The 144,179-nt window shown below is 46.9% G+C and overlaps 1 long non-coding RNA gene across 1 annotated transcript; it reads left to right on the top strand.

The window, feature by feature from the left end:
- Nucleotides 1–73,661: 73,661 nt before the first annotated feature.
- On the top strand, nucleotides 73,662–136,261 carry LOC144780836 (uncharacterized). Its single transcript, XR_013600784.1, has 3 exons — nucleotides 73,662–73,902; nucleotides 110,146–110,189; nucleotides 135,460–136,261. It is a non-coding gene; the product is annotated as an uncharacterized LOC144780836 (long non-coding RNA).
- The last annotated feature ends 7,918 nt before the right edge of the window (nucleotides 136,262–144,179 follow it).

Genomic DNA, 144,179 nt, shown 5'->3' with positions numbered 1-144,179 from the left:
AGAGATTGTCTGCTGCCCGGTCTTTCCATGTAAGTGGCCATGTTGTGTTGTGTCTTGCCCTGACCGGCGATGGGTCTGCATGATTCCTATTGATGGCGAGAAGTCGGATTCCTTTTTCCCCATGGTTTAAGATTGGAGGTGAGGGGTGTATGATCACATGTTTTGACTACTTGACACAGTAATTTTTACACAGGGGGTGAGTTTCTTTCTCCCCCTGACACTTCACTTGCGAGTTACTTGTTTTCATTATTTCCGCAGCTGTGTTTAAGTGGTTTGGCCTTGGTATAGTAGACGTTGGTGTCATTTTTAGGCATGGAGTGGTCACCTACTTGTGTCGGCATGTCTCACTCTGAATATAAAGGGGTAGAAGTAATATAGCAATTATGTTTTTGTTTGCCGTAATGTAAACACCTTGTCCTGAAGAGGCCAAAGAAAAGGCTGAAACGTGGTCACGTCGACCCTCATGTGTAGGAATATTGCAAAAAAATATTTTGTAATGTCTAGAATTGTTGTGTGCTACATTAGAGTCAGGCTTATCTAGTGAACAGCCATTTGGTGTTGCACTGGTTAGATTTCCTCCCTTAGAAATATAGGGGGGACACTTGAATGTCTAATTTGTGTAGGCTTATTGTTATGTTACATTTTTTAATAATGTACAAATAATTGTGAGTTGTGTCCTCAATTGCACTGCTGATAGGCGCTAGTGCCTTTGGTGTATGTAAGATTGTGATATATTAATGATGAAAAATGGTCATTACTGAGTGAGTAGTTAAATGTACTCTACTCATTTAAAGTATCCTGTGTTTCCTTTGATACCAATTTTGTTTGTATTACAGTACCCTGCTCGACCCTCGGCATGGCTACCGTGATCCCCCCTCCGATACCTGCCACTGACAGGGTGCGCATGAGGAACCTGGTGGAGGATGCCTGCGAGATCTTCTGAGGCGCCTGCGGACGGAAGAGGAGGCGGCGGATGAGGAGCAGGCCTGTGAGGATGTGCAGTGGTACGTGGACCACCTGCAGAAGAGCGTCGGCAGCCTGGAGGCCATGCCGAACCTCCAGGTGGTGGCCCGCCTGCTGGCAGACTGCTGCTGCCCTCTGCGGTACTGGAGGCCCTTGCACAGAGGCTGGTCATGTCCCAGGACTACCGGTCGGTGGTGTGCCTGGCGCGGAAGGTGCTGCTCCGTGAGGAGAGGATGGCGGCCTTCCTCACTGACGAGGCCGGTCTGAGCCTCATCCTCCTGGAAGAGATGGAGACCCTGCTGCGGGGCCGGCACTGGCTCCGCCTGCAACTGCAGCGCAGCTTCCTGGTGCAGTTCAGGGCAGCCGAAGAGGATGAGGCAGAGGACGAGGCCGCCCACCTCAAGAGACCTGCACCAATCACCGAGGATGAGGCTGACAACCTCGAGAGACTTGCACTAATCACCGAGGCTGAGGCTGACAACCTCAAGAGACCTGCACCAATCACCGAGGATGAGGCTGACAACCTCGAGAGACTTGCACTAATCACCGAGGCTAAGGCTGACAACCTCGAGAAATCTGCACCAATCGCCGAGGTTCACCAAACACATGCTGCACACCCAATGAGCGAGGACTGGGAGCTCCCGCAGACCTCTAAGGGACTCAAGAGGAAGGCGGAGACTGACACAGAGCACGTGCACCTGGCCTTTGGGACCACAGCAGCAATGTAGGATACTACTTGAAAATAAAAAAAAAAAACAGAAGCAAGAAAGCGCTGATGGTGGACTACAAGAAGCTCTGTTCAATCCTCAGAGCGGGGTCTGTCAGCGCCCCAGGGGGCTTCAGCCCCACCCATGAAAACAGGGTGTGTAACCTCGTGGTCTTCTACTCAGCCGACAAGCTGGCCCAGGGCACTCGGCACCAGGCCCACCTGGACAAGTTCCTGCGGGGGAACTGCACCTTCAAGCAGGAGGTAGACCTCTATGAGAAGGCCTGGGAGCTGCCCAAGAGGGAGGTGGGGGCATGCATGATGGAGGTCAGGCTTCCGCCTCTAAAATACCTTCTGTAATAAATATACAATAAAACCGTTACACATTAAGATTCGTATTTGCATGTCTCCCACAAGCTGTCATAAAAAAAGCAGATTAATTGAGGGTCACACCTTGCTGAATCAGGGTAAAACGCTTACAAAGTGACCACTTTTGTTCCATGTTACAAGGGGTGTTTGGGAGACGCACAATCTTTTTGAACTATGACAGTCTAATGTATTTAGTTGCAAACGTTCCTCTTGTGTTGGCTTTGATTTAGGCTATGTGAACCATCTACAATTGTAGGGAATGCATGAAATCATTTGTTCAGGACCCTATAGACACCTGAACGCTTGGGTACGCCCCCATTAGACCGCACCTGAACCCTTGGGTGCGCTCCCATCAGACCACAACTCGCACCTGAGCTACTGAACTTTTCCGTCGCAGCTGACCCTGGCACCTGAACCGTTTGGTGCGCTCCTATCAGACCACAACTCGCCAATGGCACCTGAGCCCCTGAGCTCTTCCGTGTGCTTCCATCAGACCACGCCTATCGCAGCTATACCTGGCACCTGAACCCTTGGGTGCGCTCCCATAAGACCACACCTCTCACCAGGCACCTGAGCTCCTGAACTCTTCCATGCGCTCCCATCAGATCACACCTCTGCCCCATGCAGCTGCCTTTACCTGAACCCTGGGGGTGGTAGTTTGTCTGGCAGGCGGTGGTCTGCATGAGGTGCGGGGCGGGGGCCGTGGACGGGAGCAGCGAAGGTCTTTCCACAAGTGCAGCAATACAAAGGGCAGCCCCAATGGTCACAGGCAAGACAGGGTGGCCACAAATGAAACAGTCACCGGAGAAAAGGTAAGGGTGTCCCACGCCGCGGGAGCCCGCTGGTCAATAAGTATCCCGGCCCGCTTCTCTTCCCGCGAGACCACGCCGCACTGCCTACTGGGGTGGTAGTTTGTCTGGCAGGCGGTGGTCGGGAGCAGCAAAGGTCTTTCCACAAGTGCAGCAATACAAAGGGCAGCCCCAAAGGTCACAGGCAAGACAAGGTTGCCACAAACCAAACAGTCACTGGAGCAAAGGTAATATCTAATGCTTGTATGCGCTGTTAGTTGCAGCCTGAACGCCTCGTAACACTTCTCTACGCATCGTACGAGGCCCAAAGGAAAGGCCCTGCTGAATCTCATGCATTTTGCGTACACTGCGGCTGATCAGGACAAGGGGTACGAGTCGTACTAAGCTGGGAACCCCAAGCATCCCTGGCAAATGATTTCAGACCAGTCCCCGTACGGTGCACACCAAGTGCACTGAGTGAGCCTGACTACTAAAAAGGAGGCTTTGGGAGGCTCTCCCCCCAAACATTTAGGAAACAATGGTGCAGTCTACATCACATTTATCATTATATATTGAATTGTATTAGCTTTTTAAAGAATAGTAAATGAAGACCTGACTATGCACCATAGTACGTCAATCTTTCTGGGGGTTCTTCAATGATTCCCCCACTACCACACTCCATCCAGTGCCTCTCATCTCTCCTTAGCGCCTCTGTCACATGTATTTCATTTGTCTTATAGCATCTCTCATACCATTGTAGGATGTCGGAGCACTTTACATCACACACATGTAGAGACAGTGAATCATAGCAGTGGAGCACGGTGAACGGAGCGAGCCAAGCCTGGTACCGTAGCTCCCTAGCCGCGAGGATCGTGAGGACGCTGGACAGCAAATCAGCAAGTCACCAGATGCGGTCTCGGTGAGTCGCTTCAAGACCGGGTGAGGGAGGCGCATAGCGTGGAGCAGTTAACAGGAAGAACGCTCCGGCTCCGGCTTTTGCCCCGGCTGCAACTGCGATTCCCCTTCACCCGCGGCTCTCCGCCCCCCCCCCCTGCATCCTTTGTTCCCAGAGTCTCTGCCCCTCTAACGCCACCGGAGCCTCACCCCTGGCTCATGCCCGTCTTGGCGTCCGTCCGCCAGAGCGTGGGGGGGGCTGAGGCTGCTAAAGGCTGCTAAAGTCTCAACTGCGGTGAGGGGAACAGGGGAGAGGGCGCAGCCGCGGGGCAAGACAAGGACCTATACTTATTGCATTGAATTGAACTGAACGCTGGGAACTTTATAGATGCATTAGAGCCGGAGGTGGATCTGGGATTCCAGGGTTTACAGTGAGCAATTAGGAGCCCAGAACACAGTGCCTCAACCCAGTTGACAGCAGCTGCATAGTCCATGGATCAAGCCGTGTGAGTGGAGCGTGCAAGCTGTGATCCTCAGGGCAACAACCAGTATTGGCTCGATCCCAGCACGGATATACTGATACACTGTTTCCATCGCCGCTCTTTCCGTTAGGATCAGCACCTTCAATATACATTGCAGACATCAGGGTTCACAACTTCACTTCAGCTTTCCTTCTACATCAATGACATCATTGAATCCAGCCTTGATTTACTTAAGACAGAGGCAATTATACTGTCTCCTCAGATTCTGTTATCTGTGACTAAATAGCATTCATCGATCTTTGTGTCAACAACTGCTGTCCATCTACACTGCAGACAGCTGTGTTCACAAATTCAATTCAGCTTACCTTCTACATTAAGGACAGTATTGTATTCTTCCTTGCTTTCCTTAAGGCAGAGACTATTATACTGTATCCTCAGATTCTATTATCTATGATGAAATGGCATTCTTCGACCTTTGTGTCAACAACTGCCTTCAATCTACACTGCGGACAGAAGGGTTCACAACTTCAACTCAGCTTTAGATCTAAAATTATCTTCAATATCTGTGCTTACAACAACCTTCAATATATTCTGCGGTCAGTAAAAATTAAAACTTCATAGCAAGAGCTCCACTACTACAGAAAACATTGAATTCAGCCTCGCTTTATTTAAGGTAGAGAATAATGGATTATATGTCTTCCGATTTTGTTAAAGAATGTCACCAATAATTTTCTTCTATAACTGCTCACAAAAGCTTTCAATCTACACTACGGACAGCTCAGTTCACAACTTCATTTCAGCTTTCCTTCTACATTAAACACCATTGTATTGAGCTTTACTTTCCTTAAGACAGACACAATTATACTGCATACTGCATCCACAGATACCGTTTACTTTCACAACTTGCCTTGACAGATCTTTCTGTCAACAACTATATTCAATCTACACTGCGGACAGCTGGGTTCACAACTTCAATTCAGCTTTCCTACTACATTGAGGACAGCATTGTATTCTTGCTTGCTTTCCTTAAGGCACAGACATTTATACGGTGTCCTTAGATTCTGTTATCTGTGACTAAATAACATTCTTCGATCTTTGTCTCAACAACTGCCTTCAATCTACACTGCGGACAGAAGGGTTCACAACTTCAACTCAGCTTTAGAACTAAAATTATCTTCAATATCTGTGCTTACAACAACCTTCAATATATTCTGCGGTCAGTAAAAATTAAAACTTTATAGCAAGAGCTCCACTACTACAGAAAACATTGAATTCAGCCTCGTTTTATTTAAGGTAGAGAATAATGGATTTTATGTCTTCCGATTGTGTAAAAGAATGTCACCAATAATTTTCATCTATAACTGCTCACAAAAGCTTTCAATCTACACTACGGACAGCTCAGTTCACAACTTCAATTCAGCTCTCCTTCTACATTAAACACCGTTGTATTGAGCTTTACTTTCCTTAAGACAGACACAATTATACTGCATCCCCAGATACTGTTTACTTTCACAACTTGCCTTGACAGATCTTTCTGTCAACAACTACCTTCAATGTACACTGCGGACAGCTGGGTTCACAACTTCAATTCAGCTTTCCTACTACATTGAGGACAGCATTGTATTCTTGCTTGCTTTCCTTAAGGCAGAGACATTTATACTGTTTCCTCAGGTTATGCAAACAGTGACAAAATAGCTTTTATCGATCTTTGTGTCAACAATTGCCTTCAATCTACACTCCAGACAGCTGGGTTCACAACTTCAATTCAGCTTTCCTTCTACATTAAGGACACCATTGTATTGAGCTTTACTTTCCTTAAGACAGACACAATTATACTGCGTTCACGGATACTCTTAACTTGTACAACTTGCATTGACAGATCTTTCTATCAACAACTACCTTCAATCTACACTCCAGACAGCTGGGTTCACAACTTCAAATCAGCTTTCCTTCTAGATTAAGAACAACATTATATTCAGCCTTCCCTTCCTTAACGCACAGACAATTATACTGTGTCCTCACTACAGACTCTGTTAACTAAGATAAAATAGCATTCATCGATCTTTGTGTCAACAACTGCCTTCAATCTACACTGAGGACACCTGTATTCAATACTTCAATTCAGCGTTCCTTCTACATTAAGGACCGCATTGCATTCAGCCTTTTTTTCCTTAAGGCACAAACAATTATACTGTCTCCTCAGATTCGGTTGTCTGCAACTAAATACCGTTCTTCAATCTTTGTGTGAACAACTGCCTTCAATCTACACTACGGACAGCGGGGTTCACAACTTGAATTCAGCTCTCCTTCTACAAAAAGGACAACATTGCATTCAGCCTTCCTTTCCTTAAGGCAGAGACAATTATACTGTGTCCTCACATTCTGTTAACTGTACAAAATAGCATTCATCGATCATTGTGTCAACAACTGCCTTCAATCTACACTGCGGACAGCTGCGTTCAGACTTTCAATGTAGCTTTCCTTCTACATTAAGGACAGCATTACATTCAACATTGTTTTCCTTAACGCAGATACAATTCTACTCTGTCCTAAGATTCTGTTAACTGTACAAAATACCAGTCATCAATGTTTCCATTGATTAGTACCTTCGATCTACATTACAGACAGCAGGGTTCACAACTTCAATTCAGTTTTCCATGTAAATCTCTCTTCACTATGTGTGCTGAGAACTGCCTTCAATCAGTTCTGCACTCAGTAGACTTCACAACTAGATACCAAGAGCGCCAGCACTACAGAAAACATTCAATACAATCTTGATTTACTTAAAACACAGACCATTGCACAATATCCTCACATTTTCTTAAACTTTGAACACTAGGAAATTCAGCCTTCATTGATTGAGTGCAGACAAAATTATACTATATGTGTTTCACATTTTGTTTAAATAAGTGACAAAAAACATTCATCTATGTCTGTTAACAACTGCCTTCAATCCACACTGCACAGGGAACATACAAGCTCACCGCCAAAGATACTACTTACAGCACCAAAGATACTACTTACAGCACCAAAGATACTACTTACAGCACCAAAGGTATTACTAAATCAGTGCACCACAAATCATCACCATGTCACCGTATTGAATGAGATTACTTATTTAAAAAAAAATACATCATACTTTTTGAAAATATACTTCTGTGAATGGACAACCAATATTTATTAGAAAACTTGATTTTAAAGATTTTGCTACCAATCCGTGATGCTTGCACCACACATCATCACACACTCCACAGAACTTTGTTGCTTTAGATGCACACTTGCTTCCTTTCTTGGCTGGGATTATCAATTATTCCCCATTTTCATATTCTGATTGAACGTCAAGGCGCTTTATTGAACCTTTTTCTCATTTCTACTACCCCAGAAGAAGGTTAATACTCCAAAACGAATCTGTAAAATTTAGCAAACAACTCTTTCAAGGGATGATCCATCCAAAAAATACTCCTTTGACACACCAACTATGGTGCGACATGTAAAAACTTGCACCCCAGCAACTTCACTTGACCTGCAACACAGAGATTGCAGGGCAACCAACTTGCTGCTGCACCAACCACATCAACTGCTGCAACAGCATCTTCAGCAAGCAGTCCATACTCACATATTGATCTTGATTATGGTAAACTTACATTTTTATTCATTTATTGTGATTAACTTTTCTGTTACGTCAAATAGTCTATCAACCTCATCAAAAATTTAAAAAAAGGAGCATCACTCTCCTCAACATCACTCACTACACATTTATCAAGCTTTTTTTGTTGGGAGAACTATCCCATCCAAAGGCAGTAGGAAATGTGCACACTTGCTGCCTTTCTTGGCTAGGGTGATCAATTATTCTTTAATTTAATATTCTGATTCAAAGTCAAGGCCCTTTATTAAGCCTTTTTGTTGTAGAAGTTTCCACATTTGCAGCCTTTCTTCGCTAGGGTTATCAATTATTCTTCTTGAAATTGAAATTCAAACTGCAGGCCCTTCATTGACCCTTCTTGGTAACTTCTACCCATGAATAGCAGTGGGTAATTTGCACTCTTGCGTCCTTTCTACCGCACAGTGTGTGTACTTTGTGCACTAGCTTACCTCCTTATATGTGGTACCCATTTCTCAGGCTCCCACTGCAGAATCAGACACCCTGTCGGTGTAATGTACTGGAAAGCCAAACACCCACTTCTCTTACAAGGAAATGGGTAGCTTGCACATCTTCAGCATTTCCTATTTTTTACCTTATTCATCTTCCACTCAATCAACATATCATCCACACATACACAAACACAAACCTACTTGCTGCTTTTCTTCGCGTGGTTATCAACTATTCTTCAATTTCATATTCTGATTCAAACTAGAGGCCCTTTATCAAGCCTTTTTGATGTACCTACTACCCCGGCCGAAAGCAATGGGAAACTTGCACACTTGCTGCCTTTCTTGTCTGGGGTTGTCAATTGTCCTTCTTTAATACAAATTCAAAGAGCAGGCCCTTTATTGAGCCTTCTTGGTAACTATTGCTCGTGAATGGCAGTGGGTAATTTGCACACTTCCTGTCATTCATGTATAAACAAAAGCTTAAAAGTCGAACAATATTAAAAAGAGCCAGTATAGTCTATGGTTATCAAATCTTCTGTTTCTTATTGAAATTCAAACTACAGGCCCTTTATTGAGCCTCATACTCAGGAGATTTTGGATATTACTTTGAGTATAATTGAAGAACTAATCGTATCTGTCACAGGCAATGAGAGTGAAGAAGGAGAAATTAGTGCTGCAGACATGAATTGTGATTTTGAAGACAAAAGCTTTGATGGAGATTTTCTGGAAGTTTTAAATTATGTTGATATTTTTGTACAAATTAAATCAGAAACTGCTGATGAGGAAATTGATCTGAATGACATATCTGATGAAGTTGCATTGGAATGTCTCTTAAATTATGAGATATTAATAGAATAAATATATTATTGAAAAATAATAAAATAATAAATCTACTAATGTATTTATTGTACTAAAAGTGAACACTTGCTGCCTTTCTTGACTGGGATTATCAATTATTATTCAATTTCATATTCTGATTCAAAGTCAAGGCCCTTTATTAAGCCTTTTTGTTGTAGAAGTTTCCGCATTTGCAGCCTTTCTTCACTAGAGTTAACAATTACTCTTCTTCAAATTGAAAATCAAACTACAGGCCCTTCATTGAACCTTCTTGTTAACTACTACCCATGAATAGCAGTGGGTAATTTGCACACTTGCGTCCTTTCTACCGCACAGTGTGTGTACTTTCTCCACTAGCTTGCCTCCTTATATATGGTACCCATTTCTCAGGCTCCCACTGCAGAATCAGACACCCCCTCGGTGTAATGGACTGGAAAACTAAAACACCCACTTCCCTTACAAGGAAATGGGCAGCTTTGCACATCTTCAGCGATTCTTATTTTTCACCTTATTCATCTTCCACTCAATCAACATATCATCCACACATACACATACCTACTTGCTGCCTTTCTTCACTGTGGTCATCAACTATTCTTCAATTTCATATTCTGATTCAAACTCGAGGCCCTTTATCAAGCCTTTTTAATGTAGCTACTATCCCACCCAAACACAGTTAAAAATGTGCAAACTTGCTAGGCTAAGATTATCAATTATTCTGGAATTTCATTAACTTGATTTATATCAATTATAAGTTTAGTACAATAACAAAACTTGTCTGACAAGTCCAAAAGAACACTGCATGTCAGTCTACACTACAGACAACACAGGTCACAATTTCAACTATTATGTCCCTGAAACATGCAAATTTTGACAATGCATTCCATAAATTATCTTTCATTTGAATCGTGATTACAGATGATACACTCCACCATTAAATGTACACTGCAGACAGCCGGATTCACGACTACAATTCACCTTTCCCTCTACATTAAAGACACCATTGGATCTACCCTTGCTTTCCTTAACATAGAGACAATTGTACTCTGTCCTCAGATTCTGTTAACTATACAAAATAGCATTCATCAATATTTATATCAATTAGTACCTACGATCTACATTACAGACAGCGGGGTTCACAACTTTAATTCAGCTTTTAATGTACATTTCTCTTCACTATGTGTGCTTAGGAGTGCCTTCAATCAATTCTGCACTCAGTACAGTTCACAACTAGACACCAAGAGCGCTAGCACTACAGAAAACATTCAATACAATCTTGATTTACTTAAAACACAGACAATTGGTGTAGAAAATGTACAGTGTGAACATTTAGTTATTCTTGTCAATGGCATTCCTACTAAGAGTAAGAAAATATGGCAAAAATTAGCAGATATTAGGAAAGTGAAAAAGGCAATGTTCTGTTCTATCTGCTATAAAAAAATAATATTACAAAAATGTGTATGTGGTAAAAGAATAGATAACTGTAGAAGATAATGACTTCCCATCTGGACAAATTGAAAAACTGGAGAAATCTACGAACATTACAGTATTCATTCACTTCATTCTAAAGAAGTGATGGGGAATACTATCGAGTTATTCCAAATGAAAGAAGCAAAGGGAAGTCCCATTACTGTATGCGAAAAAAGCTTGGAAGATCGGTCTTTCCCTCAGTTCCTTCCCACACAAAAAGGAGTACGATATGATGACCGACCTGTGCATATTCCTGCATCTGAATACCATACATCAATGTTATATGCAGAAAATCCAGGATTTCAACGATGTATTCCATATTTGTTCCATCTTTTGTTTGAGAGAGATTTGTCTGTACTTCTTATGCACAAAGCATTGTATTGAAAACACGTGTACATCTGCAAAATGTTTCAGCAAACAAATGTATGCATAAAGTACAGCAGAAAGATAATGTTTTGGAATCTCACCTCATTAATCTCATGGCATGTCAGCGTTGTAGTAATGAGTACTGGTACCTTCGTCATGCACGACTAAAATGTATGCTAAGGAACTTAGAAACTCCTACATAGTTCCTTACGCTAAGCTCTGCTGACTATTCTTGGGATGATTTACTTCAATTTCTTGATTATACAAATTCATATGATCATACTCGATCTCATCTAATGCTTACACAAAATCAGCATCTAAAGTTTAGTTTCGAAAATCACACCTGATATCTACAGCATTTATATCTTCCTCTTCATTCTCCATATTTATAGAAATTATGTTTAGCTCTTTTATGACAGTTACTAATGTCGAAACCGTCTTTCAAATTTTGTTGATTTTTCATACTGAATTTCTTATGTTGTAGGTCCTTGTACAAAAACAAACACTTAATTTTATCTTCACTGAAATATCAGCAAATGTGATGATTTATATTAAATATCTTACAATTAAACCAATATTTTGTACATGAGTGTATATTATTTTCTAAATATTCTAAAATTAAATACAATCAATACAGTGCCACTCTGCATTGTGTCAAGTGCTTTATTTATTTATTTATACTACCTACTGTTTTGCAAACCTAAAACAATGACGACAACACTGCCTTAGTTTGACTCACCCCATTACGTTCTCAATTATGGTTGAGAGAGGCAAAGGAAAGGAGAAAACTACATGCATACAGATGTACTCCTATATTAGAACACTGGATGAAGCACTGAATAAATAAAGTTAGATACAAAACAACATACATAAAAAAAAGGCTGCATAAAAGATACACAAAGGAAAGCAACACAAATAGATCACCAAATCTTGAACAAAAAGACTAAGAACACTGCAAAGGACGCTACGCTGTGGAACTCATTGTGAAGAAAGGTAGAAACATACTGTAAATAAAGCGGAATTCAAATAAAGATAAAGTAAAAAAGATACATGGATGACAAAGTCACTGGAGTAATACTCTGTTCCCCAACACAAAAAAAGATTTTGGAAAAGTTATATTAACAAATGTTTAAGGGGCTGCAAAGGGACCCCCATTCCCCGGGACTCGAAAAATAACATTGGCGACCGTGGAGAGAACGCCAATGCCCCCACGGTCCCAGCCGGCTCCGCTTTCTCAGAGAGAACAGCTTACATGCTCCTCTCTCTAACAAAAAGCAATCTGCTTTCCTACTTGAAAGACACAGCAGATTAACTTACTCTCTCTTTAAAATAGGAAACCGGTTTGCTGTGCTAAAGTGGGAGCTGCGGCGCTCCTGCCCTACCATAGCAAACGATACAGAAAAGGGGGTGGTGATGAACAGAGTGTCTGAATTAAGCAGACCACTCTTACCCAGTCCAAAGATCAGGGCTTGATCCATCACCGTTATTTATCTCACTGCCCCATCCCAGCTCAGAACCTGGCTATATGCAAATTAGTCTGTCCCTGGCCCAGTGCATCATGGGAACAGGGCAGACCAAACTACCAAGCCAATTCTTCACCAGAAAGGAGACAAGCTACCGGGGACCGGTTTCTGGCATTTCAGCCTCTTCGGCCCGGCTTGCTTGAATCCTGATGGAGCAGTGAGAAAGGGACTCATGTCTGAGTATACCCTGCCACACCTATAGTGGCCAAAAACGATACAGAAAAGGGGGTGGTGATGAACAGAGTGTCTGAATTAAGCAGACCACTCTTACCCAGTCCAAAGATCAGGGCTTGATCCATCACCGTTATTTATCTCACTGCCCCATCCCAGCTCAGAACCTGGCTATATGCAAATTAGTCTGTCCCTGGCCCAGTGCATCATGGGAACAGGGCAGACCAAACTACCAAGCCAATTCTTCACCAGAAAGGAGACAAGCTACCGGGGACCGGTTTCTGGCATTTCAGCCTCTTCGGCCCGGCTTGCTTGAATCCTGATGGAGCAGTGAGAAAGGGACTCATGTCTGAGTATACCCTGCCACACCTATAGTGGCCAAAAACGATACAGAAAAGGGGGTGGTGATGAACAGAGTGTCTGAATTAAGCAGACCACTCTTACCCAGTCCAAAGATCAGGGCTTGATCCATCACCGTTATTTATCTCACTGCCCCATCCCAGCTCAGAACCTGGCTATATGCAAATTAGTCTGTCCCTGGCCCAGTGCATCATGGGAACAGGGCAGACCAAACTACCAAGCCAATTCTTCACCAGAAAGGAGACAAGCTACCGGGGACCGGTTTCTGGCATTTCAGCCTCTTCGGCCCGGCTTGCTTGAATCCTGATGGAGCAGTGAGAAAGGGACTCATGTCTGAGTATACCCTGCCACACCTATAGTGGCCAAAAAAGATACAGAAAAGGGGGTGGTGATGAACAGAGTGTCTGAATTAAGCAGACCACTCTTACCCAGTCCAAAGATCAGGGCTTGATCCATCACCGTTATTTATCTCACTGCCCCATCCCAGCTCAGAACCTGGCTATATGCAAATTAGTCTGTCCCTGGCCCAGTGCATCATGGGAACAGGGCAGACCAAACTACCAAGCCAATTCTTCACCAGAAAGGAGACAAGCTACCGGGGACCGGTTTCTGGCATTTCAGCCTCTTCGGCCCGGCTTGCTTGAATCCTGATGGAGCAGTGAGAAAGGGACTCATGTCTGAGTATACCCTGCCACACCTATAGTGGCCAAAAACGATACAGAAAAGGGGGTGGTGATGAACAGAGTGTCTGAATTAAGCAGACCACTCTTACCCAGTCCAAAGATCAGGGCTTGATCCATCACCGTTATTTATCTCACTGCCCCATCCCAGCTCAGAACCTGGCTATATGCAAATTAGTCTGTCCCTGGCCCAGTGCATCATGGGAACAGGGCAGACCAAACTACCAAGCCAATTCTTCACCAGAAAGGAGACAAGATACCGGGGACCGGTTTCTGGCATTTCAGCCTCTTCGGCCCGGCTTGCTTGAATCCTGATGGAGCAGTGACAAAGGGACTCATGTCTGAGTATACCCTGCCACACCTATAGTGGCCAAAAACGATACAGAAAAGGGGGTGGTGATGAACAGGCCAGGGACAGACTAATTTGCATACAGCCAGGTTCTGAAACTGGGATGGTGCAATGAGCTAAAAAACGGTGTTGGATCTAGCCCTGATCTCTTGACTGGGTGAGAGTACTCTGCTTAATTCAGAGACTCTGTCCATCACCACCACTTGTTGTAAATAACTACCATAGCAAACAGCAGTGTCCGGGGATAGGCACTCGACACACTGCAATAGCCAACCCTGGGAAATGATGGTCCCCAGGGCCATCAAGGGTTCCAGTAAGGAGGCCGTGCGACCCCCTCCCAATATTTAAAAGTCCCAAAAAGTGGAAGTCCCCGGAGCTGGGAAATCTGTGCAATCACAGACCCCCCTATTTTAAATATTACTGCCCCAGGAAGGTGGCGGTCCCCGAAGAATGTAGGAGACCCGTGACCCCCTCACATACTTCAAAATAAACGATGCTGCCAACACTTCCTGGTTTAGAGTGCTGACAGACAGTTGACAGCCAATCAGCATGCAGCTCGTGCTCGTAATTCCACAGATTTCCGTACGCCGCGATTTTTCTTTAAAAAAATAAATAAATAAAAGAGCCTTAACATCCATGTACGACCCCCTGAGCAAGCCTAGAGGGTCAGAATGTTTCTAGCCTGCCCCTTCCCTTACTTCACAACTTTGTTTTACTGTTTTCTTGTGACCCGCAACTTATTCTTTATCCGTGAAGTCCATCCCTACTAACCCTATCCTATCTTGGTGTAGTGTTCCTCCAAGTTGATAAAAACCCATGTGAAAAAGCGGTGTTTGGGGGAGCCCAAGGAAGAGAGGGTGGAGTGGGGTCAGACTGGAGATAGACCAAGGGGGACAGAGACTCCGCACAAGTGAGCCCACCAATTGGGCCCAATGGGTTGAGACTTCAGGCACGAGTAGACCAACAAGCTGGGGGCTTCTGAATAGCCCTTCTTTCTTTCTTTCTCTGTCGGTGTTAATGCCTCGTCCAACATATCTTGGCTCTGAGGCTCCACCTTGGTCGCAGTCATAGGTGTTCCACGCCTTGCTGTCAGGCTGTGCATCGCGTCCGACCTCTCTCTTCCAATGACTGGAGGGCATTCTTGAATCTAGCAGTGAGTATAAAACAAATTTTTAGTTAACTGGCATGGGAAGATGTTACACAATTTAGTTTTCTCTCCCAACCCCAAGCAGCTAAGAAAATACGCATCATCTACTAAAAAGGAAGATAATGTGAATACTCTGAATCTTTACATCTGTGCATTCATGAATTTTTACTGTTGTGCAGGTCTACAAACACCTATGGGAATCTCCAACATACATGTTATCCTTTGTGTCCTATTTCTTTCACGATTATGGCTGTGGCAGGAAATCTAAACTTATTAATCACATAGCCTGTCAAATTCAAACTAGCTTTTTCAGCAAAAACCTGTAGTTACAAAACAAATTCCTGCAGGGCTATATTTTCTTCAAGATCTGCTAATCACAAGTGTGATGCGTTATTATCATAGGCCTACAGGTACTCTTCCTAGTATTGTGCACCATAAACCACACAGGCTGAGCGTTGTCCCCTCCTGTCAATGTTTCTTACTTGTAACTAAACATCTTGACCTCAGTACCCATTCAGCAGGGCTTACTACAACATTCCTTTCTCTTTAGTTCAAATTTATTTTTTAAACATTATTCTTGTTTCTGCATTATCCTTTACAACCTAGCTACTTCATTAGTTAATGAAGGACTTGCGATGTCCATACAACCTATATGTAGGGTGACCAGAATCTTAAAGTCAAAACAACCAAGGACATTTCACAAAATTGGAAGAAGGACTACGATTTTACTTCAAGCGATGAGCGCGCTCCTTAGCAGAGAGTCACAGAACAGTAGGTAAGAACGTACATAAATTGCGATTTTTAAACCTGGTAGCTTGCTGTAAATTTAATTGTTTCCTTGATACAAATGCTAACTATCCCTGTTTTGTAGAGGGAGAAAAAAAAAACACCTCGCACCAATTTTAGTCAATTTCATCTTTAAAAACCGGGACATGAGCTACATTTCTTGAAATTTTCTGGGACTGTTGGAACAAAACTGGGACCATCCTGACAAAACGGGGACGTTTTGGTCACTCTTATTATGTGCAATGTGGCAATGTGCGTGGTAACACGAACGATGATGGTTGTGCCACTAAGGGACTAAAACAAAAGCCACTGACATTTAGCTCCCTTTTAAGGGCCAGATTAGGGGACATCAGTCGTCTTACCCGTCCTTTCCATTTCAGCCAATTAAATTCCATCATTTTACAGAAAGGAGGGGTAGTCACATGGCAAAATATGGTATACCGGTGAGGTACAGTGTCGTCATTTATTCAAAAGTGAATTCACAGCATTCTGTGAAGTGAACGGATAAGGGTGAATCCACCCAGTTGTCTGATGGAATTGATCCCAGCATGATCATTCCTGGACAGCGTAGGTAGGCTGAGAGAGAGAGTGCACTACAACAAGTTTATCCAGTGCACTTACCACGTAGAACAGTACAGGACAATTCACATATCTAAGCACATAAACCAAAGAAAAAACACAAAACGCCTAGTCTTTGTATACACAAAATACAGAATAGGACGTGACAATACATGTACCGAGCACGAAGAAAAACGCAGCGTTCGTTACACAAAAGGACTTTTTCATGCACGTCGCGCATCTCATAGTTCATTTCAATTTACCCAGGGGCCAGGCTCCTTCCTTCCTCTTTTGACAGTAGAAGATCTAAGCAGATGACCTGAAAATACTTTTTTTTTGATGGCTGGACACAAGTACAGTCGTACTAATACTTACAGTGGGGTCCCCCAATATCTAGCAGCGATAATCCTAGTTGATGTATAAGCGTAAGGTAGGGATGCCAGTCAGATGTGCAATGGAACGGCTCTTACATTTCTATGTGGTTGGAAGTAGAAGAGGTAAATCTCAAACATGACAATGTCTCTAACTTCTAGTTGGTGGGAGATAGCACGAACTCAAGCTTCACTTCTTCATTTGGTCAGTTCATAAATCAAAATTCATCATTCTCACTAATGCGCGTCACTTTGGTCTTAATAGAATAGAAAGCGTTCCTAGGAAAAGTAAAAGGTTGCACACTTGTAATACCTGCTAGAGCCGGGCTCTTTGTACTGCAATAAGCCTTCAGGCTTCTGATGTAAACTGCCCTTCCATTCACTGGCCTCCAGGAGACATATTTTTAGCAAGAAATGTGTCACTGTCTGGCCTGACTTGTGACACAAACTATTGAGTCACACTCCTGTGTGTGTGTATATATATATATATATATACATAAATAAATAATGTGTTCACTGCACCTCGAGCCTTCCCAGTTTCTTTACATAAAACACCTTTATTGGTTTCATGTATAAAGTATTCTGTAGCGCCGAGGGCTCACTCACGCCAGTAGCAGGGCCGCAGGCTTACAGGTAAGAGCCAGGCGAACCTTTATAAACTTGAAGAGGCCCCTTTGGAGCCTTGTCCTTGGATGGATGGATGGATGGATGGATGGATGGATGCATTGATGTCTGGGGGGGGGGGGGAGAGGGACCAGGCACACCGTGCATCATGGGCACTGCCAAGGGCCGTCACAGCTGCCAAGGTTTCAGATTCAAACCTCTGAAATTTTCAGTGTAACTATGAGTGACCGACATTTCAAAGACTAAGAGTGACACTTTCTCACAAGCACAATGATTATTTAGGCAATAATCAGTGGCTTCTATAACTCCAATTTCACTGTGGCAAGTCCCAAGATTTGCCAGACAATGAAAGTGGGATCGCTGCATAAATATTAACTTTAAATTCTGAATTACATTGATTTAGTTCATTTCTACACCTTGGCTTCATTTGTGTTACCTTCTATTGAAAATCCTTAGCTCTTCCTGCAGATTTGGAAATGAGTGACTTCTTGGTAGAATGCTTTAGACACTTGTTTGTTCAGCTCTGTTAAGTCAAGTGTAAAAGAAATTACTTTGATTTCAAGTCATTAGGAAACCTCTTGTCCTTGGTGAAATAGTAACCTTTACAAGCACAATGTCGCTCTAGTTAGAATACGAAAGACTCCCAGTTTGTCTTCATCTACCAGTGCAGCGTGCGGACATGCTAATAGTTAGCTACGATCCACCAATTGCTTTCACTGCTCTTCAAGATTGTCTATTTCCTGAAGATTCCTTCCTAGCTTAGGTGAATAATAATATAGGTTACTGCATCATGTAAGTACTTCTTCAAAACTGTCTAAATAGATGCTACTTTTTTTTGCATCACACACCGCAAGTTCTACTTTATAAACTACATAGTGCGCGACTACAATGTAGCCGTGGTTGTCCCATGCCTAGTAGGCAGGCGCGTTATCAGGTAGCTGCTTACCACTTTCTAATGTGCTGCCAAGTTCGTACCTCTGCCATCTTTATTCAGAGCAAAACATGTCTTACCAGGAATCTCCACTGATAATCCCACATGTTGCAAAGAAAAAGTAAAGCACCTTTGACTCCTCGTGCGCTGGAGCGTTTCATGTTTACACGGTCTCCCATGTGTAGTAGATTTTGCATCACACATAAATCAGTTCTTGTAGCAATATTCCTTGATCAGTTGACCCATCCGACAAGAGACTAATAAATCTGGCATTTTGTATCACTTCAGTTATTTAAATGGTATCAAACTGCCAGCGCAGCGCCTTTGCACCTGTAGTCATAGATATAATGGTCAATGTTCCAATTGGGGCTGCAAATCTTTGTGAACATAGCTAAACGCTCCCCATCTCTTACAGCCTATTAGACTCTATTAAGTCTTTAAATTGCATTTTCATGTCGGATTTTGCTAGGAATCCTGCTCATGCTTTAGCGTTGCATCTTTATGTAAACATGTTATTTCCATGTCTTATACTTTTATTGTGTCTTTCAAAGTTCTCCTTTTTTCGTTGTTGGTTATAGACCGCTTTAGTTGTCTGCAGGCAGACCTAGTGTTTCTAACACAAAACATATACTTGGAGTATGCGTGTTTTGGCTCCCCGGTCATAATTGAATGGTTTGTGGTCCATCTCGGTAGTCTACTCTTGATTTCCTGACTATCCTCTCTTTTCTTGCTTGTCCCACCCAGGAGCATTTTGGTCTCACAATGTTCTGATTAGATGAGTTGTATCCTTTCACTGCTGAATCAAGGAAGATGTTTTTGCTGTATTTTTTCCTCGTCATTTTAGATTTAGCACTCTGGGAGTACGCATGTTCAGCAACGCCCTTCATTGATTCTCAATCTCTCTCTATTTCACTCTCTCTTGCGAGAGACCGAAGGAGCTCTCCTGGTGTTTAGCTTACTCCTAACACCCCCACTCGAGCCCTAGTCATTATCTGTAGACCACACCCTGCCTCCTCTGGCTCAGTTCCCCTTCACCGAGCACTGCTGCAGTTTGGTGTCACGCTCTGATAGCAAGTATATCACTTTCAGTTTAATTGAAAGCAATACTTTAAAAAATAAAATGAGGCAACCGTGCACGTGCAGCTGAATTGCTATTATAAAACATCTCATACATTGGGACAGAACGGGTCTATAGCCCTGGACTACTAGAGAATGACCACTGTAGTGTCATTATGCTGTTTCCAGTAGTAGATTTTCTAACCTATAAGCAGTGTGTGGGTTTGATTTTGTTTTGAAGTTGTGTATAGTGTGTTGGGCTTCTTCTCTTCTGCCTATCACAAACGGGGTCATGGCCTCTTGTTCATGAGGCAGCCTGCTGTTTGCTGCCTCAGAAGTGTGCAATTGGGAATCCTATTATACTCCTCATCAAAGACGCATATGTCTTACGATTCAGTATTGTTTCACCAAAGGGTGCCAAGTCTGAAATGCCATTCACAGAACCTTCCCAGAAGAGATTTTCAGCTAGTTTGAGTTCATTCGGGTGAAGTGGTGAACCCCGTCTGATATTCTTTATTCACGACCTGATCAGGAGAAGCTTAGAAAAAAGTTTAATAAGAAGCGAGCTTGAAGGTTCTGTTTTCATGTCTTTTCTGAACTAATTGTTCAGTTTAGCCTTTGGACTCGGGAAGTTCTACACTCCGCCATCCAGAACACTATCCACAGTGCTGTCTGCAGAACAAGAGGCGCCTTGATGGTCTTATAGGTGGATGTTTCACTTCAGAGAACAGTTCAAGATCTGTGGCTCTTAGTATTTTCCACTGGTTCTTGCCATACAGTCTCATGAAATCTGTTTATCTGTGCCTCGAAGTCAGGGACGTCTCTTCAAATTATTGTGCGTATGCTTTTCTCTGTCTTCTGTTGATCTTACTGTGAGGCTTGCCATGTCGTCTTTGCAAAACAAATGTATAATCCTCCATGTCACAATTTCTCTTCCTCCTGTTACATTTCTCTACAGATTGGTCAGGGCAAATGTAATGCAATCTTTTATCATGTTTCTTTACATGTTTTTCCATCCTTCAACCACAAAGGACACTTAACTGTCAAATTTTCATTCTCTCTACGTAAATGCAGTTTAGCCTTTATGCGGGTTCGCTACAGTTTTGTATGGAACCGGAAGTCGACTCACCAAAATGCCATGGTAAAGCGGAAGTGACAGCTCATGCCCTTTGACCTTAATGAAATCAGAGGCATTGACATATATGAGCTTTGAACTGAATTTTCCCATGAGGTCAGGACCATTAAGTGACATTGCTGAAGTTCCATAATCACTGCACGAATATACCCAGACAACATGTAAACGTCTATTTTAGATGCGACTTAGAACAAGGTGCTGACATGATCTTTGAAAGTTCTGTGGCATCATATTAGCCCTGAATTGTAGCAAATGAATGAGGAAAGTGAGACAGACTTCTTCTAAGAGGGTTAGGAATTCCCACCAGTATTAACATTTTGAAAAAAATGAAGTCAAATCGTGCATTTTGAAGCACAAGTTTATGGTAAATTTGTGAAAAAGTCATAGGCTCTGAAGCAACATTCCTTAAATATTCAAGTCCTCTGATGGTGAGGATAGCCAATGAAACCTGACGCTGCCGAGGGGCTGACCCTCTTTTTTCATAATGTGCTATGGTTTCCCCCATATGTAAAAATACATTCATAGTGCCAGGGCTAGTATCTTGACATAGGTGACCAGTATTCCAAAATTACACGCAATGTACCAGAGCTAAAATGTTGCCATTATTAACATCCACGTGAAATGGGTGACTTATGTCAAACACGACCTTTCTGATTCAGCATTTTATTCATGGGTGCCCCCCTCTCATAAGCCACAGCTGTCCTCTCATGACAATAATGCCCTCCAGTGTGCTAGTGCCAGCATTGGCGGTACAAAAGGAGGTGGTGATGTACAGAGCATCTGAACCAATCAAACACTCACACCCATTCAAGGGATCTGGGTTTAATCCATCACCGTTCTTTAGCCCACTCTGCCACCCCAGTTAAGACATGGCCATATGCAAATCAGTCTGACCCTGTGCCTCATGAGAACAGTCCAGGCCGAACTGCCAAGCCATGCCTTCCCTGGACCGGAAACAAGCTTCCGAGGACCGTTTTCTGGCATTACAGCCGTCTTCAGCTCGGCTTGCTTGAATCCAGTGGCAAAGTGAGCAAGGGACTCACGTCTGAGCATACCCTGCCAACTTATGGCAAACAAAGCGGTACAAAAGGGGGTGGTGATGGACGGAGCATCTGAACCAATCAAACACTCACACCCAGTCAAGAGATCTGGGTTTAATCCATCACCGTTCTTTAGCCCAGCATTGGGCCATGGGCGACCCTGAGCGAAGAATTCCTTCAAGTTTGCCTGCTCCAGCGTTTTTCCACTGTGCCAAGAATGACTTCCAGTATTTTACGAATATGCAAAAAATTACCTCCTGTCTGCCAGTATTTTGCCACAGGTTCATGTCATGCTTAGAATTGCCAATACCATTATTTTACCAAATGTGGCTCCATAGGGCAATAATTACCATCACTATGCCAGCGCATCAATAGGAACGTGAATACTCATCAATGAAAACCACGAGATGATGTCTGTTTCCTAGGGGCCCAAATAAATCAACTGAAATCCTTTTCCAAGTCTTTGTAGGAAAGTCAGACATGGTCAATGGATGTTGCGTCACTTTTGGGGGGAGGGGAAGTTGCACGGTGCCATTCTTTTAGTTCCCTCTTAACTCCCTCGTCTAAGCTTAGGACCCACACTTTCTCTTAGGACACTTTTGGTAGCTACAATGCCACAACGCCGATCATGGGCTAGTTCAATGACCTGTTGTCTAAAGCTCTCAGGTATGACAATTCTTTAGCCCCTCAGTGGAACACCTTCCTTGGTCACAGACCGTATATCTTGTACAATTTTTTATTTTTTTTATTTGATATCGACAGCAAGAGGCTGAACACTCTTTTTCCAGTATTGAGATAGATTGATGTCTTTGACGATAAGCATGTTCTTGTCAGCATTAGTGGCCTCAGTGAGTTGTTTGACTGATATGGCCGCTGGCATACTGGACTTCACAATGAAGTTGATGTACTCCTCAGCTCTTTTGGATGTCGAACTGTGATGATGTAGCGGTACACGTGAAAAATAATCCGCAGAGTTCTGGTCTTTTCCTGGCTTGTGTTCAGTTGCATAATAGTACTTTTGAAGTCTCAAACCCCACCTCTCAGTGAAAGGGGGCATCTTGGCTTCAGAAGCTTTCCAAAGATGGTGAGTAGTGCTTGGTGGTCTCTTATGATAGTGAAATGTTTTAAGTACAGAAATGCATGAAAATGTTCACAGGCTCATACTACAGCAAGGCTCTCCATCTCTGTCTGAAAATAGGCACGTTCTCTGTCAGACAGACTCCGACTGGCATAGGCCACGATGTGTTTCCGGGTATTCGGATGACCATTATGTTGAGCAAGGATTGCCCATAGCCGCACTGGCTTGCATCCACGGGGATCTCAGTCTGTAGTTTGCGGTCCAAGTAGGCCATCTCATTTGCATTTCTAATCAGAAGTTTTGTTCTTTTGAAGCTTTAATCACATTCATCAGACCATTGGAACAGGACAAGTAGTTTTGTCAATTCTCTCAATGGGGCACCGACAGAAGCAAAATCATGAATGTACCTTGAGCAATAATTGAATTGTGGGCAAATCCCTAGGCAATTGAACGGTTTAGATAATTCAACAACTCATTTCAGAAAAAAATCATGATCTAAAGAACTCAGTGTGAACCCAGTTTTACTGTATTAAAACATATATACATTTTATTTTACTTACATTAAAAACGTTTCAAAAACCACAGCTCAGATATTACATTGATATAGAATTACATAATTATGACTGAACACCAATTACATAAAAACAATCACATACTAACATAACAAATGTAAAATAGTACAAAAGTTAGGACATCAAATAATTAATAGGCACATAATAAAAAAGTGGTTATGAGATGGATCTTCTCAATAATAATTGGCCATGCCTAAAAAGGATTGCAGCATAGTAACTTCTTGCAGGGGGCAGGTAGCTGGCAGTGCTTTCACTTTATGAGCATCAGAATCATTCCCCCACAAGAATTATGTGTCCAAAGAATTTGAGTTTGGTCTTGTGAAACTCACATTTTGTTCAGAGTTTAGAGTGAGACCTGCATCGGCAAGTAACTGGCACACGTATGTGAGAGCTTTTCATGCTCATTTGATGTTGCTCCAAATACCAGTATGTCCTCACTGTAATTAAAAGCGTTTTTGACAGGTTGAATTATTCGATGTATAAAATCATGAAATATTTCTGCAGCTGCCGACACTCCAAAACTCAACCTTTTGTATCTGAACAAATCAACATGATTCGAAAAAGTAGTGATGTACCTGCGATTCTCTTCCAACTCAAGATGATATCCCTTGTTTAGCTTAAGACGGGAGAAGACTTTGGCACCGTTCAGTTGCATGTCATATCCGCTATGTGTGGACCAGGATGTCTTTCTCTATTTCTTTTTTGGCCTGGCTCACATCAACACGGATGCGCACTGCACCCTCATTTCTTTTTTGACACCACCACTATGGGCGACACCCATGGTGTAGGACCAGTAGAGCGCTCAATAATGCCCTGCTTCAACAGCGTTTCTAGTTCTTTCGCAATGGGTTCTTGTAAGTGTAAAGCCACCCATTGGGCAACAGGGCGAACGTCCTCAGTGATGTGAAGTTGCACTTTCATTGTCTTGTGCTTGGCCAGGCCGTGAAAAAACTACAGGAACTCACTCACAACTTCAGACTGAGTTAGGAGGTTGTAATTGATAGATATCAGTCCCATGTCTTCAGCGGTGGCAAGACTTGAGTAAGCAAGCACTGGACAAAGCTTCTTGAGAACATGAATAAGCGCTTGCATTGATACTGCTTATTGTCTCAAAGTCGCTGTTAATGACCCTTGACCCTACAATGGTTTAGAAGCAGCCCTTTTGTACACTTGTGTTTGAAGGGTTGAGGTGTGGCACAGGAGATAGGCTTTTGAGCTTTTTGACTGGCATGATGTTAATCAACGCACCACTGTCTATAACAAAAGTTATGGGGTAACCGTTATCCATTATTGTAATCTCAGGACAATGTCCAAATGAGTTTTGTTGCTTCGTTTGGTTGTTTGCCTTTGTTGTTGGTTCTTCCTTGCAAGCAGCCAGACCTACATGTGTGTCGTTCGTTGTTTGATGGCATCAGCACACATCCAGATCCTTAACTGGCTCTCGATAATGATGTTGATGATCCTATGTAGGATGAACTTGATGAAGATCAACTTTGTCTGGTTTCTACTTGTCGTGCCTGAGGTTGCCTTTCTGCTTTGTTGGTGTGGTGAGAGTCCTTCAGGAACTTTCTGGTGTCCATTTTCTCGCTGTGACGTAGTAAGGTTCTCTTTTGCTGTGCAAACCTTTATGAAGTGGTTCTCCTTACTGCAGCCTTTGCACTTTTGTCCTATGGCTGGACATTTGTCTTCATGTGGAAATGAAAACCCACACAGTCTTTGCAGACGGTGACTTGCATGCATCTACTCAATGTTTGTTCTTACTTTTCATGACCAACGCTCATTCACTTTTCACTGTTCCAGCTTCCATATTAGCTGCTTGTCGATCCGCACTTTCTGCGACCCTGGCAGCCATTAGGTCTTTCCCTGAGATGAGTGTCTCTCTCATCATGCGTCTTCTGAAGGAGTCTGCAAGACAGCCATCGATAACTCAAATAAACCATGGCCTTGAGATAAATGCCGACAAAACAAAGTACATGATATTTAATCCTACAGCATCCACGCGACCAAACCCGTCTCTAGGGTCGGTAAGGTTGGAAAGGGTCACGACGTTCCAATATCTTGGGGTAACATTGCATGAAAACCTTTCCTGGAGACCACAGCAAGTAAAATCCCGTCTTAAGTTATCACAATTGGAGGGTGGCATCCTGAAGGTTTCAAACTCATTAACATTTAAGCCAGTGAGTCCAGCTCTGGAGATTTATAAAAACCCAAGCCAGAGTTGCAGCACTTTATGGCGGAGAGCTGTGGGGACACTCAGCTAGTTCTGAAATCACCAAATTGGAAACAAACTTTATCAGACGGCTGTTGATACTCCCACAAAGCACTCCACTTCTTCCTTTAAGACTAGATCTGGGACTTTTACCTATAGAAGACGAGCTAGCACTGAAACCACTCAGGTTCTGGCATAGGCTATGGTCAACTGCGGAACTGTTACATTATAGGCAAGAGCTGAAGCATGTATTGAGCCTTAACAATGCTGATAAAATACCCTGGTTGGCTGTTGTCAAACGCAAATTTCTGCGCCTGGGTTTGGTTGATATGTGGGATGACCCTGAGAGGGGCTGCTCTGAGCTATCGCGCAAAACCCTGACTGGGATTTTTAAGGCCAATAGCCTGAACTCGGCCGTGTGCGCTCCTAATGTTGGCACCCTTACCGAACTATTTTTGGCTTCCAAAAGTTCTTATAGGTTTGAGGATTTTATGGACATTATCTTTCCCATTTTAGCAAGGAAGCTCTTTATTCAGTGGAGGTATGGTACTTTGCCTCTTAAAGTTTTTACAAGTAAATGGTCCGCCTTAGATGATAAGTCCTGCCTGTTAGGGTTTGGGGGTTAGTCCTATCTCCATGGCCATGTACTGACATCACATGCACTGGGCAGTGGGATAAAAGGCAGTCCTACCTTTGTATCAGTGCTTGATATTGCCTTTGTGAGGATTCTGGTATCCTGCTTCCTGGTTTGCTGTTGGTGATTCCTGCTGCTCTGGATTCCCTGATGTGCTTTTCTTTCACGGGCTCGTGAGAGACTTATTCCTTCCCCTGCTTGCCCCTAGTTAGTCAGTATTAGCCTTAGTCCTGTTTTCTTGATTCCCCTTCCATTCCGACCTCTTAATTTGGCTTTCCCTACCCAGCTTCCTTTTCTGGCCTTTTGTTGTGTCCCTAGCGGGCGGGGGCTCCCGTTCGCTGTGTTTTCCTGTTTTTATAGCTGTGCCCTTGATTCGGTAACTGTTGTTTACCGCGTCCTTCTCTTGAGACGCTGTCCACATCGTTATTCGCGGAAGTGACATTTTGGGTCTTTCCGCGAAGGGCCAAACAATTGAAAGTGTTGGAAGCCTCGGCGTTTTTGAGTATCGCCGGCCGATCCCATTTTATCCCGGTTGAATTGTTAAACTAAGGGGTTTTTTTTGTTCTTGGATAAAGACTTTTTTCCCCTTTGCCCATAAGTCTCTGATCGGAGGACACTGCCATAATAGCTCCTGACGGGCAATTCCAAATAGAGATCTGTGTGGAACTTGGAATGCCCAGTACCTGAACAAAGCAAAACCTGCACGACCACGGGTAAGAGGGGCCAGTGTGTGTTTGGGTCAGTGCATGGTCATTGGAATTGGGAACCTGCTGTATAAGAAGTGTGTTTGTTTTCTTTCTGTCTGCTGCAGGTGCGGGGAGGAGCTGTGTCCTATTGATCTTTCATGGGTGGAAGACTTGGTGTCTCCTCTACATACCACCCTCTTTTCCGGTCCATTGGTTTGCTCATTTTTTTACTGCTAGTGAGTGACCACTGGGCAGAGGAAGGGGACTGGTACGTGCTACGTTCCTGCAGTGCTTGGGCTGGGCAGAATCCAACACTGCCCAGGATGTAGCTGTAGTGTTGAGGATGAAATCCATATGCTTTTTTTTTGTCCCGCTTACAGGAAATCTAGAAAGTACTGGCTGGTACCATTATGTAGAAATTTAGGTTTTAAAAATTGTTTATATTCTTTTAGAATTTTAAAGACCAGTACCTTAAGTTCTATCGTATTTGCAGTTTCTAAGTATCTGCTAGCCATGTGGACGAAAAGGCGCAAATTAATGTCGAGCTAATGTTAACGCTAAAATTGGAGAATGTCGCAGTAATTATTATGAGACTGTTAATACGGATATCACTTAAATAATGCAATCTACTGGTTTTATGGCTTGTAAATACTTCCCTGTAATAATGAAATGATTGAATGCTTCTTGTTAATCTTTTTATTGTATCTTTTATGGCCTTGATGGCCGAAATAAAGAATTTTTAGATTGGATTGGATAACTCAAAGACGTATGGCTTCATCATTCAATTCACTAAATTTGCAGTGTTTGATAAGCACATCAAGTCTCTCAACAAACTCATCCATGGTTTCACCAGCTTGTTGTCGTGCTTGATTGAATATTTACCTGTCATAGTCGACGTTTGGCATGGATTGACCTTGGTTTCCAATGCTTCATTGATGTGACAGTATGATACTTCATAAACTGGTGATATTTTCTTCAGACTTCTTTTACTCTTTGATTGGCAAGTTTCTTTTGGTACTTAATATTTTCTTATCAGCTTCTTCTACAGGGTCTATAAAATCAAACATTTCGATTAATGCAGTCCATCTGGCGCCAGCATTCTGCTTCTTCGTCATCTCGAATGGTGGTGGTGGTTTCAGAAACACAGAAGCATTGTACTTCCCGCTCTTTTCTACTGCTGTTGAGAGTATATGCTGTTCAGGTGACGATAGCTGTTTTTCTGGGCCCGTACCTCCTGCAAAACACTGGCGGGTGCTTGTACTCAAGTTGTCACACCCGATTGGAGGTTGTAAGGCAGCATCTTCTTTTTTTAACAGTTTGATTGAATTTTCAGCGTACCAGAAGGGCTGAGCCCCACAAGCAAAGTACACAAAATAATGTCACTGGAATCCGTATAAATCTCCCCCAATAGTCTCATGAACATCAGACCAGAAAAAACAAGTATTCCCCCCCCCACCCGCTAATGCGCACCGTACACACTTAGGAAACATTACAAGCATACACAAAGGAAATTCCCAGCCACGTTTCTTTAACAACAATACATTAGACAGGTAAATTCAGCCAGCCAGCATTCAGATCAGTTGTTTTGTGACGCACCACAGCCACGTGCATCACAATTGGCCACTGCAACCGACCACGCCCACCCCGGAAGCAAGGCGCAAAACTATTTGCCCTCTTATACAGCTAAACCGGAAACTGCAAACATCTTCGGGATCCGGTTTCGAGGGCTGAAGCAGGTTTCTAGTGGGTGCCTGGCGTCGAGGGCGTAAGTCGAGCACCTGATATCACCGACCTACTGATCTATTACACTGAGATAAGTACTGCCTTTATGAACTGTTGAAGTATGTCTTTTTCATCCCCAAGGGTGTGTCGATTACGCCACCACCCCCCTCCCGAGATGCATCGTGTACTTTCTTCTCACCATTCAAGTGAGATATTTTTTCCAGATTTCTGTGCTGTTTTCAGGTGGGGTCACTTTGAGAGAGGATGTCCTCCCGGCCAAATGTATTAACTGTGTCTTTAACTCTTTGAAAAAGTGTCGCCCCAGTGGATAGGGAATATTTAGAAAACTTTAATGTTTTACCTATTTGAGTGAATTTGCACAAGGATAGTCCTGGTGCTTATAAACTTACGTCCTAATTCTGTAGCATATGTCCCTATTAGTTGCAGTGCTTAGGGGGAATCAACCTAAATCCTCCAAATTTTTACCCTAACGTCTTTCACAAAATAGATTTAATCCTTAGCACACGCATGCATAAACAAAAAATATTATTAACAGTCGCAGAAGAAAGAATGATTTGTTATTTTCTGTTCTTTTCTTTAATTCTCTCCTGCCGGCCAACACGTGTTTCGTTGATAGGGGAATACCCGGGACTTATTCAGGGCTAAAAGAACATGATAATACCAGCTTCAAAAGCCAATCATGTACAGAATATTGTGCAGAGCATGTCAAAAATGGTGAAGAAACATTTCCCCTCTGTGCAGTACCTTATTTGGATGATGCATACATAGCGAGGAAAGATCGCAACCTACTTTGTAAGGTGGAAACCCATGCTTCACATGATATGGTGTATGACAATGTCAAAATCTCATGCTAATATATCCCTTTAGTGTTGCGCTGGATATACCTCTGGAGACTAGTGCCTCGTACAGTGGTGCCCAATACTTTATTATTTTTCAAATCCGGCAAGTCAAAGTATTCAAATGACAATGGTTTCGTTTTACTGCGGTACTCCAAACGTACGCCTACCTTCAATCATGGCTTCAAAATCCACTTTTGGCACATACTTGTAAGCGAGTACGCTCCTGTGTTTGTATTATCCCACAACAGTATAGTTTTCTATCACCCAGAAGCGGAAGTGTGACCATATTCGCCACTTTTAGGCTTTCTTCTTCTTCACTAACTGGACCGCTCACCTTCATCGCAGCGCATGACAGCCTGTATTGTACACCCATATCCGAATCTCTTCCATGTATATTTCTCCTACATTCACGGGCATCAAGCACCACATTTATCGCAATTGTCTATGCAATAGAACGCTTGGTCCGTATTGCAGTGGCTTTGTGTTACGCATTCACACGTTCCCTCCATATTAATTTGTCCACCCCATTAGTGAGTTTTAAATTTATTGTAACTGTTGATTTTCAGTATTCCATACATTGAAAACATTGTTAACGAGTGTGAAAATATTTTATTGTCAGCCCCCCACGCCAAGTGACATGTTGAATCCCATTCCCACAGGGGAAGATGGTCAGAAGAGCAGGGATAAAGTGATTCCAGCTATTTTTTCTAAGAAAGGGAAATGAAAGCCTATAGTGGATGAAACCCCTCGTGACTTCACCACCCCCATAATCCCGATAGAAGTTAATGTCATAGAGGCCAAAAGGGGGGCAAACACAAATGCCAGTGTTTATTCGTCGACAACAACGGTGGGGGATACTGATGGGCCTTCTAATTTGACAGCATGCGAGGCTGGCATTACCTGCTTTAATCGCTTTTCTGTATTGGAAGGGGAAACAAGAGAATTAGCTGAGGACCTATCACAAGACCTGGGGGAGGCTGCAGAGATTGGGAAGAGTAGTTTGGGTGATTGTTGTAGATGTTTGAATTTTAATGTTTTACTTATGAAAAAGCTAGAAAGCTTGGAAAGGGATATAGCGATTATAAAGAAAACTACAGTGGATCTCCTAAATCGTGAGGAACTGCACAAACAAAGTCCATCACACGCACAATTAGCACTCACAAAAACTCCACCTATGCCTGTGCGAACAGTCGCACCTAAACACCTAGGAGGAGAGGCCACAATCAAACATAACATAAAATTGGCCACTCTAGGAGTCTCCAAAGCTACAGGAGAGTCAAGACTCAAAACCTTGGCTAACCATACTGTAGCTAAAACACATGTTGGGCAGAGTTCATATGCTGATATGACAAAAGGGAGTAGACAACCTCACAGCATAGGGACATGCAGGGGGTAAATGAAATAGCTAGGAGAACAAAGTGGAGTAGCAACTTCACAGTCACACCACATAGACCCTCTAGTGGCACTGTTTATATGACTGGGGTCCCCAAACTTGGAGGTAACAACTCTTTTGAAAATAGTGAGTCCATATGTAATAAGACCATTCTTTGGCTTCGTAAGGGTGCAGATCAGTGATTAGAGAGGACCTGATTAATGTCAAAAGACTCTCTTCACCTAACTCAGTAACTGACTGCATCAAACTAAATTTTGCTAACTATGAAATAGCAGAAAATTTAGCAGCCCTGGAGTTCAGGACATGCCCCCCTAGGTATTCTAACATTCAGATTAGACATAATCCTTTATGGACTAGATCCAGTCCCGATGAAGCGTCAGGACTCAACAACTTAGATTGACTGCCAGAGGATATTAAATGGGATAACTTTTCTCACATACATACCCTGGACAAATATAAGCATCAGTTCAATCTCAACATAAGACCTTCTGATATGACGGCTAGGGAACTTTACGATGAGCCCAATGACGAGGTTGCATCATCTGGGGAAGAAAAGAACATGGAAGTGGCTAAAGCCCCGAATCATCACTTAATAGCAGAAGAAAGAATAACATCTGAAGTGGTCAACACGGAGAGGGTCGTAAATATAAATATAAATACAAATACCATCAAATTATTTTCCTGGAACATAGCGGGCTCCAAAAGCATATGATAAACCCTGAATGGAATGCTTTTGTAGACAGCTTTGACATCTGCATGTTCCAGGAAACTTGGAGCACATCTCCCTTGTATAAGTGTGGCTATTCCTGCCTCTAGCACAGGAAGGGGCCGCCCATCAAGAGGTTTGTTGGTATGGATTAGTGTGGCCCTGAACTGGACAGTGACTGTGCACACTTTACCTTCTCAGGACATACTTCACATTACTGTTAAGGCCCCCCAATGTGGAAGCTCAATGGAGCTATTTAATGTGTGTGCCAGAGGGTGTCCGGGAGGCCAGACCTCACCTATTTTGGGGATATTGGATCTAGAATTAGCGACCATTTCCCCAAAATCTGGAGTAATTATAGGGGGAGATTTTAATTGTACATATGAACCCCTTAGCGAGGAAGACTTGACAGGATCAAATGAAGAGGACTCTAATCAGTCTATCCCGTCCCTATCATTACCGCTAATCAAAAAATGGACACCTAGAGTAACTCAATTAAATACCTTGACACAAGAACATAACTTACGTGCCCTTAATGGTAGAACAATCTCAGATCCCAATGGTGCAATGACGATAACATACTCAGCTGTCCATCCCGCATTGACTATATTCTGCTCGACATAGGTTTATGGAGTAAACTAATTGACATGGAAGTAAGGCAGGCACACGATAGTGACCACAATCCGCTCTGTATGGAATTTAGTTGGGGTAATGAAAGGGCAGGGATAATAGGCCCACTAATGACCACAAAAGAGGTGGCTCTGTCTAACTGCAAGCGTAAATTAGAATGGAATAAGGTGGCATGTCAAGAAGAGAACCTAATTTGCATCAAAGAACTAGTAGAAACAGGAACCATGGAACTCATATCCTGTAACCTGCTGCATACCAATGAGAAGAGTGCCAACTTTATGGACGCCTATAAGGATTTAACAGAGAAAATTGGCTCATTTTTTGTTATGGAAACACCAAAGTAGGCATCAAGAAGAATACGATAAAAGCAGGCACGCCTTGGTATACTGCAGGATGCAGAATAAAGAGGCAGGCTACAGCAAATGCAATTAGGAATAATGACCCCACTGCCGTGCGGATGGCCAGAAGGGATTATAAAGTCTGCATCACTAACGCAGAGAAGGAATGGGAGGAAGATTATTGGCAGCAGCTTAAGGACGCCGCCATTTTGAAGAATTCTACCCAGTTCTGGTCTCTGATAAATAAGTATGATAGGAAAGGAGCAGAGCAACTCCCCAATCACATAACTGAGCACCAATGGCACTCCCACTTCTCTAGCTTATACTGCGTAGAAGAGGAGACATGCCAATCTTGGAGAGAACCATTGGACGCCCTCTCTACTGACGAGCTAGCATCAACAGAGCCCTTTATAGCACAGGAGGTTTCTGAGGCAATCAGGACTATCGTCCGCTCTAAAGCCACTGGCCCTGATGGTCTACCGGGTGACCTTTATTTGCATGATCCCAAACTGTGGTCCGAGTATATTGCCCCGCTAATGAATCTAATTCTCCATGGTTACCCTGTTCCAGATTCATGGAAGGGGGCGGAAGTTGTGACAATCCACAAAAAAGGTGACAGGGAGGACCCTGCAAATTACAGGCCAATCGGCTTAATTGATGCTGTTAAAAAAATAGTTCGCATGGTCATTATAAATAGAGTAAACATGTGGTTAGAGGGGGGGAATATCTTGTCCCACTTCAAGGCGGGGTTTCGAAAGAACGTGGGCATAATGGACCAGGTATTTAGGTTCTGGGCAACATATTGGAAACCATCATGAAGGGGAACCTATACCTGGCCTTTATTGATTTAAAGAGTGCTTTCGATCTGGTGCCCCGTGATAAATTCTGGAGGGTGCTGCTGGACATGGGGCTCCCGCGGTACCTACTAGAGTTCACAGCCAAACTCCATCACGATAATTATGCCAAGATTAGATTGGGTAGGCAGGGTCAGCTAACAGAGAAAGTGCCTGTGAATAGAGGAGTACGCCAGGGCTGCGTGATGGCCCCGACATTGTTCTCCCTCTTTGTTAATGGGGCGGTAGACCATTTGAGGGAGGACAATGCCGATGCCCCGGTCCTGGCGGGAGAAAAAACACCCTCATTCCTCTTCGCAGACGATACGATTTTGCTTTCCAAAACTCCTTCCGGACTCCAGAAACTGCTGAACAGATTCAGTTTGTTCTGTGAGGAACGTGGGCTGACCATCAATACATCTAAAACTAAGCCAATGGTTCTGCCCCCTTCAAAGAAGGCAAACAAAATGAACATTACTCTTGATGGGATGCCCCTGTAAGTGGTGGAGAATTTTGACTACCTAGGAATTAAGTTAAACAACAAAATGAAATGGGACTCTCACATTTCCAAGATGTGGATAAATCTGAAGAGAGTGTCTGGTGCTATTCTGAGGAGCCAGCGCATGTCTGCAAGTAGGCCCATAGCCCCTGCGCTTGCAGTTTACGAAGGAAAGGCACTGGCTTCTGCAGTTTATGGATGTGAACTTTGGGGCAGTGAAAATATGATAGATTTGTCTAGAGCCGAAAATAAGTTTTTAAGGGACCTAGTCTCTCTCCCCACCTCCACCCCTTTGAAGCCTCTCCTTCCCGATATGGGCAAACGCTCGATATCAGATATAGTTCGTCTCCGTCCTTTGCTGTTCTGGGTGCGCCTGCGGAGGACACCAGAACTAGCAAACTACGCTCTGGCAATGGACGAACTTATCACACTAAATGGTGCGAACAAGATTCAGTGGCTAACCAAACTCAAACAGATGGTCACAAAGCTGGGATTGGCGGAATTTTGGACTACACAGTCCCCTCCGCCAAAACAAGTAATTAAGAAAATCTACTGGGAGTGGTGCCGGACTGAGGAACTCAGGAATACAAAGTGGGGAGCCCTAACTGCTCAATTCCCAGAGCATAAACCCATCATGAGGTTGGAACCTCTTTTAGATTTCATTCAAAAACCTAAAGATAGAGTCATTGTCTTAAAAATGAGATACGGGACACTCAACAAATTTGTGGAGGGCTGGAAAGGAAGGCAGGCCCTAGACGGCTCCAGTCCATGCTGCCCTTGTAAAATTGAATCCTTAGCGCATTTCTTGTTCGGATGTAAAGCATACAAGAACGCGAGAGTAAAATGGTTGAAACCGGTATGCTTGATGTTAGGGGTCAGAGATTTTAGAGTTGCTCTTCGTATCCTCTTAACTGATACAAGCTCCCTAGTTGTTGTATGCGGAGTCGCTAAATATCTATCAAGTGCTTGGTATATCCTCTCCAAGTCGCTAAACTACAAAAATGTTTAGAGCCTGCAGGATCTGAATCCTTGTATGTGCACTACTGCTAACAATTGAGAGATTGTCAAAATACCTTGTTTTTAACTTGTATATATGTATTTTTTTATTGTTTTTTAAATGTGTTTTTTTATTGCATGAATTAGCTACAAATCGTCCATTTTAAATTTCTATTTTTTCTCTTTGTCACAATGTATGTATGTCTGTACTTTAATGATATTTGTATCGAATAAAGTATAATGATGATGATGAGTATTCCATTCATGACACCCATGAGACCAACATTGCAAGCATATATTTGCCGTACATTACATTATTCCATATTTAATACAATATCATGCACCTCCAGTCTGTTTCCAAAAGCCTGTCCCCTTGTCACTAAAGAAAGCCTAGCCCCTAGTCTCCTTGGAAATACTGTAATTTGTCGTCCATATTAAGACCCCGTTCAACAGATGTAAGACGCATTATCCACAGTGCCTCTGTGCGTCTTCATTTTAGTTCTCCATTACCACCTCTAGAGTTTTACACTAGTATATCGATCCCGTAGAAAGCAAATAGTTTGTTGTCCCTGTGCCTCACACTCTATGGCATGCATTGCCATGGGATATTTTACGTCTTGTCATTTTAAGGCTCTGTGTGCACTTATTCCTTCCCTCAATGCCCTGATTATGCTCCCTACATACATACGTTTGCATTTGCATGCAATAATGTAGACGAAAAATTTGGAATTGCAATTCATGTTGTGTCTGATTATGTAGGTCTTGTCATCGTATCCTCTGAAGTCCTTTTTTTGTCTATTGCATATCTGCAAATCCAACATGAGCCACATTTGTGGAATCCCAATGTGTTGTGAGAGCCAATTTGCCGTGTTTTTGTCTTGAGGGCCGCTCGGACTCATGATTGATTTTAATGTCCTGCCTCTGATATAATGTGACCCTTGGTTTAATTCTTGTGCACGTCTTTAGTTATTTGTCCGCCTTAAGTACTCCCCAAGGTTTGATCATACTTTTCATTGGTGTTTTTGACAAACCATTATAGTTACAAGTCTAATTTCTTGTTCTTGATTTGTTGTTGTCGATTTATCTTTTAAAGTGTCACGTCTCTGGATGCCCAGGATTCTACGTTCAGCCTTTCCAATTATTTGTTTGTTGTGGCCCCTTGCTAAGAAGCGTGTTTACATGCTTTCTACCCAAGAACTGAAATAATCTTCCTCGCTGCAATTTCTTCTAGCCCTTATGAATTCTCCAAATGGATTAGTCTGAATCTGATGAGTGGGATGTGCACCTGTGGCATGCAATAAGCAATGGCACGTGGTAGGTTTTCGATGTTGTCTACTCTGTAATTTGTTATCCATCACATGTAAAAAGACTATGTTAGTGTTACTGTACTGGTAAGTGAATTTAATGTCCATGGTGTTTGTATTTAAGAATTCACATAATTGTGTGAGCTTTGCAGAGGGCCCTGACCACACCATTAGGCAATCATCTATGTAATGTCCCCAATTTATGATTGAGTCGTTCCATTCGCCCCCTTCTGGGCCCAAATCCATTCATCTTCTAGCCATCCCATGAACAGGTTTGCAAAGGATGGAGATAATTTGGATCCCATGGCCACTCCTTGTGTCTGTCTATACCATTGTCCCTCAAAAAGGAAGACGTTATTGCTAAGTATCAGATCCACCATGGTCAATAACATTTCCGTGTGCTGCCACTGAGAGGCCAATCTCATGTTGTGATATCTTTCCATTGCTTTCAGTCCCAAGTTTGATTTGATACTTTTTTATAGTGAAACTACGTCCAATGTGGCCAGGATCATTTCTTCTTCCCATGGTAAATCAGCAAGTAGACTTAAGATGTGCTTGGTGTTAATACAGCTAGCATTGAGGGAAGACAGTCCCTAAATGTGGTAACTATAAAACCCCACCTGACCCACTAGCTGGCATCTAATGAGGTAAGGGTACAGCAATCAACCACAGAGAATGGCAGGGGACTCAGGTTGTTGTCCTGGAACCTAGCAGGATTAAGGTCAAAGATTGCCTGTGACGACTGGGGGAGGCTGATAGATAGCTATGACATCTACCTCTTCCAGGAGACATGGGCAGTCGATAAATTTCATATAGTAGGATTCACCAATCATAGTGTAGAAGCTATTCCATCGAAAAAGGGTCGTCCAACGGGTGATCCAATAATCTGAATTAAAATTGATTTGGGTATCCTTATCGGTAAGCTTGATTCTGATAATTCTTACCTCATGCCCGTGATCCTGAAAATTACAAGCTTAATGAAATCTGTACTACTGGTAAACATTTATAATAGGTTCGCCTCACAACATCAAGATTCTCCAACTATTGTGCACTTAGATAAGATAATTGAAAAGGAAATGATACACCATCATACAGTAATAGGAGGGGATTTTAATGTAACATTTGAGCCTTTCGAAGTTACTAAAAACATCACCGATGAAGAAGACCTCGAACTGGGCATTGAAATGAAATGAAATGACATGAAAATGGGTTTTATTGAGCGTGGCTGCTGCCCTGAGGCGTCCAGGCGCTAGCAAACTAGGTTAGTACCCTCCAATGAGATCGGACCAGGGGTTAGCCTGATTTATTGAAAAGAAAAGTTTTAAGTTGTTTGCGGAAGTTGGGATTAGATCTTGTGAAGGGGGAGTGAATTCCATAACTTTGCCGCGTTGTAAGAAAATGACCGACCTCCAGCTCTGAATCTCCGGATCCGAGGGACAACTGCCAAGATGGTGTGGAGAGAACTAAGCTGTTTGTTGGGTCGATGAGGGGTGATCAGGGGGTGATTGATTGCTGGGCCGGATTTCCAATATGCTTGATGGGAGATGCACATAGATTTGAACTCAATTCTCTCCCTAACAGGGAGCCAATGCAGGGCTTTCAGCCCAGGCTTCACCGGGGTTCTACGTGGCAGGCCAAGCAATGTACGTGCTGCACAGTTCTGAATCCGCTGGAGTTTTTGCAGGCAGTACTCAGGCGCCTCTAGATACAGAGCGTTACTGAAGTCAAGGAGGGACTGGATGAGACCCTGCATAACTACCTGCTTGGCCTCAAAAGGTAGGATCGGGAGGATTTTTTTCATCATCCTGATGAGACCAAAGCAAGTCGCAGACAGTTTGGTTGCTTGGATGTTAAAAGTAAGGGTTTTGTCCAGCCACACCCCAAGACTTTTTATATTGTCTCTGGGTGTGGGGGGCACGCCTAAGCTAGCGAGCCAAAGCAGCTCCACGGTGGAGGAAACTGATGAACCCAAAAGCATCAGCTCGGTTTTATCACCGTTAAGCTTGAGGCATGACTTCGTCATCCAGCTCTTGATCTGTTCCAAGCAAGTTGTCAGGTTGGTTTGTGGTTGATGGCAGTTCTTTGGCGTGAGAGAGACCACTAGCTGAGTATTGTCTGTATAAAAGATGATCTTGATACCATAGGGACGGACGATCTCAGCCAGTGGTCTCATGTATGCATTAAATAGCGTAGGGCTCAAAGATGAGCCCTGCGGGACCCCACACCCCAGCGGCCTGCTTGCAGAGACAGAGGCTCCTTCAAAAACTTGGAAAGTCCTATCACTTAGAAAGGAATTAAGCAAGGACAGGGCTTCACCTGATACTCCCACGTTATAGAGACGGCTTAAAAGGATTTTGTGATTAACCGTATCAAACGCTGCGCTCAGATTATTAAGGATCACTGCCACTGATCCCCCCTGATCAAAGATCTGCCTGGCTTTCTCTGTGACCGCCATCAGAGCAGTCTCCGTCCCATGTTTGGGATGGAATCCCGTCTGAGTGATGTCAAGCAGATGGTTACTCTCGAGAAACCTAGTTAGATGGATATTAACATGTTTCTTGAGGATTTTGCATGCCCAGGGGAGCAAGGAGATCGGGCGGTAACTGTTGGGGTCGCCAGGGTCGAGGGTGGGTTTCTTCAGGAGTGCTCGTACCATGGCATGTTTCCAGGTAGATGGTATTATGCCAGTCACTATGGAGGAGTTCAGTAACTCCAAGAGCGTAGGCAGAATGACCTGGCCAGCTGAGACCAGCGTATTTGGAGGGACAGGGTCGCATGGGGAGCCAGACTTTATTTGATGCATCAAAGGCTCAAGTGTTTCTGAGTCCAGCTGGGGAAAATGATCCAAGATGTTTTGATGGGAGTCCTCTGCATCTATGGCAAGCTGTGGTCCTTGGACAGGGGGACAGCTGTGAGGGTTATTTAACTACAGATGGAAGGCGCTCTGCCTATAGTAAACGTTATAGTGTAGTAGGAGAATAATATTTGTAGCGTGGTGCGTGAAGAGCGAACGGGATAACCCTAACCGTTCATAGAAACTCAAAAGACTTTCAATAATGAGAAAAAAGCAAAGCTCTCGCAACCACAAAGCAGTAAAATGGCATAAAAAACAGTAGTGACAATAAAGTTGAGAACAACAGCAGATCTTGTATTTTCAAATTCCCAAAGACGTTTATTTGGATCCACATTCAGCCGACACGTGTTTCGTCGTGTTCAAAGTAGAGTCAACACGACTCTTCAGGGCTGACAAAAGATAAAAACAACATGTGTACAGGACATTTAGTTTATAGCATGTATAATACACACTTTCGTATCCCAGGTGCGCACAGTGGTAATCGTGATTGTGAGAATCAAACACGGGTGTTATGTGTCTAGCGTCTCTACTCGTGCCTATATATACAAAAACCTGTGCACATCCGCATGCCTATATCGTGATAATAGTGCAGGCCAAGCCTGAGATACAATGTACTGTATATCCATTTGTCATGGATTCAGAGAAAAACATCACCTGTATGGTCATGCTCAAGAAGATCCGCAAATGACAAGGGGTCAGGGTGCAAAAAGCATTACTTGTGCTTAATGGAGAAGGTGTATCGTGCTCCGTGCTGAGTGGTAAGATCTATCTTATGAAAGGGTTCTCATGCACATTGAGTATCTCATGTTTATTAACTAATCGCCTACCTGGTAAAGACCCAGGCATCTAATGGTTAATGCGAAACGTTGAAGTTGTATGGCGCTGAATCTGAGAACACAATGGTGAGAGAATGTAGTTATGAAAAACCACATTAAAACGGAAGGAAAAAAGAGAGAGGCACGTGATTGTAATCACAGGGTGCCTAGATACGTTAGGTAAAGTTCAATCTCGCTTACCCTGTGTATGAATTGAAAGAAGATCACTGTATAAGTAATCCAGCGAAACTCAGTTCCGGGTTGGGAATACGACTAAATTATCAACGTTCGCGCTCACTGAAGCGCAATGGTGGATGAGTAAAGAGACTGTAGGAAAATTGAAGAAAAAATGAAACAGTCCATAACTATATGTCTGGTTCCTGTTGAATTGTCACTTAAGTATAGCAAAGTAATACAATGAAGCACCAGTTCGAAATGAATTTAAAGGAAAAGAAAAATTATTACGGAAAGAAAATAATATGTCTTTCACATACCTGGACACGTGTACGTGTCAGATTCTACCGGGAGGGGATCCAATATACAAGGGCTGGAGTTGTTTGTTTGGTTATTGTTACACAAGCGGTGCGCTGTGGAGAACAAGAAAACGGCAAAAGAGGGGAGTCAAGAACTGCACAAATAGCGGGCTATACGCCGAAAAGCGGCAAGTCTAGTATCTCACCTGAGATTTGGAATCCCTCCTCTGTGTATTCCCGGTCACCGTGTTCCATGGACGGACACGTGACCGGAAAACGGAACCACATTCATACCTGCCGAGCACACACCACTAGAGTGCATCGCATAGAGGTCTAGAGGCCATATTAAGACACCATTTTGGGTGAGGAAAAGTGCAGAAAAATATGATACTACCGGGGCACAAAGCGGGTGAAAAACGAAACGCTATTTCTGTAAATAGACTGCGACACCAAACCAACGGAAATGAGTCTCCGTTGCGTCTGAAAACTTTAAAAACAAAAATGGACATATTCACCCGTCTTGTATTAAGGGTGAAGGCTGATCGATTTCCGCATCAAAATTAAAATTAAAGGGCTACATCTAATACGAGTGACGTGATGTATCCATTTGACACATACCCCCGTCTAGTATTGAGGGTGAAGGCTGATCGGTTACCGCATCATAGTAAAGGGCTATCTAGTATGAGTTACCTGATGTGTCCACTAGAGCATCTACATCTGTCGCTGAGCGGTGGTAAAAGTATAGACCCCTGATGTGGATGGGTCTTGTAAAAATATTAGCTAAAATGGCGATTATAAGTAAAAGGGAGAAATAAAGTTCAAAGAATATCATTTGATGCAGGATTCGCTGGGTATAGCAATAATAGCCATTTAATCACGTGGACTGAAACCGAAAGGTGCACCCATGAGTGTTGCTTAGAGAAAACCCCCACGCGGTGAATGGTGACTTTTAAAACATATATCCATACATTACGAACTGGCACTGTTCAGAATCAATAGGTAACAACGTGTAATGACAATGGGGTAAACTGAACCATCAAAATCTCATTGAACCATCAAAATCTCATTCATGTTACTGTACAGTAGTCAACATAGATTATGACGAAAATATTTTTCTACGGTTCACTTTATCTAACACAAAATTCATGTAGGACATCAAATTAAGTATGATCAGTTGACCAAAATTAGTGTAGATACAGACTTATTAAACATTAAGTGTTCAATTCCCCAAGAAAAATTGAAGCTCAGGGTCATAGTTTAGCCCGTGTTCCACGCATTGTAAACGCATGATCCACGTAGCCTCCCTACGTCTCAATGTAAGTTCTCTGTTGCCCCCCCCTAATGTTTGGAGGGATCAGGTCAATACCAAAGAAACGTACCTTCACTTCATCCTCAAGTGGTTGACATGTTGCAACGTGCAGGGCAACTGGGTACTTTGGATCTCTTCTCTGGATGGCTCTCATGTGTTCAGCAAGTCTTTCCTTAAGGGGTCTGATGGTGCTACCCACATATAACTTGCCACATTGGCATTCAATGATATAGACCACATATCTGGTAAGGCACGTGATATTGTGTCTGATTTTGTAAGTAACACCATCATGTCCTGTGAAAGTCTTCGTTCCATGTTTAGCCCAAACACATAAAGAGCAAAAGCCACATTTATAGAAGCCTAGGCTCCGCGTGGTGAGCCAGTCTGAGGCTGAAGTGTTATGTGGAACTGTAGGACTGAGTTTGTTCTTCAGAGTGCATCCCTTTTTGTATGTGATGGCCGGTCTCACTGGTAGCCATTCTTTTAGGGTTGTATCCTCAGTTAGTATTTTCCAATGCTTATTAAAGCTTCTGGAAATTGTCTGGTGCAGTGCATTAAACTCAGTAATGAGTCTGATTTTTTGGATAGAGGATTCTGTTTCAGTACGTTTCTTTAGACAATCAGGCCTTGAGGCGCGACGAACCCTTTTTTCTGCAGATTTCAGAACCTTAAGGGGGTAGCCTCTATTTTCCATGTTCTCCAAACAATTGTCAAATTCTCTAGATTCACTACAGTTGCGTCTGGCTCTGAGATATTCACCATAAGGTATGGCTTTTATTTGGTGTGTGGGATGAGCGCTGCAAGCATGGAGAATAGAGTTACATGAAGTAGGTTTTCTGTAAAGTCTACTATGGAGTTCATTTTCTTTTACGTAAAATTCCAAATCAAGGAATTCCATCTTTTCTTTGCTATGTTGCATGGTGAATTGTGGAGTTCTGGACTTTTTGGTTCCGTCCAGAGGTGTCAGGGATAACACCCGAAGACCCCGGAGTTCCACCTGTCTCGGTGCACAAACAAACAGAAACACGGGCTTCTCGATGGTGGCGTCAAAGACCAAAGGTTTATTACTGCAGGGACACAGAAGTCACAGAAACTACACATGGGCAGTATCTAGGAGCCTGTTCAATTTGTACAAAGAGGGTTGCTCCTTATATACTAAATATTGGGCTTCAGGCAAATTCTTTACATGTTACCACAGTTCTAAACATTCGTGTCTTAAACAATAAATATTTGGCGTTGCACAGGAATCGTCAACAGTATCTGATGTCAAAACATTACGAATGAGGGGGTTCCCACTAGTCCATCATAATCCCATGTCAATTCTTCATTCAAGACCCGGACCGCCTCATTGTAAATTTCGTTACCTCCCCCTAATAAAGGCCCAGAAGGAAAGGAGCAGAGCCAGGTGCAGAAGATAGAAAGACAGGATAAGAGACGTTTGTGGGTCGTAAATGGGCACGGTTACCAGCTTCGGCCGCCTAATCATGATCAGGCCAACGAACACAAGAACCAGTATAGCAGGACTGGCCTCAGGCTGGGGAGGCAGTTCTTGCCGAGTCATGCTGCCACAGCGTTGCTTGCCTAAGGTGCACGTGTCACTCGCAAGGTGAATCGCCGGTTAAGGCCTACGTGTCCTTAAATAAGAAGAAGTCATTGCGTGTCCATTGACTATGTGAGGGCAAGGAATACAAAATGGCTTCCGTGTTCTAAGATGGATGCCATGGGTAAATCACAAATGTGTTGGTAACAGGAGTGCTCTTGCTCGTAGCATAACGAAAACACCAGGATATACTAAATGGATCATTTGCGGTTCACTGATACCAAAATTATGTATTTACGACAATGTTACAAACACGAGTAAAATCGTCACGGAACCTCAGACCCTCCTTTTGCCCTTACATAGGCAATTTACTCAGTCTATATCAGAGCCAGAGTCTAATTCTATGCTCATTAGGTTAGTGACATGTTGTTGTATCATCATCCTGTCTCGTGCCTTTTCTCCTAATGCAGGTGGTTTTCTGAAACAGGTTGCAGCACAGAGGCTACACAGAGCGGGACCACATTGGATAATAAGACAGCACGAGAACAGCAATACTAGGATGACACCAATGAACATCAGAACCTTCCATCCCCACGCTGATACCAGAGTCCAAAACCACTCCATGAAGGACCAGTTTCCCTTATCTACGTGTATAGAGTCGGAAATCTTATGTAGCTTAGAGATTGCTTCATAGACTGTTGGAGCATTATTTGGAATAAAGACACAGCAGCTTGATTGGATCATTCTGCATACCCCACCTCGATCTGCAAGTATTACGTCTAGAACCATACGGTTCTGCAACGTCATGAGACGATCCGCCTGAAGCTCAGCTGTTAAGTTACTAAGGGCACCAGCAGTTTCTGTAATTGTAGATTCAACTACCCGTGTTAGTTGACGAAGGTTTCTACTATTGGCCATAGGCCCCCAAAACGGAAGAAAACCTTTGAAAAAGTCTCCAGCTTCTTGACCAGCGGTATCTTCCTTGCTGAAGACGCCTCTTGCTACTCTGGTTTTGTGATAATCTGAAGAAGCAGTGTATGTCGGGGGTAACAATCGAGCAATATAACATGAACCTGAAAAGTCAGCAGGCAGCCATGTATATGCTCTGTCCTGACAAATGAAGTAGGTACCCCTAGCAGTCAGAAAGGCAGGGGAGGAGTTAGACGGAAATACGTAAGTCTCAACGCACTCACTCCTCCCTAGCTGAGCTCTCGGATTTCTCCCATTTCCTTGCAAACAGACCTGACCTCGGTGAGGCACGACCCAAACTGAAATGGAGCTTTTACGCTTGCTTTCTCCCAAACTAAGGCGATACTCTGTAGAGTTCCAACTCAAATACACCAGTAATTCATCTCTAGGATAAGATGGAGTATTATTGACGTCTTTAATCATATCAATAATTCCCTGGACTAAAGCTTTGTTGGCTGAGTTGTATTTAGTGGACCGTGGTGGACGCGAAGGATAGGTCTCAAGGGCATATGAAAAAATGGTCTGAAAGGCCTGAAATGATCCATTATAGCTGAAAGGCAAGACTAGATAGGGAATGCCTTTATCCATAGTGTGAGGTATCAAGCCACACACCCAGCAGTCTGTAGTATTAACTATCAGTTGGTGTTGATGCAAGAGCTGTACAAATGTATTGTTAATAAATTCTGAGCGTCGAGCTTGTTCGTGTTCAGGAAATGAGTGAAAAGAATGCATAGAAGAAACCGTAGAAGTAGTAGGATCAAGGGAAGGTACTGTAGTTACTGGCATAAAAATCAAATGTACACCAAAGACGATTCCACCCACCAACGTTATCAAAACAATTAAAAATGTAACTGCACATTGCATTAGAAAGCATTTGCTGTGTAGTATTCTGTACAGTCTATTTCTGCGAATATAAATTACATTTTCTCGTTGTAGCTCAGGAAGCTCCATCTTCTACGACCGTTCGCGACCACTGATGATGTGTACGTAGATGAAAATGCCTCTATCAGCCCTGGGAGTTCCCAGAACTAACAGAAAGATCGACCTTGTGTCTGACCCCCGCAGATTCAACTAGGCACACAGCCACGACCCTACGGCTACCCAGACGGCAAGGCAATTTTAAAACAAAAAGAAACAATACAGAGTATTAGCAAACTTCCTGGCTGGAGGCAATGTATAGCAAATTCAAATCTGAAAATAGGCAGTTTCCTGCTTTATGTGTCCATATTACGAGAACGTAAGTTGTATCTCAGTTTTGCAGGAGCTGTCTGATCTGGAAACAATGTATTTTCAGCTAACGTTGCAATGTTCACGTTCGCAGATGGCAAATGTTCTTTTGGTGCAGATGGCAAATGTTCATTGTTCAAAAGAGCAGTTTCAGGAGGAGAGTCAGAATTTGGTGAATCCGTGATCAGTTCTGCATCGCTGAAAGGTATGAACCTGGTTATTTGTTCCGTTTCAGAGGCACCGATTCCTTTCTTTACCCAGTTGTCGTAAGGAAGTGGCAGAGGCACACGTTTAGCATGTGTCGTATGGATCCAATTTTTCCTTCCGGCCACACGAATAGCGGTTCTCGTTGCTAGCAGGACTTGGAAAGGGCCAATGAATCTGGGCTGAAGATTTTTTGTTCTTGCAAAATTTCTGATGACCACCTGATCACCCGGTTTCAGCTGATGGCCTGGACTCTCCGGTGGCTTTGGCAATGCATCGAAAACCTGTTGGTGAATAAGACTCAATTTAGCAGTCAAGTCGAAAAGGTAATCAATTAACATTGGGTATTCCAGCTGCTTAAATTCTTTTGGTCTAGGTACCCCCCAAACATTTGCAGGACGGCCAAAAACTATTTCGTAAGGACTAAGCCCTACTCTAGAATGTACAGTTGCTCTTGTTGATAGCAAAGCCAGAGGCAATGCGTCTGGCCAGGACAAACCCGTGGATGCTTGTATCTTAGCGAGTTTCAGTTTAAGGGTGCCATTGTAACCCTCGACTAAACCCGCGGACTGGGGATGATTCGCACTATGAAATTTCTGTCTAATCCCTAGGCCGGCACACACACTCTGCATAACTTTCCCTACGAACTCACTTCCGTTGTCTGACCATACAATCCGTGGCATTCCGTATCTGGGGAAGTATTCTTTAAGAAGAATTTTGGCAGTGGATAAGGCAGTATTGTCCTTCAGTGGGTATGCTTCGATCCATCTGGAGAAAGCACAGACTACCACTAGGACGTATTTCAGATTATTGCAACGATCCATGTGAATGAAGTCTAGCTGGATCACCTCAAAGGGGCAGGAAGGAGGAGCGAAGTGACCTGCAGGTGTGGGGATTCCCTTGCCAGGATTATGTATCAAGCATACCATACAATTTCTCACCACTCTCTCTGCACACTTACTAATCCCGTCATTCTTCCAGACCGGGGCCAACATCTTACAAATCCCTTTTGAACTGATGTGCGCTGTTCCATGTGCCATCGTTACTACTGCAAGCACATACGCATCAGGCAACATCCAACGCTGTTGTTCCGACAAGTCAATCCAACACCCACTCGAGTCCAATTTACCTGTGCTCTCTCTCCATGCAAGTTTTTCCTCCTCAGTCGCCTCTTTCTGAATTTCTTTCACGCTTTCCACTGTGTTCTCACACATTCCAGACTCAGAAATCCATCTTGCAGACGTTGCAACATACATTCTACTCATCATATTTCTAGCTGTCTGTTTTGCGATCTCATCAGCAAAAGCATTCCCACGACCAACATCATCCGTGATTGCTTTATGAGCACTGCATTTCACAATCGCAACTTCAGTCGGCAAGGTTAGAGATTCCAACAAGTCATTAACTAGCTGACCATGTTGAATCTTAGTCCCATGGGACGTAATGAAACCTCTTTCTTTCCACAAACGGCCAAAACTATGGGCCACGCCGAACGCGTACTGACTATCTGTGAACACATTCACTCTCTTTCCCTTAGCTAAAACGCACGCTCTTGTTAGTGCGATCAATTCTGCAGCCTGGGCAGAATTCTGACTTACTCTTGCAGTCTCCACAATCGTACTCAAAGTTGTTACTGCATAAGCAGCAGTCACATCACCATTCTCCAATTTGAAGCAAGACCCGTCAACATACAACGTGCCATCTGGTTCTGACAACGGAGTGTCTTTTAGATCGATTCGTCCTTTTGTTTCTTCCTCAGTTTTGAAACAACAGTCGTGCGGTTCGGAATCACTCGACTCTTCGCTAGTCGGCAACAATGTTGCTGGATTCAATACATTGCATCTTTTGATCTGAATATGACTAGCTAACAGTGTCAGTTCATAACCTGATAATCTAGCACTGGTAAGGTGTTGCGTCTTGGTTCGGTTCATGAGTGTATCCACAGCATGAGGAACCATAACTACTAGCATGTTGTTCATTACTAAACCAGCAGATTGTCGAATGGAAGCTGCAGCTGCGGCTGTAGCTCTCAAGCAACTAGGCAATGCTCTAGCTACTGGATCTAATGTTGATGAAAAATACGCACAAGGGCGTTGTTTATCACCAAATTTCTGCGTCAAAACACTCAATGCACAACCTTCTCTCTCGTGGACATAGAGCGTGAATGGCTTACTGTAGTCGGGTGTACCCAATACAGGTGCTGAACACAGTGCATTTCGTAACTCAGAAAAATTCTGCTGACATTCAGCAGACCATGGTACCGGACTCGGAACACCTTTCCCAGTCAAGGCTACCAACGGTTTTGCTAGAAGAGAAAAATTTGGGATCCATTGCCTACAATATGAGGTAATACCCAAAAAGGCACGTACTTCTCTCTGCGTGCTAGGAACGTTCATCTGTGTAATTGCTTTTATTCTCTCTGGGGTCAACTTCCTTCCCTCCTTTGACAAGAGATGACCTAGGTAGGTCACTTCTTGGCAGCAGTATTGCATTTTTGAAGGTGACACTTTGTGATTTAAACCTGACAAGTGATGCAATAAAGAAATCGTAGCTGTTTTGCAAGTTTCCTTGTCATCGGCAGCCACTAGAAGATCATCGACGTACTGTACTAAAGCAGAACCACGAGGAAGTACGAAGGAATCTAACTGGCTTTTTAATGCTTGACTGTAAATGGATGGGCTTTCACAATAACCTTGTGGAGCGCGTTTAAATCTAAAACTTCGTCCTCCTAGAGAGAAACCGAAGATATCTCTGCTTTCCTCGGCTATCGGAATGCTGAAAAAGGCATTTTTCAAGTCGACAACCGAAAACCATGCTGCTGTAGCAGGAATCAACGTTAACAATGCAGTAATGTCTGGAACCACAGGAAACTGTGGGATCACAATTTTATTAACCTCTCTGAGATCAATTACGAACCTATATACTGGAGGCTTTGTAGGGTCAGTTCGTTTCAAAATAGGCAGTACAGGACTATTACAGACATTTCCTCTAGTCTCTTCTATAACGTCTTTCTTGATCAGGTCTTGTACTATCAGTAGGAGCGCACGCTCGCCTTCATTAGAGATTCTGTATTGTGGAATTCGTGGAAGTTTGACATTTGCTTTCAAAGTTACTACATAGGGTGGAATTTCCAATAGACCTACATCATTAGGGCCAGTCGCCCAAAGAGTATCAGGGAGTGAACGCAGCTCTGGTGGGAGCGCATCCATCGACAAGTACATCGGGGAGATTATTCTTTTACCCAACGTAAGCTGTACTCCTGCTGGAGAACAGTACAATGTCGCGTACAGGCGTTTTAACAAGTCTAAACCAAGCAGATTTTCGTTACAACCTGTTGTCAAAATCAGGGGTGCTTTCAATTGACGGGGTCCAACAGAAATAGACAAAGGACCAGAAACAGGGTTGTGAACAGGGGCGCCCGAAAAACCTACTGAAACGTTTGTTGAGCCGGACAAAGGTGCGCCAGGGAGTTTCGCATGTATGATAGAACTTTTTGCTGCACCAGTATCCAACAGAAACGGTTCGACTATACCTGATGTTGCTACTGCGACATAAGGCCCACTCTGATCTACTGGAACTGATACTACTCCCTCTCTTTGTCCATGGCTGTCCTAGTACTCATTTTGCTGAACTTCCTCACTAGCTTCATAATAGTCTTCGACATGATACTGTGGAGACCTATTCTGTTGGGCAGATTGTCCATTTCGCTGGTCGAAATAATTAGAGGGGCGATCACTCGTCTGCGGAGGCATAGCACCTCGTCCTCGACCTCTAGAGTTTTGCATAGAACTACCACGACCTCCCTGAGCTGCCGCAGCATTATTTTGCGTTCGAACTGGACATTCACTTTTGTAATGACCTTCCTTTTTGCAATAAGCACATTGATTCCATTGGTATTGTGGCCTTTGAAAATTATAATCCGTTCTTTGATATGACCCTTGCTGCATATTAGTTTGATTCATGCGAGGCGGATAAGCTTGCTGTAAAAGTACTTTAGTTTTTAAATCTTTCGTCTTTTTATCTGATTTTTCCTTCTCTTCTTTATCCCTATTTTCATAGTACTGAGCAGTCGCAAGTATTTGCGCAGTCGTAGAGACAGCCCACGCACTTTCAGAATTCTTTAATTTACCACTAAGTTCTGGCAACAGATTGTGCACAAATTTATCAACAAATAATCTCTGGCCTCCTTCTGTGCTCATATCCTGACCACTATGATCCACGAAAGTCTCTTCGAACCTTGTGAAAAAGTCGGAGACGCTTTCGTCTTTCTTTTGTTTGCACGCGGACAATTTGTCCCAGTTAACACGCAATGCTGGCATCAAGGTTTTCATTAAATCGATTATTCTACCAGGCAAATTAGCAATTAAAGGTTCAGGTTTGGAACCACCTATTTGTTGACCATCCGCTGCAATTATAGCTGCCCAGTCACCACCTAGGGCAACTGGATGATTCTCTTTACGAATTTTAGCCCAAATTGGTTGCGGTACTACATTACCAAATAGCAAATCTATGTCAGCAAGATTCAATACACAAGCGTCAACTGTTTGAGCCAACTCTTTGTAGTACCCTGCAGGATTTTTACGCGGATCTGGCAAGGCCTGTTTCACTGCTAATACTTCAGCTCGCTTCCATGGAATATGTATCCAGACTCTCTGGAATTGGGCCGGAGCGGCTGCAATACCAAGGTTTGCGTTAGCTTGCACAGCTTCACGCCAAATTGGTGGAACCTCTCTCATTGGGTATTGACGATTTTGTTTCGTACTACGTTTCTCTAATTCTCTCGGTGAACGAAGGGATGAGTCATTCCTATAACTTAAAATCAGTTCCATCGCTTCTTTTATATTTTGTCCAACTATCATACCTGCAGCAAATTCTTTCTGAACATTAATTAATTCTCCTAGATTTGATTCAGGGTCATCCTCTTCCAATTCCTCACGTAGAAGGAAACACATTTCATCGAACACATATCGTTGTGTCGGTTCGTTCCATTGCATAAATGTATCTAATACATTTTGTACATTATATCTCCCAATTTTCGAAACCCATCTAAGAGCAGTGGAATCTAATATTCCTCTTTCTTCAGTACTGGGAAGCTGACTACGTCTCTGCACAGAGTCAGAGGTAGGAGTCTTAATCAGAGTTTTATAGAAGGGAGATAGAATATTAGAGACAGAATCAGTGATTCTTCGACGAACAGAAAGCGGAGTCATAATATTAACAGAGGCAGTGAATAGAGTAGCAGTTGGAACAGATAGATCAGGAACAGCAGGAGTAGCAGGAAAAATAGCTTTCCCCGGAGTAGCAGGTGTGAGCGACACAGGCATAGGTAAAGAAGCCGGCAACCCTAGACGAGGGGTTGTCGAAGGAACATTAATATTGACCACAGGAGGTACAGGAACTTGATTCAGGGGAGCGGGAACAGGGACACCAGGTTGTCCAGCAACCGGTAATTGAACATTCGGTATAGGTGGAGCCGTAGCACCCTGTGCATACGGTGGGGGTGATCGTAACAAGTAAGACAACAGGGGATCCTTTTCAGGGTCCTCTACTATCTTAGCCGTACTCGATGGCAAAGCAGGATAGCACTTGTCTATCGCTAAGTTACGCTCTCTATCGGCCACCTCCATCGCTTTCTCAGACTCGTTGAGTTGCAGCTGTCTAGCAGACTGTTCTAAAGTCAACTCTTGCTCTTTCTGTTCTTTCTTCAACTTTTTAATTTCTCTCTGTTTAGATTCTTTTCGCCAATAATGGAAAGAATCAAACATTGCCGGCCGGGCTTTCTTCTTAAACAACCTTCTTTCTAGATTATCGAGAACTTCAGGTTCAAAACTACCATGTAGTGGCCAACTAAGGACACCATCTTTCTCTGTGTAGTGGATCCATATCTCGTTATAAGAGATAGGGCCCACACCAAATTTGCAATAAAGATCATAAAGGGGAGTTCCAATCGGAGGAACCAAACACGAGTCCTCCAACTGGGAATCACTGTTGCAACTAAAACAAGACAACATACAATTTTTCCGACTTACCATTTTATAATCCGGAACACAAAACAAACAAGACACAAACAGAAAAGATGCGCACTCGAACCAAGAACTTAGGCCTACCAGAACTGACAAATGTATCGATAACTGAACAGAATGATTATCGTAACCAGAATAACCAGTGATAACCTTACAGGACTGAACTGAACTGAGAACTAAAAGGATTATCCAAACAGGAGCAACCCTTACGAAATAACCAACTAGCAACCACTGAATACTTAACTGAGGCACTGAAGACGTCACCAAGGAGAAACCCGTCACGTTTCGCCGTACTGAGGACTGCACCTCGGGTCCAAGACAGGGCGACGGTCAAGGCAACGGACCACTGCAGCCGTCTGAACGGGAACCCTCGTGGAAGAGAACGTCGGGGCCACTTTTGCGATATGCCGGGATCGATGAAGTGGGGCGCCTCCCTCTGAAATCTTCACACGAAGCTCCTCGAACTCTTCAGGCTTTTGGACCGGTACCGAATGACGTCGCCCCACGTTGGGCGCCAATTGGAGTTCTGGACTTTTTGGTTCCGTCCAGAGGTGTCAGGGATAACACCCGAAGACCCCGGAGTTCCACCTGTCTCGGTGCACAAACAAACAGAAACACGGGCTTCTCGATGGTGGCGTCAAAGACCAAAGGTTTATTACTGCAGGGACACAGAAGTCACAGAAACTACACATGGGCAGTATCTAGGAGCCTGTTCAATTTGTACAAAGAGGGTTGCTCCTTATATACTAAATATTGGGCTTCAGGCAAATTCTTTACATGTTACCACAGTTCTAAACATTCGTGTCTTAAACAATAAATATTTGGCGTTGCACAGGAATCGTCAACAGTATCTGATGTCAAAACATTACGAATGAGGGGGTTCCCACTAGTCCATCATAATCCCATGTCAATTCTTCATTCAAGACCCGGACCGCCTCATTGTAAATTTCGTTACCTCCCCCTAATAAAGGCCCAGAAGGAAAGGAGCAGAGCCAGGTGCAGAAGATAGAAAGACAGGATAAGAAATGTTTGTGGGTCGTAAATGGGCACGGTTACCAGCTTCGGCCGCCTAATCATGATCAAGCCAACGAACACAAGAACCAGTATAGCAGGACTGGCCTCAGGCTGGGGAGGCAGTTCTTGCCGAGTCATGCTGCCACAGCGTTGCTGGCCTAAGGTGCACGTGTCACTAGCAAGGTGAATCGCCGGTTAAGGCCTACGTGTCCTTAAATAAGAAGAAGTCATTGCGTGTCCATTGACTATGTGAGGGCAAGGAATACAAAATGGCTTCCGTGTTCTAAGATGGATGCCATGGGTAAATCACAAATGTGTTGGTAACAGGAGTGCTCTTGCTCGTAGCATAACGAAAACACCAGGATATACTAAATGGATCATTTGCGGTTCACTGATACCAAAATTATGTATTTACGACAATGTTACAAACACGAGTAAAATCGTCACGGAACCTCAATTGTATGCCCCATGTGTTCTCATTAAGATATCTGAAAAAAGTGGATAAAGAGTCCAAGGTTCCAGACCAAAGTAAAAGACAATCGTCGATATATCGACCCCAAAAAAGAATAGAGTCGATATAAGATGAACCTTTGGGGCCCCAGATGAGGTCAGACTCAAGTGCCCCCATGAACAGGTTGGCAAACGAGGGAGAACATTTAGAACCCATTGCCACCCCTTTTGTCTGTCGAAACCATTTACGGTCAAAGATAAAAAAGTTGTTGTCCAAAATTATTCTCATCATGTGTAGTAACATCTTCGTGTGAGCCCACAGCGAAGCTGGTTGATTGGAGAGCATTTTCTCCATGGCTTGCATTCCCAAAATAGGATTGATGCTGGTGTACAACGACACCACATCCAATGTGACTATAAAGGTATCTGTTTGCCAATCAATATCCAACATAATTCCTAGGATATGTTTGGAATCTTGGATATAAGAAGGTAGATTTTTGACCAAGGGGCCTATGAATAGGTCGACGTACTCCGCCAGTCTCTCCGTCGGGCCCCCTATTCCCGAGACAATAGGTCTTCCAGGTGGGAATGGTAAATTCTTATGTACTTTGGGGAGTGTATACAACCATGGGAATGTAGGTCTAAAAACCTTTAGATAAAGGTATTCATCCTCGTTCAAAAGGCCTGATTGTTTCCATTCAAGAAGTAGTTTATTGATTAGAATAGTTAGAGGACCCATCGGGTTGTGGGAAATTTGTTCGTAACAGGAGTTATCACTAAGTTGTGTGAGAATCTCGTTGTTGTAATCCACGAGATTCATCACAACCACATTACCTCGCTTATCTGCCTCCCTGATGATGATATTGGGATTGTCACTAAGAATCGAGAGTGCAAGACGTTCGCCTTTAGTCAAATTATCCTTATATTTGAATTTGTCATTTAGGTTCTTGAAGTTCACTTTATTTATGTCTTCAAGGACATGCCTATGGAAATTATCTATGGCATTCCCGCCAGATAGAGTAGGGGTCCACCTAGATTTACTCTTTAGCCCACTGGCCATGCCATAATCTGTTTCAATGTCAAGTTCTTCTAGAAGCCTCTCGATGTCATAGGGGCTATCCTCTCTATCTGTTAAGGAAAGAAGCAGATGAGTTGCTTGAACATCTTTAATGGTCAAATTGTCTTTGTCAAAAACAATACGAGAGGGTCCACATACACTGGGAACATTGGATTTACATGCAAAATGTTTTTTCAATTTCAGATTTCGTACAAATTTAAAAATATCAATTTTGCTCTGACAGATATCACCAGTATTATATGGGTTAAAGTTCAAACCTTTACTAAGTAAAGAAACCATATCAGTAGTAAGGGGAAGGTAGAAAGGTTAATTACTTGGACAGTGTTGCCAGAATCGGTCAGTTCCTGTGTGTGCCTGACCTGAGTTTCCTTCGGTATTCCTCGTTTGAGACTACGTTTCCCCCTGTGGGTTTTGGGTCTGTAGTGCCCCTGTTTGGAACTGTCCTGTTGCCCTTCCTGATCCATTCCATTTCTAAAAAAAAAAGGGCATATTGCCCATCTCAGTACTGTCCATTCTTTCATTTTCAGATTCACTGAGTCCAGTAGAATTCAGTGAGGACGTACTTGAAGCGACTGAGCTTGCCGTAGTCGATCTACCCGACTGGGAGCCTTGTTTAGACTTGGGAATTAAGGAATCATATTTTTGTTCATACGTGTAGACCCTCCCATTTCTATAATCCGCCTCATCCCTTCTGATTTGGCGGGCTTTCCTGGTTTTTATTTCCGCCTGATGTTTAAGGAGAATTTCGTCCATGATGGTATAGTTCTTTACAGTAGACTCAGGTTTGTTTAGATCCTTAATCTCCTGTTCTAAGGTAGAGATTTCTAATAGAAGCTTAGCAGACTTGCGTTCGGCACTCTCTATTAATATATCCATTAGAGTCATTGAGTTTTGATTAAGAGACTCTTCCCACTTGACCATTAAGTCAATATCAAGATTGTCATACGTGGGAAAGGTCTGAGATCGTAGACCTCTAGGAATCTGTTTGATCTTTCTGTAGTAGTTAAGGGTGGTTCCATCCCACCAACGAGAATTTTCCTGTTTCTTAAGCTTTTCTAGCCTGAAAAACTTTTCCCTGAGTCCCTCCACAGGTGCAGGACCTGTAGCGGCAGATGCCTGATGTGTGGGCATTCCCTTGGCTAAGTTTTCAAAAAGATCTGATGCTGCCTTGTCCCTATCCATACTAGGGAGTAAAAAAAAATTATAGGACAAGTAAAATAACGTGGAGGCGCCTACCCTGAAAACAGTCAAGGAGACAGCTGTGAGGGTTATTTAACTACAGATGGAAGGCGCTCTGCCTATAGTAAACGTTATAGTGTAGTAGGAGAATAATATTTGTAGCGTGGTGCGTGAAGAGCGAACGGGATAACCCTAACCGTTCATAGAAACTCAAAAGACTTTCAATAATGAGAAAAAAGCAAAGCTCTCGCAACCACAAAGCAGTAAAATGGCATAAAAAACAGTAGTGACAATAAAGTTGAGAACAACAGCAGATCTTGTATTTTCAAATTCCCAAAGACGTTTATTTGGATCCACATTCAGCCGACACGTGTTTCGTCGTGTTCAAAGTAGAGTCAACACGACTCTTCAGGGCTGACAAAAGATAAAAACAACATGTGTACAGGACATTTAGTTTATAGCATGTATAATACACACTTTCGTATCCCAGGTGCGCACAGTGGTAATCGTGATTGTGAGAATCAAACACGGGTGTTATGTGTCTAGCGTCTCTACTCGTGCCTATATATACAAAAAACTGTGCACATCCGCATGCCTATATCGTGATAATAGTGCAGGCCAAGCCTGAGATACAATGTACTGTATATCCATTTGTCATGGATTCAGAGAAAAACATCACCTGTATGGTCATGCTCAAGAAGATCCGCAAATGACAAGGGGTCAGGGTGCAAAAAGCATTACTTGTGCTTAATGGAGAAGGTGTATCGTGCTCCGTGCTGAGTGGTAAGATCTATCTTATGAAAGGGTTCTCATGCACATTGAGTATCTCACGTTTATTAACTAATCGCCTACCTGGTAAAGACCCAGGCATCTAATGGTTAATGTGAAACGTTGAAGTTGTATTTTTCCTTCCGTTTTAATGTGGTTTTTCATAACTACATTCTCTCACCATTGTGTTCTTGGACAGGGGGATCTGGGTCCGTGTCTGGGAAGGATGAGTAAATTATATTCACCTTTTGAAAAAAGAAGTCTTGCATCGAGAGGGTGGGTTATGGTTGGCAGCTATGGGTGGTGGAAGCGTGGACAGGCTTTTTACTATTTGATACATCTCCTTTGGCTTGGATCTGGCCAGCATAATTTGCTCATTGTAAAAGGCCGATTGTGCTAATTTTATTTCAGATTTGTAGGCTCTGATAGCCTCCCTATAGATGGCTTTGTCCGTGGCGTCATAGCCCAGACGCCACTTCCTTTCCAGCCTCTTACACAGACGCTTATTGTCTCTAAGTTCTTCCGAGTACCAGGGTGCTGTTTTCCGATGCCTTTTTTGGCTGATGGTACGAAAGGGAAGAAGTGTCAAGTGTTTTCTTGATCCAGTTATCATATTTCTTATTGTCTAAAAGGGGGTCACAGGTAAATGAGGGTCTAGAGGCTGTAAGAATGCTAGTCCACTGGTCCAGGCGTAGTCTGTGCCAGTTTCTCATTCTTCTCGGGGTTGGGGTAATGGAAGGGAAATTGTGTGTAGTCCAGGTGATGGGAATCAAAAAGTGATTGGTCCAGGGAAGACGGGTGATGGTACCCACTTTAAGATAGGCTCAGTTGCTGAAAACAGGATCTAGAAGGTGGCCTTTGACATGGGTGATGGAGGGGACGAGTTGTTCCAGCTGAACTGCGGCTAAACTTGCCGTCATCTCTACGGCGAGGTTGTCCGTGATATTGTCAAAGTGTATGTTGAAGTCGCCAAGTAGCGTAAAGTTTGACGGAGAGGTAACCAATTCGGCAACCACGGAGGATATCGCAGTGTGGAATTGTTTGTCTGAGCCAGGGGGCGGTAAATAAGAGTGCCCGTAAAGCTGTCATTGGGGGAGAGTTCAATGACAAAAGACATGCTTTCGCAGTCGGCGATGCTCTCCATGGAGCAACGACACGTATATGTGTCTTTATAGATAATTGCGAGCTCCCCCGCCTTTTCCATGCGCGCGGTCTGCGCGGGCTATCTGGTAGCCTGGTGTAATGGCTTGTACCAGGTCTGGCTCAGAGTCTTGAGTTAACCATGTTTCAGTCAGGAAGACTGCGTTGTAGTGTAGTTCCTATAGTCCCAATAGGCTCTGCGCATTGGAATAATATCTTCAGTAGTGTAGACGTAGTACTGAGGTTAACTAGGTCTCTACTGACTATATTAGACTTAAGTTTTTGCCAGCTAGCTCAGAGTTCACTAGAAACTTTCTCGAATAAGCGAGGAGGAGTTTAACCTCCCAGGATAGACAAGAAGGGATTTAGTTTCTGACAACCATCAAACATGACAACTTTGCTCTCCTTGATTAAGAGTGTATCTCTAGAGTCGTGTGAAAACAAAAGACAGCTATTTCACTCAGTCATAAGTGCATTGCAGAGAAAAGAGAGACGGGCGTTTTCAATAAAAGGTATTATTTATTGAAAAGTCTCCTTCCTCATACAAGAGAAATGAATATCTACAATTGCAATACTTAGGGTTACGTAGAATGCATATAGTAAAAGCAAGATTATAAAATAATACTGTAAAAGCATTGATATGGTTTCTTAGCCATATGATACTTTAAAATGGATAAAAGATATACATACATATATACATTGACTAATCGTACTCAACTGGTGCTTCTAAATACGCCTACCCCGGTGTACCTGACCTAAGCCTAATACGTGGGAAGGAGTAAGTAAGTAGCAGTTTAAGTTAAATTTGTTTTGCCAAGAATCTGACTCAAGAATTCTCTGTAAGGGTTTAGTCAGTTCAGTACCTGGGTATTAGAAGGCAGGAGGGCTGGTATCTCTCTCTCAGGACTCGATATCCCAGTCACCCGCAAGGGTAAGCTGGAAACGCCGGAGGCTGGATTTTCTCGGCAGGAGAAAAGACGGCGTCTTTCTCAGCGCGTCAAAAAGGGGCGGGGCAGCGTCAGTGGGCTCTCGCATCAGCTGGGCTCTCGGCAAGTAGATAGCTGCTCCAGATTCACCACCACCGTGTGTTTGCTTAGGGCAGCGTCAGTATATTTATACCTGAAAGGTGCCGAGTTTGACGTAAGGCTGGACATAAGACGTCAATAAAGATGTCACTAAGACCTGGTCGTTCTTACAGTGCTTTACAGGAGTTCTTGGACGAAATCAAAACAAAGGCAGCGGGGATTTCCCAGGTTGCTGGAAGCTTGGATTTGTTTAAATACTCTGTGTGCTTTCTAGGGGGCTGGAGGAGTAGGCTTGCTTAATGTGACAGCATGTGCTACGACTGAATTATGCATAGGGTTTCTATGCCGTTGTAGGGATATTATTGATTTATAACCGGACAAGGGCAAAGAATAGAAATATCGATTCAGGTTCCTAGATAAACACACTACAGCGCCAGGCATATATTCATCCAGTAGAAGGGACATTGCCAAGCTGTGTTTTGGTAGAGACCTACAGTTTAAAAGGAACATTTTATAGTCCTGTGAATCTTCCTTGATCTGTGAGGTAGTAAGCCCTGTATTACAATAAGAGCAGAGGTGTGGTACCTCCGAGGGGTGGAAAGAGTGGCGGCAGCTTGTTGTTACAGGGGTCCGCAGTTTATAAAGAGACCCTATGCTGTATTGCTTCCTCAATCCCAATAAAGAGGCAGGGGTAGTGGCCCCTGGCCCCGGTCTGCCCCGGACGGGCGCAGACAGGCTTGCCGGGAATGGGAGTTCATTTTATAGGGCAGAGGAGGGTGGGAGGCAGCAAACCGCTGGTGCGCTAGCCTGATTTCAGCCCCAAGATGGCGCCCAACCCTGTCTCAGCCCGCGTCAGAGCCTAGTCGTCTGATCAGAGGATGGGGTTAAAATTGCGGCGAGGAGCAGCAACAATTTCCAACAAAAGTAAGATTTAAAAATTCAAGTCACAGGTAGGATCGTAAATGTTTTAAAATTTCTAGCCGTCTAGCCCCCGGCTTCCGCCTCAGGGGAAAGTACAGTACAGATTTGCTGCTGTAGCGCGCTGGCTGCTGTAACTTTTAAATAGTTTTATTATTTAGCCTTCTTGGAGATTTGTGTTGCGCCGTCTTTTGTACTTACTTAATTTTAGCGCTGTGCGCTCTGGACCCCCAGCGCTGCGTTAGCTCTGACACGCACGTTAAAGGGTGGCTCATCCTGCATTTGCAGGATTTAGGGCAGCTAGGGATCGACATTGGGGTGCCTCTGCAGCCGCCATCTTTGTGAGGGCACTCGTGGCAGCCGAGTTACGGGCGCCATAGTTGATAGGGGAATAGTTCCTCCCCTCACACTCCTCCCACGTCCTGGAGAGCGCGCAGGAGCGCATTTAAGCACCAGAAGACCCACGCACAGGTAGATTTGCTGCTGTAGCGCGCTGGCTGCTGTAACTTTTAAATAGTTTTATTATTTAGCCTTCTTGGAGATTTGTGTTGCGCCGTCTTTTGTACTTACTTAATTTTAGCGCTGTGCGCTCTGGACCCCCAGCGCTGCGTTAGCTCTGACACGCACGTTAAAGGGTGGCTCACCCTGCATTTGCAGGATTTAGGGCAGCTAGGGATCGACATTGGGGTGCCTCTGCAGCCGCCATCTTTGTGAGGGCACTCGTGGCAGCCGAGTTACGGGCGCCATAGTTGATAGGGGAATAGTTCCTCCCCTCACACTTCTCCCACGTCCCAGGCCATAAATTATGGGCAGACGGTCAGAGCGCAGCGATGACGCGCAGCGGGTGCGCGCCAGAGGTAAGCCCGTTTGCGCCCGTTCGCGTCCCGGGCGCCTCCGGTGCGTCTACCTCGGCCACCTCTGTGTTGCCCACCTCCATGGTAGATTATCGGGCTTTTTATATTGACTCCAACGCGGGGGACGGTTGTTGTAGAACTCCTTCTCCTATGCCAGTACTATCCTGTGGCCTACTTAACGTTCGGTCGCTTGTTAAGCACCATGTGGAAATCGCTCTTCTGATTGAGTCCTCTCAGTTAGACGTTCTTTTCGTCACTGAAACGTGGACCAATTCAGACTGCGCAGTGGAACTTGGGTGGGCCTGTCCCTTGGGCTATCGCATTAAACACTCCCCTCGAACTAAGGGGAGGGGGGGCGGTATTGGCTGTATATACAGGGAGTCAATCTCCATCTTACAGTTGGAGGTACAGGATGTACCAGGGTTTGAGATCATGGGCTTTTCCATCACAGCCCAGAGTGGTACTCTGTTAACCGGACTGCTGTGTTACAGGCCACCCGCCTCAACCACCACGGCCATTCAGTCACTGATTGACCTTATTTATGACCTCTCAAACTCTCACACTAGGCTAGTAGTGTTGGGGGACTTTAACCTCTGGCCGTCGGGCCCTCAAGACCTGGCATATAGAGAGCTCTGCCAAGCTTGCACTAATATACAACTTGCACAGCTGGTTTTAGTACCTACACACATCAAAGGGCATATTTTAGATCTTGTATTTGCCGACAAAAACCTGGTGACAGTGGGGGAGGTCGTGAATCAATGCTGGACGGATCACACTCTGGTCCCATTCTCCATTTCCCTGCCCGGGCCATTAAGGACAAATGAGCCAGGTGCTACTAAGTTTGGTAGGCAATGGACTCGTCTATTGAAACATCCGACTAGACCGAATCTGCTGCCCGGCCCATTCATGGTGAAAGAGAGTGTGGAAAAAAGCTACCAGGCTCTCCGCCAGCAGATTGAGATATCTCTGAACGTCTTGGCCCCACTGAGGAAAGTGAGGGATAGACCCAGAAGAACTAATGCCTGGTTTACTGAGGAGCTTGGACAGTGCAGGCTCCGCTGTAAGCAGGCGGAACGATTCTGGTGAAGGGACTATAGGGAGGCTGATAGGATAATCTACAAAGCCGCCTTACAGGAATATAAGGTCCAGCTAAAGAAAGCCAAGGCTCAATTCTTGCTAGACATGCTGGCCAAGGCCCCTAATAAATCGCAGGCTTTGTTCAAGGCGGTTGATAATCTAGCTAACCCGCCATGCACTATACCGGCTATCCCCGTCTCCCAGGAATTGTGCGATGCCGTGGCCCTGGCGTTTGAGGATAAGATTAAGAAAATCTTGAATGGGCTGCAGACGGGCGGCTCGTCTACTGCCTCCCTGTCTCCTCCTGCAGAACCCCATTCTCTGGAGACTCAGCTATCCTGTTTTCCTTGCCCTTCTTTGGAGGAGTTCGGTGCCCTGGCAAATGGTGTGTCCTCAGGATCGCCTTTGGATCCTATACCCCACAAGATCTGGAAGGCATTTCAAACAGAGTTGTTTCCTCCGCTCCATGCCATTTGTTGCCAGTCACTGAATACAGCAACAGTGCCAGATAGTTGGAAGATGGCAACTGTCACACCATTGCTTAAAAAGGCCACTTTGGACCCTTTGAGCCCGGCCAATTATAGGCCTATTTCGCTCCTTCCCTTTATTATTAAGGTGGTAGAGAAGTAGGTCACAAAAATACTGTCCAACTTTCTGGAAAGCAACGCTGGCCTGGATGTGTCACAGTTCGGCTTTAGGCCAGCTCATGGCACAGAGACTGCGTTGGTTGCCGTGTTGGACGATCTTCGAACGCGGGTCGACATGGGAAAGTCAGCATTTTTAGTGCTGCTTGACATGTCGGCCGCGTTCGACACGGTAAACCATGCAGTGCTACTGGACCGCCTCCGGAGTGCAGGAGTCACTGACCTGGCTTTGAGATGGATAACATCCTATCTCAGCGACAGGCAGCAGGCAGTAGCATTACCACCTTTTCGCTCCGCCGTGCAGCAGGTGACTCAGGGTGTTCCACAAGGATCGGCGATTAGTCCGATCTTGTTTAATCTATACTTACGCCCCCTAGTTGCCCTGGTAAAGTCATTCGGCATTTCTGTCATCAATTATGCCGATGACACCCAATTGATATTTTCATTTGAGGGTACCAGGGCAATATCGAGTGACATTTTCCATCGCTGCATGTCGGCTACTGCGGAATGGCTACGAGTCAACTCGCTCCAATTCAATGGCTCCAAAACAGAGGTCCTCCATTGCTCTTTAGATCGAACCCCCCGCCCGCTCCCGGATGATTTCTGGCCGACATCTATTCCTGGTACGGTGGAGGCGGCCAAATCAGCCCGAAACCTGGGAGTAATATTCGAGCCCAATCTGCAGCTTGATGCCTCGGTGAATAGAACTATAGCGGGGTGTATGGGCTTACTTCGTGCCCTGCGTAAGATCCTACCACTTCTTCCTGAAGAGGTAAGGGCAGAAGTAGTGCGCAGTTCTATTCTTAGTCGATTAGATTACTGCAATGCACTACTTCTGGGAGCCCCTAAAACACTGATCCGTAAGCTGCAGAGGGTTCAAAATATGGCAGCTAAATTGGCCCTATCCCGCCCTCGTTCTGCCTCTTCTTCGGGTGCTCTAGCAGACCTTCACTGGCTGCCCATCCAAGAGAGAATTTGTTTCAAGGCTCTCTGTCTTGTCTTTAAGTCTTTGCATAGACAGGGGCCAATTTTGCTTCAAAACCTTTTCTCCTGGTATTGTGCTGCCAGACCTTTAAGATCTGCTTCGGCGTTTCTAGTCACAGTTCCCAGGGTCAATAGAGTGAGGATGGGTGGCCGTGCATTTAGTTTTGCGGCTGCGACACTCTGGAACTCCCTCCCGCTGGCGCTGAGGGGTGTACAAGATCTTACCTCTTTTAGAAAGAATCTTAAAACCTTTCTATTTCCCAAAACTTAGGTAGTTATAGCTTGCTAGCAGGACAATTGCAGTCTCAGCGCCAGGATACCCTTGGGGTGACAGTCGCGCTTAAGAAGTAAATAAAACATACAGTTCTAATTCCATCCCTGGGCCACCAGAAGTTAGCTAAGAATGTAAAGTGGCTCTTTAAGTGGCTTCCCTTACTTACAAATATGGGTAACGGGCTGTGAATGGCTTTCGATCTCAGACATCGGTCTTCACCATACCTACACGCGGGTGAATTCCAAAACAAGAATAGATTATTTCCTGATGGACATACAACTATGGCCAAGCCTTATTGATAGGCGGGTCCTAGAGAGGAATGATAGTGACCATAACGCCCTCTCTCTAGAATTACAAGAGGTGTTTGGTTCCCGTTGTCCATCTGCGGAACTAAATCCCCAGAATCACTCTGTTACTAGCAACAACAAAAGAATGATTAAATGGCCACAAATAAGGAACAATGCAGAGTCCCTGTCAAAAATCTATACCATTGTAGCCAGTTTTCTAGTGTCCTTAGGGCCTAATAATTTGGACTTGCAAAGAATTGTAGACGCTTTCAGGATTGTATTAAGCAAGATCAATACATTCTTTTGTAAAACCTCTAGCAGGAACATAACCACAAGGTCCAAATCAAAAGTGTGGTTTCCTGGTGACTGTAAATTAGCACGCCAGCCTTTGATGGATGCAATAAAATCTGGCCAAAGAGAAGCCATTATTAATCACAGAAGAGCCTAGAAAAAGGCCCAGTATGAGGCACTTTGGAATCGACACCAAGCGCAGTGGGAAGACCTACTTGCTGCGGCTCAGACTAAACATTATTCATACTTCTGGCATGGGAAGAAGGAATAAGAAATAATAAATAGGCCCGGCTGAAGGATTTATAGTGAAAGGTAGACTGCGATAATATGTGGAAGGCATCGTGTATGTTTTTATACTTGATGGCATTTTTCTTTTTCTATTGTTATCTTTAACATGATCAAATGAATTAGAGGGGTATTACAATCCGTTTATGGGTGTACGGCATGTATAGGTCAACTGTTACTGCAACAAGGTACGGATGAATTTGTTTTTAAGCTAGTAAATATCTTCATTTTAGCACAAATCTTATCCTTGGTTTTAAATGGTTCTCCTACCACGTATTTCACTAAAATGTCATAGTAACTTAACCCCGATCTCTGAGACAGTTCGCCCCGGTTTTCTTAACCAATCACTCTTATCAAAAAGTTTGGCCTTTTTTCAGTTAATTGTATACGGTGTGCTTTTATGGTTTTAATGCAAAATCAAATAAAGATATTTACTACTAACTACGTCCAATGTGGCCCGGATCATTCCTTCTTCCCATGGTAAATCAGCAAGTAGACTTAAGATGTGCTTGGTGTTCCTGATCAAAGAGGGGAGTTTCTGTACTAATGGTTGAAGGAAGAGGGCCACATACTTGGCTAATCATTCTGTCGGGTCCCCAATGCTGGACACAATCAGTCTCCCTGGTGGGAAGGATATGTGCTTGTGTAATTAGACATGGGAGTGTTGGTCTAACCACCTTTAAATACATGTATTCAACATCATCAAGGCGGCCATTTTCATGCCATTCCTTAAGACTGGCACTGATTTTACTCAAGAGTGACCACATGGGATTCGACTTCAGTTTCTCGTAACAGCTAGTGTCATTGAATTGTGTCCTTGCCTCTAGATCATAGTCTTCTTTATTCATGGCAATGTTCCCTCCCTTGTCTGCTTCTCTAATTATGGTCAGTCTGTCCGATTCTGGTTGTTTGAGTGCTGAACGTTCCCCCTTGTTCCCATTGTCTTTGAATCTGGGTTTGCGAGTTAGGTGTTTCCAGCTGTGCTTCTCCCGATCCTCTTTACCGGTTTGTTGAAGGTATCCATCGTGTGACCACCCGGTAGGACCAGAGTACATTTTGATAACATTTTTAAACTGCTCACTATTGTGCGATCTGTGTCAATGTTCAAGTCCTCCAGCAGTCTGGCCATGTTGCTGGGAGCTTGTTCTAGGTCTGACATGGAGTGTCATGTATATCCTGTATACTCAATGTATCCGACACTATAGAAGATGGAATATTTACTCTGGTTTTATTATGTACAGGATTATTACTATAAAAAATCAGTTTTAATCCCGATACAAATTTTAAAAGATCCACTTTAACTTTTCAGACATACCCCTCCTCATTTGGACAAAAACCCAAACCTTTTTCCAGTAGTGTTATCATGTCTGGGGAGAGTGTTATCACCTCCACCCCCATGTTCTCGGCGTTGAATAATTACTTTTGTGCCCTCATCTCAACTTCATCCTGTCTTCCTCCATTTCCTGCTCTTGCCTCTACAGGTTTTCTTGTTAATCCCCCACGTCTGTGTTGGTCTTGGTTGCCCCTCTTTATTCTTTCGACCTCCTACCAAATGTCAATAAAAAGTTTCAATTAAAAACAGTGATGTAACTAGAGGCATATTATATAATAATAATAATAATAATAATAATACTGGATTTTATACAGCGCGAACAGCTACCTCACAAGGAGGTGTCCCGGCGCTAGTAGAACACAAATGACCTGGGCTAAAGAATAGGGAAGCTAGCGTGGCTGGGTGAATAGCCAGGACTTAAGTAATTTCTTAAAACAGGGTTCAGACGGGGCCTGTTGGATTGCTTGAGGCAGTGAGTTCCACAGAGCGGGGACGTTTGCTGAAAAGGTCCGACCGCCTAGTCGGGCCTTTTTTGCGCGCGGGACGGCCAGCTGGACACGGTCGTTGGACCGTAGTGCGCGACTTTGAAGGTATCTTGGGAGGCGATTTTTCAGGTATTGTGGGCAGGAGCCATGCAGAGATCTGAACGCCAGCGTCAGAGCTTTGAATTTTATTCTGTTGGCTACTGGCAGCCAGTGCAGGGTTCGGAGATGCGGATATAAACATACATAATACATACATACTCAATCCAGCCGTGCATAACAGAATAAATGACAATAATAATCACTGCCTGTTTAGTAGTAAAACATAGCAATATTTGCTGTTTAGTGGAGTTATGACAACTTTTAGCCCTGGTGCCACTGCACCTGCTGCACGATTTAAATCAAGCCCCTTTTGGCTGCATTTGTGACTGCTTGTATAGTGGTAAACACGATCCAATAAAGTGCAAAGAAAGGTACTGCTCCATGAATAGGAAATACCACAAACGTTCTAAGGCCAAAGAATCTGCTTTACACAACAAAGTAATTTAAAAGCGAGCATTCCAACATACTGCAGAAGCGGTCTGTCTTCTCCCTGGGAAGAGATCTTATCGTATAGTTTAACAGTCCCTGAAGTCTGGACAGTGAATGGGTCTTAAGCAGTGTGAACAGCTTTACTAGAAGATCGGTGTCGTAAATGCGCGTAGCCAGAGGAAGTGTCTGTAAACGGTACATGCTGTGCATCCAGAGGCAGTGTCTATAAACGGTTCATGCTGTGCAGCCAGAGGAAGTGTCTGTAAACGGTACATGCTGTGCAGCCAGAGGAAGTGTCTGTAAACGGTACATGCTGTGCAGCCAGAGGAAGTGTCTGTAAACGGTACATGCTGTGCAGCCAGAGGAAGTGTCTGTAAACGGTACATGCTGTGCAGCCAGAGGCAGTGTCTATAAACGGTTCATGCTGTGCAGCCAGAGCAAGTGTCTGTAAACGGTACATGCTGTGCAGCCAGAGGAAGTGTCTGTAAACGGTACATGCTGTGCAGCCAGAGGAAGAAAGATGCTCCACCTACTAGAGCAGATGTGGATGAGTACTTTAGCCTCGGGAACTGATAAGAGAGGCCCCTTTTAAGCTACATTAAATACAATAGATTTTACAGGAACAGCGCTGTGCAGGCGAAGCCGAAAAGAAACACAACCTCATTTACTTTTGAAAAGCTTTGTATGGCCTGTGAAGTACCAGAGTCCAGCACACGCATCAGATAGGACGGCTCTGTGTCCGGGAAGCTTCCGCAGCCCGGGTCACAGCACAGGAGACGGGTGGGGCCAGGGATCGGAGTCCATTTAGAGCAAAGGGCTCTGTCTGTGCTTATATTCAGGAAAAGAGACATGTTGAAATCAGTAGCCTCTTTAAACTGTGTTCCTTTTTCAGTCCCCATGCTTTTAATGCACTGAAAAAACGAATAAACTTCAAACAGGGTCTGCTATATGGCATTCTATTGTTAAACGGCAGGGGTGTTTATCCCACTTGCCATCCCATCTCGTTCCCCTTTCCCTGTCTCGCCCCCTCCCCCCTCACCCTGTCTTTATTACAAGTCGGCAATTTAGCGAATACCCTCATCTTTGCCTTGTATATGTATTTTTTATACTGAAACAATCTGCCTACCTATATTTAACTAGGATTAAACTTATATTTAACTAGGATTAAACAAGCATTAGTAAACCAGACTGATCTAGTGTCGAGCAGCTGTTTTTTTATGAACACTTATTACAAGCATAGAAATCATGTAAGTGCCCTTCACCAGGAGACAAGATTCCAATTTGAGCAACATAACAGTACCTAGGGTTTAAATTACTGTAACCTGAAGAGCGTTTAGGCCCACTAAAAAGGACTTAAAGAAAAATATTTTAATACTTAATAATAAAAAGAATAGAAAAAAAGCGTAAGTATTTTTGAACAATCCCTGCAAAGTCTGTCGACGTCTAATCCAGTTGTGCACCAGTAATGAGGCAAAAAGCAGTCACGGTCGTAAGAGGAGGGCCCCTGCTGCCTGCTTTCGTAGGCCCAAGTATAATGAATGACGAGTTAGAGAGACCGAAGAATGAAAACAGCCGACCCGAAGACCCTTCATGTATGAATATCGTTTTTACTCAATAATATGTTCATGCTAGCTCTGGGACAGACATAGAAATGTGCGTTGGGTGAAAACTTAACTTCTGGCACCAGCTTCATATTGGATTCCTAAATTTCATTTTGATCAAGTTCTTGCTTTTTTTTATTTATTTTCTTTTTAACTCCCAACAAGCATATATATGAAGAATACTGCTTTAAGCCGACATGAATGACTTATTTATATTTGGCAATGAGCAGTGATTCCTTTGAGCCATGATGAATGTAGGTTTGGCCAAACGCCACTCATTTTTGGAGACTGGCCCTTAGATTTCCTCAGCTAACTTTGAGGCACAGAAAGAGAGAAAAACACAAAAGGAGCGACGGAGGAAGAGAAAGCTAGAGCTCAAGGAGTGAAAGCAAAGATGAAAAAAAGAACACACTAGAGCAGAGGTCTTCAAACTTTGTTGCGTTGCGCCCCCCCTATGATAAATATTTTGAAGTTGGGCCCCCCCCCCCCTCCAAACCTTTATGGCAAGGACTGGAAGAGTTGGAGGGGCAGGGCTGAGCACAGAGCTTTGGGCTTGTGAGACCATTGCAGGGTTTTTTATTCTGTAGCTCATAATCCACAGTAATTTGAGACTTATAAAAGAGTAAGTGCTTGAAACAAAAATTGATGAACATACACTGCTCATATTTAGGAGAGTTGTGAGCCCTTCACACTCCTGGGCCCCAATACAACACCACCTGCTTCACTAATAGCGGTGACATTCCTGAGTCGGGGCTGTCTTGCGTACCCCTTGTATCCCTTCCCCACCATGCCCGACCGCCACTCTGGACACAGGCTCTGTATTCCCACACCTTGTCCCTTCTGCAGCAAGGGTTCCCTCTGCTCGAATGCTAGCAAGGAATATGAGCCCTCGTGTCCCTTTTGCAAAGACACCCACGCGCTACCCACGGAAGGCACCCTTGATGCAAAGTAATGCAAGGCAGCATGGAGCAAAACTTTGTGTTACTTTGGGAAACTATCCAATGCAAACTCTGACTTTCTTTGAGCAGTAAATCCCAGAGTAACACTCTGCACTGGGTTTGCATCGCAAAAGTAACGCAAACCTGTTGCAAAGCATTAGTAAATCTTGTCCCTACAGTGGCGCTGCGCAGCCTTGCTTTACATTTGGGTACAATCCAGCTTCAGGAAGCAGTCCTAAACCACAGTAGCTTTGGTATAGGTCCGGGTGAAATTTAAATAGCTCTGGCATAATGTGCGTCATTTTTGGAGTTTCATATTACACGAGTTTCTCAAAATTATGCCATTATGTCAAACCTCGTAATTATGACATTGCGTGAGGTAATGTTATAGCGCCGAAACCTGGGAAGAACACGAACAACGAGAACGCCAGCAGCACTTGTTTTCACACTTTTTTTCACTGCAAAGTATGTCCTTTCATCAAAATTGGTACAATGACACTTCTGCACTAAAATATTGAGCTTAATGACACATTTGCATTTTGGGTAGTTATGCATAATTTTCACGAAATGTCAGATTTAATAAAAGCATTCCACAAATTCCACCCCTCAGTTTGGTTTCCCAGAACACTGAAAAGTGACATTCCCTCTAATCCTTCTCTGTCGAACGAGATGGGAGAGATAAATGGATAGAAAGGACAATGGCATGAGGGTGAATGGTGAACCAGGCCGCTCCTCCCTCCCTACTAGTTAATAGTCTGGCCACTCACTAGAACCAGGGATGGGTGACTTGTACAATGGTGAGCACTAAAGTGGCAAATTAAATACACTTACATTTTCAAAAGTCATGGGTCATAAATTACTATCTACACATCTGCACGGCTCTTAAGAATGGCTGTAAAATAAATCTACTGCTGATGATTTGGTGAGATCTGATGCTTTGTGGACGGTGGTTGGTTTGTTTTCCTATATGCACCCGCTAACAGTGTTGCACAAGTGAAAATATCTGTTAGGTTGACTAATCCTCACCTCACCCATTAGAACCATTTTTTATCTAGGCGCTTGGTTCATCACTGAAACCAGGGCCCAGGCTAAAAACAGCCACTGCCGAGTATGCAAACTTGTTTTTAACTTCACGAAAATGAGACATGAATAAATGCCATATTCTATCAATAAAACTACACGTCTGCCCAGATGCTTGAATTTCCCTGCACCAGCCAATCATAAAGGAGAAAATAATATAATATAATATATATAATATAATAGTATGCCCTCTGGAGAAAAACTATGATGACAGGCCAAAAAAGCTGGCTTAAAAGCTAACATCTCCTGAGAGGAGTAGACACTTGTTACCTGTAGGGTAGGGTGGGAGTCCCCTGTGTCCAGCCCGTCCTGGGCGCAGACGGGCTGAACTCAGGCGGAAATCCGGCGGAAATCCGGCATCCCCGCTGCGCGTAACCGCTGCACGTCAGCATGACCCCCTTTTAAAGACGTCTAGCATCCTTATGACGACTAGAGCGTCAGACCTACGAAATGGCGCCAGCAGGCGTCCCTGAGTACCCCCAATATGGCAGCCAAAGATTCAACCAAACACCGGGAAGAGGGCCCGCCCAACAGCGGTGAGTTTGGATATTTTTATAGTGCAAGTGGGGGGCTGGAAGCTAAAAACCGGGGATACTGAGCAAACGAAATTTTAAATAAAATACAAAACGAGGTGGTTTAAAAAGTCCAGATTAGCAGCAGTTCCACTAAGAAAACATGCAGCGCGCAGGTAACGCTCTGAGTGAGCTAGCAAGGCTGAGCGCCTAATTTACCCCCCTTTTAAAGACGTCTAGCGTCCTTATGACGACTAGAGCGTCAGACCTACGAAATGGCGCCGGCAGGCGTCCCTGAGTACCCCCAATATGGCCGCCAAAGATTCAACCAAACACCGGGAAGAGGGCCCGCCCAACAGCGGTGGGTTTGGATATTTTTATAGTGCAAGTGGGGGGCTGGAAGCTAAAAACAGGGGATACTGAGCAAACGAAATTTTAAATAAAATACAAAACGAGGTGGTTTAAAAAGTCCAGATTAGCAGCAGTTCCACTAAGAAAACACGCAGCGCGCAGGTAACGCTCTGAGTGAGCTAGCAAAGCAGCTAGCAAAGCTAGCATCTGTACATCACGCCCAGTTATCCTACAATGGATATTACTTTAACCGGATTCAGCTAGTGGAAGCCGTCTGTGGAGGACCACGCAGCACTGATGGTTGCAAATGGTTGACTGACGCCCCCTTGAGATGTCTCAACGCCACCCCAGGGGGGCGCCCCACAGTTTGAAGACCACTGCACTAGAGTGACAAAGTCAGGAAGTGTCAGAGTGAATTAACGAGGTCTAATAACAACAATAAACACTATACACTATACATGCACCCCAAGCTTCCATAAAACCAGCTGCGCTCTTAGGAACCAAAACTTTGGGCCCAGATTTTTTTAATTTTTTAAACAAATTAAGCAGTGACATGTTATGCATTTCTGCAAATTGAATTAAACATTAAGCATTTACAATTGCAAGGATGTTCCCTAAAATGCATTTAATCGTTCTATATAAACTCAAAAGCAGGAGCATCGATTAGAACCCAAGAATACTTCTCCTGAACTTAAAACATTGATCGCCGGCTGGCATCCCCTTCATCTCTCATGGTGGGGCCGTCTTGACACAATCAAAATGATGCCAACTCCAATAGTTTTGTGTATCCTCTCCAACATCCTCTACCTATTCCATCTAAATTATTTCAGAAGTCAATTCTATTCTGATCTCCTTTCTATGGAATGATACAAAATCAAGAATGGCGTTACAGAAATGAGTAAAACCAAAATCTGAGGGCGGTGTAAACTTCCCCCATTTCTCCAATTATCACAAGGCCTTTCAGTTACGCCAACTAACGAATTGGATTACCAATCAGACTGAGGATAAACCTCTCTGGGTAGATCTTGAGACCTCATTTTTTGTTCCCTTCTCATTTCAGGAATATCTCTCCTTCACCCGCAAATGCTCTCTGCTCCCACGATTAAGCAACCCTCTAAATTACTATCTATTGCACCACATTTAGTTGTACATAATTTAGATACTTTTCTCAATTCTACAATCTGGCACAACAAACAAATCCTTCCTAACAAGAAACCTCTATACTGGAAGAGCTGGAGACACAAGGGTCTGCTCTGGGGACACAAACTTTTTGATCAGGGCTCCCCTTTTTGATTTACGCAATTACAGTCCCGATATCATCTACCTTCGTCCTTTAATCCTACATTTTTTATCTTGCGGAATGTAACACTTGATACTTATGCTAAACTCAAATCTTCATCTTCTCCAAACCCCCCCCTTCCCTCTGCATAATCTTCTCCGCATAACCCCCAAAGCGTCCACCATTTATTGGTTCCCCCTGAGCTCCAGATAAAACTAAAGTAGATCTTTTGTGGGAATCTGATTTGGGAGTGAATTAGCCGATTTCTTTTTACAACAGAATTTGGACAAAAATCAGTAAATCATCTCGAGCCGCCCGCACAACACAAACACTTTTCTTTCTTTATAATCGATTATTTTTTACACCTGCATACCTAAATAAAAATCACAACACACATCGTAATACTTGCTGGACAGGCTCCCAGGTTAACGCTGATCTTCATATGTTATTCACCCGTCCACATCTTTTTGTATTTTGGGGACATCAAATTAACACTATTTTTCACACCTCAACCCCCCTCTACTTTAGAAATGTTTTCCCAGGCAGTCTAACACCGGACGGAGGGCGGGGGGGGAGGCCGATCCCAAGTATTACTTATTGATTTATTAAAAGCCGTGGCTTTTCAACAGATATCAAAGAGCTGGAAAAATTCGCTCTAAGTGGTCTTATGTTGCGTGGTGGTGGCGGGGTCACAACCAGCGCCTTGAGGCAGCATTTGTCCATCTCATCTCTCTTGCTACAAAACTCCACCCCTGGGGCCTTTCACACAATATCCAGACGATACTGGGAGAGAACTTCTTTACGCGATCTCTCACAACAAGAAGCCTCCGGACCTCCCACTGCTCGTTGTAGAGTGAGGCTTCATTTATCATTTCCTATAATGTCTTAAGATCATGTATTATCCACAACTATTGGTATCTACATGTCATGTGAACCTGCGACTACACGCATGTCCTCTTCTATAATTCTGTGTATTATTTTCAGGACTGTAGTTGATTACTACTTTTTATTGAACTTTCTTGCATTGGTGCATTAACAAATAATGGCTTATACGAAGTATTGTTTATGACCATATTAATATTTCTAAATAAACACCTTGACGTTTAAAAACATTTTTTTTTTTAGAACCCAAGAACACACGTTATAAGGAGACAGCCCGGCCGTCGCACCCTTTGTTGGTTTTACACCCATTAGTAGTTCTGTAAACTTCACTGCCTCCTCTGCAATGTAACCACCCGATAAAATATGTGTAAAAAAGAATCGAACAGATGAAGTGATTGTATTAACATATTGAACGTTGAAACAAACCACACTTAACACTTTGTTTTTTGTGAGGATAAAACTAAAAACCTCTGTCCTCCCAAAAAAGTGTAAAATTCTTCAGAAAAGCTCAAGAAACTAATTTTGTTAAATTATTCTCATATCAAAAGGAGGTCAACGTCCACGCACAAAATAGCGTCTGAACAACACAAAAATAATTCCCATCACATTATCCACCTCCCAAAACTCGAACGTTTCAAACACACAACTAACCCGCGTAGGCTGCAGCTGCTGCTTTTAAAGGCACAAAAAAACCCACAATCCCTCAGTGCAGGAAGTGATGACGCTGAAGGCCCAGCCAATGGAAGCCCCGAGAAAGAGTCCAAACTGGCGCCAAACTCACCTGGCATTAATTAATTAATTATGCAAATGAGGCAGGTACATAGGCGGCGGCTCCGAAGTGCTCGGGTTTGATCTCTCAGTAGCGCCTCGAGTGTGTCCGTGGCAGGGACACAGCATCCAGAAGCCGAGCACGGAGCCTCCCAGCGCCCAGAAGCCCAGCCCGGAGCCCCACAGCGCCCAGAAGCCCAGCCCGGAGTCCCACAGCGCCCAGAAGCCCAGCCCGGAGTCCCACAGCGCCCAGAAGCCCAGCCCGGAGCCCCACAGCGGCCAGAAACCCGTCCCGGAGTTCTTTCATGGTGAGTAGCGCCTCTGAGGGGGTCATCAGGGCAGGAGTGGCCGGTAGACGGTGCCCCCCCCCCCCCCCCTGACCTGGGGGGTCCGTCGCTCGCGGCCCCTGAACTTTCTATAATCCTCCCCCAGGGCCGGCGTCAGTCTGGTGCAGAGCGGGGGGGGGGGGTATCTCTTCATGCCTGGGGGTGCGCGGGGGGGGGGGGCACAGAGCAGGCCGCAGTGGGGGCTGGGGGCGCTGCATGCCTGGGGGGGCCGGGGGGATATGTCTCCATGCCTGGGGGGGGCGGGGGTGTCTATTCCTGCGGGCCACACTTACAAGACTGACCCTGCCTGGGGGCCCCATACCGGGGGGGGGGCCGGGGGGAGATGTCTCCATGCCTGGGGGGGGCGGGGGTGTCTATTCCTGGGGGGCCACACTTACAAGACTGACCCTGCCTGGGGGTCCCATACCGGGAGGGCCGGGGGGAGATGTCTCCATGCCTGGGGGGGGGCGGGGGTGTCTATTCCTGGGGGGCCACACTTACAAGACTGACCCTGCCTGGGGGTCCCATACCTGGGGGGGCCGGGGGGAGATGCCTCCATGCCTGGGGGGGGGCGGGGGTGTCTATTCCTGCGGGCCACACTTACAAGACTGACCCTGTTTGGGGGTCCCATACCTGGGGGGGCCGGGGGGAGATGTCTCCATGCCTGGGGGGGGGGGGCGGGGGTGTCTATTCCTGGGGGGCCACACTTACAAGACTGACCCTGCCTGGGGGTGCGGGGGGGGGGGCACAGAGCAGTCCGCAGCAGGCCCGGTTCCAGCAGGGGGGCGGGTGGGCCAGGCCCCCCCAATCATGGCAGGAGAGGCCCCTGGGAAAGCACCAGCTGAGCTTCATCAATCTCAAGGTCAGAGGTCGAAATGTCGTTCTCACGGTCTTTAGAGTTTTAATTGAGTTTTGGGGATGGAGGTGGCGAGCAAACACGTGAACAGGGAGGGCGAGCCGAGCCCGGGCTCTGGCTCGGCTCGAAGAACCCAGGGACTGCCCGAGCCCTGAAACATCACGTAAAATATGATACACTTTTTAAAATGTTGATGAGACTGTTTCTTTAACACAAGAAAGCTTTGATATAATTGTCACAATATAGCGCTGCACTAAGAAGCACTTGTTAAAAGTGTTAGGGCCTTATTTATGAAGGCCTTGCGCCGCCGGTGCGTGGTAAAAAGTGACGCCCCGGCGGCGCAAGGCCTTCATAAATAAGGCCCCCTAGCATGAGCTTTTAGTCGGTCGTTCCTCGCTGCCCTCACACTGGGGACGGGGCTATCAGTGAACCAACAGGCACGACAGGTGCCCAGTGGACCCTGTATGTGCCCATATTATACAGCAACATTAGTATTTTGAATGAACACAATAGGTTTTGTATAGTTGTTTTTCTGATTTATATATTTGTAAAGTGCTTTCATGCGCATATATGAAGGAAGTCGAGTTTTGGTGAAATACAATATTTGCCCGAAGCTCCCACCACTGAAGTGCAGAAGCTGCGATGGATCCAGGGTTTGTATTAATTTTGGACAAATCATCGCTGAATGGCTGTTTGTCTCATATGTCGATGCTTTCTTTTTACCTCCTCAGGTTTCTATAGTGTGACCTCTGCCTGCAGATATCGAAGCGCTTCACGTGACACCGGTCGCATTGTACGAGGTCACATTCATGTCTTTGAGGCGCTTGAGATTTGCCAGAGTGACAGGATGCTGAGCCAATCAATGACTCGAACCCAGCTCGACCAGCTCCAAAGTTGCAAGCTCTGGGTGGTATGCCACATCCTGGGTAGATGAAGGGTGGCGGGCAGAACGGACAGAATAGCTCGGCTCACTATGAGCCCGACACTCCGACCGGACCTCAAGCAGGGCCAGAGCCAGGGCCAGAGCCAGGACCTCGACCTCAAGCGGAGCCAGGACCAGAGCCAGGACCTCAAGCGGAGCCAGAGCCAGAGCCAGGGCCCAGGGCCAGAGCCAGGACCTCAAGCGGAGCCAGGACCAGAGCCAGGACCTCAAGCGGAGCCAGGACCAGAGCCAGGACCTCAAGCGGAGCCAGGACCAGAGCCAGGACCTCAAGCGGAGCCAGGACCAGAGCCAGGACCGCAAGCGGAGCCAGGACCAGAGCCAGGACCTCAAGCGGAGCCAGAGCCAGGGCTCAGGCTCGGCGAAGCTTTCAGTGCCTGTCTTCCTAGTGCGACATATCCAGGCTTAGGTGTGGTACCGGGACCTCCTGAACCTTAAGCTGCTCTTCCAGTCTGCTCGGAGTGCTGCTGCTGGTGCTGCTGCTGCTGGTGGTGCTGCTGCTGCTGCTGCTGGTGCTGCTGGTGCTGCTGCTGCTGTGCTGCTGCTGCTGCTGGTGCTGGTGCTGGTGCTGCTGCTGGTGCTGCTGCTGCTGCTGCTGGGAATGATGAGTTGTGCTGTTGAGTTTGGCTTCAGCTGCCACTCTAAAGTAACTCTCTAGACTGACCCTGCCTGGGGGTCCCATACCTGGGGGGGGCCGGGGACCCTGCCTGGGGGTCCCATACCTGGGGGGGGCCGGGGGAGATGTCTCCATGCCTGGGGGGGGGAGATGTCTCCATGCCTGGGGGGGGGGGGGAAGATGTCTCCATGCCGGGGCCGGGGGGGGGGGTCGGGGAGAGATGTCTCCATGCCTGGGGGGGCGGGGTGTCTTTCCTGGGGGGGCCACACTTACAAGACTGACCCTGCCTGGGGGGGGGGGGGTGCCTAGAAGGCAGTGAAAGCCATCGGGAGTTCTGCAAGAGCGCTGGGGGGGGGCAGGGATGTCTCCATGCCTGGGGGGGGGGGGGCGGGGGTGTCTATTCCTGCGGGGCCACACTTACAAGACTAACCCTGCCGGGGGGGGGCGAGGATGTCTCCATGCCTGGGGGGGGCGGGGATGTCTCCATGCCTGGGGGGGCGGGGGATGCACGCACGGAGGAAGATCACAAGCAAACTAGCACCACGAATTGAACATTTAACATAGAAAGGAAGTGCACAAAAAAGGGATTTAATTACACAATAATGAATGAAAAAGCAACTTGCATTTAAAATGCAGTAAATGCCCGAGTCTTCGTGTCCGGGAGGGGGGGTGGAGGCTGCATTGTGAAAAGATACTGTCTTTGAGATAGCGCAGGGTGTTCATGCGCCTGCTGCAGACCTCTCTGCCCCCCTCCCAGCCCCCTCCCCTCTCTGCCCCCCTCCCCTCTCTGCCACCCTCCCCTCTCTGCCACCCTCCCCTCTCTGCCACCCTCCCCTCTCTGCCCCCCTCCCCTCTCTGCCACCCTCCCCTCTCTGCCCCCCTCCCCTCTCTGCCCCCTCCCCTCTCTGCCCCCCCCCTCTCTGCCCCCCTCCCCTCTCTGCCCCCCTCCCCTCTCTGCCCCCCTCTCCTCTCTGCCCCCCTCCCCTCTCTGCCCCCCTCCCCTCTCTGCCCCCCTCCCCTCTCTGCCCCCCTCCCCTCTCTGCCCCCCTCCCCTCTCTGCCCCCCTCCCCTCTCTGCCCCCCTCCCCTCTCTGCCCCCCTCCCCTCTCTGCCCCCCTCCCCTCTCTGCCCCCCTCCCCTCTCTGCCCCCCTCTCCTCTCTGCCCCCCTCCCCTCTCTGCCCCCCTCCCCTCTCTGCCCCCCTCCCCTCTCTGCCCCCTCCCCTCTCTGCCCCCCTCCCCTCTCTGCCCCCCTCCCCTCTCTGCCCCCCTCTCCTCTCTGCCCCCCTCCCCTCTCTGCCACCCTCCCCTCTCTGCCCCCCTCCCCTCTCTGCCCCCCTCCCCTCTCTGCCCCCCTCCCCTCTCTGCCCCCTCCCCTCTCTGCCCCCCTCTCCTCTCTGCCCCCCTCCCCTCTCTGCCACCCTCCCCTCTCTGCCCCCCTCCCCTCTCTGCCCCCTCCCCTCTCTGCCCCCCTCTCCTCTCTGCCCCCCTCCCCTCTCTGCCACCCTCCCCTCTCTGCCCCCCTCCCCTCTCTGCCCCCCTCCCCTCTCTGCCCCCCTCCCCTCTCTGCCCCCCTCCCCTCTCTGCCCCCCTCCCCTCTCTGCCCCCCTCTCCTCTCTGCCCCCCTCCCCTCTCTGCCCCCCTCCCCTCTCTGCCCCCCTCTCCTCTCTGCCCCCCTCCCCTCTCTGCCCCCCTCCCCTCTCTGCCCCCCTCCCCTCTCTGCCCCCCTCTCCTCTCTGCCCCCCTCCCCTCTCTGCCCCCCTCCCCTCTCTGCCCCCCTCCCCTCTCTGCCCCCCTCCCCTCTCTGCCCCCCTCTCCTCTCTGCCCCCCTCCCCTCTCTGCCCCCCTCCCCTCTCTGCCCCCCTCCCCTCTCTGCCCCCCTCCCCTCTCTGCCCCCCTCCCAGCCCCCTCCCCTCTCTGCCACCCTCCCCTCTCTGCCACCCTCCCCCTCTCTGCCACCCTCCTCTCTGCCCCCCTCCCCTCTCTGCCCCCCTCCCCTCTCTGCCCCCCTCCCCTCTCTGCCCCCCTCCCCTCTCTGCCCCCCTCTCCTCTCTGCCCCCCTCCCCTCTCTGCCCCCCTCCCCTCTCTGCCCCCCTCCCCTCTCTGCCCCCCTCCCCTCTCTGCCCCCCTCCCCTCTCTGCCCCCCTCCCCTCTCTGCCCCCCTCTCCTCTCTGCCCCCCTCCCCTCTCTGCCACCCTCCCCTCTCTGCCCCCCTCCCCTCTCTGCCCCCCTCCCCTCTCTGCCCCCCTCCCCTCTCTGCCCCCTCCCCTCTCTGCCCCCCTCTCCTCTCTGCCCCCCTCCCCTCTCTGCCACCCTCCCCTCTCTGCCCCCCTCCCCTCTCTGCCCCCCTCCCCTCTCTGCCCCCCTCTCCTCTCTGCCCCCCTCCCCTCTCTGCCACCCTCCCCTCTCTGCCCCCCTCCCCTCTCTGCCCCCCTCCCCTCTCTGCCCCCCTCCCCTCTCTGCCCCCCTCCCCTCTCTGCCCCCCTCCCCTCTCTGCCCCCCTCTCCTCTCTGCCCCCCTCCCCTCTCTGCCCCCCTCCCCTCTCTGCCCCCCTCTCCTCTCTGCCCCCCTCCCCTCTCTGCCCCCCTCCCCTCTCTGCCCCCCTCCCCTCTCTGCCCCCCTCTCCTCTCTGCCCCCCTCCCCTCTCTGCCCCCCTCCCCTCTCTGCCCCCCTCCCCTCTCTGCCCCCCTCCCCTCTCTGCCCCCCTCTCCTCTCTGCCCCCCTCCCCTCTCTGCCCCCCTCCCCTCTCTGCCCCCCTCCCCTCTCTGCCCCCCTCTCCTCTCTGCCCCCCTCCCCTCTCTGCCCCCCTCCCCTCTCTGCCCCCCTCTCCTCTCTGCCCCCCTCTCCTCTCTGCCCCCCTCTCCTCTCTGCCCCCCTCTCCTCTCTGCCCCCCTCCCCTCTCTGCCCCCCTCCCAGCCCCCTCCCCTCTCTGCCACCCTCCCCTCTCTGCCACCCTCCCCTCTCTGCCACCCTCCTCTCTGCCACCCTCCCCTCTCTGCCCCCCTCCTCTCTGCCCCTCCCCTCTTGGTCTGTTGTGAGAGGCAGCTTTGCTGCAGGCCCTCCACAGTGTATACTTCAGACGGAGCCGGAAGTGCTTTACTATATGAAGTGCTGGTTTTAGGGTCGTGCGCTGCGGGTTGGAGGCAGATGGACCGTGGTCAGAGGGGGAAGGCGGCGCTTTGTAGCGCGATGTCAGCGCCTCCCCCAGCAGCAGCAGCTGATGAGTATTAGGCCCTCTGACGGCGAGGAAAGGAGCCGCAGCACCCTGGGACCACGAGTCCCACCAGGGAAACAGAACACAGCAGGCAGCGTCCCCTCACGCCACACACCAGCTGCAGGACGAGAGTAAGTTCACAAGCGTTTCTTTAGGGCCCCCCCAGTGATGTTCAAGTCCCCACAATGTTAGTGTGAACACAGTGATGTTCAAGTCCCCACAGTGTTAGTGTGAACACAGTGATGTTAGCCTCTGCAACCGGTTTGAGCTGGACTATGCACAGGGACACCAAACGTGCCCCCAGTGCAGACATCAAGGCACTCGGAGTGCACCCACCAAGCCCCAATGCACCAATACACTAAAAAGCCTGTCTTGTGGGGGGTTACACCTCCCCTGCCGGAGTTTCGTCCCGCAGCAGACTCGTGTCTGTGGCTTGCAGCATCCATCTTGTGATGCCAGGGTCGAGAAAGCTGGTCCCAGGTACTCTATAGGGGGGTGGAATCATACCTCCCACACCAGCTACTGGTAGAAGGATTCCAAAGTGTTTGGCACCAAATACAACAGGTTTCTGTGCAGCCTTTTTAAAGTTAGCATTTACCGCGAGGTTATAATGCACTTACAAGTATATGGTTTGGCTGCATCACAGAACAACCACGGAGAATATATTCCGAAGGCTGCAGAGGGGCCATGCTCATGCATGGGCACCCTCTCACATAAAACCCAGCACAGTGCCTTAAGGATTGATAGGTTTATATGTGCAGTGATAATGTAGATTATAGTGAACCTATATCTAAGTAAGGGGTGCATGCACCACCTTACACAGGTTGCAGTGCAGACCTGCTGTGTTAATTTGAGTGTCCTCTCAGGGGTGGCATAATACATGCTGCAACCCCTGGGAGGACTCTGGGGTACCTATGCCCTAGGTAATTAGTATACCATATACTAGGGACGTATAAGGGTACCCCAGAATCAAATCTGGAATGTACCTAAAGTACATGCAATCAATTTAGAGAGGAAGCAGCTAGGCTGGGGTCCTGAATAGCAGGATCCCAGCCAGACTAAGTCGAAAACAGTGAAACATCAGCAAAAAGTGGGGGTAACTGTAAGAAGCAGATCCTACTCTCCTACGTATGCAAGGTATTATTTGTGTTCAGAATGACATGTAAAATCACAGGTTTTCTCACCTGCAGTTCTTAACAATGAAACTCAGAAGGAACAAAAGCTGAGAGGAACCAGAAGAAAGGTGTAGCTGTCTCTTCTCTGTCTCCTACCCCTCCCCCCCTTTGGTTTCTACAGCCACACAGTATTTAGTCAGTGAGTGGCTGGAAAGTCAGAAAGGGGAACTGGGAATTAGCCTCATCCTGCTCCTGTGCATTCTGGTGGAACGGATTTGAGAGTGAAGTGCCCACGTAGTTTTTGCCCCCGAGCAGAATGGCTGATGGTTTGGATCTTAAAAAATTAGGAGAAGTATTAGAAGGAATACAAAAATAAATAATGGCAGTTAGAAAAGAGAATAGAGATTTAAAGCAAGATATAATAAACTCTAGAAGAGAGACCTCTCAATTAGCAATAACAATGAATGGTTACAGAACCTACATTTAAGATTCCTTTATCCCCAGTAGAAATCACTAGTGACACTACAAGCCAACAGTCTAAAGTTACCACTCAGGTAATCCATTCCTTGTAGCCAGTGATTCCTTTGGCACCTCCAGAAATACTTACTGGAGACCTTCGAAAGGCACAAATATTTTGGACACTATGTGCATTACATTTTATGTGCAGCCCAGCTGTCTTCCCTGACGCGCAGTCACGAGTAGCCTTTATACTATCCTATCCTATATACTCTAAGAGTCACATAGGAATGGTAGAGATGCCAAAGGTCTACGCATATACTAGTGATTAGAGTTATCTCTATATACATAGGGAAGGGATACGAATGGATATACTCTAAGAGTCACATAGGAATGGTAGAGAGTACAAAGGTCTACGCATATACTAGTGGTTAGAGTTATCTCTATATACATAAGGAAGGGATACGAATGGATATACTCTAAGAGTCACATAGGAATGGTAGAGAGTACAAAGGTCTACGCATATACTAGTGGTTAGAGTTATCTCTATATACATAAGGAAGGGATACGAATGGATATACTCTAAGAGTCACATAGGAATGGTAGAGAGTACAAAGGTCTACGCATATACTAGTGGTTAGAGTTATCTCTATATACATAAGGAAGGGATACGAATGGATATACTCTAAGAGTCACATAGGAATGGTAGAGAGTACAAAGGTCTACGCATATACTAGTGGTTAGAGTTATCTCTATATACATAGGGAAGGGATACGAATGGATATACTCTGAGTCACATAGGAACAGTAGATGGCACAAAGGTCTACACATATACTAGTGATTAGAGTTATCTCTATATACATAGGGAAGGGATACGAATGGATATACTCTAAGAGTCACATAGGAATGGAAGAGAGTACAAACGTCTACGCATATACTAGTGATTAGAGTTATCTCTATAAACATAAGGAAGGGATACAAGTTCCTTCGTTATAAAACGGGCTGGGTCTCATGTTATGTTATGGCCAGGCCAGTTTCTGAATGTGAGAGCCTGAGGAGCGCTTTGCAGGGGGGCCGATTGTAGTTTTGTTACACTGTCCTGGCCACTGCACACGCCCCCCCCCCCACATCATCCCCTCCCTGGAGTTCCACCTGGCCACAACAACAACTCGTGTCCCACTGACCCCACCAGACCCGATGGATGAGTGACGTCACCAGAGAGGCCCTGTGATGATCAAGGCGGGACAATTATACAGGCAAACCCCTGCAAAAACAATTGTATGTCTTTAGCTAGGGGGGCGGGAGCGGGGGCTCTGACTGTCAGGACTGGACCAATACGGCAATACCACTAAAGTTAACACTAAGCACTGCATACACAGAGTTATTATCTGGGCATTATAAATAAATACTACTGTCTGTAAAAAGCACACACTTGCTGCGCAATTGCTGTCGGACTCGGTCGGGTTCGAAATTAAATTCTGACTAGAACATGACCGTTGTTGACCTGCTCCCCCCCCCAGCCTCGCCCACACTAGTGGTCCTCTAGTGCCGTCAATCCAGTGGTAGCGCTGCCGCAACCAATGGCGGCCCTGGGAGGACATTTGGCCAGCCCTCCCCGCGCCATAGCAGTGATGCGTTACGCGCTCACCGCCCGCCCCACGCGCCCCTACGCGCGCCCCTCGTCGTCGTGCGTCACGGCCAGGGGCAGCGGGAACAACTGAAAAAGAGATGAATTCAGGTGAGGAAAGAATAAAGACCCGGCCTAGAGTCAGGACCCTCCTGGGGTCTGATGGATCGTGGTATTACTTCCTGCAGGATATTGTCAGGATGGAGACCTTACACATTGACAGAGCTTGTCGGCGGGAGCTTGTTGTATGGAGTTGGGTTTTGGGCTCTCTGGCTCAGCTCATTGGCTGCTTTTGGGCTCTCTGGCTCAGCTCATTGGCTGCTTTTGGGCTCTCTGGCTCAGCTCATTGGCTGCTTTTGGGCTCTCTGGCTCAGTTCATTGGCTGCTTTTGGGCTCTCTGGCTCAGCTCATTGGCTGCTTTTGGGCTCTCTGGCTCAGCTCATTGGCTACTTTTGGGCTCTCTGGCTCAGCTCATTGGCTGCTTTTGGGCTCTCTGGCTCAGCTCATTGGCTGCTTTTGGGCTCTCTGGCTCAGCTCATTGGCTGCTTTTGGGCTCTCTGGTTCAGCTCATTGGCTGCTTTTGGGTTCTCTGGCTCAGCTCATTGGCTACTTTTGGGCTCTCTGGCTCAGCTCATTGGCTGCTTTTGGGCTCTCTGGCTCAGCTCATTGGCTGCTTTTGGGCTCTCTGGCTCAGCTCATTGGCTGCTTTTGGGCTCTCTGGCTCAGCTCATTGGCTGCTTTTGGGCTCTCTGGCTCAGCTCATTGGCTGCTTTTGGGCTCTCTGGCTCAGCTCATTGGCTGCTTTTGGGCTCTCTGGCTCAGCTCTCTGGCTCAGCTCATTGGCTGCTTTTGGGCTCTCTGGCTCAGCTCATTGGCTGCTTTTGGGCTCTCTGGCTCAGCTCATTGGCTGCTTTTGGGCTCTCTGGCTCAGCTCATTGGCTGCTTGGAGTTTTTGTCTATGCCATCTATGGGTACTCCTCTGCCAGGATATTAAGGAGGGCCACGAGCGGTCAGCGTGTACTTCCTGCCTGTCCCATCATGGACATCTGATCGCCAGAGACGCGGTCAGCGTGTACTTCCTGCCTGTCCCATCATGGACATCTGATCTCCAGAGACGCGGTCAGCCTGTACTTCCTGCCTGTCCCATCATGGACATCTGATCGCCAGAGACATTGCCTCCATGGTGGCTAGAAGCGGCCCCGTGTGCTGCCGGTACTCGGCTTCAGCTACTACTTCCAGGCCATGGATCATCCTCGCCTCATCTCCTTTATCCTTCGAGGGGGCTTCTTGGGACCGCCTCAGGCACGGGCAGTTTCATTGGGTTTAGGGAAGGTTTAGTCTCAAAGAGGAACTTGTCCTTAACTGGCGAACTAATATTAAGGACAAGGTTCTGTCCATCTGTTGGTTCATTTGCTTCTGCGCTTGACATGTTTGGTTTTGTTTCCAGGAACTCGATCAGTGTATGATCCTGCATTACAAGACACTTAAGCTGACCTTTGCTGTTAGTTGGGTCGGACCTTGAGCTACAAAAATACCAATGACTAAGGATAAAGAGGTTCAAAGCTGAACATAACTTGATGATGCGTTGGCTTTATGCACTTCCGCTTGTGCTATAAATGTGCTTGTGTCTAAGTTAGGGGCATCATGTGCGTGTTTAAGGCTTGGATGTCTGCCCCCAATATAGTTCCAACTTGTGAAGGCCTTGGGCACATTTACTCTGCTATAGTACTGACTGGGCTCTGAGCTGTGTTTCTGAATTTGAAAGTTCGATATTTTGTGACCTTCTTTTGGTGCAGTTATATTCCTGTCTTTTTTAGGTTCCTACTTTATTTTTGCTGTTCCTAATTCTATTAATACTAATTCCGGTAAATACGCGCCCAGCTGCGTTGGTGAATGCAGGGTGTGGAAATAACACTGATCGTATTGGGCCATTAAATGAGGTCTTAGGGTTTGCTCAATCTGTATTAGCATATGAAACCATCATGCAAAACCAGATCCAATGCCAGGGAGTAACAATATGAATGGCAGAGTCTCACACAGGAACCTACAAAGGGGCTTCTTTTGGTGGTCCTCAGTGGTTTACTGTACATGTAGATACGTGGCTCTTTTTTAACATTATTATTTCTATTGCTTGTTTTAGTTAACGTGAACCACCATCATGGATCAACCTTTTATTTGACTCATTTTATTTGCCAGTCCATTTTATACTGCGGATTTTTCTTGTTACCTCAGTTATTTCAATTGAAGCTCCAGCAAGAAAATACCAGGTAGAGAAGGGCTTAGAGTGATGGAGTTCTGTGCATTGTAATTTTGAAATACTTTAGCTGGAGTTAATCCTTGGCAAAGGGAGCTCTAAGTATTACTAATAGTACAGGCTTTGTGTGCTGGGTTGGTTCTGATTGCTAGGTGTAATGTTTTCATGAGTCCGCCGCCACAGACATTTGCACCAGTTTTAGTCCTTTTAGAGTGCCTCTTGTGTTAAGTCTATGCATAAAGATACACATTTTGTATAACTACTTGTGTGGTGTCCTTTGTAGTGTCCTTCACTGTGTAAGATCATAAATGCTTCACACGCTGCCTCTGAGAAGCTTAGCTGCTCGTGCTACGTTACCACAGGGTTGAGCAGGGGTTATCAAAGGCTGTAGCCCCCTTACTCTGACTTAGGAAGAATGGTCCCCACTTGGACAATGGCCAGCCACTGCCAACTAGAGACCCCCATTTCCAACAAACAACCATTCCGATTTTGAGAAGAGTAAACATCTTAATGCCCATTAGATTCCCCCATGTTAGACTAATGTTCTGATTTGTTACCTTTGCCTCAAATTGTAAAGCGCTCTGATATCCTTCGGGGTCAAGTTCACGCTATATAAAACTTTATAAATAACTAAATGTAACTATCATGATCGAGGTAACTGTTAGCAGCAATACTACGTGTCTCTCCTCGGAGACTGTCATCTTTCCAGTGCTCACTGTCCTTTTTCTCCAGCCCCCCCCCCCCCCCCCCCAGGGGCGGCAATCTGAGGGGTAGCCCCGGGCGCCACAAGCTCTAGCTACGCCGTTGGCTGAAATCGCTGGTGGTTCCTTTTTTAAACAAAATAACTATAAGACTTCATACCACTGCTGGAAAGAGACCCAAAGGAGCAAGTGTAATTGGGTGACAGTTAACACAACTTTTTAAACTGATAAGCAAACTTTAAATAATCCCACCCTGCAGGGAAATATCACATCCTGGGATCTTTTCAATGTGAAACTATCCCTAAAAAGCTTTGCGCGATGTACCTCTCTCAAACAGGATAATGAATAACTCCTTCACTTTACAAATCTTTAAAAAATAATAATATTTACCCGTACATACATAACTGACCGAATCCGATATTCTGATCCGAAGGGTTAAAGATGTCAAATCATCCCTCACACACCAGGCACCAGATTGTTGTTCTCGCACTCGCATATTTAATGCAGCATAATGATGCAATTGATGTGCACGTGCACCGTAGGAACCTGTGGTTCACATCAATAGCATCGTTATGCCGCATTAAATATACGAGTGCGACCGGCTTTACTCATCATCTGGGGATTCATTTGCTTTCCCTTTCTGCTGGTAAGTGCACCTCCTTCAAAACCCTAACTCCTCGTCTTATCATTCCTCTTAGTATTTTAAATTGCCCCTCATCTCTTACCTGTTTTTGTATAGTTACAAATCGTTAAAAATGTTGTAATCTGCTATATTTCAATGCTGTTGATTGTTTGCTGATTTTTGGTTCCTGTGACTGCAATTATTTTATACTCATGTAAAGCGCTCTGATACTTCTGGTCCAGCCGGCGCTATATAAAACCTCAAAGACAAATAAATAAATAAATAAAGTTCAATTACCAGACAATCAGGTAGGTACCAACCTCTTTAGGGAGGACTGACTGGTGCAGCCGCACCTGATGCTGACCTGGGGGGCGTTGTGTGAAGAAATAACTTCTGGGTTTAATAGCACCTGCTGCAAAGTACCTTGTGGGTAGTGTGTCCAGCAGTTTTCAGGCAACAATAAAAATGGCAAGTTAACTCTGGTGGTTAATGTTCCTGCTGGAGAGATCTGAGTTTCGGCTAGTGACAGTTTTGACTCAACATTAAAGTAGCACAAAGGGTTAATATGTATGCTGCAAAGAACATGTACCATGCAAATTACATAACTGTATTTTATGTGCGTAGCTCAGTGGGTTACTGCTTTTGCCACAGACATGTTTTTGTAACCAGCAGTTCCTAAATTACAATCCTAATATAACACAATGACCAATAAACTGTCATCAAAGAGCTGCAGGCAAACTGCATGCTATAGGTTAGAACCTTATTTTTTCCCCAGTTTCTCATTATTTAATCCTGAGTTTGTGCTTCTCCAGAATACATTCTTAAATGTACTGCCTACCAGTATGGGTGATATGTGATTTCTACAGCCTGCAATTCACATGGTCTTATGTATTATTTCATAAAGACTGATTTTACACACATATAATTAATTGTCTCCATATGTAATGGGTGTGTGTTGTAAAGTGCTCACACAACCTACACTGCCTGGTAAGAGTAGCGCTATGAAAAACAAATGAAATGCCTATGAGAATGGCTATGCAGAGAAGAAGGGCACTGTTGGAGGGTGTTGGCAAGGGATTCCTCGGAGAAGGAGATGGGGAGTGCCAAAAAAGACTGTTGCCCCTGGCGCCACCAGCGCTAAAGCCGGCTCTGCCTTCTTCATGTCAGAGTTTACTATTTGTACTCCTTTTCAAAGGGATTAAAGACTGGGCCCCTGGACTTCAAACCCTTGACCCACGCAGGTGCTTATTTACATGTCACGACTAGTGCAAGCCCTGTCCATAAAGCAGGGTACAGTGTATTTAAACGGTTTGGCATATACTTTTAAGTTTTATATGCCCCAGAATAGGTGGGATTCAATTGCTACCCTTGTTCGGTGTGTGATTCTAGAGTTTTTCACAATCCCATGACTTCAGTGATGTACAGGCAACATTGCAGGCAGCACCCACACTCTGAAAAGTGTTCTAGTGCCACTGACCTGGGTGCCTTTGTGTGAATTTTTAATTCTTTCTGGCCAGGGGGCCGTGTGAGACATTTCCATGCTTTCTGGTAACTTATGTGTGACATTTCCATGCTTTCTGGCCGGGGTGCCTGTGTTTGATATTTCCATGCTTACTGGCCTGGGTGCATATGTGTAACGTTTCCATGTTTTCTGGCCTGGTGTGACCAGGCCTGGGTGTGATGCTTCCAGTACTTCTGGCCTCTGTGCCCTAGGTGCTAGTTATAAGATGCTTTTGTGTGACATTGCCACAGTTTCTGCCCTCAGGATATAAAAATCATGTAATGTTTGCACATTGTCTTGAACATTTTATCCTCTGAACCTTTGCACAGTTGTTTGAAGTTAAGTGCGTTTTTAAATGTCTTTATACTATTTTATATTAAGAATACATTTTGTGCTCGACATTTCATTTTTTAGCGTTCTCTGTAGGAATGTCTGTGATTTATGACTGGGTATCCTGGTGCTCCATAAGGTGATCATTTAGTATGCTTTAAAAGTTAATACAATCTAATATGTAATGAAAAATGTGTTAAAATGCATTATTTTGGCCTTTCTGTCCCCAAACTTTTCTTGGGGGGGGGGGAACCCCCCAGACTCCCCCTAGTAGTGGTTGCTCACTGCGCTTGCTCGCTACACACCATATGGGGGCTGGTCTCACTTTTACTTTGCTCTCTCTGATTCACTCCTTGTGTCTATTTTTGGTGCTCTCTGTAAGAATGTCTCTGGGTACGTATGACTGGGTGGGTAACCTCGTGCTCTTTAAGGTCATCATCTACTATTTAATGTGCTTTAAAAGTTGATACAATTAAATATGTAATTCAAAATGTGCTGGAAAATGCACCATTTTGGTGTTTTTTTTCTCCAAAATTTCCCCCCACCCCCCCCCAAACTCCCTAGTAGTGATCAAGCGCACTCGCTCGCACGCAACGCGCCGGACAGGGGCTGGTCTGACAATTTGCCAGGGCTGCTTTGAGTTCCCAGTCCGGCCCTGATCCAGGCTTTCAGGGCCTTGTAGTAATCCTCCTTGTTCTTGACCCCTGTACGTGGAACCTTGAATTATTTGCAAAAGAACGTAAGTTCTTTTTTTGTGTAGTCATCCAACTTTGACGCATCCCATTCTATCTCCAACACCTCAGAGGCTACAGATATTGCCCTCTCCACGCTGTTGGTGCCAGGCATGGCTTCAAACAAAAGGGATCTTTTTCCAGCAAAGAAAAAAAATTAAAAAGTCTGTGGCTAAGTTACTGGATTGTATCACTATGGAATGGTCAATAATCACTGCATGGACACTGCAAATGTAAATTTGTGATCCTTACCGCTGCGTCCAATGTTAGAATTGGGGCTCTCTGGTTGGCGCAGGTATATACTTGCGACAAGCAGGGACCCTCTCCTCTAAGTCAGGGCGAAGGATTACCCTCTAAAAATAACCCCTGCTTACCCTCTAGGTAGTGTGGCACAAGCAGTCAAGGCTAATCTTTAGAGCACATAGGGTTACACATTTGCAGTATCACACACAATAACCACCAACCCACCACACAATGACACCAGACTGTGTTCTTGTAAAAATATATCTCCTTTACATAGATTTAAAGCAGGCTTGTAAATACAGTCTTTGTACAGTTCAAAATGGTTCCAGTTACTTGTTCAGGTTGCCACAGTTCTTGTTTAGCTTTAAAAATAGTTCTTACACTTCAAAAGGGGTGCCACAGTTCTTGAATGCAATCTTTGGAGCCTTCTAACCAGTTCCAGGAGAGTACAGTGCTCCCTAGCGCTTCTGTACGCTTCTTTTGGTTATTAATTCAAGGCCCTATCAACCCTCGCGCCTTTCACGTGAGCAGGTGTGCGCTGCGTACACTACAATGGCCGGAATGAGAAGTACCGGCCTCCCAGCCACAAGCGCACAATTCTCAGTGTACACTCCAGGCTTGATCAACTTAACTAGGATGATGAGCACAGAGTCTGAAAACTTCAAAAAGCGGACAGTCAAGTGTGGCAATCTTTTAGAAGTGGCCCCTCAAGGACTTGGGCATGGTTTGCGGCGTACCGACTCCCTTTGGGAGAGTTAGTGCACCTCGTAGGGCTGAAAGGTGTCCTGTAATACCACCGGCAAAAGGGCCTCGCTAACTCTCGCGTGTCTCGCGTACCGCGCGGTGAGAGTACGAGGTGTTCGGGTGGCTGTACGACTCGAACTGAGCTGCGGGATGGCTTCACGGAGTCTCACAGTTCAGAGCGTACAGAGCGGGGGGCCAACAGGGGACGAGGGGTGCACGCCTCGCGGACTCCGTGTGCAGAGGGCGGCGCACCTCAATAGCAAAACAGTACCCTAGAGTTCTTGAGAGGGGGGGTTCCGGGGCGGACAATGCCGGGGTCGATTCCAGGTCCCACGTCGCGGTGTCTTCCACTGTAGATTCGAGCTACGGCTTGGCTCAGGAGGGCGGCGTTGCATTGAGGGTCAGGTCTTAAGGCAAAGGGCTCCTGGTCTGGCAAGAGGGGGCAGGGCCCCGGGCAGCAGTGTGAGACGGGAACAAAGCCTCTCTACGCACAGCGTGTATTCCTTCTCTCCCCGTGCCGCTGCAGTTTACGAACGGCGGCGGCTGGGGTTTCAGGGCAACTTCTTCTTCAGTGGAGTTCTGCAGTTAGGCAGGCAACAGGTACGTTGCTTGGGCCAGGGAGGCTGGTCTTTGCGATGTCAGCTGGGGCCCGCCAGGTAGCAGTTGCGGTGCTCGGCGGGACGGGGGTGCCCAGAGTCTTTCAGAGAGGGCAGATGCATGGCTCACAGCAGCTTCTCTTTCCAGGAGGGGTAGCGCCCACTGTTCCTGGGGCACAGTTCAGGGGGCAAGTTCCACAGCAAGCCCTTGGAGATTGTCTAATGCACAAGTAGTTCAAAAAGTCTTAGTCTTTTCCTTCCTTTCTCCTTCTGCAGCAAGGCACCCACCAAAGGCCAGTCTCTCAGGATTAGAGACAGTACTTCTCCATGCAGCTTTTTCCAGGTCCTTCTCTTCAGGCAGAGTTTCTTCTTGGCGTCAACAGGATCTGATTTACAAAGAGCAGGGCTCCTACTTTTATACAGCATTTTCTTTGTTCTTACAGGCCAGGGGGGCCTCTGCATAACTTCTTTCAGTCTCTGAGCACTTTGTTGGGTGTACTCTGGTGTCTTCTTTCAGTGTGAGGGGCAGGCACATCAGACGCTCCACAGGAGGTGGAGCCAGCATTGTGTGGACAGGGGCAGCCAGGAGTACCTTGTTGACATTGCTTCTCCCTTCCTGGGCCAGGTGTCGGCTGAGTCATCAGTCACTCCCCAGGGGCGGAGCCAGCATTGTGGTGGCAGAGCACAGCCCTATTCAGAGTCCAGGGGCACTCCCACCTCCCACTAAGGTGTAATCCTGGCATTCACCACCTGTCATCCCCCAGCCCTGTCACTCACATATCCCAGACAGTCAGATACACATCCAAGCAGAGGCGGGCTGAAATGGTTAGGCAAGCAAATGCTAACTTTCTAAAAGTAGCATTTGCAAACAGAGGATATTAAAATAAACTTTACTAAAAGAAATATATTATTCTGAGTTCAGGCATATTAAACTTGACTTTCTTCGATGTTCCCTGAGCCTACTGGGATTATAGAGTGTAATAATTCCAGCAGCCCATCTTGGCCTAAGAGAACAGGTTGCCTTACAATAGTGAAATACGAATTTGGCCGTAATTCACTATTAGGACATGCCATACACATCAGAGCATGTCCTACCTTACACTTACAGTGCACCCTGCCCTTGGGCCTACCATAGGGGTGACTAATATGAAGTAAAGGGAAGGTTTAGGGGCTGGCAAGTGTGTGCACTTGCCCAGCCAGCATGACAGTACCAGACAGCACGCAGGTTCTGCAATGGCAGACCCTAGACACATTTTAAAAAGGCTGCTTCTGTGGGTGGCGCAACCAGCGCTGCAGGCCCACTAGCAGTATTGGTATTTACAAGCCCTGGCACTCCACTGGGGACTGACAGTAAATCCATTGAGCAAATCATGGAGATCAATTACAGGTACACTTTATATTGGGAGCACTTGCACTGCGGCACGGATTGGCTGTGGCGCAGTGCCCTGAGCAGATAACACCAGCAAAACATCTTGGGCACATCAGCGAAAAGTGGAAGGGAGACTCAAGCCAAGGTGCCAGGTCTAACACACACACACACAGGGGGGGGGGGGCTGCCCTCTAGGCAGTCGATACTGCAGCTGTCAATCACCGGTGTTGCACCATTGAGGCCGGGTTCAATAGTCCGGATGTGCCGGCGTAGAGTGCAGTCATGTGACGTCAGGAGGAACTAGGCAGAAGCGGCGGGGGCATCTGAGAGAGTACAGGCGAGACTTGAGTCTCTCTCATGCCATGGCCGGGCCACAAGAGGGGGCATGAATGAACTTGTGCAATGGGCATATGGCAGCTGGCGCTCGCAAAATAGACTGCCGCGAATTGTGTGATCCAGATCCGATAGACCCCACCGGCCTTCTTGTGAACTTGCAGCATTTCAGTTATGGCAACATTATTTGGAGTAGTGTGGCTCACTGGTTAGAGGCAGCAGGCCTGAGAGCAGAAGTCAGCCTGGGAGCAGGGTTCAATTCCCGACGCGGCAGGGTCGTGGACCTTGGTCAGCGGACTTGATAATTCTCGCTTCGGTGCTTACTCTAATCAGGGGTTCCACTCGGCAACTCTGGGCATTAGCTTGCCTAATCTCCACAACGGCCCCACCAATTCCGGGGATGCCTGGCTCCACCTTGGGGACTCCCAGCAAGGGACCATCCCACAGGGAAAGCCAGGACGGGTTCCCCAGAGTTATACAGCGCCGGGACGCCCCGTTGCTGGGGCAGCTGTGCGCTTTACAAGTATACTACATTTACATTATTTATAAATATGGCAGAGCTCGCATGCAGTCTTGGCTAAACTCCAAAGAGCATGTGAAGCTGTTTTTTTACCAATTATAATCCCTTGAATAACAAATGAAAGGACACCACACAAGGTATATATCAAATATATATGTATTTATTTCTAACACAATCCCTCTGCACTCTTTGAGGTCAGAGGTAAAAGTACATCACAAGTTACTTAATTAGCATAGGATAAGTTGCACAATATACAGTAATGCCCTAGAGGCCTCACAAACCATATACTAAAATAGTGGTATAAGAACCACGATAAATAGTGAGCAGGCCTAGGGCCTAGAGAATCGCTGGGGCTACACTAGACAACCCAAGGATAGGAGGTAGGAGACCCACGGGAGACACGTCCAGTGTCTAAACAATCGAGAGTTGCCATTGACATAATGGGAACGTAAAAGTTACAAAGTTACAGTTTTAGGGCACTTCCGGATGGACTACGACAAAACCCCTTTAGACTAGGACACTTCAAGAGTCAAGACCCACGGGAGCAGCGGAATACTCGTGTTACCTCACCCAGGGAAGCCGGGTGCATAGGTGCTTTTTGGTGTCTGGTTTTGTCAATGTTTTATATGGAAATCTGCAAAGAAGTGCTGCAGGCTACCAGAGGAAAAGTGTCCAGGTGGATCGAGAAACTGAATAACCTGAAAGCAGAGAGGGCAGAGTCTGGGTCACTAGCCAGTGACCAGGAAGGAACCAGGCATTGTAGAGATTATTTCAGGTGAAGAGGTGAAGCTTGTCTCTGCAGCCACGAGGACCAGGAGGTGTTGACGATGACCAGGAGCTGGATTCGAACTGTCCCACAAAAAGTCTAGTTGACTGTGGCATCGGTATCCAGATTGGACACAACAAGCTTTGGCAAACGGAACCCATGCAGGAAGTGAATATTGGCTTCGAGTCAGACCAGCACGGTCTTGGGTGCTTCTCCTTTGGAGGAAAGCTGGAGCAAGCCTGCAGCAACCAGGCCAGTGGTGTAAATTCAATAGAAAGTCTTCAGAGGGCAAACTAGCCAGGGGGCTAGCAACTGGGAAGACGTGTCAAGCTGAAATGCAGGAGCAGCCCCACGTGACACTCGTGGAGTGTGGAGGGGTGAGTTTGGAGCAAACTGTGCTCTGGTCTGGGGCTTCTCGTACCCCAATGCACAACTTCAAGTTACCTCAGGAGTCAATGCAGTTAGCAAAATGCAGGATGTCCAGGGTGTCCGGTCCCACATCTCTCGTGTCAACCACTGGTCTCAGCTTTACTGTGGATGTGGATCTGAGTCAGGGAAGTCTGGAAGTCCAGTTCCTGTGTCGCAGAGTCTTCGGATTCTGGCAGGAGCGTCGACAAAGCAGACCGGCAAGTTCCTGGTGGTGCCTGTTTGCACAGGGTGGTCACTCCTTGACCACAAGGGAGATGTCTTCAGTCTTCTAGTTGAAATAGAACGTCGAAGGTCCAAGAGTTCTGTATCAGTTTCATTCCAGGATAATCTAAAGTCCTGGGGACACAGCTCCTATCTTTATACTAAACTAAAGGGCTGGATTACCTGCTAGGTCCCTCCTATGGGTGGACCTGGGAAGGGGGTGGTTACACCCCTTTCCCTTTGTCCAGGTTTGCGTCAGAGCAGTGCTGGAGTGCCCCAGCAACTGGTTTGAACCGGGCTATGCATGGAGCACCTTGTGTGCCCCCGGCAATGTCTGGAAAAGCCTCTTTCCATTCAACCCACCCTGCCCCAATACACTACAGGCTGTCTCGGGAGGTGCTAGCACCTCCCTCGACAGGAAACCTATTGTTCAGGCCTTCCTTGCTGGAGTTTCCCCCAGCAGCAGGAGGTTACTCGTGTCTATGGCAGCAGCATCCAATTTGTGATGCTGAGGCTCTGTTTAACTTTAATCGGGTAAAGCAGTAACTACACGTCTTCTCCCTCTAGAAGGGTGGAATGCTACCCCCGCCGCCAGGACTGGCGGGGGGGGGGGGGGGGTAGTATTCCAAAGTGTTTGTAACCTTACACATGTTTTGATAAAGCCAGCCAAACTAAAGTTAGCATTAACCGCGAGGATTATAATGCACTTAAGAGTATATGGTATGGCTATATAATAGAACAGATATAAGGAGATGGTTCCGAAAGCTGCAGAGGGGCTCAGCTCATGCTAGGGCACCCTCTCACAATAAAACCAAGCACTCTGCCTCCTGGATTGTTAAGGCCTGCCATAGGAGTGACTTATAGGTTACTATGTGTCTATATATATGGTAGATATAGATTTACTATATCTAAGTAAGGGATGTTTACACCACCTTACCCAAGCTGAGTGACCAGCCTGTGGTGTCAGTTTAGAGGGCCAGCCAGGGGTGGCATAATACATGCTGCAGCCCCTGGTAGGCCTTGGATACACCTATGCCCTGGGTACCTATAGTACACTATACAGGGGCTCACAAAGGTGACCCAATACCCAATCTGGTATGTACCTAAAATACATGGTATCAATTTAGAGAGAGAACAGCTGGGCTGTGGGTCTGATTAGCAGGCCCACAGCCACACTAAAGTCGAAAAACCAGAAAATCACAGCAAAAGTGGGGGTGACAATAGGAAGCAGACCCTACTCCTACAATGTTCATGCCTCAAGGACACAGCGCCCAGAAGTCCGTCAGTAGCGCCTCTGAGGGGGTCATGTTTACGCCTCAGGGACACAGCGCCCAGAAGTCCATCAGTACGCCTCTGAGGGTCAGTGTTCATGCCTCAGGGACTCAGCGGCCAGAAGTCCGTCAGTAGTGCTTCTGAGGGTGGCAGGTTCATGCCTCAGGGACACAGCGCCCAGAAGTCCGCCAGTAGCGCCTCTGAGGGTCAGTGTTCATGCCTCGGGGACACAGCGCCCAGAAGTCCGTCAGTAGTGCCTCTGAGGGGGCCATGTTTACGCCTCAGGGACACAGCGCCCAGAAGTAAGTCAGTAGTGCCTCTGAGGGGGTCATGTTCATGCCTCAGGGACACAGCGCCCAGAAGTCCATCAGTAGCGCCTCTGAGGGTCAGTGTTCATGCCTCAGGGACACAGCGCCCAGAAGTCCGTGAGTAGCGCCTCTTAGGGTGTCATGTTCATGCCCCAGAGACACAGCGCCCAGAAGTCTTTCCCTAGCCTTGCCGTGTCTCATGTTGTCCCCTTCTTTAAAGAGGCCACATCGTGGTCGCTCCCAGCTGCATCTATTGAGCTAATGAATCCTTGCACCCCCCCCCCCTAGAGAGCGATGAGCTGATGTGTCCTTGCACCCCTCAGAGTGCTATGAGCTGATGTGTCCTTGCACCCCTCAGAGTGCTATGAGCTGATGTGTCCTTGCACCCCTCAGAGTGCTCTGAGCTGATGTATCCTTGCACCCCTCAGAGTGCTATGAGCTGATGTATCCTTGCACCCCTCAGAGTGTTGTGAGCTGATGTATCCTTGCACCCCTCAGAGTGCTATGAGCTGATGTATCCTTGCACCTGTGGTAAATAAATAATTAATTACCAGTACTATTTTTCATATAATCAATAAAACAGGTAGCTCAATAAATAAGAGTCAGGATTCGAGGTATCTTGAGTCGACAGGCTTTAATCAGGCATAAGGACAGGAACAGGACAGCCTGCAATAGTACGGGATGGCAGCTGCCAGGGAAGGGAATCGGGGATTGGCATCGGCTATTGGCAACTTCCAGTAACAGTACACAATATATATATTAAAACAATTGCATTACATTCAATACAGTAGGCGTAGCAGTAGGCGTGACTCGTAGCAGTCGCGAAAGATAAGGGCAAAATGATGTAACAAGAAGGCGTGTACAGGGCGTGTACATAGACATGTGATGTAAACGTAACAGAAGTGTCATAAACGGGGCGGAAACATGGAGGGGGCTACCTGAGCAGCTGGGACCTCTAACCTAGTGGTGCGCGAAAACGGGCAATGACGTGTTACCAGAGAGAACTGGGGGCTATGACTTCTGTGCTAGAAGAGGAGACTAAAGTCTGGAGTGTCAGAGTGACATGTACTCAGGCATATCTGGTATCTGGTGTTTAGAGTACATGTTGATAGAATCCAAAAGTTATCAGGGCAAAAGCTAATAGACTCTAAGACTGGTGCATGCATAATTCTACATGTATTGCGTGTGCGAGTAATATTCTATGAATATTAATACAGTATTTCTCTTACATGGAGACGTAAAGGCTAGACCATGACGGAAACTATTGATGCGATTCAGTAGCTTAGGAATGCAGAGAAGGAGGGCCGGGCTGATAACTAGAATCATAACATACTCTTGGCAGACTGGGAGGCAGAGCCAGGCCGGGCCGGGCACTGCGAGGCATGAAAGTAAGCTAGGGGTCAGGGATGCAGGTGGGGGCTGTATCGCTCCTCGGAGAAGGTTCAGGAGACAGGAGCTGAATCTGAGTCTGGGCCCTTTCGAGGCCTAGAAACGGGGACAATTCAATGAATTAACGTGCACACTGTAAAATGTGGCAACGTAGGTTTACATAGGCTTAATATTCGTTGCTTTCACAAGGACTGGAAACTGGCATACTAGAGATGGACACAACTTGTAATTGCGTCTTTAATCGATCAGAGGGGAATACATGCATATCGATCATGCACATATAGCATAAGATGGGGAACACGTAGGCACATACAACATGGCAAAATTTACTTTTCCACATTCCCTCCTTGTGCCCTACGTTTCCATCAGGAAACATCAATATTCATGATACCATCTATCATTTCATATAGCATCATTTGCTCGTCTCGAATTGTCTTGGAACGGGACTTAGGACTAGGAATACAAGAGGTAGCGCACATGCCGCAAATCGCAGGGCCACATTGTATACAGAGGCAGCAACTGAATATGATCATTACTGCAATACCCAGGAATGACAGTACTTTCCATCCCCAGGCAGATACAATACTCCAGAGCCAACCGGACCATGTCCAGGTGCCTGGATTCTGGTGCAACTGATGGGCAATTTTATGAAGTCTGGTTATAGCTGAATAAACAGACGGCGCGTTATTAGGAATGAAAATGCAGCAACTAGATCCGATGACTCTACATGCTCCTCCTCTATCGGCCAGTATGACGTCAAGAACGAGACGATTTTGGAGCACGACAAAACGCATAGCAGATTGCTCTTCGGTTAAGTTACCTAGAGCAGAAGTAGTCTCATTCACTACTGCTTCAAGGGTTCTGGTTAACCTACGTATTAACTTACTATTCTGGATAGGTCCTATAAAAAAAAAGAAACCTTTATTGAAGTCTTGATACTGTTCTAGAGTAGTTTCAGTTTGATCGACAATCGGGGACTCGATCTCCCTTCTATGTCTAATGTGTACTAGATGTGTGTTTCTGTGATAATCAGATGGGGCTAGAAAAACTGGTGGCAGTAGGAAGGCAATGTAACATGTTCCATCCCAATCGAGAGGCAGACGAACATATGCGGTCTGACCACAAACAAAATAAGAATGATGTGAGGCTTTGAAAATAGATTTCCCACTCACTATACTCGACAGTAGTAGAACAATCACTATGTCCTACATGTGCGGAACCATTCTTTCTGACACATAATTCGCCTTTGACTGGTAGTACTGAAATAGCAGGTAAATCTGGAGTAGTATCTGACTGAACATTCAGGACCATGAAATTCGAAGAATAATTACCTAAATCATATACTTCATTTTCTAGATCTAACCCTGTTCTATGGGAGAGACCTTGCTTGTCTGGAAAACATGTTCTATTCAGAAGGGACATATCAGTTGAGGATGACGTTAAAGTGGACCATGCTCCACACAAACCATTATGTGAAAACGGATAGGGAAAGAGTGGCAGAACTCCCTTCGGTGTCTGGAAAGGGGGGAGTCGACCACATACCCAACAATTAGTGGCATTGCTGGTCTGGTGTGAATAGTGCAACATTCGGATGAATGTATTATTTCGCATAGCAAGACGATAGGATAACTCGTGAGGAGGCAGATCACTAAATGTGTGCTCTACTGTATCATTAGAAAACATATGTACATGTGAAACTGGAAAACATAAATGTAAAGCATAACTTGTGCAGGTAACCATAAGACTTAAAAATAATAGAAAACTTAGAACAAGAATACATATTTTAGAGTTTTGACTAACTCTCTCACTGTGGGGGTCTATCTCATACATGTCAGGAACCTGTCTAACCGTTTCACCCGAGAGGGACTTAGACAATTAAACTGGCTGACTTATTTTACTAGACCGGAGCTTCTGTTTATACTCCTGTTGCGGAGTTTTCTCTAACAGGGGAACTTTGAGTTCAGAGTCAAGTTCAGAGTCTGTTTTTAGGCAGTCTTTCGGAATAAGGCAGTCCTTAGCAAAAGTCTGTTTACGTATTCCATGGAACTTCTTTATGTGGCTCAGGTGGACCCACCCCTTCCTGCCCTCGAGCTTTACGGCGGTCCTTGTTGTTAGTAAGATCATCCGAGGCTCCTTCCAGCGGGTCTCCAGCGGACTTGAACGATCAAAATTTCGGACGAATACGAAGTCACCGGGGACGACTTCATGCGGTTTCACCTCGGTGTTGTCTGGAAATGCGGCGGCAACCTGTGAACGACAAGAGTGTAGGGCAGACATCAAGGAAGCTAGGTAATCTGTCAGCATATTACTGGAAACATCTGTAATACTGCGGGGTCTAGGTGTACCCCACATGTTTGGGGGGCGGCCGAATACGACCTCATACGGGGACAGACCTGATCTGGAATGTGCAACCATCCTCATATAGAATAAAGCAACTGGCAGAGCTACTAGCCAGTCTACACCTTTCTCTTTACATACTTTTGCAATGCGTATTTTCAGAGTCTGATTGTGTCTCTCTACGAGACCGGCTGCTTCAGGATGGCGTACACAATGGAACTTCCACTGGTACCCTAACAGAAGGGAAACATGTTTCATAAGCTCAGATGAGAATGGCTGGCCGTTATCAGAATACACGACCCTAGGGAGTCCATAGCGGGGAAAGAATTCACGAACCAACTGCCTGGCAGTGGTCGCGGCTGTGTAATCTGGAACTGGATATGCTTCTGTCCACCTGGACAAGGCGCATACAACTACGAGGACATACTTGAAACCTCGACATCGCTCCATCTGAATATAATCCATCTGGAGGACTTCAAAAGGGTGGTCAGGAGGTTGGAATCCACCTTGTTCCACCGGGACACTTTTACCTGGGTTGAACTGACAACATATCATGCAGGTACGGACTTTCTGCTTGGCTGCAGCTCGTAAATACTTGTTGAACCAAAGGTTCTGGATACTGTCTAACATAGCTTTTTCTCCTAGATGTGCTGGACTATGTGCGGTATTAATAATAACTTGAACCATAGAGTCGGGGTGAAACCATGTGGCCTTTCCCTTCGTCAACCATCCTTGATCTGTCTGGACCCCTCCTTGTTCGGACCATTTCTTGATTTCTTCGGGAGTAGCATGTAACTGTATGTCTATGACATCTTGTGTAGGGTCCTTAATTGTCATACAAGTAGTCTGATCTTGAGTGAGTGTCTGTGTCGTGTTAACTGGAACGTCTGGAGTCTGAGCTGTAAGCTTGGCTGTTCGATCTGCTAGATCGTTACCTTGGGAAATGATGTCAGTAACTTTCGTATGTGCCTTGCACTTCATGATAGCGATAGCTGTCGGTAAATGTATTGCATCTAACAGAGCTTGAATGAGGAGACCATGCTGAATCTTGGTTCCATGAGAAGTCATGAAACCTCTCTCCTGCCAGAGCACTCCAAAGTCGTGTACGACTCCGAATGCGTAACGTGAATCTGTATATATGTTTACTTTCAGGTCCTTGGCACGTATGCAGGCTTGGGTCAGAGCTACTAGCTCTGCTGCTTGAGCAGACAAGGTGTCAATACGATGTGTTTCTATAACTTCGGTTTCAGTAGTCACTGCATACGCGGCTACTAGTTCTCCTGTATTTGTTCTCATACATGAACCATCCACATAAAGTGTCAGGTCAGGATTAGGTAATGCAATGTCTGTCAGGTCTTGTCTTGGTTTTGTCATAGTGTTAACAACTTCCACACAGTCATGTGTGGCAGGATTTGAAGTAACTGACGGTAACAGTGTAGCAGGATTTAGAATATTGCAGCGTCTGATTTCTATGTGTGGCTGGAACAGTGTCAGTTCATAACCTGTTAAACGTGCAATTGTCAAGTGCTGAGTCTGTGTTCGGTTTAAAAGAACTTCCACGGAGTGTGGAACTTGTACTGTCAGGGAGTGTCCTAACACTATGGAATCACTTTGTCTGATAGCTAGAGCTGTGGCTGCAACTGACTTGAGGCATGCAGGCAGAGCCTGGGCTACTGGATCTAATGTGCTCGAAAAATAAGCACAGGGCTTGTACTGTCCTGCTTGATCTTGTGTGAGAACAGATAATGCAGTACCATCACGTTCTGTGACAAAAAGTGTAAAAGGCTTACTGTAGTTCGGTGTCGCTAGAACAGGTGCTTGGCATAAGGCTTTCTTTAATTCATTGAATACAAGTGTATGTTCCTGGGTCCAAGGGAGGACAGTCGATACGGCTGCCTCCTGTGTCGTTAACTGTATCAGTGGCTTGGCTAGAAATGCATACTGTGGAATCCATTGTCTGCAGTAAGAAGTGAGGCCAATAAAAGCTCGTACCTCCTTCTGTGTCTTGGGCTGTGGAAGACTCGCTATTAACTGGATACGGTCTGGTGTCAACTGCCTACCCCACTTGGACAGTAAGTGTCCTAAGTATACCACTTGCTGGACACAGAATTGTAATTTGGAAGGGGACACCTTGTGCCCCTGCTCGGCCAGAAAATACAGAACTGTAAGTGACGCACGCTCGCAGTCACGTTCAGAACGGGCTGTGATCAGTAGATCATCGACATACTGGAGCAGGGCAGTGTCAGTTGGCATGTGAATATTGTCTAGTTGTCTCTTAAGTGCTTGACTGTAAATACTAGGACTTTCTGTGAAACCTTGGGGAGCTCGTGTGAATTTATAGCTCCTTCCATTTAAACAAAAACCGAAAAGGTACTGGCTGTCTGGATGAATGGGGACACTGAAAAATGCGTTCTTGAGATCGATAACTGTGAAAAATGTAGCTTCAGAGTCAATGGCTGTCAATAGGGAAGAAATATCTGGGACTACTGGATACTGAGGAATGATACATTTATTAAGCTCTCGAAGGTCAATCACTAATCGATATACTGGGGGTGCATTTGGATCAGTACGTTTCAAGACTGGAATGATAGGAGAATTATATACATTGGAGTCAGTTTCTACAACCACTCCTTGAGCAATAAGCTCATCAATAATTTTGGATAAGGCTGCTACAGCCTCAGGTGGCAATCTGTACTGTCTGATTCGTGGCAAAACTACACCTTGTTTGAGAGTCACACGATGGGGTGTGATATGCATACAACCTACATCAGTTGGACCTTGCGCCCATAAATGCTGTGGTACATTCAATAATCTTGGATCAAAATCACGTAATACATAGTGACCTTTAAAGTCTCTCAGGAACAATCGGACCCCTTCTGGGGAGCAGCAAATTACCGCTCCTAATTCTTTTAGTGTCTTAATGCCTAACAAATTTTCTGGACATGATTTCGTGAGTAACAAATCAGTAGTTCGGGACAATGGACCAACTTCTAGAGTAACTGGTTTCGAAATTTCATTAACAATCGGCTTTCCTGAAAATCCAAGGGAAACATTTTTAGAGCCTGAGAGCGGAGCCCCTGGAACCTCGTCATGACTGATAGTAGTCCTACTTGCCCCTGTATCAATCAAAAACTTTCTGTCTTTCCCTAATACTTGACTGTGTACATAGGGACCCTCTTGATCTACAGGTATCTCGATGAGAGGCAAGCCTACCTCCCTCTCTAGGCTGTTTCATGAATACTGTTGATACTCTGGATACTCTGTCTGGGCATACTGGTACATTTGCTGTGTAACATGATGTGTTGCAGCAATAGGCTGCGGTGCTGGAACTGTCTGTGGTGCATTCTGTGGTGGCTGAGAAGTCTGTGAAACTTGTTCATGTCTAGGCGGACGTGGTCTTTCTTTAGTCTGTTGTGTTTCAGAACTGCACACTCGTTTATAAAATGACCTGGCTGTTTACAATAATTGCATGTCCCTTTAACGGGAGCTGTAGATGACTGGCTTGATTCGGACCCCTCTTCTGACTGTCTTGTGGAACAGATTGTGCAACTAATACTTTCATTTTTGTGTCTTTCATACGTCTCCTTTCGTGTTCTTGCTCTTCCCTGATTCTATTCTGGTGATACTGGAGCATCTGTAACATTTGTGACGGAGTATTAGCTTGCCAACTACTTTCGACTTTCAATACTCGATTTTTAACTTGTGGACTTGAATTCTCGACTAGTTTGGTAACAAAAAGATGAGGGTACGATTCACTACTTGTTTTCAGACCACTGTTAATAATAAAACATTTTTCAAATCTAGAATAAAAATCACTAGTGTCTTCATCCTGTTTCTGTTTACAAGCTGAGATTGCATCCCAATCTTCCTTTTTCGTGGCTAGTAACCTTGGCAAAACCTTTATCAATAACTCGGGCAATTCTTTAACTTTACCCCCAAGACCGGTACCTGGTACTCGTGATTTATCTTCAGCTTCTAAAGCTGTCCAATCTATCTTTTTCTCTCCCACCTCCCATTCTTTTTCCTTGAGTTTTTCATATACCCCTGCGGGCAACAGGACCTTTAACATTTTAATGATATCAGGATAAGTGTATTCTCCCATACGGAGCATGTCTTTTAATTCTCGATGGAACCCTGCTGGATCTTTGTCGTGACAGGGAATTAACTTTTTCATCTCTAAGAGTTCCATCTTTGTGATAGGGGTGTAGACAAATACTCGTTCTAGTTCACCACCCGCTGTCCTAACTGGGTGTACTTCTCGTAACGGATGCTGTCTATCTATGTAAAATGATTTACTTTCTGGAGGTGAGACATGAACAAAATGCGGATTCAAAAACGTTCGATATTTGTGGCGCTGTTCTAGAATGATACTAATTAAATCGGTACCTAGACCTCTCCATCTATACTGGAGTAACTCGTTCAGAACATCATGTAACGGACCTGGATCAGAATGCTGTCCCTCATACAGTGTAATGAGGTGCTGGATCATATACATACCCACCAGTCGCTGCTCGGCTGGGGGCAGTTTCAGAAACATTTGTGCCACTATTTCGTCTGGAAAAGTGGTAGAATCAGTAGTCCATCGGACTGCTGATCGGGCTAGTTCTTGTTCATGCATGGTACTAAGTTCACTATAACCGATTCGCGATTTCAGAATATGATCGGTAGCTTGAAATACTTGTTCAAGAGAACCTTGTTCTGGTGCTGGAGGAGGGAAAACTTTCTTGTGATCTAGGCATGAATGTCGGTCGGGAAGTCTAGTTCTACCTACATACGCTATTCTGGAGGGATTCTCGTCGTCTACCTCTTCAGTAGAAGAGTTGTCTTCTTTCTCAGTTACTTGTGCTGCTTCTCGTTTCTCGTGTATCTTTATTATTTCCTTACGGATTTTCTTGTACATACTCTCTATACAGTTCTGTGTCTTGTGTCTTCCCTCGGCTATATGGTCACTCCACCTGGTCAGGACTTTCATTTCTTCCGGATCTTTATCCGGATAATCTTGTTCCCTTATTAAACAATTAATTAGAAACTTTAAAAGCATGAGTTGAATCTCGACTTTCCTTTGAACCATGGCATCGCCAATACTTCCTGGATCTACTCCTGTACGGATGAAACAATATATTCTGTCTAGATAACCTTTCATATTCGGTAGGGTGTCCAAATATTCGGTCACCCGTCTTACACGCAATGAATACAGGACCATATCATCATCGCCAGGGACTGGATCATAACGGCATTCGGTAAGTGCTCGCTTGATATCTGCGACTGACTGAAGTTTGGGCGAACGCTGTAACGCTCGTGCATGTAGCTCGAGTAGCGTGATACGTCTGGGTTGAGGCGGGGTTCCAGGAGGACTTCCCCCGTGGCCCCTAGACTACTATCGTCGACGGGTATTGTACGTGCTGGGAGAGTGACTGATGTAGCGGGTACATGTACTGTAGGCTGGACCGGGGGTACCGTAACAGGTGCTGTAACGGGTGCCCCGTTGGCTGGAGGAACAGGAATTACATTATTTACGGGAGCTGGCGGAACAGGATTTGCATATGCTGGGACTGTGTCGTCCAAATAGGACGAGAGAAAAATATCAGCTGCGGTCGGTTTGTGACGTAACTTAATCGGAACTAATGGCGGCGGAAAATTACATGGTGCTTCCGGGGTTGCTCTCGGCAAGCCCTCGGCCAGAAGAGGATACATACCCTTAATAAGGGCATTTCTCTGTCTGTCTGACTGTTCGGCTTTAACTCGTTCACCTACTTCGATTAATTCCCTTTCTTGGGCTCTTTCCGAGGATTCTCTACTTAATTCTGTTTTTCTGATTTCTTTTTCGGTTCTTTTATGAGATTCTTTGCGCCATAACTCGATGGCATCTTTCTGGGACTGTCTGGATTTCTTTTTCCATAATGCTTCTTCTATTCGCATGATGCACTCGGCATCCCATGTACCTGATACGGGCCATCTATATTTCTCCTCTAATTCCTTGGTGTACTCCACCCATAAGTCTAGATATAATATGGCACTTAAGCCATGCTTATGATACATAAAATGACCTGGACTGTCCCTAGGCGGGACAGGAACTGCTTCCTCTAATAACCCTTTTCTGGTTTTTAACTGACGTAACTTCGAGAATAGAGGCATAGTTTAGGCTGGAGTCTGGACACAATACAATACACGATAAACACAATAATAACTGGGAAAACAAATCACTCATACCACGACATTGAAAACACATGGAATAACATTTAAAATAACAGTTCGGACAGAATATTACCTGATATACTGAGAACAGAACACATGAATTTCTCGAGAACGGAACTTACTAGAATTACTAGATGCACTGCTAAAACAGCACGAAACTTACCGGTCCCATAAAGAGACACGTCAGGACCCGCGTCCACCTAGGTGAACACTTCGTGTTGGATCTGTGTACCCAAACCCACGGACCAGAGACAAATTAATTGACCCTGTCTAGATACTACCCCAGCAACGGTACTCACCGGGCAGCAAGAACGGAAGGCCTCGGACTGGACTGGACTGCTACGACGACGGACTACGAACTTCGGACTTCAGTTACAGGTGGGCCTCCGGATACCTCGGACCTTGGACTCTCGGCTTGGGCTCTGGTCGGGACTCGCCGCGTTCCTCGCCGCCTCGTCTGGATGCTGGACCGCAACCTCCGTCTCCTCCGTGGGCCTGAGGGATACTTGAAGCAGAAATATCTGCACGTGCACGGTATGGTTCCATCACGGCTGCAGAGGATCAGGGGGCCTGCGTGGCTTCGCCGGCGCGTGGGGAAGGGCAAGTCCCTATTCGGGCGCCATTATGTGGTAAATAAATAATTAATTACCGGTACTATTTTTCATATAATCAATAAAACAGGTAGCTCAATAAATAAGAGTCAGGATTCGAGGTATCTTGAGTCGACAGGCTTTAATCAGGCATAAGGACAGGAACAGGACAGCCTGCAATAGTACGGGATGGCAGCTGCCAGGGAAGGGAATCGGGGATTGGCATCGGCTATTGGCAACTTTCAGTAACAGTACACAATATATATATTAAAACAATTGCATTACATTCAATACAGTAGGCGTAGCAGTAGGCGTGACTCGTAGCAGTCGCGAAAGATAAGGGCAAAATGATGTAACAAGAAGGCGTGTACAGGGCGTGTACATAGACATGTGATGTAAACGTAACAGAAGTGTCATAAACGGGGCGGAAACATGGAGGGGGCTACCTGAGCAGCTGGGACCTCTAACCTAGTGGTGCGCGAAAACGGGCAATGACGTGTTACCAGAGAGAACTGGGGGCTATGACTTCTGTGCTAGAAGAGGAGACTAAAGTCTGGAGTGTCAGAGCGACATGTACCCAAGGCATATCTGGTATCTGATGTTTAGAGTACATGTTGATAGAATCCAAAAGTTATCAGGGCAAAAGCTAATAGACTCTAAGACTGGTGCATGCATAATTCTACATGTATTGCATGTGCGAGGAATATTCTATGAATATTAATACAGTATTTCTCTTACATGGAGACAGTAAGGCTAGACCATGACGGAAACTATTGATGCGATTCAGTAGCTTAGGAATGCAGAGGAGGAGGGCCGGGCTGATAACTAGAATCATAACATACTCTTGGCAGACTGGGAGGCAGAGCCAGGCCGGGCCGGGCACTGCGAGGCATGAAAGTAAGCTAGGGGTCAGGGATGCAGGTGGTGGGGGCTGTATCGCTCCTCGGAGAAGGTTCAGGAGACAGGAGCTGAATCTGAGTCTGGGCCCTTTCGAGGCCTAGAAACGGGGACAATTCAATGAATTAACGTGCACACTGTAAAATGTGGCAACGTAGGTTTACATAGGCTTAATATTTGTTGCTTTCACAAGGACTGGAAACTGGCATACTAGAGATGGACACAACTTGTAATTGCGTCTTTAATCGATCAGAGGGGAATACATGCATATCGATCATGCACATATAGCATAAGATGGGGAACACGTAGGCACATACAACATGGCAAAATTTACTTTTCCACAGTGCTATGAGCTGATGTATCCTTGCACCCCTCAGATTGCAATGAGCTGATGTATCCTTGCTCCCCCTAGAGTGCTATGAGCTTATGTATCCTTGCGCCCCCCCTAGAGTGGTGTGAGCTGATGTATCCTTGCACCCCTCAGAGTGCTATGAGCTGATGTATCCTTGCTCCCCCCTAGAGTGCCAAGAGCTGATGTATCCTTGCTCCCCCCTAGTGTTCTGACGTGAAGTATCCTTGCACAGCCCCCCCCCGCCACCCCCCCGAGTGCTAGCATTGAACTGCCATTTCTGACTCCTTCCTGTGTGTCTGGGCCTCGTGTGCCAAGTCCTGATGTGGCCTGTGCATGCAGGGAACGTAGGCCTGTGGCTTGTACATGCTTTCAGCTGTTCTTAAAGAGAATCTCCATTCTTGTGCTTGTGCTTGAATAGACCACGAATGCTGTCAAACTGAGCCAGAGACTGGCTCGAACCGGAACAGAAAGGAGTCCCGGGCACAACACTTCGTGGCCACATTAGATAATCTGCTGAAAATGTGGCCCACGTTAGCAAAGTGGGCAGTTCTGACTTGGTAAGGACAGCTGTAGAAGTGCTCTGGCAGGGATGGAGCACAGCTTGGCTTTGAGCTTGCTGCAGGTAACATCGCAATGACCTGTCTCCAGCCCTCAGACACTGCCCCCACACTGACCTGTCCCCAGCCCTCAGACACTGCCCCCACACTGACCTGTCCCCATCCCTTTTGCACTGCCTGGTCACAGTGACCTGTCCCCAGCCCTCCGGCACTGCCTGGTCGGTCTGTGGGCCAGTCCGACACAGACACATGAGAAACAAACCAGGTGCTCTCTTTAATGGTCGTTTGCCATCCAAGCTTCTAACCTTTGTAAAAGAGCGAGAAGGCAGCAGAGACCCGAAAGCAATCCCAAACTTTGCCTAACTTTATTGATTTCCAGAGAAGGAAACTGGAACCAAGCTGGAACAGGGCACCCCTGTCTAGAGTGCCCATAAACCTGTGGGTCTGAGAGGGGGGCTTTCTATGACCCCGATTACACTCAAACCCTTGATAGTTGCACTATCTGTGATACCAAAATATTGATGGCAATTCTCATTTGTGCAGTAAAACATGCACTCCTGCATGTTCCCCAAGTGGATTTCAGCAGAGTTTACAGGATGAAAAATGGCAGATAAATCATTTGATCAGTGGCGTTGCTAAAGGAGGCAGTTGAGACCCAGGCCCAGCTCTGTCAAGACTCTAACTGGGCTCCACCACCACACCCATTGAATATATCAAGGGGCAACAACACTGAAAAAACAAGCAATGGTAAATGCATTAGGTTTCGCCTGGGGGGGATAATAAGTACAGAGGTGGTGGAGCAGAGTAATGAGTGCAGAGAGAATGGTGTGAGTCCTCTCTGTGCAACAATGATGGTTAAGTGTCGAGTGCAGAGAGAATGGTGTGAGTACTCTGTGCAAGAATGAAGGTTGATAAGTGTCTGGGTGCAGAGAGAATGGTGCTAGTCCTCTCTGTGCAAGAATGAAGGTTGATAAGTGTCTGGGTGCAGAGAGAATGGTGCTAGTCCTCTCTGTGCAAGAATGTAGGTTAAGTGTCTGGTTGCAGAGAGAATGGTGCTAGTCCACTCTGAGCAAGACTGAAGGTTGATAAGTGTCTGAGTGCAGAGAATGGTGTGAGTCCTCTCTGCAAGAATGAAGGTTGAGTGCAGAGAATGGTGTGAGTCCTCTCTGTGCAAGAATGAAGGTTGATAAGAGTTGAGTGCAGAGAATGGTGTGAGTAGTCTGTGCAAGAATGAAGGTTGATAAGTGTGGAGTGCAGAGAATGGTGAGTCCTCTCTGTGCAAGACTGAAGGTTGATAAGTGTCGAGTGCAGAGAGAATGGTGTGAGTCCTCTCTGTGCAAGAATGAAGGTTGATAAGTGTCGAGTGCAGAGAGAATGGTGCTAGTCCTCTCTGTGCAAGAATGAAGGTTGAGAAGTGTCGCGTGCAGAGAGAATGGTGTGAGTCCTCTGTGCAAAAATGAAGGTTGAGAAGTGTCTAGTGCAGAGAGAATGGTGAGTCCACTCTGTGCAAGAATGAAGGTTGATAAGTGTGTAGTGCAGAGAATGGTGAGTCCTCTCTGTGCAAGACTGAAGGTTGATAAGTGTTGAGTGCAGAGAATGGTGTGAGTAGTCTGTGCAAGAATGAAGGTTGATAGGTGCCTGAGTGCAGGGTGAGAGATGTAGCCCTGTCCAAGGTAAGATGTGTGCGAGTTACTTCCTGTCTGCTTTCAAAGAGAGGGGAAGGGACATACCCGAGTTTGCGGACAGTTGAAATGAAGCAGATGGAACTTTACCCCTTCCAAGATCAGCGTCTCGACCATAGCTGCGATCATGTAGAAACTATTTCATAGATTGAAATATGGAGTGAAAGTGCGTTGCGGTGTTCACCGGGGTTTAAGGCCTGTCTTCCAGAGAAAAGAGGCATTATGTGCTCAGTTTCCATAAGGGAGCACACCAGGGTCTGCTTAAAAGGGTCCCCCGTGTGAACACATGTAGAGATTGAACCTATGTGAAATCTTCAAGTAGACCACACAAGATACCCAAAGATTTGCAAAAACAGTTCAAAATGCACGATTATCCTGTAGGAATGCAATTACAATTCAAAAAGTAACTAATGTGCAGTCTATTAACTAATCAATATCTGATACTGTTGGTAGAACTATTAACCTTTCTCTACTTTGTAATGCAGGTGGAATCAACAAAGCCTTTACACTCAACTGGAGCACAACACAGGCAAGTTTTCACTTATTGTGCAAGTTTTCACTTATTGTGCAAGTTTTCACTTATTGTGTAAGTTTTCACTTATTGTGCAAGTTTTCACTTATTGTGCAAGTTTTCACTTATTGTGCAAGTTTTCGCTTGTTGTGTAAGTTTTCGCTTATTGTGTAAGTTTTCGCTTAGTGTGTAAGTTTTCGCTTAGTGTGTAAGTTTTCGCTTAGTGTGTAAGTTTTCGCTTAGTGTGTAAGTTTTCGCTTAGTGTGTAAGTTTTCGCTTAGTGTGTAAGTTTTCACTTAGTGTGTAAGTTTTCGCTTAGTGTGTAAGTTTTCGCTTAGTGTGTAAGTTTTCGCTTATTGTGCAAGTTTTCACTTATTGTTCTAATTATTTAAACCTAAGACTCTTCTAAAAGAACCCTCTGAATACGAACCATGCGTGACAAACTGGCTTGACTAATCTTTCAACTCTGGAAAGAAGCTGCTGGTGCAATGACAGCTCGTGAATCTTCTAGCTCAGAACTCCTTTGAAAGCAGCTGAGAGGACTACCGACGGTTTAACAAAACAAATTCACTAAACTACAGTTTCTCTGGAGGAAACGCGGACTGAGCACCAAGCACTGCTGCAACAGTAATGGTCTGGCTGTGTCGGGGGGCTCTGGCTGTGTCGGGGGGGCTCTGGCTGTGTCGGGGGGGCTCTGGCTGTGTCGGGGGGGCTCTGGCTGTGTCGGGGGGGGGCTCTGGCTGTGTCGGGGGGGCTCTGGCTGTGTCGGGGGGGCTCTGGCTGTGTCGGGGGGGCTCTGGCTGTGTCGGGGGGGGCTCTGGCTGTGTCGGGGGGGGCTCTGGCTGTGTCGGGGGGGGCTCTGGCTGTGTCGGGGGGGGGGCTCTGGCTGTCTCGGGGGCGGCTCTGGCTGTGTCGGGGGGGGGGGGGCTCTGGCTGTGTCGGGGGGGGCGGCTCTGGCTGTGTCCAGCATTGGCATAGTACATTGTTGGAAACGCATAGAGCTGGAAGTGCACAGGGCTGACGGTGTAGAAGGCACGGTGCAGTTCCTCTGCAGTGACCGGTTTCATTTGCTATGCTCACCAAAAGAGGACTTGAATGTTTGAGGAATGTTGCTCTAGAGTGTAGTGATGAAGGTCCACTCAGGAAGGTTGTATTTCAGGATGCTTTATTCATAAAGATAACAGGTTGTAAGGTACAGGACATCATGAAGATTTGTGGTAGATCAGAGCCCCACCAGGAGCTGCCTGTCAGCTGCTCAGCCCATGACCATCTGTCTCTCTGCCTCCCTCAGTCCCAATATTCCGAGGCATCATCAGACTCCAACATTCTAATGAGTCAGAGCTCCGGCACTGGCAGAGCAGGGCTGGTAAAGCACCTTACAGTATAATATGCAGGATACTACATAGAGCCTATGACTTTTTCACAAATGTACCTTAAATTTGTGTTTCAAAATGCACTCTTCGACTTGATTTTTTAGGTCTTGTGGTGTACTGCGCACATGCGCAGTCGAGCTCGCGAGATTTTATGTTTACAGAGTACTTTCACTAGCGAGGTTAAGCCCCGCCCCTCTTTTCCATTGGCTGGCGTCACTATTCATGCTAAACGGTGGACAGCCATTGGAAAAGAGGTATTAGTGATATACTCTTTTCTCTTTTGAAGCCGTCCCACTTGGACTGGCTTCCTTGACTTGTGTGTTATCATCTTTATGGGTCCAAACAGATGGCCCCATAAAGAAGATAAACCTTTTATGGCAGCCGTCCAAGTGGAACGGTTCTAAAAGAGAAAACTCGGCATTGTGGTGAGCGCACTTTCGGTATAATCCTGGCACACATGCTTTACTTTTAACATTAAAAGTAAAGAGCGGGTGCCACGATTATACCAAAAGTAAAGAAATAGAAAAAAAATCTATCTTTACCTTTGGTATAATCGCGGCACCTGCGCTTTACTTTTAATGTTATAAGTAAAGCGCTGGTGCCACGATTATACCAAAAGTAAAGAAACAGAAAAAACATCTATTTCTTTACTTTTAGTATAATTGCGGCATCCGCGCTTTAATTTTAATGTTAAAAGTGAAGAGCGGGTGCCGGCTGCCTGGCGAGCGTTTACCCTGACTGATACGGCTTGTTTTTAAGTCTCCCCCGGACACCACTGCTGATAAATGCACATCACACTCTGCGCAGGGTGCAGTATGGTTTAAAGCACCATAGCACCCATGCAAGCAGCAGAACACAAAAACACTAGAACTGGGGGCAGATAGAGGGTCCTGCCACCAGGACGTCCCCACCCTAGCCCCGCCATTGCGCGTGTGTCTGCGCCGTAACCATATACTGTTGTGAGCCGTTTCACAACCAAGTGTGCGGATGTTATTAGGCAATGCAACAACACTCGCCACCCTCCCAACCCGGGCTGCAAACAGATTTCCAGCTGAGCCCCTCAACTACTAACCCACTTCCTGCCCCCCCTCTCTGGCCCTGAAGGGCGTATCCGGGGCACCTGAACCGCGTTCAGTGCAGTTCTGTCGGGGCACCTCAGTCTGAACACAAGCACAGCTGCCCATCAGAGGAACCTAAAGGACATTGGGGTGGGCTGACAGGGCAGCCCACAGATCTGGGGGCGGTTGGCTTTCTCCCACACCCCTGCCTATCAATCTGGGATTCAACCCCTTAGCTCCAGACGTCGGTCAGGTCAGACATTTGTCGCTCATTCCGAACGCGCAAGTCTACCCCCAAAGTAACACAAGTCTGGTGGCTGTAATAATAATAATGGGGATATTTTATGTAGTGACACTACATGCACAATTGCCTGTGTGCTTCACTAGGACACGTTGTTAATGCTCAACTGAATGTTGTAAGTTGTATCAAATACTGGAATGGTGACCGGCTCAGACGTGACACGGGGTGCAGTCAGTAGATCTGTGCAGCAAGTACGCGACCGACCCTGCTATCTGTTCGGCGTGTGGTTTTGTACAGTAATTTAACAGGGAACCCAGCCTGCAGTACGGTATTTAACAGGAACGCATTTCTTTATTGGGTTTACCTATGGGAACGCTTCGCAAAATATTGTGATAATCTAAGCGCTTCAAAGTATGAACCGTGATTAACGTTTACAACCAGTATAAAAAGTTTGCAGGAGCCAATGTGCAGTGACTCCGGAACGGGAAATTACCTTTATTTTGCGGGTTAATTTTACTCCCAACTACGCATGGCTTACTCTGTTAAAATATCTCAAAGCGGGCCATAAATTCAATTGCATATGAAACAGAAGCCTTCCCTGATACTGGAGAGAAACAAAAAAATGTACACGTACAATACAAAGGGGTGGGGGTCGAGAGAGCAGGAGAGAGAACGAGACATGGTAGAGATAAAATCCGGGGAAGAGAGAGTTCATGCAGAGAGACAGTATATAAGAGGGAGGGGGAGAACGAGAGACTCAGAAAGAGGGCACAAAGGTAGTGAAAAGAAAAGAGGGAACATTAGAAAGAAAATAAGAGGAGCGTGGTAAAGGAAGGTGAAGCACAGGAGAGTGAGAGGGACACAGATAGAGTAAGTGAGAAGGATAGAGAGAGAAAGAACTAGTTCTTTTAATCATTAGGTAATGTTTATCTGTCCAGAAAAGAAAACCTTTTAGTGTTTTTTTATACTTGTATGGTGCAGTTCTGTTATACTTTCGTGCTTTAAAGCAATCGTACAATCACAATAAACTTTTAACTTTGGGCCCTCTGATATGGAGGTGTAAGAAGAGCTGAAATAGTAACGTCACCGCCACTATTGGGGAGTTTCCGGAGAAGAATCATGGAGTTGGAGGGAGAACATTCTACCAATGAGGCTGGAGGGCTTGGAGGTGGCAAACATCAGAAAACCACCTGATGCCAACTAAGAACTGTCTAGCCACCACCGTTCCCTCCAGGGCGCGGGCACCTCCCCTGACGTCAGCGTGCACCGCCTCTCGTGGAGCGCGCACACAGGACGTCACTTGAGTCGCGCCGCCGGCCGCTTTAAAGAAGCGAGCGGCGCGAACATGAGGCACTTTTCCATGGGGTGGTGGCGGAGCGGTCGTGAGGAGTGCAGGTAAGGAGGGGGGGGAGCTGCTGGGGATTGTGGGGCTCGTGGCTGTGGGAGCGCGGGGCAGACTGTGACCTTTTGTTTAAGTATTGTTGTTAATCAGAGCCCGTGAAGGGGCGCTGATTAACAGCAATACTTAAACAAAAGGTCACAGTGGGCAGTCAGGGGGGCGGGGCCGCAGGGTCACAGCGGCTGGGGAAACGAGTGGAACAGGAGGCAAAAAGGGCACAAAAACAAGGAAAAAAACGAGTGGAACAGAGGGCAGAAAGGCACAAAAACCAGTGGAACAGAGGGCAGAAGGGCACAAAAAATTAGGGAAAAACGAGTGGAACAGAAGGCAAAAGGGGCACAAAAACGAGTAGCACAGAGGGCAGACGGGCACAAAAAATTAGGGAAAAACGAGTGGAACAGAAGGCAAAAGGGGCACAAAAACGAGTAGCACAGAGGGCAGACGGGCACAAAAAACTAATGGCACAGAGGCAAAATCCGGAATACAGAAATATAGGGGCAGCTAAGAACAGAAGGCAGAACGGGCAGAGACACGGGCAGCGGGGGGTACAGAAGAAAAGACCGGGCAGAGAGCAAGGGTACAGCGAGGGGAACAGAGGGAAGAAAAGGGGCATGGATGACGTACAGGCAGCGGGGAAGACGGACAACAGCAGTCAGACACAACAATGAAAATAGAGGCAATACAATAAATTTGCAAACTGCCCTTAAGACCCTTATTGTGGCGCTGTATGTGTGAAAATGCACCTTCTTTTCACTTTTTTTAAGTAAACGTTTTGAGTGCCATTTGGCGCCTCAGACACACGCGGTTTGGTTACTGGCGCACATAGCAATGATTGCAGCGCACAGAGACCCTCCACTGCCGCACACAGTACCAGGACTGAGATAACGAGTAAAGGCGTGACTGATGGTGGATTAAAGATGCATATGTAGAAACCAGACTATCCAGCCCTGGTATTAATCACCGGCCACAAGCTTCAAAGAAAAACGTTTGATGCCAGCACTTGTTCGTTTACAAACTAAGCACTCTTTATTTTCCCAAGTAAAAATGAACCTGATGGCAGAAATGGGCAAGATCTTTAAGGGGAGAGGAGTTGGCCTAACGGCTGGGGCACTCGGTTTAAGAACTTGAAGTGGACTAGTCTGTCTGCCATTGAGTGAAACCTTCTTAGTGACAGTGCAGCAGTAGCACCATGTGTCATCATCTAATACCATGCCTAAGTCGGTCTGCCATGCCAGTCGTGCCTTAGTGTATGGGTACCGTGTAGTTGTCTGTGTGAGCTCGTACAGACTGGACAGCAGCCCCCTAGGTGATGCGGTTTTGATTACATGTGTAAGCTCAGGGACCTCAGGGGGTTCCGTTATGTCCCCACCCAGCAAGTCACCCAAAGCGCTGCGCACCCTATGGAACTGAAATTGCGTCAGTAGCGGTGGCTCCTCGCTGGTGCCCAGCACCTGCTCCCACGTCTTAACCACTCCGTCAGCGAACAAGTCTCCAGCTGTGTTTACGTTCAGTTTATGCAAAGCTTCAATCACTCCCTTTTCCGTGAGTGGCGGTATCCATATGGCCCAGTCAACTGGCATCACAGGTGAATACAGCAATGCCTACCCTGCATCTGCAAGAGGCTGTGCCATGCATGATTGGTGGCTGTTATAGAGTCCAGCATGCCCGTTGTACGATCCATTGACTGGAAAATAGTGTGCTGGAGTGTGTCTGGTTGTGCAAAGATGGTCTCCATGCGAACATGAGGTATGTTTCTGTCTCCGTGTAGCCAAGTGTGTAAATGTGATGCCTGTGCCGCTCTGTAGTATGCCTCCAAGTCCAGGGCTCCAAGCCCGCCCATTGTGTAAGGCATAGTAAGTGTCATCCACCGGAGGCGAGGCTGACCGCCCGCCCAGGCTAGCTTTGTCATCAGTTGTTGCAGTCGTGTAAAAAATGATTTGGGGAGGACAATTGGTAAGGTAAGCAACAAGAACAAAAACCTAGGGAGCACAACCATTTTCATGATAGATATGCGTCCCATTAGGGACAGGGGAAGCTTGCTCCAATGAAGCACGTCGTCTTCTAGCTTACTAATCGCAGTGCCATAGTTGGCTTTAACACCTTGGGAGCTTCGTAAATAGACCTCCCCAGTGCTGCGCTGTCCATTATCCAGTGCTGAACTGGACGTCCAGCGGTCGCACGCAGCACTGGGGAGGTAGTGCCCGTGACGACCGTTGGCCGACGGCAGCACTTAAGGTGATAAAGAGGTTTTCCTAATCTGTGTGCAGATGTATCCCCAAATAGCAGACCGTATCCGTGGTCCACTGGAGAGGGTATTCCATTTGTGCTTGCTGCGTGAGCGGTGTAAGTGGAAAGGCGAGCGATTTGGTCCAGTTGACCTTTAGACCAGAGAGTGCCCCAAAGCGTACCACCTCCCTAAGTACTGATAAGTTGTTATCCGGGTCGCGGACGTACAGCAGGGTGTCATCTGCGTACATCGAAACTATAATCCTGTAGCCTGGGAAGCCTATGCCTTCGTTCCCGTGGTATTCCTGCAGAGCGCAAGCTAGCGGTTCAGCCACCAGGGCATATAGGAGGGGAGAGAGGGGGCATCCCTGCCTAGTCCCTCTGCTAATAGGGAAGGGGTCCGTGACCAGGTCTCCCATACGGAGCCTCGCACTCGGTTCGTGGTACAACGCTCCCAACATTTGGAGAAATGGTTGTCCCAGGCCCATACGCTGCAGCACTACACGCATGAAGGGCCACTACAGAATCAAAGGCTTTCTCCATATCGAGAGACTGCCAGTGCCTTTCTATCTGGTCAAACATGTTGGCTCACTCCCAAGACCGTACGTATGTTATAAACTAGGTTTCTGCCAGGGACAAACCCCGCCTGGTCCGGGGCTACCAGTCCGTTAACAAGCAGGGCCAATCGAGTGGCCAGGACCTTGGCAAATAGTTTGGTATCGACGTTGAGCAACGACAGGGGCCTGTATGAGCTGCACTCATCGTGTGGCTTTCCCGGCTTCAATATAAGTAACCAAGATAGCCTCTCTCATAGATTGTGGCATGCTGCCTTCTACACATGTCGTCAAAGTGGGTCGACAGATGCGGTAGCAGTTGGTCCTTGAAGGCTTTGTAGAAGCCCGCCGTTAGGCCGTCCGCCCCTGGTGCGCTGCCCGATTTCATACTGGCAAGCGCGTCCAGAATCTCGTCCCTTTCTATTGGTTGCATGAGAAATTCCCTATCGGGGTTGGCCAGTGTGGGGATGTCTATATGACTTAAATAGTCAATAATTCCTCTTTCATATCGCCGTCCTTATAGGAATACAGATCAGAGTAGTCATTTTTAAAAGTCTCAGCTATTTCTCTATCATATGTGGTTGGCACTCCCTTAGCAGTGTTCACCATAGGGATGTGATGGCTCCGCCGCGCTCCCTTCATAAGGTTGGCCAGCACTGCGCTCGGCCGCTCTCCCTCTCCATATACCCGAGCCGTGGAGTATTTGCTCATGTGTTTGATCTCCCTGTCCGCTTCCTCATGATACTCCGCCAGTAGGGTCCTAATTTCTGCGCTCACAGCGTCATCTGCGAAACAACTCTGTCTGCGCTCCAATTCCCCTCGTTTTTTCTCACGGTCCGCCAATCTCTTCCTGATCGCTTTAAGTATGCCCGAGTGCTTTGACATCGCGGCGACTCTAATATAGACCTTGAAGGCCTCCCAAACTACTTGGAAGCTCTCAACCGAGCCTATATTCTGTTAAAAAAACGTGTCTATGGCCTCAGCCAGCTCTCCCCTAAACACTGGGTCCAGTAGAGTTAGGCGGGAATCTCCATGTAAATGGCGGTATGATTTTGCCTGGGATGTGAATTTCCATAAGTACAGGTGAGTGATCAGACAGGGTTCTGGGCAAAACCCTGCAGTCTCTCACCCGGTCCAAGAGGGAGGAGGAAGCAAGCAGGTAGTCTATCCTAGTGTGGATGTTATGATATGCAGAGTAGTGCGTGTACCCCTCTTGTCGCAGATTCCTGGACCGCCATACATCCCCCAAGTCCAGGCAGGTGATTGCGCTCTGCAGCTCCAAGTCTGCGGGGAGGGCCAGTTGATCTGTCCAAAGTAGGGTTCATAGTGAGATTGAAGTCTCCCCCCCCCCACCCCCCCACACAAACACACAATAGCGAACTCCTTTGGCTAAGTCGTTTGATCTTGGCAGCAAGGGTCTTGTAGAATTCTGGCGAGTCAAAATTGGGGCCATTTATGTTGACAACTGTATGGTCTGCAGCAGGGCCATAACATCTAGATATAACAAATCCCCCATCAGGGTCCGTTTCCAGCGTTTGGATCTGCAGTTTGGATTTCGGGTTAACCCATGTCAAAACCCCTCTGGCGCTAGTAGTGAACCCCGCAGCAGAGATGTTACCCTCCAACCCTCTGCTTCGAAGCATGTGGTTGTGTGCAGGAAGGTGCGTCTCCTGAAGTAGGGCTATGTCTTATGTGCTGGCGCTGAAGGTAGTTGACGATTTTCCTGACCTTACGGTGGTCGTTCAGACCGCGAACATTCCAAGTTATAGCTGTCAGTCTAGGTGTGTGTGTTGTTCCCCCGTCTGTGGTGGTGTCAGCCATTACGTCTTAGTATTGGATAGGAAGAAGGCATATTTCTGTCTGTGTAATCAATGGTCATAGAGTGCAAAGTCAGATTAAGCAATTTCCCCAAAGTAACTGAACAAACTTCCGTCAAACATGATATTACTGTTTGTGAACTCCTCAGAACTCCTCCATCCCCCTCCCACAGCAGACCAACCCCAACTCTGCCCGGCATGGTAACGTCCCCCTCCCAATTCTCCCCAAAAATGCTCAAAAAATCCCCAAAGGGGGACCAACAGTGCACACAGCGCGAGGGCCGAGGTTGCCAGGTGGAACAGCCGTAACTTCAGGCGGTACCTGCGTTGGCCCCGCCCCACCCACCAACGCTAGAGGAGGTTATGCCGGCGTGTGCCGTCAGGGCACAGATAGGCTACTATAACATATTTACAAACCGGCACACCCCACGACCAAAGCGTCCCAAGCTGTTGCTGATACATGCGCCGCGTCAGCCTGCAACTCTCATATGGCGGCTGAGCCGGTGTGCGTACTATAAGCGCAGCGACAACAGACAAATCAAAACAGTCTCACCAATATGTTGAGTCCTCGGGATTCCCATGGCCCCCTCTCTCAGAGGCATAATCAGTGGGCGCTCGGATGTAGTGCTCCATGTAGCAGCGCCAAGTCCCAAATCTGCATCAAGGGACGCTGCGAACAGTCAAGGGACCCACATGCAGCAAATCAGCGAGTCCATACAGTTTTACTAGTCCTGTTTGTCCAGTTGGCTGCCGGAGTCCTCCTCGCCATTCTGACTCCTAGGGCTACACCTGCTTTCCTTTGTCCAAACTTTATACGCCTTGTGTAGGTCTTTAGGATCCGTGAAGATGTGAGTGACCTTGCCGTTTGATTCTTAATTTTGCTGGGTATAGCATGGCGTAGTCCAGCCCGAGGTCACGGAGTTGTCTCTTGTACAGAGCAAAGTGTTTGTGTTCTTCTTGTACCTTTGCAGTGAAGTCCGGATACAGTGAGATGTCAGATCCCTCGAATTGCAGTGTCTTTTTCTCTCGGGCTATCTGCAAGGCTGTGTCTCTGTCCCTGTAATTTAGGAGCTTGGCGATGATTGGCCTCGGGGTGCTCCCGGCTTCGGGCGCGGGCCCAGCGTGCGATGTGCCCTCTCGACTATAAACATCGGCAAGAACGCTTCCGCTCCCAGCAGCGTTAGCAGCAGTTTCTCAACGACTAGCTCCACTTTACCCGTTTGTGTGGTCTCCGACACTCCTGTGATTGTATGTTCGATCTGCGAGAGCGGGCCTCCAAGTCCTCCGATTTGTCTTGTATGACCTGTGGTATCCTGTCTTGCTGCTTTTGGACTTTGTCTTGTTCCGTTTGCGCCTCTTCCACTTCCGTTATGCGCCTCTCCGCCATGTCTAGTCGCTCAGCATGTTTGTCAACTCTTTCCGACATACGCTCCATTCGATAGGAGAGGGCATCTATTTTGGAGCCCAGCGATGCTATGCTGTCTTGGAGGCCCTTTTCCATTGTTACCGGCAGTGTTTTAATGTCTGCGTAAAACATGCCCTCGGCCCCTCTCGCCTACGGGATAGACTCAATTACCTGTGCCTCCGGGGCTCTAGTGCGGCGCTGCTCGAAGGGTAACTTGGTTTGGGTTTTGTCACCCGTGCCTATTCTGCACCCAGGTCTCCGGGCAACTGCTGTCGTGTACTCCTGCTGTGTCTCGGCGATATATCACCGAGAGTTCAGTACGTCCGCCCTCCAATCACTTGGCCGTCGTTATCTAGACCAGGTTACCAGGGTCGGCTCAGGCCCAATGGACTCAGTCCAGCAATCTTTCTAGGGCTGTTCACGCTGCCGATGCAGTGCTGTGGGTCTCCCTTACCGCTGCGCCACAAGGCCGGCACCAGAGCCCGCCACAGAGAACCCACCGAGGCAGGCCACACTCACCGCCTGTTATCAAGCGCCGCTGTTCGTCCACTTCTCCGTGCTGCCGCAGCATCCTAACTGAGAGCTCCCCAAGTCACCGCCGACACATATGCTCCCGAGGGTCCCAAATACCGGCTCTATGGGCCTTGCGTCGCAGTCTGCCGGGCTCGGAGGGTATCAAAAAATGTATGCGGCCAGTGCCAGTGGCGCAGTTGGGGCACCATGTGTTCTCGTTGTGCAGGGGGTGGGCGCAGGGGCTCCAAGAACCGGGCTCTCCGGGCTCTGAAGCGCAGCGCTAAGTATGGGCCCTCGATCTGTCCGCCGGGCGCTCCCTCTGCAAGTTGTGGGGCTGCGTAGGTCGTGGTGGTGCAGTCCGCCACTCCTCAGGAGAGTCGCGTCTTCCTCCGGTCTTTTGCAGCTCACCGCCCCCCCCCCCCCCCCCCCCCTCCCCACCGGGCTGGCGTCGCTCTGGTCTGCCGCGCGTACTGCGGCCAGCGTGGATAATCAATGTTGGGGATGAGCGGCCTAGATCTCCGGCACTCAATCATCCGCCGCCCGAGTCGCTGTGGCTCGGAGTGCCCCCATTTCTCTCGTACCCGGCAGCGGAGATCTCCGGGCGTGTTTGCCCACCTCTGTGCCCCTTCAGGTCCCGTGCCGGCAGGATAATTGGTGAGTTATTGTGGCGATGGCGCGGAGCGTCTAGATCACGCGTCCGCCATCGGCTGTGGCAAGCTCCGCCCCCTCCAGCACCCAAACTTAGTATAAGTATAGGAGCTGTGCCCCTAGGACTTTAGATTCACCTGGATGACATCTTGAAGCTGAAATCCTGGAACTTCGACATTCCATTTTGACTCGAAGACTAAGGACATCTCCCTTGTGGTCAAGGACTGACCACCCTGTTCAAACAGGCACACCAAGCAACTTGCCGGTCTGCAATGTCGAGGCTCCCGCCGGATCCCAAAGAGGCTGTGACACAGAACATGGACTTCCAGACATCTCTGACCACGACCCACGACCACCGCAAAGCTGAGACCCGTGCACTGTCAGCTCTGCACCCACACAGCACAGCATTCAACCTTGTACACTGCCAGTTCTGCACCCACACAGCACAGCATTCATCCGTGTGCACTGCCAGCTCTGCACCCACACAGCACAGCATTCAACCTTGTACACTGCTAGTTCTGCACCCACACAGCACAGCATTCATCCTTGTACACTGCAAGCTCTGCACCCACACAGCACAGCATTCAACCTTGTACACTGCCAGTTCTGCACACAGCACAGCATTCATTCGTGTGCACTGCCAGCTCTGCACCCACACAGCACAGCATTCATCCGTGTACACTGCCAGCTCTGCACCCACACAGCACAGCATTCAACCTTGTACACTGCCAGTTCTGCACCCACACAGCACAGCATTCAACCTTGTACACTGCCAACTCTGCACCCACACAGCACAGCATTCAACCTTGTGCACTGCCAGCTCTGCAGCCACACAGCACAGCATTCATCTGTGTGCACTGCCAGCTCTGCACCCACACAGCACAGCATTCATCCGTGTGCACTGCCAGCTCTGCACCCACACAGCACAGCATTCAACCTTGTACACTGCCAACTCTGCACCCACACAGCACATCATTCAACCTTGTACACTGCCAGCTCTGCACGAACAGCACAAAATTCATCCTTGTGCACTGCCAGCTCTGCACCCACACAGCACAGCATTCAACCTCGTGCACTGCCAGCTCTGCACCCACACAACACAGCATTCAACCTTGTACACTACAAGGTACACGGAAGGGATTTGTAGATGCTGCTTCTGTCCGGAGGGTGGAAGAGGCTTTGACCCATTTCGGGACCTGTTGTAATTTCTCTTGTGGGCCTAAAGCCATTCCCCTTCTTTTGATTTGTTTCAGTGTCCATTAAAAATCTTTGCTTCCTAGTGATCACCCTTTGCCTCTTTGTCCCTCTTTTTTCCTTTGTTCCTCCCACGCAGCAGGAACTAAGTACTGTCTCATTCCGCTATGGTTCTTTGTCTATTTTTGTCTTGGTTTCCTGCTCTGTTAGCCTGTTTTCAGCTTCAGAGGCATAGCTGCTTACATGTAAATATAGCAATCCTCCCACCTTCTCTTAATGCCGCAGTTGTTAGTGCTGCATCCCTCCGTACCTCCCACTCCGTAGATTGTATTTGTTTAGCCTTTTTGCACTTTTCATGTCCACCGTCAGTTGGGCTTCTTCTTGGTAGGGTATTCGTTTTGTTTTTGGATTTCTTCTAAAGGGGATTGGGCTTGTTGATGTCTTGTCTCCCAAATGCTAGTTTTTCTCTGTCATGGTTTCACTCTGCTGCTCAGGAAGTTGCTTGGTCGCACTCCAACACCTCCTCCTGCCGGGCTCTGGTGCACTTAGTGGTCTGTGGGTTACAAGGCCGCAGTCGATTCGTCGGGTGTGGCTGTCTTTAATAAACCACGAGATAGAGCTACCCAGCAACCGTGCCTCCGTCGGTCTTCGGACTCATGCCTAATCATGGTGATAGTTTTCACTCAGCTGTCCGTGAGCCCCAGCTCTGCTCAACGCGCAGGAAAATAAATTACATGCATCCCCAGACACAAGAATAAAAAAAATAGAAGTTTCTAATTTGCAGCTGCTGCCTTCAAACTCTGTCGCTGAGCTTGAGAAGGGCCCGCTGCTGGGTCGTCACGTGTTGCACTTTAATAAACCGCGAGAGAGTGACGGCATCAGGCGCGCCTCCCCATCTCTTTGGACGCATGCCTAATGAAGACGCCAGAGAGTGACCGCAGCAGCCGCGCCTCCCCATCTCTTTGGACTCATGCCTAATGAAGACGCCAGAGAGGGACCGCAGCAGCCGCCGCGCCTCCCCATCTGTCTTTGGACTCATGCCTAATGAAGACGCCAGAGAGGGACCGCAGCCGCCGCGCCTCCCCATCTGTCTTTGGACTCATGCCTAATGAAGACGCCAGAGAGGGACCGCAGCAGCCGCCGCGCCTCCCCATCTCTCTGGACTCATGCCTAATGAAGACGCCAGAGAGTGACCGCAGCAGCCGCGCCTCCCCATCTGTCTCTGGACTCATGCCTAATGAAGACGCCAGAGAGGGACCGCAGCCGCCGCGCCTCCCCATCTGTCTTTGGACTCATGCCTAATGAAGACGCCAGAGAGGGACCGCAGCAGCCGCCGCGCCTCCCCATCTCTCTGGACTCATGCCTAATGAAGACGCCAGAGAGTGACCGCAGCAGCCGCGTCTTCCCATCTCTCTCTGGACTCATGCCTAATGAAGACGCCAGAGAGTGACCGCAGCAGCCGTGCCTCCCCATCTCTCTGGACTCATGCCTAATGAAGACGCCAGAGAGTGACCGCAGCCGCCGCGCCTCCCCATCTCTCTGGACTCATGCCTAATGAAGACACCAGAGAGTGACCGCAGCCGCCGCGCCTCCCCATCTGCCTCTGGACTCATGCCTAATGAAGACGCCTGTTTCCACTCCGCTGTCATTCAGCCCACAGCGCGGCCTGTGAATGTCCTGTCATTTAATCTCTGGTAACTGATGGTATCCAATACATTTACGCACTCCTAGATGGCTGGCTGGTCGCCACTGTTTACAGCTAACCAGTCACTGTTAACAGCTAATGCAATGTAGGTGGGAACTACAACCACATCCGATAAACAAACTGTTCATTCATTTCAATAAAGATCCCCAAAAAGGTAAACCTCTGTGCGAGACTCACATGTGGGCACAATTATGTCGTCTTATCTTTCAACTTGGGCCATTTATTATAATTAGTAGCACAAGAAGGGTACAAGGTTCCCCGGGAAGAGTGGTAGAAAGAAGGAGTGTGTGTGCGAGTAAGAGGGGGGAATCCCCCAGTTGGAACTAAAACCCTCACACACCCAGCAAGCTAGGTGTCATGCTTCATCATATGGGTTCTGCTCCTCGTCAGACTGGCGCTGCAATGTCTGACGGGCTCCCGAAACCGGGGCTCTTTATCGGAGATCTTTTGTACCGGCCATATGGTGCATGCGTGTGAGAGGGCAAGGGGAGTGTGGTTGTGGCGTGAAAGTGAAGTTAAAAAAAGGTGAGTCAATCCACAGTCTAGTTTATTCTCGTGGTAGACTCCCTTGTTTAAAAGGGGTGAGAGGGGAGCTGCTTTGCGTCCAGCCTCGGACGCCGACCGTGGGGTAGGTGCATCGGTCAGGACCGGATGCCGATAAGGTAGCATACCTTCCTAGCCGGTCCCACGGGAGCAGACTGCGAGGTACCTCAGGGAATCATCTGGTGTTACAATACTGCAGCAGGACCTATTGGCCTGCACCCCGGTATAACTGACCAATAGAAGGTTGTATACCCCAATTGCAAGTTTTGTTCCTTCACCATTATAAATTGTCACTGTGTGGTACTATCTGTTGAGGTCCTGAAGAATTGCCATCAGGCATGAAACATGTTGACCATACTTGAGGGTAGCAGTTAACATTGCTCGGATAGTTCCGGGGCATTTTAGCTCCCCTCTCACCCCTTTTAAACAAGGGAGTCTACCACGAGAATAAACTAGACTGTGGATTGACTCACCTTTTTAAACTTCACTTTCACGCCACGACCACACTCCCCTTGCCCTCTCACACGCATGCACCATATGGCCGGAACAAAAGATCTCTGATAAAGAGCCCCGGTTTCGGGAGCCCGTCAGACATTGCAGCGCCAGTCTGACGAGGAGCAGAACCCATATGATGAAGCATGACACCTAGCTTGCTGGGTGTGTGAGGGTTTTAGTTCCAACTGGGGGATTCCCCCCTCTTACTCGCACACACACTCCTTCTTTCTACCACTCTTCCCGGGGAACCATGTACCCTTCTTGTGCTACTAGTTTCTGGACCAGTACAATGGACCCCGTAAAATATTGTCCTAATCCAGTCCCCCTTTGTTGAAACCAGTTATTATAACACTGCACCAAATCTTGGCCCCACCCAGCACATCTTGAAACCGATCACACATTTTAATAAAACCTGCTTGCAGGCTTGTTCCTCGAAAGCTCCCCTTCCACCCCACGCTTTAAATCTGCTCAGTGCATTCATTCAGACCAGGCTGGTCTCTCCCTGACTACCCCTAGATCAACCACAAATCTTAGATTGGGAATTACAAGAAATACCATGTCCCCCTCACCACTGACCTTGAATTGACACTCTCCCTTAACCCATCATTTCTAATCTTCTGTGCACAGCTCCATTTTCCAGTATTACAAAGACAACAAGTCAAGTCCAAGAGCTCGCACCAATGTCATGCAAGTACACCAGCCAGATAGTTTTTTTACATTTAGTACTTTGTTTACAGAACATTCTTTAGTAAAAGGCCTTGGGTACATACAAAGCTATATTTCAAGAAAGCAGGTCTGCCTGTTACACATGCGGTCTGTAAAAAAATCAAAATGTACTCTTATCAGGGGTTTAATGTTTGCATATTGAGAAATACTCAAATCTGATCACAGCAATAACACAGTTGGCTTGTACTGATGAGCGTTTTGTTCTGAAGTCAGGGAGCAGTTTGATTTCTTCAACCGAGAAACCCACCATTTTCACTTAGAAAGAGTTTGAGCAGCAAAAGGCAGAAAACGCAAGAACATTAATCGAGAAGATGGGCCTGCATATTACACATCAAACAGCGTACCCAAAAATAGGTCAAAGTCACATCAAAGCAAAACAAGAATTTGCAATGCAATAGATCATACAATTGCAAGAGTTTGAGCTATTTACATTGTAACTAATAACACCTTTTATTTATGTGTTTTGAAAACCTGCATGCGGTGCATAAGCACACACTTTGTACTTCTAGTCCTTGCTTACGAGAAGCAAGGCTGGCAGCAAGAGGTGCAGTTACTGCCAGCCTTGCTTCTCGTAAGCAACAGCTATAAGTACAGAGTGCGTGTTTACGCACCACATGCAGGTTTTCAAAACACATAAATAAAAGGCAGTGTCATTACAATGCCAATAGATCAAACTCTCGCAAATGCGAAACCTTTTGCATTGCAAATGCTTGTTTAATAACTTGTCAGCATCTACAGCATACACTGGCAAAGCCAGAAAGTCAGCTACCACTTTTAAAAGGTGGCGCTATTGGCTTTGCCAATGTTTAAGTGTTGTTTTTGTCTGAGCAGGCTGCATGCGCTCCTGGAGGGGCAGGTTTTAGAGTTGTGCACGGTGTGGGCAGCCTCGCTCACTGCCTGCCCATGAGCCTGTCTGCACCCTGCCACAGGGGCGTCGGCCCAAAGCGCTCACCAAGGAGCCAGCCTTGCCACAGGGGCATCGGCCCAAAGCGCTCACCAAGCAGCCAGCCCTGCCACAGGGGCGTCGGCCCAAAGCGCTCACCAAGGAGCCAGCCCTGCCTGCCACAGGGGCGTCGGCCCAAAGCGCTCACCAATGAGGCAGCCCTGCCACAGGGGCGTCGGCCCAAAGCGCTCACGAAGGAGCCAGCCCTGCCACAGGGGTGTCAGCCCAAAGCGCTCACCAAGGAGCCAGCCCTGCCTGCCACAGGGGTGTCAGCCCAAAGCGCTCAACAAGGAGCCAGCCCTGCCACAGGGGCGTCGGCCCAAAGCGCTCACCAAGGAGCCAGCGCTGCCACAGGGGCGTCAGCCCAATGCGCTCACCAAGGAGCCAGCGCTGCCACAGGGGCGTCAGCCCAAAGCGCTCACTAAGGAGCCAGCCCTGCCACAGGGGCGTCGGCCCAAAGCGCTCACCAAGGAGCCAGCGCTGCCACAGGGGCGTCGGCCCAAATCGCTCACCAAGGAGCCAGCCCTGCCACAGGGGCGTCAGCCCAAAGCGCTCACCAAGGATCCAGCGCTGCCACAGGGGCGTCGGCCCAAAGCGCTCACCAAGGAGCCAGCCCTGCCTGCCACAGGGGCGTCGGCCCAAAGTGCTCACCAAGGAGCCAGCCCTGCCACAGGGGCATCGGCCCAAAGCGCTCACCAAGGAGCCAGCCCTGCCTGCCACAGGGGTGTCAGCCCAAAGCGCTCAACAAGGAGCCAGCCCTGCCACAGGGGCGTCGGCCCAAAGCGCTCACCAAGGAGCCAGTCCTGCCACAGGGGCGTCGGCCCAAAGCGCTCACCAAGGAGCCAGCCCTGCCACAGGGGCGTCGATCCAAAGCGCTCACCAAGGAGCCAGCCCTGCCATAGTGGTGTCGGCCCAAAGCGCTCACCAAGGAGCCAGCCCTGCCACAGGGGCGTAGGCCCAAAGCGCTCACCAAGGAGCCAGCCCTGCCACAGGGGCGTCGATCCAAAGCACTCACCAAGGAGCCAGCCCTGCCACAGGGGCGTCGATCCAAAGCGCTCACCAAGGAGCCAGCCCTGCCTGCCACAGGGGCGTCGGCCCAAAGCGCTCACCAATGAGGCAGCCCTGCCACAGGGGCGTCGGCCCAAAGCGCTCATGAAGGAGCCAGCCCTGCCACAGGGGTGTCAGCCCAAAGCGCTCACCAAGGAGCCAGCGCTGCCACACGGGCGTCGGCCCAAAGCGCTCACCAAGGAGCCAGCCCTGCCACAGGGGTGTCAGCCCAAAGCACTCAACAAGGAGCCAGCCCTGCCACAGGGGCGTCAGCCCAAAGCGCTCACCAAGGATCCAGCGCTGCCACAGGGGCGTCGGCCCAAAGCGCTCACCAAGGAGCCAGCCCTGCCTGCCACAGGGGCGTCGGCCCAAAGTGCTCACCAAGGAGCCAGCCCTGCCACAGGGGCATCGGCCCAAAGCGCTCACCAAGGAGCCAGCCCTGCCTGCCACAGGGGTGTCAGCCCAAAGCGCTCAACAAGGAGCCAGCCCTGCCACAGGGGCGTCGGCCCAAAGCGCTCACCAAGGAGCCAGTCCTGCCACAGGGGCGTCGGCCCAAAGCGCTCACCAAGGAGCCAGCCCTGCCACAGGGGCGTCGATCCAAAGCGCTCACCAAGGAGCCAGCCCTGCCATAGTGGTGTCGGCCCAAAGCGCTCACCAAGGAGCCAGCCCTGCCACAGGGGCGTAGGCCCAAAGCGCTCACCAAGGAGCCAGCCCTGCCACAGGGGCGTCGATCCAAAGCACTCACCAAGGAGCCAGCCCTGCCACAGGGGCGTCGATCCAAAGCGCTCACCAAGGAGCCAGCCCTGCCACAGGGGCGTCGGCCCAAAGCGCTCACCAAGGAGCCAGCCCTGCCACAGAGGCGTCGGCCCAAAGCGCTCACCAAGGAGCCAGCCCTGCCTGCCACAGGGGTGTCAGCCCAAAGCGCTCAACAAGGAGCCAGCCCTGCCACAGGGGCGTTGGCCCAAAGCGCTCACCAAGGAGCCAGCGCTGCCACAGGGGCATCAGCCCAAAGTGCTCACCAAGGAGCCAGCGCTGCCACAGGGGCGTCGGCCCAAAGCGCTCACCAAGGAGCCAGCGCTGCCACAGGGGCGTCGGCCCAAAGCGCTCACCAAGGAGCCAGCGCTGCCACAGGGGCATCAGCCCAAAGCGCTCACCAAGGCGCGAGCGCTGCCACAGGGGCGTCGGCCCAAAGCGCTCACCAAGGAGCCAGCCCTGCCTGCCACAGGGGCGTCGGCCCAAAGTGCTCACCAAGGAGCCAGCCCTGCCACAGGGGCATCGGCCCAAAGCGCTCACCAAGGAGCCAACCCTGCCTGCCACAGGGGTGTCAGCCCAAAGCGCTCAACAAGGAGCCAGCCCTGCCACAGGGGCGTCGGCCCAAAGCGCTCACCAAGGAGCCAGCCCTGCCACAGGGGCGTCGATCCACAGCGCTCACCAAGGAGCCAGCCCTGCCATAGGGGCGTCGGCCCAAAGCGCTCACCAAGGAGCCAGCCCTGCCACAGGGGCGTCGATCCACAGCGCTCACCAAGGAGCCAGCCCTGCCATAGGGGCGTCGGCCCAAAGCGCTCACCAAGGAGCCAGTCCTGCCACAGGGGCGTCGATCCAAAGCGCTCACCAAGGAGCCAGTCCTGCCACAGGGGCGTCGATCCAAAGCGCTCACCAAGGAGCCAGTCCTGCCACAGGGGCATCGGCCCAAAGCGCTCACCAAGGAGCCAGCCCTGCCACAGGGGCGTCGGCCCAAAGCGCTCACCAATGAGGCAGCCCTGCCACAGGGGCGTCGGCCCAAAGTGCTCACGAAGGAGCCAGCCCTGCCACAGGGGTGTCAGCCCAAAGCGCTCACCAAGGAGCCAGCCCTGCCTGCCACAGGGGTGTCAGCCCAAAGCGCTCACCATGGAGCCAGCCCTGCCACAGGGGCGTCGGCCCAAAGCGCTCACCAAGGAGCCAGCGCTGCCACAGGGGCGTCAGCCCAAAGCGCTCACCAAGGAGCCAGCGCTGCCACAGGGGCGTCGGCCCAAAGCGCTCACCAAGGAGCCAGCCCTTCCACAGGGGCGTCAGCCCAAAGCGCTCAGCAAGGAGCCAGCGCTGCCACACGGGCGTCGGCCCAAAGCGCTCACCAAGGAGCCAGCCCTGCCACAGGGGCGTCAGCCCAAAGCGCTCACCAAGGAGCGAGCGCTGCCACAGGGGCGTCGGCCCAAAGCGCTCACCAAGGAGCCAGCCCTGCCACAGGGGCGTCGGCCCAAAGCGCTCACCAAGGAGCCAGCCCTGCCACAGGGGCATCGGCCCAAAGCGCTCACCAAGGAGCCAGCCCTGCCTGCCACAGGGGTGTCAGCCCAAAGCGCTCAACAAGGAGCCAGCCCTGCCACAGGGGCGTCGGCCCAAAGCGCTCACCAAGGAGCTAGTCCTGCCACAGGGGCGTCGATCCAAAGTGCTCACCAAGGAGCCAGCCCTGCCATAGGGGTGTCGGCCCAAAGCGCTCACCAAGGAGCCAGCCCTGCCACAGGGGCGTCGGCCCAAAGCGCTCACCAAGGAGCCAGCCCTGCCACAGGGGCATCGGCCCAAAGCGCTCACCAAGGAGCCAGCCCTGCCACAGGGGCGTCGATCCAAAGCACTCACCAAGGAGCCAGCTCGAAATGTGGGACTGGCGAAGCGTGCGCGCCAAGAAACAGTCTTTCCTTTAAAATTATGGTAAATTGAGGTTGGGCCCTTCAACGCTGACGGGAGAGCTGTTCCTTTGGGTGGTTGTTTAGCTTGGTTTTAATTGTTGTTCATGCGGACTTTCTTGTGTTCATCCCTTTGTTCTCTTCGCACTCGGAGCCTTTTCTGGCGCCTCCTTCAGGTTTTTACCTCCTTCCTCGGGGCCCCGCATTGTTAGCCGGCCCGCCTGGGGATGAGGCCGGAAGCGGCCCCATTGTGCTGGGTTCAGCTGGGAAAGAAGAGCCTCAGTAAACAGCCGTCTGCAGGGCTGTGCCACAGGCTTCCCTGACCCGGGCCAGACTCTGAGAAGAGGGGGGAGGGGTGCAGTCTAGGCCTCAGAGGGGTGTGGCCTCAGTGCCAGCAAGCAGTGGGCGGGGCCTATGAATGGGCACATACTCTGAATCAATATCCTGCCCCAGTGCTATACCCAGGGTCACTGGCATTATTCGATTGTGTGGTCGCTGCCTTTTTGCGCATCCTTATAGATTTGCCTCATTTGCCACATAATCTATCATTTGCTGCATAATCTGCAGATTTAACAAAGTTTCTAACTCAAATAGTTCAAATGTTACTAAAACACAGCAACACTTGTTCCTGCGCCGTGGAAGGCCATTTGCATAGGTTGACTGGTCACCTTTCTAGATGCTTACTGTTATATTTAGGGTTACACTGGTACTAATGAGGTGCAACCAACACCCAAACAGTGTAAAAATTACAAAATAATGAAGTAATATGGTCTTAAAGTGCTGCATAATTTGCCATTTGTTGCCGCCTAATTTACACTATGCTACTGCATACTTTGGCCCTCCCCTGCTGCATAATCCCAGTGGCCCTGGCTATATCCTGCTTCTGTACCCCATGTGGTATGTGCAGAGATTTACCTATAGTAAGGATGTTCAGAAGGTTTGATGGTAACAGGAGACCTTTCCACTGCTCCTTGTGAGACTGCAGTGCATGGAGGTGACCGGAGCTCCCAGCAACGAAGAGGGCAGTGCACAGCGACTGGAGTTTGTATGCAGCCCTCTGACCGCAAACGGAAGCTAATCAGGGTAGGTTGGTGGGCTCTGCTCAGGGACTGGAGATCTTAGTCCCGAAGACGCTACACCCCCAAAATGCAAAAAAAGAAGTGAAGTGGTCGGCCAGTGCTTAATTTGAGGCAGTGGTTTCCGGTGCTCTGCACCGGCACTTAATTGTCAACACCAGCACTTATGTCAGACTGCCACTGGGTGGCGCTGTTTGCCTAATTCAGAGATGAGCATACCAGCATTTGTTTGTTAATTCAATATAGATTAAAAACGACTAATAGCTGTCGCACACGCCCTTATTATACCTTTGTGGGTCTGCAACAGTCTGAATTGTTACACTAGTAGAAGTGCTCATGCCAGTAGTTGTGTTGGTGCAGTCATTGGCGGTGCAGGCAATGGGCAATGTGTGGTGCAAGCTGCAGTGTCCTCCTGACGAGGGCCCTGGCACTTACTGGTTTACAAATTAAGCAATGGGCCTTGCACAGCCAGAGTACATCCTGTCCTCTGCTCGCAGCCAGGCGACATGGAACGGCACCCTAGAAACCAAAGCGTTTTGTGGAACTATCATCAGTCTGTGAAGTGCAGGAGTGACTGTTCCCGCCTGCACTGGAAGAGCAAGGGTTAATCTGGACCCACAGGGGAGGCCTTTCTCAGGAGGCTTGAGGTAGCCAATGGCTGGGCGGCAGTATTGTATGGGGGATGATGTCATTCAACTCTGGTGTCATGTGATCTTGATGGAGCAGGGGTGAGATAAAAAATGTTGTGTACCCCTTGTGAAGTCATACTCTTATAACCATAACCAAATTAATCGTGTGAAGCTTGAATAACTAACCACCAAAATTACACTTAGACATAAAATTACATGTGGGTATGAACTGCTATTTGTGAAAATTAATTAGTTAATAATTGTGAACATAGTCATATTAATATAGTGCTAAAGTATGAAAACAGCATGTTTTTTTGCTTTATAAACATGTATGTCTTATCGTGGCAAAAAGAAAATAAGTAGTGTTGGACTTGGCCCGTAGGGCAGGTTCACCCCTAGACTTTTTGCTTTTATTTGTGACCCTGGGTTAGTGATTTTTGGGTCTCTGCGCACTTTTACCCTGGGTCCCAGAGTAAAGTGCGTGCGTGTAGTATGGCTGGCCTGCCCTCCCATAGGAATGCATGGGGAATGTGTGTGTCCCTGGTAGTTCCTTATGCGTGGGGAGTGCAGGCTCGAGTTTGCTATGTGTGAACTCGTGAGAGTGAATGCTGCACGATGGTATGTGTGGCTTGTATGTGTCTAGAAGAGAAGTGCTACCACTGGACATTGAGATATGTGTGCAGTAAGGGTGCTGGAGCGTGATTGGCTGGAGCTGGCTGGCATGCCAGGCTCCAGGAAGTCTGGATGGGTCTGCCCGGTGGTGAGTGTGAGATCAGCATGAGTGATGTGTGGGAGGAGTGCACCTGTGTCCTGGATGGGCTGGGTTTTCCCCACACAATGCTGGCTCCGCCCCCCTGTGGTGTGTCTAACGACCCTAGCCTCCCCAGTGAAAGAAAGGGGTGGTTGGGCCATCAAGGGGGCTCCCAAGCCAGCTGCAACTGGTTTTCCCCCACCCTGCACCCTTAGACAAAGGAATGTACTGTATAAAAATGGGGCTGTGTCCCCACAGAAGTTGTTCTGCTTTTGGATCCTGCCAGAGGGGGCTGTTGCTGCTGCTGGGGCCAGGAGGACCGCCACTTGGACTGTCTCCCTGCCTGGAGACCCAGCGTGCTGGCTCTGGCCCAGCCTTGCCCCCCCCTGCCTGCCTCCAGCCCCTGCTGGAGCTTGTGCTGTGCCTACAGCACTGAGAGCGCTGCTCTCTGCCCTTCAGCGCTGGGGAGCGCTGAGATTCATTGCCTAGCGCTTGAGAGCGCTTTATTTGCTCCTAGCGCTGTGAGCGCTTTATTTGGTCCTGTGGCGTTGGGGAGCGCCTTTCCTGTGATAGCGCTGCTAGCGCTTTGGGTGCCCTTCGCCGGTGCCCACCCGGCATCTGGTCGCCCCGTGTGGTGATCTAGCGGCGCGGGTGCCACCCCGCTCATTGCCACTTTATTTTGCCCGTTTCCTTTGAGAATCAAGAGCCGCCGCCCACCCGGCGTTGCCTTGTGTTCACCGCCGCAGCCCAGGAGTGTGTGTAGCCCCCGCCGGGCCGCCGCGCTGCATACCGTGACCCGGAAGTGCTGGGTCGGCTGGCCAATCGCTGCGCGGCCCGGGAGAGGCGAACCGGAAGTCCCGCCCCCGCAGCCGAGCAGCAGAGCAGAGACGCTGCCGGCCGTGTTCGAGGCGCCACGAGGGACGAGGAGCCCCGCGCCGCCCGGAGAGGTGAGCCAGCAGTGTTCCTGCCCCCGCAGCACCAGCGAGGACCCGGTGAGTGCGGGGCGGGTTCTTTGTTGTTCTACAAGCGGCCCCGTTGGGAGGGGGCCGCTCCAACGGGCGCAGCATTACTTTGTGGGAGCCGAGAGGCTCCGGGGGCATTCACCTTTGTCCCGAGTCCCCCGTGAGGGACTCCACCGAGGCCAGTTCTTTGGTCGTGAGCCTGCGAGGCTCCCAACCCCCCTTTGTGCAGAGTCCCCCGAGGAGGGACCCCAACGTGCCACAATCGTGTTGGCGAGCCCAGAGAGGCTCTGGGGGCATTTTCCTCTTTGTAAGAAGCCCTGAGAGGCTCGAGGGCCCATTTGATTTACGAGCCTGCGAGGCTCGAGGCGCCATCTCTTGTTCTTTGAGCCCCGAGAGGTTCTCCAGTTGTTCCTGGGTCCCCCGTGAGGGCAACTGCCACGTTTAGGCCCCCTGACTTTGGGACACAGGGCGTCCTAGCCCTAGAGAGGCCAGTTGGCCTAGGGACAGTCACAGGTGGTGACTTATGTGAGTTTGGCGCAATTGTTCATTTTCTGCACCTCTGAATGTATTGTTGATGCATCATGTGTTTTCCTCCCTCATACCTCTGAATGAATGTTATGCATTGGATCATGTTATGTTCTTACACCCGTACAGGTATGGTGATACTTAGGTGGTTGTTGTCCTCCTAGCGCAGGTGGTGCTAGTGAGGTCCTGTTACCAGTGATTACTGGTTGTGTGCTCTAATTTTATATTGTGTGCTACAGTGATTTTACTTTCTAAAGTGCTTTTTCTGAAAGTGTTACTTCTAAAAGTGCATACCCTTGACAGTGGTCCAGGTAGCCCTGTCCTGTACATAATCCCTTGTAAATTCCGCCCGTGCCTGTTGGCACAGTGTAACAATATGTGTGATTTATCTGATGTATATTTATTATAATACAAAGGCTATTTTCATATAACCTTGTGTGGAGTTTCCTTTGTGGTGGGCCTTTGGGTGTTGTTACTGGGGTGCGTGCGCAAATACTTAACTTACATCGCCTCCAAGTTTAGCCTTGCTGCTCGCGCCACGTTACCTAGAGGGTGAGCAGGGGTTATCTTGGCGTGTAACTCCCTTGCCCTGACTTGGGAGTGGTGGTCTCTGACTGACTTTGGTGAAAGCCCAGGCCAGCCGGGGATCCCATTTCCAACAAGTACATTAGTTAAGTATAAAAAGCTACATGCCTGCTTCTGCTAGGTAACTTACTAATGGGTGAATTTAGAATGGTGGGTGGTGAACAGAAAAAACTGTATTTCTATATTTTAACACTCTGTTGTTTGTTTTCGCACTAGTTCTCATTGAGGATTGTGTGGCCTAGCGGTAATAAATGGCTGCTGACTGAGAGTCTTTCCGCCTGCGCAATAGTGAATATCCAAGTCAGCGGAGAGCCTGGTACGTCCAGCGGGTGATGTCACGGTCAGCTTGACCCAGGAGTGCAAGAGGATGCCAAGAGTTGTTTTGCAGTTGGGAACGGAAAAGCGATGTAAGGAATGAACTGAAGGACAAAGTGTAAAAAAGAAACTGAGATGACATACATGGGAACGGACGAAATGACTGCGCATATTTTGAAAAACTGGTTCTACCAAGGATGGATGTGGGGATCGTTGTCATCCCATTGATGGACCAATCAGAATAAGTTGTGGACCCTAAAAGTTTCACATTTAGTTAGATAGCTAGAGAAAAAGAGTATAAAAGAGCTTGTTCGAAAAGGGTATAAAAGCTTGCTCCTGAATTTTACTTTGCACCACGACATGCTGTCGGTCTGAACTATTTTATGGTGCTCGAGACTTTGAAATATTGTTGGACTTTAACTTTGGAGCAATGGAGATGACTGAACGCAGATTTTATTTTGAAGCTTGAAGGAGGATAGAGGCAGTTTGAGACTTGTGCATCTGTTTTATGGCAGAGTTAGGTCATATTATTTCCATTCCATTTCTTTTTAACATGTACTAAATAAATGGCTAAATTATTTCTTGTCTGAATAAACTAATTCCCTTTTCCTAAATGAATAGATAAAGCTTATTTTAAAATTAACTAGAGTTATTTTATTTAAATTAAATGTCATGACAGAATAAAGTTAATGTTTTATGTGGATTACTATGATTAAGCTGGTCTTAGTCTCCTTCAACTAACTTCTACAAGATGATCTATTGACCAGATAGTGGAGTGCCTTGGTGTAGAGTTCTCCAGGTAATAGGTTAGCACATGTATAAAAGATTCTATAAATGTATATAATGCATAAAGCATAGACCTAGGTACCCCGCTAACCAGCAGCTCCACTTCTTTATCACTGATTCAGATGTAATGTGGATGTATGTGAGTGACTCACGGTGCAATGGGCCCCACCAATGAGTGAATAGTGGTTATATCTGAGTTAGGTGAAATGAGTAGTAAAGGTTGCTAGAGAGCCGCGCTGGATCAATCTCGGGTACCAAGACGCTCCGGTTGGATGGCTAGGTGCTGCCCTTGGGCTACTGACTACATAAGAGTAACGTGGTTGAGCAGCCAGACTTACTCCAGTAGGAGGTACCCACCACACAAGGCAGTACTCACAGCTGTACCTGTGAAAACACAATAGGTATTTTATTTACAGGTAACAAAAAAGGGAGGTTAAATTTGGGACGTCTTCGGAACAGACGTGTGGGGCAACTGTTGCCCGGCGACAGCATAATATAGCACTTTTCTGATATCTGACATGATTTCTCAATAGCCCTGGGTTCAAGGCTGGACAACTCAGTGAATTTGATAATAGGAAGTTGTGAATCCAGCAAAACAGTCACAATGTAAAACGTACCACCCAAAACGATCAAGCAGAGGCGCATATTTCATGTGTTGAATGTCCATTAGCTCAAATCCTTGATGGGTGAAAGGGGCTACTGTGAACTAGGGAATCTGTGCCTGGGGCACGTGACTGAGCTCAGACGTGGGACTTGGTCTCGCCGCAATCTGGGGCTGCTATGGGTGGTTTAATGGGGCAAGCAATCAAGGTATGTCCATGAGAGCACCAAACCTCATGGACGCGTATCCCAAAACCCCTCCTTAACGGTCAAGACTTTTAGTTGGTGGCCGCACCCACTAGTCCGGGAGCAGCGACTTCACTGGACACAGGAAAACAAGTTGGAACTGGGATTTAGGGAGCACACTTAACCTTCAGTAGCTAGTAACTCGGAAAGCAGAAACTTTAGATGGAAAATCTCAAGTTCTAAGACTACAGTGACCACCTTCATACAGGAAACTGCTGTATGGCCCAAAGTTGAGAGGGGAAACTCTGTGGACCCTAGAGCAGGGAGGGTAGAAACAAACTCCTATAGTCATGGAAAGTACTGAGATCAGGGCCAGACAGAACTTTAAAAAGCCCTGGCAAAACTGATAAATTCACCTCCCATGTGCAGACGTGCTAATGTGCGCTAGAACCAGACTAACTCTTTCAAGCTGCTGCCGGGATCTCGTAACATGCACCATCACTCCTGGAGGCAGAAACCGGCCTCAAAGTGTAAAAACCAGCCTCCTGGGGCTCCAGCCTCCTGGGGCTCCAGCCTCCTGGGGTTCCAGCCTCCGGGGGATTGCCCGGCTGGCCAGACAGTCCATGACTGAGAGGGTTGGGATGATGCAGGTACACCAGACATGCAGGTACACCAGACATGCAGGCATGGAATACCTTTTAGCAAGCCCTCAATCTTCTCTTCACTCAAATGTTCTTGGCCTTGTTGTGGCTGCGGGGTCTTTAGGACTTCTGGGTTGCTGGCTCCCTGAAGATGGCCTCAGGCAGCTGGACCTTGCTCTCTATCCTACTGGTCAGATGTCTGCTCCTCTTCAGAAACTGGCCAGTAGTCCCTCCTTTTCTTCCAAGGAAGTTCCCAAAACATGGCTTCACTAGTTCTTATCACCAGTCTTGAGTTCTTTGCTCTGGTCCAGAAAGATAGAGGGCCAGTTTCACAAAGGTACACCTATATTTTTGTGTAAGTTTACTTTTTTTCGGTATTCACAAAGGTAAGTTTCTACTAGTAAAGTTAGACTTTGTGTCAAAATTTTCCTTTGTGATAACCTAAAGTAGTAAAATTATAGAAAAATGTAAGTTTACCTTTGTGAATTCATCACCCACAGAGGAAGATAGGGCAGGGTATAGATGGAAAAGGCAAGAGTATTAGGGAGATGGCAGGAGAGAAAGGCTTGAGGGAGTGCAGGCAGCAGCAGTGTCCACTTCCTGGTAAATGTCTCACATAGTTGGTGAAAAGACTCTACCTTGGAAGACTTGCTTGGGGGTGATTTTATTCTTTGGGGACATCAGCAGGATACGAAGGCCAAGCAAAGCCCAGGCTTTTTTCAAAATGTCGATCTCCGTGTATATGTGAACGAACATGTGATAAGCGAACGATGTATCATTTTATAGGACATGGTGTCCTACTGGTCATACTATGTCTTACTGGCAACCTTGTGTGATAAGTGTGCTGAATCTTATCATATGGGATGTTGTCCCTCTGGTCATATCTGGGATATACCACACTGGGCCCTACTAGGCAGGAATGTGACACTTGATCATCAAAACTCTACAGTCGCCTCCCATCTGTTGACCAATGAATGGCATGGAGCTGCCTCAAATTGATCAAAGAAAAAATACTCTTGTGGTGACTGGAAACCTGACTCTCTCTGAACCTGGCCTGAGGACCTAGGGCCACTGTAAAAACAATATTTAGGAGGTCCGAATCCTTGGAATTACCATGGACGCCAAGCTGTCAATTAATGCACATGTGGGAAAGGTAGTTAATTCAAGCTTAATCACAATCAAAACACTGCAACACATCTTCCCGCACCTAGGAGTCCCTCACAAGATTCACGCTCCCTTCTCACTTTGCAGTGTAGTTCCTATATTCCCAATAGGCTCTGTGCATTGGAATAATATAAACAGCAGTGTAGACGTAGGACTGAGGTCGACTAGGTCTCTACTGACTATATTAGACTTAATTCGTTTTGCCAGCTAGCTCAGAGGTCACTAGAAACTTTCTCGAATAAACAAGGAGGAGTTTAACTTCCCTGGATAGACAAGAAGGGATTAGCTTCTGACAACCATAAAACATGACAACTTTGCTCCCTCAGAATAAGAGTATCTCTAGAGTCATGTGAAAACAATAGACAGCTATTTCACTCAGTCAATTGTGCGTACTTAGTTTCACCAGAGTGCAGAGAATAGAGACGGGCGTTTTCAATAAAAGGTGTTATTTATTGAGCAGTCTTCTTTCTCATGCAAGAGAAATGAATTGCCACAATTGCAATACTTATAGTAAAGTAAAGTGCGTACAGTAAAAGTAGTATTATGGAATAATACTGTAAAAGCATTGATATGGTTTCTTAGCCATATGATACTTTAAAATAGATAAAATATATACATCCATAAAAACATTGACTAACGTACTCAACTGGTGCTTCTAAATACACCTACCCCGGTGTACCTGACCTAAGCCTAATACATGGGAAGGAGTATAGAAGTTGCAGTTTAAGTTAAGTTGGTTTTTGGCAAGAATTCTGAATCAAGAATTCTCTTTAAGGGTTTAGTCAGCTCCGAACCTGGCTAATAGAAAGCAGGAGGTCTGGTATCTCTCTCTCAGGACTCAATATCCCAGTAACCCGCAAGGGCGGCTGAAAACACCGGAGCTGGATTTTCTCGGCTGGAGAAAGACAGCGTCTCTTTCAGTGCGTCAAAAGGGAGGGGCGGCGTCCGTGGGCTGTCGCATCAGCTGGGCTCTCGGGCAAGTAGATAGCCGCTCTGCTCCAAACCACCGTGTGTTTGCTTAGGGCAACGTTGGAATATTTATACCTGAAAGGTGCCGGGTTTGATGGAAGGTTGGACATAAGACCTCAATAAAGATGTCACTAAGAACTCGCCGTTCTTTCAGTGTTCACAGGAGTTCTAGGACAAATTAAAACAGAAGCATGGGGAATTCCCAGGTTGCTGGAGGTTTGGTTTGTTTAAGGAACGCGTTGTACTCTCTAGGAGTCTGGGGAAGTAGCCTTGCTTAATTTGGACTGCATGGGCTATGACTAAATATGGATATGATTCTTATGCCTTTATAAGGATATTATTTATTATATAGAAACACTGAAATCCTAGGGGTCTAGATGAGGCACTACTTCAGTCTGTCATAGTGGTCAAAACTTTACCTGAATGACTACAAATTAATTAAAGAAAGTGGGACAAAAAAGCAAAGAAAGTGTCTGTAGTGATTAATGAGAAGAACCCAAAAGGTATTCAGAGTATTCCCATCAACAAATTGCGATGATCAATATTATCATTTGGTCATCCTTCATAGGCAAAGAGGTCTCTTGATCATTGAGACCATGTTCTTACCTAGTACCATGGCTGGGTACTTCCCATAAACACTTTTTTAGCTAAATAGTATCAAATGATGGGTTATAGTGCAGTGCAAAAAATTAAAGGTGGTGAATGATAAAACAGGATAGACAGGAGAGAAAACTTTAATGAGAATCTGCCATCTTTCTGATTAAAAACAAGAACAGTGCAAGATAGCAGTGTTAAACAAATAACTGCATTAAATCAAACATGTTTCAGTCTCAATGGGGAAGACCCAAGGCTTTCTTCAGGGCTTCTGTTCACAACGTTGGTACTGCAAAGTAAAAATGTCAAAGGAGAGAACTCAGTTGACCAAAGGAATAATAAAGTGAAAAATCAAAAGGATACTCTAAATCAGTAGCATGTCCTCCGTGTCTGTGGATGATTTAATGCATCTATAATCACAAAACGCAAAACAAACAAAATATTTGCAATGTACCACTTTTACAACTCAAGTGAGAAAAAATGAAAATTGAATAAAACACTCACCCAGCATGACCGGGGATTTAGCCTCACCTCACCTGGACACATACTCAGGGATGATGAGACCACGCTCTAGAAAGTTAGGATACGGGTGCATAGTGCAGGTAGGTAAAATGACTTAGTTACACTCTAATCTGCATCAGTATGAGCATTCCTAGCATTATCCTCAACTTAATGTTCAAAAAATACCAAATCAATAAATCTCAGCATCTAAGGGCTCAAACCTCTAGTGGTCTCCCATATTACACTTCATGGCTATACAAGCCTTGCAATCCACAAAAATTTGTAAACTACACAACCTGTTGTATATGAAAGTGAAGTGTCCACCAAGACAAACCACTCGGTTAAGTGCCTCCCAACCAAGACTGTTCAACAACTACAAAATTGTCAGGGTAGCACTAAAACGTACCTGTCCATCGTTGCCTCTGGCAGGACCCGAGTCCAGGGGGAGGCAACGAACCAGACAGGTACGTGATATCAAATAGAGTGCACACGTAGGGCCGTGGCCAATGAGCATCGCGCTATTCACAACCGAGAAAAAACCAGAACGCTTCGCCTCCTCTTAATATTAGAACGTTCTCATTATTGTCTCGACCTTAATTTAGCAAGATGTAGTAACTGTAGCAGGGAAAAATGGCACGTTTTGCAAAAACTCACCCTGTTCCAAAAAGCGTCTGTTAGTGCTGAGACGGAAGGTCGGGTAAGCCGCGTAGTCCCACAGGACTACAAAGTGATGTCATTCGATTGACTCGTGTAGTTCTTTAGCTATGCGCAGAATAGTCAACCGCGCTTGTATAGAAAGTAAAAGGCATGCTCAATGTCACTTATTCCAAACAGGTATTTCAAGATGTGCCCTAGCGTTACCCTCCTCGGCATGGTGTCATATTCGGTCAATTCAGTTAAAGTTTGGACCACTATGACATACTCAGATAGTGCCTCATCTAGACCCCTTGGTTTTCGGTGTTTTTACATATTGATTAGGGGGTGTAAACCTAGGCCAGGTCTTTAAATACCCTCAGACCCTCTCTCTACTAGTATGTTGTGGTATTACTTATTATTGCCATATTAGGGCATACATTGGGAATATCGAATTAGGGTCCTAGATAGAAATACAACACCCACTCCACGATCTAATGTCAATCATTACTAAAACTAAGCAATAGTAAACATATAACGATGCATGTGTTTTCCAACCCACCCCAAAATACATAAATCGCATTTGAAATGGTATATGATAAATACACGAAAATGAGTATTGGTACTGTACGCTTTTCAAGCAGTGGTATCATTCAGTTAAAAATTCATATATATATCAGCTGAATGAATTGCGAAATTTACACATGAAATGGCTCTGAATAAAGAAAAGAAGGTCGAGACAATTCCATCACATATTTATACAGATTCTGTACATATGCTAGAGGCTGAGGTAAAATTTTGTCTCTAGAGTTCCTAAAATAGAAGCTCTGTTCTCTAAGAATTGTTCTACTTTAAGCAGAGTATATGTGCCAGAAAAAGGTAAATATTTTGGAAGTGAAAAAAATAATAATTTCGCTTTCGGGGGAAAAATAGTTCCAATTGTTTTCAGTAGCTGTGTTTATCAAAAACTGAAGGCCGAATTCAGAGTTCAGGGAACGCTGTGTGCTCGTTGCTTTAAAAGTTATTCTCGTTGTTCAGGGGAGTACATCATATCAGACAGACTCGCAAAAAATTGGTCTACAACATCAGGTGAAAGTTCGACCAAGTTTGAAAATGCCGAAACAGTGCATGTGTGAGAATGATTGCTATCATCGATGTCAGGATCAGCAATGCTCACAGAAGGTTGTACCTGTGTGATGCTGCTCTCATCTTGTACTCCACTGCCACATACTCGTAGTGGTGAAGTCTCAAGGAATGCCGTCATCAGAATGGGTAGCCGCTGAGGACAACACGATGCATGAGCCATTACAGGACCTAGCAAGGTATCTGTATCCATTGGTACTGCTCATGGTAGTGTAAGACAGACGTCCAACACACATTCTTCTCAGCATAGCATACATCGAAGCACAGGTAAGATGCAATTTTGCCAGATTGGTCTGAATGAAAGAAACCAGGTCATATTCAGATCTCTTAGCCGGGCTAATCCGAGGACTTTAGTGATACGGTCCTGATAGCGTATAGCTAGGATCGTTTCTTCCATCGTTGCTGGAGTCTTGTCTGCGGCTTGGCTTGCCATATCGAAGCAGAAGGATCAAAAATAAAATTCCTGCTACGAGTCCCAAAAGTAGAGGTAGGCCACCAAAGACAGAATGGACAAATTTAGGAAAGATGCCCAGAACTGTTTCAAAGGGTGTTTACAGTCCCGAAAAAATTGTCTTAAATACATGTGCGATGCCACTGGTATCTGACATGTTTAAGATTTGGCTTAACATTTCTATGAAATGCACGGGGCAATTTGTTGATAATAGAGAATGTATCCCTGCCGTTGTCCTTGCAACTTGCAGATCATACGTTTCTTTGGACGAGGTCAAAGGCACAGTTGTCTGTAAAAGAATAGACTTCATTCTGCTTAAAGTATCAATTCGAATAGAAGAGATATTCAAATAAGGCCATATTGCCGCCTCCATGTCTGGAGTGCTGTTTGGATACAATACTTGCATACAGCAAGTGACCATGGAACTAACCCTCACGAGATAGGCTTTTCCTGGCACCATGCCACAAGAGCTGTGGTCATTTATTAGAACATAGCAGCCGTTGGAGAGCTGTTTAAAGAATGGCTCTATCTGTGTTGCAGGAGTGCCGTGCAGGTGACATGAAAGGTTATTCGAAGACCCTTCACAGGCCCCATGCAAGTTAATACCTTGACACAGAAGTGTACCGCTTAATGAGTTTTTTACAATTGTTACCACTAAGAAATACCTCCTTTTTCTTTTTACTATAACATTTGTGTGTATAAGGTAATTTCCATGTTGACTTGATGTACCCTTTACCCAACCTTTCCTTCTGGCCCGCTGATATATACTCTTGGCAATATTTAAACTGGAAAGTTATCGGAATTGTAATTATTCCGTGTATTATCCATTCAATGACCGGTCTTTCTGACATTGTCAATGGTAATCTCTCAAGTTTTTCAATGCTCAGAATCGTATAGTCTGCTCCTTTTTGTGCCAAACTGATTTGTTTATCAGTAAGGTTAAAGATGGAGAA

The sequence above is a fragment of the Lissotriton helveticus genome, chromosome 9 (assembly GCF_964261635.1).
Source record: "Lissotriton helveticus chromosome 9, aLisHel1.1, whole genome shotgun sequence".
Classification (NCBI taxonomy): Eukaryota; Metazoa; Chordata; class Amphibia; order Caudata; family Salamandridae; genus Lissotriton; species Lissotriton helveticus.
The sequence above is the reverse complement of the archived record's forward strand: the minus strand, read 5'-3'. Positions and strand labels throughout refer to the sequence as shown.